The sequence below is a fragment of the Ochotona curzoniae genome, unplaced genomic scaffold (assembly GCF_017591425.1).
Source record: "Ochotona curzoniae isolate NIBS_2020 unplaced genomic scaffold, NIBS_Ocur_1.0 contig_2210, whole genome shotgun sequence".
NCBI classification, from domain to species: Eukaryota; Metazoa; Chordata; class Mammalia; order Lagomorpha; family Ochotonidae; genus Ochotona; species Ochotona curzoniae.
In genome coordinates, this window is record NW_024465369.1 from 28,591,052 (window position 1) to 28,735,230 (window position 144,179).

The 144,179-nt window shown below is 36.5% G+C and overlaps 1 protein-coding gene across 3 annotated transcripts; it reads right to left on the bottom strand.

The window, feature by feature from the left end:
* Positions 1–10,272: 10,272 nt before the first annotated feature.
* Positions 10,273–80,890, bottom strand: SCN9A (sodium voltage-gated channel alpha subunit 9). 3 transcript variants are annotated; one of them, XM_040972077.1, is made up of 26 exons: positions 80,583–80,890; positions 78,364–78,482; positions 77,682–77,771; positions 76,538–76,666; positions 75,029–75,120; positions 73,837–74,043; positions 69,662–69,725; positions 68,379–68,520; positions 66,414–66,620; positions 64,349–64,636; positions 59,895–60,233; positions 57,157–57,286; positions 55,490–55,728; positions 53,269–53,442; positions 51,697–52,053; positions 49,453–49,926; positions 36,306–36,426; positions 30,577–30,731; positions 27,910–28,083; positions 23,391–23,513; positions 21,104–21,385; positions 20,361–20,414; positions 19,432–19,569; positions 13,763–13,867; positions 13,379–13,649; positions 10,273–11,465 (listed from the first exon to the last, which is right to left on the bottom strand). In XM_040972077.1, the coding sequence occupies exons 1-26, from the start codon at positions 80,838–80,840 to the stop codon at positions 10,273–10,275; spliced, it is 5,925 nt and encodes a 1,974-aa protein (XP_040828011.1). In that variant the 5' UTR covers positions 80,841–80,890. The 3 variants fall into 3 exon arrangements, with proteins under 3 accessions (XP_040828011.1, XP_040828010.1, XP_040828012.1); XM_040972076.1 differs by having other exon boundaries at positions 59,862–60,233; XM_040972078.1 differs by lacking the exon at positions 75,029–75,120 and adding an exon at positions 74,821–74,912 and having other exon boundaries at positions 80,583–80,840.
* Between the last annotated feature and the right edge of the window lie 63,289 nt (positions 80,891–144,179).

Here is a 144,179-nt window from a genome sequence, read left to right on the forward strand (position 1 = left end):
TCTGGTGTACATACTCCTTCCTTCTGGAGCCCATTTTCATGGAAAAGAACCTAGGATTTAGTGGGACTTTGGCTCTAGGTGAGTTCAGGTGTGTAGTCTCTGAGTGGTTGCTTTTGTCTTAAGTATCTTTGCCCTTCTATTCTAAATTTCATAGGGATAGAAGTGTTGTTTTGAGATGAACAAAGATCCCTGGGTGGATATCCCTATCTCACAGAGCACTTTTGTCAGTCTCCCTGAAGCTTGTAACGGTCTGGGCCCTGTTCTTGAGCTGAGGCAGACAAAGGTGGCTTCTCCTGTACCACTGTCAAGCCTGAATGATGCCGTGCCCATGCACTGATGCCCATGCACTGACTTGGAATGTAAAATTATCCCTGCATTTCAAGGGTTAATCCTACTCAGTGAATTAGTGATTTTTATTTTTATAAGCTGAATGAATTTCATGTGCTTCACAATATCGATATAGGATATATCTGGTTCTTCTTGGCTCCCTTCTGGAAAGCAAATAAGTTTTTCAGAAAACAAAATATTTAATAATGCCTTTTTCCAGCTTTATTTTTCTCAAATTTTCCTTCATCAGTGTGTGTGTGTATTTACTATATATTACATCTATATACATATATAAACATTTTACTGAAATCATCAACTAGAACATAAGTATGAAGGTATTGCATGACAATTCAATCTCTTAATTTGAGAAAATCAACAAGTTTGGTTGTAATTTTCACAAGACTTCTTTATTGCAAAGTCAGATTCACTCCCGAAGTGACCACAATGGTCAGTGCTGTGCCAGTCCGAAGCCGGGAGTCAGGAGCTTCTTCCAGGTCTCCCATGTGGGCACAGGGTCTTAAGGCTTTGGGCCATCCTTGACTGCTTTTCTAGGCCACAAACAGGCAGCTGGATGGGAAGTGGGGCTGCTGTGATTAGAGCCAGCACCCATATGGGATCCTGGTGCATTCAAGGCAATGACCTTAGCCGCTAGGCCACTGCATTGGGACTAATCTGTAAAATTTTATAGCACATAATTATTTGAAATATGTTTCTAATCAAAATAAAAGGGGCAGGGCCTGGCACAGTAGCGTAATGGCTAAAGTCCTCACTTTGCACAGAATCCCTTATGGGTGCCGCTTTGTATCCTGGCTGCTTCATTTCCCATCCAGCTGCCTGCTTGTGGTCTGGGAAAACAGTAGAGGATGGGCCAAAACCTTGGGATCTTGCACCCACATGTGAGACTTGGAAGAAGCTCCTGGCTCCTGACTTCGGATTGGCTCAGCTCTGGCTGCTCTGGCCACTTCGGGAGTGAATCAGCGGATGGAAGATTTTTCTCTCCGTATTTCCTTCTTATTATAAATCTGATTTTCCAATAAAATAAATATTTTTTTATAAAAGGAAAATCTGTCTTCTTAAAAAATAATAACGGGATAATCAGGACAGTTTTAACAAACTATTTTCAATCAGAAATACAAACCATAAGTTAACTCTAAAATTACATCTTTGTTTCATTCCTTAAGGTTTTGGCTAGAATTGTCAAAGTAAAATATGATATTTTTAAAGATTTAGTTTATTTCTTTAATTTATTTGGAAGGAAGAGCTAGAGACTCTGCACCCACGTGTGAGACTGGGAAGAAACTTCATCTACTGTGGCCATTTGGGAAATAAATCAGTGGAAAGATCACACTCTCTCTCCATAAATTGATCGCCTTTCCAATAAAAATAAAACAAAAATCTTAAAATGAACTACCCAATGAAAACAGGAAGCATGTGGGTATTGCGGTGTGTATTTGTGGTTCAGGTGCTCACATCCGAATCCTGAGTACCTGGGCTCAGTACCTGTCTTTGGCTCTCAGTTGCTGTTTCTTGTCAGTGAAGTTCCTGGGATGGAGTAAGTTATGCCCAAAAGAATTAAATATCTACCATCTGTGTGGGAGACCTAGATGGAGTGTTCTGAATTCTGCTTCCTGCCCTGTGCTTGCCCCAGCTGTGCTCTTGTTCTGGGAAGTGAACCAGTTGAAGGAAATCCTGTCTTCTGTCTCTTAGATAGACGCAGCAATTTTTTTAAAGTGCAAATGTTGGGAAACGATCAACTTAGAAGAAAGTATCTATTTTTTAAAGATTTTTTTTTTTTTAATTAGAAAGGCAGATTTACAGAGGAGACAGGGAAAAGGTCTTCCACCCACTGGTGTACTCCCCAAGTAGCCACACTAGCCAGAGTTGAGCCAGTCTGAAGCCAGGAGCTTCTTCCAGGTCTCTGGTGTGGGTGCAGGGTCCCAAGACTTAGGGCCATTCTTTACTGCTTTCTCAAGCTACAGGCAAGGAGCTGGGTGGGGAAGTGGAGCAGCCAGGACACAACCTGACATCCATATGGAATCCTTTGCAGGCAAGGTGAGGATTTTAGCCACTAAGCTATTGGGCAGGACCCAAAAAGTGTTTTGTTTTAATGTAGAAGATACACTAAACATTGTTTTTAGTTGTTTTCTTTGCTGCTTGATGTTTTCTGAGGTATTTCTAAATTCTGCTAGGGGAATTAAGTAGCAGCTTAACAATCCTTTTCAATACTGCCATTTTTCTCCACTCTATCTGTTGAGCACTAGACAGTCTGACATTTGTTTCTGAAAGACACATGTATAGTCTGTTTTAAGCCTCTCAAAGCCAGAAAGCATTGGCAAATTACATAAAATATTTAAGTGTAAAAGTGGTCAAAATCAAAATGGAATAATGTGTGCCAGCAATTGCACAAGAAATAAATGCAGCCACAACTGTGCGAAGAAAGAATTTTCACTTTCAATTGCTTAGTATGAATATCATAAAGAGATTTAGTCAGAATGCAACTTTTTAATAAAGGCTACTACAATTTTTTAAAGTGTTAATTTTAGCATTGTTATCATTTTCCATGATACAGTTTTGTAGGTATAGGGAATGCTGCAAGGTCATCTGTATTGTCACTAGGCACTTGTTCTCAGACTGGTACTACTCTTTAATTCTTATGGCCAATGATCTCTGCTCAAAATATCTTATACAGTTCTCAGTTCACTTTCAAAAACTTACTTCATCAATCTCAATATGCTCATATTTTACTATGAGATGCAGATTTCCATTCCCATGCCCTATTGTTGCCAAAAATAAATCGTTCTTTGGCGAGTCTCTGTTAATTAGGCTTTAATTAGGTATGTAACATATACCTACTCTGTATTTTCATTGTAATAACTCTTGTCAACAGAAGGAAAACTATTGAGGCTGCAGCAGACAGAGGAAGATAGAAAAGTAATAAAGTGAAAAGGACATCGGTGCAGTCACAATGTATATAGTCTTTAGGCCGTGTATAACTTATAGACAGAATAGGGTAGAGCTTGTGCCATCTTTCCAGACTTTTTGGAAATTATAATGGGAGGAAATGACAAATTCTCAAGCAGGGAGATGATATTCACAATCTAGTTGAGTTGCTGTACTGAGAATGGGTTTGCAAATGAGATAAGAATGGATTTAGGCAGATGTAAGAAAGATCTTACTCTGTTGTAAGGACTAGAGATTATGGTTTGAATAGAGAGTTAGCTGTGGACATTAACAGAAATTAATAGATTTGTATTATAATTAAGAGGTAGAATGAGCAGAACTTTAATGGAAGTGGAAGGGTAAGGAAAGAGTTATTGATATGGGCAACAGGGTAGATTGTGATACCAATCACTGTGAAGGAAAATGTGTGTGTATGTGTTTGTGACGTAGTTCATGAAACCGTGGAATTAAAAGGTTATTTTTGCGTGAAAAGATTTACAAAATACACACATACTTTTTCATAATGCAGCATTTTGGTGAACTTTTTGAAGATCTTATGTGCATATAGTTCCTATGTAAATAATGAAAATTCAGGAAATAAACTTTTCCTGGAATCTAACTGGCAAGAACATTGCTCTCCAACTTCCCAAATTAGGGAACTGTTAGAAGTAAATTTCTGTGTTCAAGTCACACACTGTATCATATTTTAGTGACATACTGACAAAAGACAAAGAACTAAGAGAAAGCTGAAAGTATAATGCTGATTTCTATGGCTGTGATAACCTCTTTAGTCTCTCAGTTCTGAATCTCATGCTTCTTGCCAATCTGTAATATACAAAAGTGAATTAACCTAAGAGTGAAATATAGCATAATCTTCTTTACAATATAATCTTCCTTTAATGTTTGTGACATGGAGACTTTATTATGTTCCACTTAATACCTGTTTAAAATAATACAGCATTTCCTTAGATTGTAAAGGCATGAGTAGTTAGTAACTTCAGATTCTCTTGTCCAAAGAAAATGGCACTGAAAACGACTCATTTTATTTGTTTTTAATTACAAATGTGGTGTCTTGATGCCAACAGTTGGATGCAGTGAATAGTGGCTAAGTGGACATAAATAGTTCAGTAACGGGCTAAGGTTGGTCTTACACATCAGTCAGTGAGGTCAGTGCACCAACCTCTCTCTGGTATCCCTGTCTTCATGCTTCCACAGTCAGATGGTACATTACGATTTGATAAAACAACTTCTAACAGTCAGCTGTTCTGTATCCTCTCCTGAGCATGGCATTACAGTGTGTAGGAGAGAGTATTCATATTCTAATTTCCATAGCAAGTTACCAAAAGCTCAGCAGCTTGAAGCAGTGCAAACATCTGTTTTTCTGAGACAGAAGCCCGGTTACAGGTATTGAGGACACATGATTCACCAACCTTTTCCAGTTCTTTTAGATGGAATTCCTATTAACACTCAGTTTACAGTCTTTCCTTAATGAGCAGGATGTGGTTCTTTCCTGTATAAAGATGCTCGCTTTTCAAGCATATCCTTAGAGCATGAGGAAGCATGAATCATTTTCAGTGAGAATAGTGAGAGAAAAGTGTATAAAAATAAAAACGCGTGAGTCTTGAGATACTTCAACAACTGAAGGCCACCTTCAGATAAACAAAATTTTAAGTCAGCCCAGGGAAATCCATGTGAAGCTCAAAATTATTTGTAAATGTTATAACTGAAAAAAAGCTATAACATATAAAGTTTAACATTATCTATTTCTATATATCCCAAAATTCTAATTTTTTTTGTCATTGAAGGTAGAAATGAATAATGCTAGCATTTAAGGAATGATTGCTTACATAAAAAGATTAATTGAGCAAAATTGATGGGTATGTTGTCTTATGGTAAATAAAACCAAATTGAAGGTGTACCCACAAATATTTAGTTTTGAGTAAGAATCTTTTACCAGGTTTTCAAATTAACAACTTTTAAATATTTTCTATACATTGTGTAAGTTGTTCGTATTAGAAATTCTAACCAAGATGATACAAACATTACAGATGACTCATAAATCTCTAAAAGTTGCCTTTTTCTCAGATCTATTATTAATGTAAATATAGCTCTCACATTCCTTATTGCTGGTTTGCAACATCAATTATTCATCTTTATTTTCCTGTTTGTTTCAAATGCTGTTGCAGCAAAGGTCTCCTCTGCTCTGGCTAGCATGCAGTTTCTCTGTCCCTTGAGACAATACCCTAGGCTGTGTAGCTCATTTTTCCTGGATTATGGTATAATGCCATTTTAGCATTAAATAATTTAACTTTTTCCCTGTAAGAAACTTATGTGTGTGTGAATAAGTCACAATGGGATGGAAAATGATTTCATTTTGCAGACTGGGTATAAGAATTAATTCCAAGGTCTCTGGAAATATATCATACCTTTGTTTATATGCCACTAGAAAAATATACAAAATTGAACTAAGGGCCTGACAGAGCAGCAGTTATTTCAGTGTACTTACTGAAAGACCATCAGCAGAAGTATTTGCTCAGAGCCAAAACAAAAATGAATATATTAACAAGTAAATATTGGAAAGGTTATCTCTTTTTCTTGGAATAAGTTAAGCCATATTGTATGTACACTATTCTGGAGTTTAAAACAGTTTAATTCACAAATGTCAATAAATTTGGAAACATTTTTGTGTAGATTTCACATCACTAAATGACCACTACCCACTAAAAGGATATATGAGATTCTTGAGTGTATTTCTTCTTATGTAATATGAACTTGAATAAATGCTGTCATTATTTAACATTTGTGGAATGCATTATACCAATCACTGCACAATAAAAGTAACCCAAGGTCATTCATATGCTAGCCGCTAATTGGCTATCACACTACTACCATGACTAATGTAAGTTCTTAATTCTGTGTTGTCAGGCATTGTGTAATTGCTTCATATGGCTTATCTAATTCCACACTTACAATCATATTAGGAAGTAGTACTACTTTTCTCATTTTTTGAAGGCAAAAGCTGAGGCCTTTAAAAATCAAATTACGTATCCAGGAAATTTACATGCCCATTGCTTAATTGGGATGCAAATGCACTTCTGGTCTCAGACCTGAGATTTTAGCCATTATGAATGTACCAAAATTTTCAATGCTATTATGAAAGAAAAAGTTTCATCATGTGGCTAAATGTGTGTGTATTTCCACATTCTGTCTCAAATCTTACTCTCCTGTAGCATCTCTGTGCTGGATCTCAGTGAGTTGCTGTAGGGCTCTCTGTTCATTATCCTCCCTCAGGACTTCTTGGAGGGGAAAGCTCTAGTTCTAATGACTGAGTTGCTAAATTTACCCCTGTAAAGGTTATTCTCACTGAAACAGAAAATGCATGCACACATGGTTTGTTAAGAGTTTTATTTTTATATTTTATTACAAGGTGTCAGTCTTGGGTATAATCACAATTATGACAAACTCAAACATTTTGAGCATTCATACAGCTATGAAATTTATAAAGACTTCTGTGTAAACACTATTATACTTATGACTATTTACTTTCATGAGGCAGTTTTTGACTGTCTTCCTCAAGAATATAATTGCAATAATAAGCCAAAGACTTTTTTTTTAATTGGGTGGTATCTATTGTTATGTTCTAAACCCAGGCCAATGACATGGCCATCTTCTTTTGCTTTGCCGTCTCTGAATTGTTTCCATTACATTTCTAAAAAATTGCTATTTGGGCTGCATTGTATGTATTTTGCTTTTCCTCTCTTTCACAAACTATTCAAATTCTATAAGATCAGGTTGGTATTTGCTACTACTACTATTTGGAAGCAGCCCGTAAGACACCTTTTTTCATAATGGTCAAAAATGTTAAAATACATTGATTCAAATGGTATTTGTTTCCATTTTATTCTAAAATTTCCAGTGAATCTGTCATTCTACATTATTAAGTGAAATTAGCCCAGTAACCACGTGATGAACATTGCTATTGAGAGTGTGTTTAGAAGGGTAGTATTTCATAATCAGTCCAAAAAATAACCTGACATAAGTTTTGGTCCAAACTTTTACTGTGATTAATGAGCTGTTTCAAATATTGTTTTTATTTGATAACATGTGATTTCTGGGATCCATATTATATAAACATATAACCCAGCTATTCTATATTTTTAAAAAATACACTTCATGGGTCCAGCGTGTTGGTATAATGTCTAAGTACTCACTAAGATCCCATACAGATGCCAGTTTGTATCCTACCTGCTCCACTTCCTTTCCAGCTCCCTGCTAGTGGTTTGGCACCAACGTAGGAGACCTGGAAGAGACTCCTAGCTCCAGGCTTTGAATCAGCTTAGCCCTGGCCATTGTGGCCACTTAAGAGTGATCCAGCAGACGGAATATGTTTCTCTGTCTTTTCCTCTTTCTGCAAATCTGCCTTTCCAATAACAATATTTTAAAAATATATACTTCATGAAATGGAGAAAATAAAACAAGTTTGTAATCTTTTTTGAAATGGAAAAAAAGAAAAATTGGCAGAAGAATCACTTGCCAATTTTTTTCTACATAAAATAATATAAAAACAGTACTAATATATCTCAAATAAACCCATTAAATATATCACAAATAAATTATCATAAAATATTCATGATGGAGTTATATTAACATGGGTTCAAGATAATGACAATGGATAGAACTGAAATTTCAAATGACAATTTCCTAGTTGAATGTAATTAAAGCTTATAGGCAGTATTTTCCAGGGCATTGTGTATGTATCTTTCACATTAAGTTAAAGTTTGGATCCAGTTGCTTAAGATGAATGATCAACACAGATGTAAAAAAAAAAAATTGCCCTAGATTCAATTTCATATCTAGATTCAATTGTCTAGATTAAATTTCAAAAGTTTAGAAGTGATCATCTCTCATATCAACATTACAAAATAGGAAGTTACCTCAAAAAGTTAATGGAAATTGTGTATTATCAAGTTCCATTTTCTGTGAATTTTTGAAGGTCTCTTGTGCCACAGCTAAAAAGCATTCTAGGTGTAAAGTTCTATGGAAATGTTTATTTGATTTTCATTTTCACAACTAATTCTTAATATCCCTTTCTGTATTACATTCTCTGCACATATCTCTTCAACCAATTGTTTAATCATCCTTTTTAGCATTACAACAAAATATCTTATATTCTGATTATAGAATTTAGTTGAACAGAAAATTAATGAACTTTTTATAATTTTGCTTCAAAAACTCAATTTTCTAAGATTATCTGCTAAACAGGTAAATGATTTGTTGTACATAATTTGATAGAAGGATCTCACATTTTTGTAAGAAATCAAACAATTTATCATGATTAAGTTTATTTTTAAATTACTGCTAATAGGAATTTTTAAAATGTTTTCCAATCATTAGTATACTAACAACTGCTAGATCAAGTGAATGTTTGGTAAATTAAAAACTTGAGTAATTGATGGATGCAAAATATACTTCTGAGTTTAGATTTAAGGAGAAAAAGGACTTCCTCCTTTTTAAAAAATAGATGTAAGAATAGAGGTCCCCCAGGCCCGGCGACGAGGCCTAGTGGCTAAAGTCCTTGCCTTGGACGCCCCGGGATCCCATATGGGTGCCGGTTCTAATCCCGGCAGCTCCACTTCCCATCCAACTCCCTGTTTGTGGCCTGGGAAGGCAGTCGAGGACGACCCAAGGCCTTGGGACTCTGTGTGGGATACCTGGAAGAAGTTCCTGGTTCCTGGCATCGAATCAGCATAGCATCGGCCGTTGTGGTCTCACTTGGGGAATGAATCAGTGGGATGGAAGATCTTCCTCTCTGTCTCTCCTCCTCTCTGTATATCTGACTTTCTAATAAATAAATTAATGAAAAAAAAATAGAGGTCCCCAAGGATAGCCCTACAAATTTTAAAGGCTGTTGCAAATAGGTTAGGAAAAAATCAGTTTGATTGCCCTCATTCATATTAGATATCTAGACACAGGTGTTGAAAAGCTTTTATGTTTGCCAAACCTACTTAATGATGGTATCTGAGTGACAGTGAATACTGTACTGAAGTAATTGTTCATATGTGGTTTATGATCTGAAATAACTAATTGTCAGGAATTTAGTGAAGGACAATACCAATTTTCCTTAGAACTAAAGAGTGGTTTAAAGTTACATGAGAAAGGAGAAAGATGTAATGAGACTGAGTTGGAGCTTCATTAGTGCAGTGCTATGTTTTATAGATAATAGAACTTTTATCCAGTGAGTTTAGCTTCAGTTATTTTCAATTTTTCCTTTGAAGAATGTGGCATTTACTTAGAATGTTTTTCAAATTCTGTAGTATTTTTTCAGTAGAGTGGAAATGTAAAAAGATGTGAAGCATAACACTCAAAAGGTAAGTCAGACTCTGAATCAAAGGGTCAAGCCAAAGGAAAATTTAAGGTAAAGTCAACAGCCAAAGTAGGTTGTTAATCCAAGACATTACATAGGCGCATAAAAATTGATTCTGATGAAATGTAGAAAGAATTTAAAAGCACCTGAAATAGAGAATGACATGGATAAAGCAGTCTAGCTTGCTAATAATCACTCATTACTAATATCTGTTACTTTTAGGCATTTTAGCTGCAAAGCCAAAGCAAATACTTTAATGACTTCCAAATAATTTTCTATTTCTCAGTGTGAGCTGGATCATGTATGTTACTTTTTTGTATTTACAAAAGAAACAAATAATGGTTAATGAAAAGAGGACAAGGCAGATAAAATTTTCTGCAGAGTCTTCTGATTTATTTAAAAAATTGCATCACCTTTGATGCTGTAAGTGGTCACAGCAGAGTTACTCTTGTACTTACAGAATCATTTAGCAGTGCAAAAAATAGCCTAATGCTAACGCTGCCCTTCTGTTTCAGGGAAGCAGTTTGTACTGCCTTTGCAAATATTTTGATAAAACATTTTGGCATACACCTCTTTATAAGTCTTATTAACACAAATACATGACCTCCATAGACTGTAAACAAGGTATCAAAAAACAGGTTCTATTTTTTGCTTTCCTTGTCATCTTTCCCTGTGTCCTCCTTCTCTGCTTTGTCTTTTTCATACTTTTCTTTCTCTGGCTTCGTTACACTATCATATGAAGGTGGAGAGATGGTGGAAGCAGTTGCATCTGTTTTTTCTGGACTTGAATTATTATGAACATTATCAAAAACTATGTCTGCTTTATTGGGTAAATTGTCATCTCTATCTGCATCTTTTACGTATATGCTTGATATATTTTTGACATTTTGCCGTAAGCGATAACGTCTGTAAGCACGTTGAATAATAGTGGCAGACACATCCTCTTGTTTTCGTTTCAGTGTAGTTGTGATTGGCTCATAGGACACTTTCGAAGGATTTGCAGACATGAATCTTTCTTCCATCTGTGAACGAAGAGAATCCATCTCCCCACTCTCACCCAAAACACGCTTTGTGAAAGCAAATAAGATGTCAAGGCAATGGATCCGGTCGCCACTGACCATTGGCAGGTCCATGGCAATGAGCTGTACTTTGTTTGGTTTTGCTATGAGAAGAGGAGGGTCCAGGGCAGCGGCAAAATCAGAGAGTTTGCTATATTCTATAAACTGGGTGGCATCTGGGTCAAACTTCTCCCAAACCTCATAGAACATCTCAAAGTCATCCTCACTCAGGGGCTCAGTACTTTCCTCAGTAGCAACACTGAAGTTCTCCAGGATGACAGCAATGTACATGTTCACCACCACCAGGAAGGATATGATGATGTAACTGACAAAATAGAAGATTCCAACAGATGGGTTCCCACAGTCTCCTTCAGTGTAGCTTCCAGGATGAACTTTCTTTGGGTCACAGTCGGGTGGGCCACTATTAAGGATAGGTGCTAGCAGTCCATCCCAGCCAGCAGAGGTGGTTATCTGGAACAGGCAGATCATGCTGTTTCCAAAAGTCTCAAAGTTGAACATGTCATTAATTCCAGCTTCCTTTTTAACATAGGCAAAGTTGGACATCCCAAAGATGGCATAGATGAACATGACCAGGAAGAGCAGGAGGCCAATGTTAAACAATGCAGGAAGGGACATCATCAAAGCAAAGAGCAGGGTACGGATCCCCTTTGCTCCTTTGATCAGACGTAGGATTCGGCCAATCCTGGCCAGTCGGATCACTCGGAACAGGGTAGGTGACACAAAATATTTCTCTATCAGATCAGCCAGGAACATACCTATTTATGGTGGGAAGGAACAGGAAAGAAATATTTAAATATTCATGTCACAGAAGATCATGACTATATTTTTGTTTGCCATATCAGCCATAACTAGCCTCAATACTTTGTTGCCTATCACTGTAGATCTTTTTCTGCAAGGACATACTCATATGAATATACATACATACATATGCACTCATGTTAACAGGCTTTTCTTTGTCATGTTTTATGCCACATGACATGAAAATATTTCCATGCAAATGGAGCAAAATCATTTCTTAAAACTGTAAAGGTATACTTAAGAATGGGAATATACTGAACCAGTTTATTTTGGCTGAAAAAATAGTATAAGTTTTGATAATACATTAATAGACATTTAGTCAAATAATATATCTAGATTTCACTATATTAATCAAGTCATCTCCAGAAACCTACTAATGGTACATGAAAGTGCTTATATTCCATATGCCCACTTGGTCATCAATATTAGAATTACCCTTCTCCCTTATAACCTCCCCTAGAAAATGTTTGACATTTAAACACATGTATTATGGTTTTAATTTTTGTAGGAAGAATGATCCATCACATTTCTTACTGCAAATTTGTATAGTGTATGTTAAATTTATAACTAGACATTTTCCTTTATTGAAATTTTGGATGAAGTTTTTGAACAATATTTCCTAAATTTTTGTCTACATTGGCTATTGATACTTGTAATTTGAATCTAATTTTAGCTGATTCTTTCACTTTGAAAGAATGTCATAACATGATTCAGATTAAAATCATGTGTTCCATTGTTTCAATACCTGCTTTCCAATAAAATATTAAAGAGGAATAGATCAGATTTACAGAGACAAAAAAATCCTACATCTTCTGGTTTATTCCATAAATGGCCACAATGGCTGCAGTTGAGCTGACCAGGAGCTTCTTCCCAGTCTCCCATGTGGGCTCAGGGCCCCAAAGTCTTGGGCCATTCTGGGCTGCTTTCCCAGGCCACAAACAGGGAGCTGGATGGAAAGTGGAGCATTTGGGGCATGAATTGCTACTCATAAGGAATGCCAGCAGTTTGAGGTAGAGGATCAGCCAGTTGAGACATCACACTGGCCAAATTTTTGTTTTCTTTTTCAATTGTGTTTAGCCAACAGAAGTGTTAGAACAGCATTTTTCTTGACTTAATCACAATACTTCTGGAATTACTGCTCTTAATTTATACCTAAATTTTAAAATTAATTAGTTACAAAAATAAGTTTCATTTCTGGGAAGAAATATTAAAGTTTTAAAATGCCAATTCTGTTATGTGACACTCAATGTTGTGATTCCTTATGGAACTTTGAACCCTCCTGGGACTTTTTCGTCACCTGCAACATGATAATCTCTCTGCTAATATTTTAAATATAAAAAACAAAAATGTAGTCCTAAGAAATTAGGACTGTTAGGATAATGAAAAGTGACATAAGAAAACAGTTTCAATAATGAAAGGAGATGAAATATAAATTCACATGATGATCATAGGAATCACTGATAACTGACAAGTTACTCCATTTTTATAGACTTGCACTGAGTTAAGAAAGGGAGCAAGCACTTTGTGAAAATTCTCTAGAAATGTGACAATTCTAAAAGGATCACACATTTCTAGCTAATGATGTCATTAATTTCACATGCTGAAATTGTAAGTAATTAGCTCCTATAGCTGTTTTCAAGATTACCTAGATTTTTAAAATGGTAATAGACTAAATATCAGTGGTTATGATGTCCCTCCCATAGTCAGAAGCATTCAGTTTTCAGATCTGTAGTGAATTCTGACAAGGGGTTCCATTTTGCTCTGTTTTTAAGGTTCCTTCATTCTTTCAAAAAATGACTTGATTCTAAAGTAGACTTACAAACTGTCAGAAAATATGTAAATTTTTTATATTAAAAATTTATGCTCTTACCTACAATAGAAAGAATCACTACCACAAAATCAAAAATGTTCCATCCTATTGTGAAGTAGTAATGCCGGAGGGAGATCAGTTTCAGCACACATTCTCCAGTGAAAAGGATAATAAAAACCACATTGATCCAATATAAAACCTGTGTCATATAGGCACTTTGGTCGTCTTTTTCTACCATCATGGTTACCATGTTGAGGCAGATAAGAACCATAATGCTGATATCAAAAGCCTGGTTTGTTACTAGATCAAAAATACATCCTTGGAATTTATTCTGCAAAGGTAAAAGAATGACAGGAGTATTAAGTTTCTAGCAATATTAAGATATTTGTTAAAGATGAATTTTAAACAATTTGAAAATGGCATGCTAAAGATATATGTACTTACCCCTGGCCGAGGGATTGGCTTTTGTGGTTTCTTGGAGCCCAGCTTTTTCATTGCATTATAGTATTTCTTCTGTTCTTCTGTCATAAAAATGTCTTGACCTCCAAGGTAAATAAATGAAAAATAAATCTAGTTAAAACCAGAATTACTTCCTATTTTTCTTCATTGAGATAGATTAACATAGTAGCTAAAAAACAAACACTTTAAAAAGTTACACATATTTTGGAACATGAATCTTTTTTTTTTTTATTATGTTGCATTATGTGACAGTTTCATAGGCTCTGGGATTCTCCCAACCCCATGAATCTGTTTTAAGGCACTGGAACTATAATGTGTGCATTGTATGATAACAATTAGATGGGTTATCTTTTCAGGTCCCAACCTGTTTTACATTAAATCTATATGTGTGGTAAAGGTGGTCAAACACTGACAAATTTCACTAACTTCAGCTACAGAAAGATATAAGCAATATAAGACAAGGACCCCATTCCCAGAGAAGCAATTGTGATTTCAGCAAAGAACTAATAGAATAGAGACTTCCTGGGACACTCAGGAGAGAGGACCAGATACATCACTGTGCTGTGAGCCAGCCCTACATCAATATGATCTGGGTAATGCCATCTTGACAAGATAAGGTAAGAAGCTGCTGTGACCCCCAGCACTGGCTGTTTTAACAGATAGGTCCTGGGACTGGGTCCTTTAACTGACTTCAGGCCCTGCTTGGGGAACTTACAAGGGTCTGAATGGTGACTTTGTACAAGTAGAGGGCAGATTGCCTCCCTTCCACACCAAAGTTGCACACAGCATTTTCCATGATCAAGTCACTGATGAACTCTGTTCTAACTACTGCTACCAGAAGGCACCATGCCAGATGCAGTGCTTTGTGGCTGTGGAAATTTTTAGCATGAATCACCAAGCTAAGGAATTAGTAAGTTAAAATTGGGTTCCTGTGCATCTTTTCAATTTGACTTTGGAGAATCAAGAGCTCTCTTGTGGGATGGATCTCAGAATGAGTCATGTGATACACTACATGGAAGTTTTATATGAACTGAGAATTAGCTAGTTGACCTTGGCAAGAAAACTCATGACCCCAAACAACCCAGTCATTTCTAGCATTCTTAGTCCCACTGGCTGAAGCCAGAGGTATTCCATCATACTCATCCTGAGCATTTTTCCACACTCTTGAATCTCCTTCCTAGCCTTAACCTGCATACAAATGAGAAGCGCAGGTGAAAAGCTTAGGCACTATACCAAGCCCCAGCATCAAATCTTTTGTAATAAAGTCTTCGCAAAAACAAGAGATTTCCCCAAATGTGCAAAACATTAGTATATCTCATGATGAGAAACTCTGCAGAGATATAAAAACAAATATTAGAAATCAAGTATTTAAGAAGGCAAATAAAAATACAGTAGTAATCTTTAATAACAGTCTTGGTGAGGCAAAGAAATGAGGTAAAGTATTACAAAGAGGTGTGACTGGTTTGTAGAGTGATAAACTAAGATCAAAGCACTAAAGAAAACAGTCACATCGTATTGAGGAAAAAAACATGGGCTTTCATATGACCATGTCACTAATCTATTTCTTGCTCTGCAAACTATTTATCCTTTCTAGACTTAAATTATGTGCTTCTATTAGTATGCTACTTTCAAGAAAGGGAAAAAGCACATCTATACTGCCTTTTATGGCGTGATGGTAGTAATGATAGGATTTTGACAGCTAGGGCAACTAAGAACAAAGAGGAAGGAGAAGCTAGGTACTTGAGAGACTCCTGGAATTTGTAAAAACAGTGAAATGGTCTCAACCAACCTTTATGATCTGGCTTTTTTCGTCAAATATTTAGGCACCAACAAACCACAAACATATGGAGAATCAAGGAAATGTGACACACATTCAGGCACAAAATCCAATAACTGAATTTACAAATAGATCAATCAAGTGCCTGATTCCCTCCTCAAAACTCCAATAGATTCTCCTAAACTGATGAATAATTCAATCACAAAATTTCCTGGAGATCAGCAGATGACTTGATCATGTGTAACACTTATGGCATCAACACATGCCATTTGTAACTATGCTGCCCAACATAATGGTACACAAGACTAGCAGATTTCTCACCAAAAACCTTGCAGCCCAGAGTCAGGACGATAATATATTTTAATGTATTAGTTTTTGGGTACATTGTTCTTTCTATCTTAAGAAATGAAAAAGAATCTTCCGGAAAAAAAAACCTTCAGGAAGTTTGTCACCAGCAGACCTGCCTTCCAAGATAAGCAAAAGTTAATCTAAAAGAAAATCATTCAAAAGTCTAAAAAATTCATACAAGTGTAGTATACAAATGCAAAATATTGTAATACTGTACTGGATGTATCTAAATCACTTTAAATTATGGCAGAAGATATAAAAGCAAACATATCCACAAATACCTTAAAAATACACAGTATAAAAAATGTAAATTTGTGATGATAGAAAATATCGAAGAATTAAAGATTTTTGTTATGTGATTGAATAATTTTATTGCCTTAAAATATACTGTTATTTATGTAAAATTCATGATAGTCATGAAGAAAATGTGTAGAAATCACACAAAAGAAATTAATGATAGCATAATAATGGGAAAACAAAAAAGAGAAATTATAAGGACAAAGAGAACAAAATTGTAATGATTTTTTTCAGTGATAATTTTAAATGTGAATCAGTTAAATGTTTCAAATCAGAGAGGGTACTAAAATGGCTTACAAACTCTACACATATAGTACTTACAAGAGATTCAATTTGGATTTAAGAAACTCTTCTTTTGAAAGTTCATGGATGAGGCCCAGGGTTGTGGTATAACAGATTAAGCCACTGCCTGCAATACTGGCATCCCATATGGACACCAGTTCAAGTCCTAGCAAGATCTAGCTCCCTGCTAACTGCTTGGGCCTTACATTCATAGGGAAGACCTGGATGAGACTTCTGGCTTTGGGCAGTGAACCAGCAGATAACAATTTTTCTCATTATCACCCTCTATAATTCTGCCTTTCATATAAAAATAAGTCTTTTTCTAAAAGATGTATTTTATTTTTATTGGAAAGGCGGATATACAGAGAGGAGAGACAGAGAGGAAGATCTTCCGTCCGATGATTCACTCCCCAAGTGAGTACAACGGCTGATACTATGCTGATCGGAAGCCAGGAGCCTCTTCCAGGTCTCCCACGCGGGTGCAGGGTCCCAAAGCTTTGGGCTGTCCTCAACTGCTTTCCCGGGCCACAAGCAGGGAGCTGGAAGGGAAGTGGGGCTGCCGGGATTAGAACCAGCATCCATATGGGATCCCGGAGGTGCAAGGTGAGGACTCAATCACTGCGTCATCACGCCAGGCCGTAAAAATAAATGTTGTACAAAGGAGTGCATGGGAAAAAATTGCATTCCATGCACATAGTAACCAAAAAAGGAGCAAGGGTGGCTATGCTTATATCAAAAAAGACCTTACATAAAATAGATATGATAAATAAGGTCATTGTGTAATGATAAAGGGTTAATTCATCACAGTACCTAAATATGTAAAACTTTGGCAAACTTGAAGGGAGAAATAGACAAATACAGTGAGTAGGGAATTTCATTATTTTCAATAGTGGATAAATTATCCATACAGGAAGCCAATAAGGAAATGCTATAAACTAAATCATACTAATGAGTTCATGCAGAACATTTCACCCAACAGCAATAGAATGCAATTCTTTAAGCACACATGAGCATTTTCTAGGATAATAACATGTTAAACCATGTTAGTCAAAATTAGTCCTATTAACATTTAAAAGACCAACTTCATGTCAAAGAATATTGCTAACCACAATGGAATAAAGTTGGGAGTCAGTAATGGAGGGAAAAATAAATTTCACAAATGTATAGAAAAACATTTTTGAACAAGCAATAGGTCAAAAGAAACTAAAAGTAAGATTTTTAAAAATCTAGAGAAAACCAAAAATGAATATGCAATATGATAGTTTGCTGATTACAGAAACAGCAGATATAAGTGAAAAGCTTACAGTTTATAAAAAGGGGGAATATTTGCAAGGGAAATAAAAGTTTCAAATGAACAATGTAATGATACATACCAAAAATACTAGCAAAAGAATAATTCCAAATTATAAGAATGAATAAGCAAAACTTAGAGCAGAAATAAATGAAAACATAAATCTCAGTGAACAAAGTAATTTTTAAAAGAAAACAGTCTGGTTAATGATTTGTCAATATTAAGAAAAATGGAGGGCTCAAATGGTGAAGTTGGAAATGAAAGAGGGAAAACTAGAACTATTGCCACTGAAACAAAAATAATGGTTACATAACTGTTACAAGCCACCAAATTGTGGTTGCTTATTTTTCTAATAGCATCTACCACTATCTCATATTAAGTATTTAGGGATACAGCATTATAAAGGATCCAAAAGAATTATCTAAAAGGTCATAGTGCATATCTACTAGTACTACCTAAATTGTACCTCTTACTAGAAGTATTTCCTTTTTTAAATAATTTGATGGTCTCATCTGCCAAGCAGCACCTACAGTATAATACCTCTGTGGTTAGTAATATGGCTAGAATAGTACCTCCCAAAATAATATGCTGAAATCCTATCCCTTAGTATTTCAGGATGGGATCTTAATTGTATCTTCCATGGTACTGTATTCAAATAAATGAAGGTCACATTAAGCTGGACGAGGGTGGATCCATTATTCCGTACCATTAGAATCTGTATTGGATGGATTATAGAGACCCAGAGCCAGTAGTATAGTATAGCTGGTAAAAGCTCTCACCTACAATGCTGGCATTTCATATGAATACCATTATTTGTCCCAGCTGCTCCACTTCTGATCCAGCTTTATTCTAACGACTAGGAAAAGCAATGGAAGATGGCCAAATGTTCGGTTCCCTGCACTGCCTTTGGAGACTCAGCTTAAGCTCCCCACGCCTGTTTTGAGCCTGGCTCTGATTGCTGTGGCCATCTGGGGAGTGAACCAGAAAATGGAAGATATTTGTGTGTAAATCCTCCCACTAACTCAAATAAATAAATCTATCCTTATAAAAGGATAAAAAGAGGAGAAGGAGAACAGCATGTGACCAGGAGAGAGAGACCGGAGTTCCATTACCACAAGTCCAAAAATGCCTGGACCATCAGAGGACAGAAGATGTATAGGATCCTCCCTGACAGGCTTTGAGGAGAGAGCATAGCCTGACAATACTTTGAACTTCTTGTCCGCAAATATCTGAGGGAATGCATTTCTGTTTATTCAAGCTATCCAGTTTTTGGCATTTCATTATTGCAGTCCTAAGGAACTAATGCAGTTGGCTGATGTACATCATAGAATTTAATATAATTCTGCTTTAAAATAAATGGTTGAGAAATCAGAACTTCTTCTATCCAAGTTCTAGGCTAATACACAATCAACTCAACAGGAAACTAAACTACCTTAACTATTCAGTCCTCTTTAGGATATGTCAGAAGTATGAAATAGTTGATACACTGATTAAGAATTATGACTTAAGAAATTTTCTGTGCAAAAAATCAAGTATTATCTGTGATAGTATGCGGCCCAATCATTTGAAAAATAAATTCTGTGGAAGATAACATTTGTTAAGCTTTTAGGGAAAATGTTGATTTCTTTTCAAGAAAATAAAGTTTTTTGAAATACTTATCTTCTTTTTCTGTTGGTTGAAATTATCTATGATGACACCAATGAACAAATTCAAGGTGAAGAATGATCCAAAGATGATAAAGATGACAAAATAAATATACATGTAGAGGTTGTGTTCATAACTGGGCTGTTGATCCACCTATAATATTAACAAAAATAGTACTATAAGAATGATTTTTTCCCCACATAGTTTGGTATTCAAAACCGTTCTCGGTAGGCTTGACATTTTAGTAGCCATAACATTGTGGAGGCTTAACATTATCACTTTCACAAAGTTTAATTAACAGTGGAAACATATTTAACAAATTCTACTATGTAAATATAAACTTCAAATGAGTACAAAGGGCCTATTTATATGTAGTCATTGTTTTCAAAATATCCAGAAACTTCAGCAACAAAATGACTTAGAAAATGTTTTTTTCTTTACAGAAAAAGACAGTATAAAAAGAGATAAAAATCATAGCTTTGTATATTTGACTATATTTTTGTCCATTTGTTTACAGAAATGTCCTTACTGAATTTTGTGGTAAGGCAAAGTAGCAAGTAGTTTTCAAATTTATTAATATGGAATTCATTTGACATACTTTTTTTTTGTAAAAAAATACTAATAAAACTTCATGAGATAAACTAATATTGGGCTTTTTTTTTTCAAATTATGCTTGCATTTTCTTGTTGGATCCTCACAAGGACACTATTAAGTGAGAACAGGATTATTTCTTTTCTATAGAAATAAATTTAGGTGTAGAGAACTTAAATCGTTTGCTTATAGTTTTGAGGATTTGCTGCACTTAGAACAACTAGACTATCTGTTGAAAGTTCTTCACTGTGTACATACCAAGCATTCCATGGAGCTATACTTTCAAAAACACTGAGCTGAGCCAAGGAATTTGCACATTTGTAAGATTTAGTGTTATGTTGACCAACACTTACATCAACAGAATCCACTGCTGCATACATGATGTCCATCCATCCTTTAAATGTTGCCTGCAAACACATTAATAAAATTTGAATTTGAAACACATTCACTGTATTTCAAAATGTCAGTTTAATATAAAAATGCTATGGTTAAAAGAAAAAAATTCTGAAGTCATAACAAATCTCTCAGTTGACAACTTCTAAATTGTTCAACTGCATGTGGATTTTGGACATGAACTTTTATTTTCCAAAAGATGGAGAAAAATTATTATATACATTTGGCAGGAAACAAGTTTTCTCTACTTCTTAAAAATTCTGTTGTTGGGAAGCCCCCTTTCATTGCCCTGTAATAAAAAACTGGAAGACCCAAACTGGTAATTCACTAGTGAGGCCATATTCAGATGTAGTAATAACACTAGCAATGACACCCAAGAGTAAAATACAAACTAAAGCTCTCAAATACAACAGACCCATGCTTAATAATTCGCTTTACATGCACATTTTCCAAAACCAACTTAGTTTAAAAATATGTAGGGAGGTACAAATATTAATTACTCAGATTTGGTCATCACACATTGTAGATTTGTATTGAATCAGTAATCATACATAACTCCATAAACATGTGTAATTACTATGACCTAATTAAAGAAAATTTTAAAAAGTCAAGTCACAATATAAGGCTAGATCATTTAAAGAATGACTATATCATTCATTAGATTTCCAGTAAAATACCAAGTTTTATGAAAGGGACCACTTACAACTTGAAGTAGAGACAGGTAGCCAAGTCCGACATTATCAAAGTTCACTTTTAAGTTTTTCCACCGCACACTTTGACTACCATTCATAAGGGCAAAACACTGATTACGATTGGAAACTTGACTTAGGGGAAACCGTGAATCATCTGTGGTGTTAATACACTGATAAAACTTGCCAGCAAACAAATTTACTCCCATGATGCTAAATATTAGCCAGAATATAAGACACACAAGCAGCACATTCATGATGGAAGGAATTGCTCCTATGAGTGCATTCACCACCACCTAATATTCAAAAGAAAAAAAAATTGTGATCAGTTTAAAATACTAAACAAGCAACATTAATGAAAATTAATGTAGGATTAAAGAATTAGAAGTGCTGCCTTAATTTAAAAAACAAATCAACCAGCCAACACGTACAGCTATTTTAGTATATGTGCTGCCGAAGCGAGCCTATGTGCAGCTAATTATTAATGCCTACTGTAAACTCAGCAATGTGCCGAGCAAGACAGACCTAAACCCTGTGATCAACAGGTCTGAAAGTTCCAACATTCACTCCATAAATCAGTAAAAATGAGTCAATAGTGGCTAAGATAAAATGGAAGCTTAAAGAAACGATAAATGTGAAAATAAACTCATAACTCAATTTTGATAAGTAGAGTCTAAAATCTGTAATATTCTGGGAAGATAACGGAAATACATACATACAAATGGTAAAATAAAATATGGACTAAGGATTTATGATTCTGGAAATGAAAATTTATGCTTCTGGTCCCTTTCATAAAGATTTTCCCATGCAGAGAAATTTCTGGTTAGGATTAGGAATCTTTTAATGATTTAAATTCCTTAAATTTAGGCACATCTACAAAATAGCAATATTTTGCTTCATTTTTCTAATGATAAAAATATTTTTCATGTTGAGAGTACATGACCTATCAGATAATATCAATACAGGATTACTGGAGTGCTTATGTGCCAGGCTTGGCTCACTGCTCTCGGAATCATGAACTCTTGATGATAGTGTTCTATTAATTCACAAAAATTATTTTAATGTCAATCCCAATAATATCTTTTTGTGTAAAATGAGTTTTACATTTCTTGAATGATAAAAGTATTTTAATTTTACTTATGAAAAACAGTGTAATAATGAATCTTCTTATATATTTAGGAGCCATGTATACTAGACAGATTATGTAGCAGTGGATATAGTTATATTTAAATAGTGAAGGCTATAGTCATAATTTTTAGTAGGGATAACCCTGCAGATCTGCTAAACTAAAAGATCTCCAATCAGTAAGGTCTGAAAGACCAAGAATTTGCATTTCTGATCCGTTTTCTGATCTGATTTGTTGTCTCTGACCACACGAAGAAACAGCTGGACATCCTCATGTTAAAGGCTCAAAGTATAGATAGGGAACCAGTCATGTAAAAATGTAAGTCAAGCACAATATCTGAACATAGAGGAATATGCTCCATTGTATGTTTGGCATTGGCAACCTTAAATGAGACTGAAGCTTAGATATTTGCTACAGTGATGGTGGTGAGATTGGATCCAGCAAGGGTAGGGAGAAGAATTCCAAGCCAAGGGAATAATAGAGGCATGTGAGAACAGGATGAATATGAAGAAGAAATATGAGTTGCAATAAACAAGGATATGAAGTATATACAGAAAATTTGGTCATTTTCCTGTGCATACGTTATGAAGTAGCAGCTAATTTGATATAGCCTTTAAAGCTAGGATGCTGATAGTGATTTAGTGACTATTTGCTTCCTTTTATTTGCTAAATAAATCTCTTCAGACATTATGCACCCTAGTGAACTCGAAGAGATTTAGTTTTCTTAACTATAATTCACCTACAATTTCACTTGCTTTGAAACCATGAGGCTGAAACTAAATGTGATATTTGGTACCCCTTCACTGCTTGTCCCTTCTTATGCTCACTTTATGGGGAAGTTCCTTAAAATGTATCATTCAGGGAAGTCCTTTATGATTTCGATGAGAGAGAGTGTTAGTAACAATAGGGATCCCCTCTGTTCCAATTTCTAAGGAATAATTCGCTGTCAAAAGAAAATATTTTGAATTATTCTGTTGCCTAACATAAAATGAGGCAGATTCTATTGGACTTATTCCTTTGTTGAAAAAGAGGCCAGTCTTGTGGCATATCCGATAGAGCTCCTGCCTGCTATGCCAAGCATTTCATAAATCTTCGTAACTTGTATAAATCATTGTCCACATTTTTAGTATGCTCAAAACTAAAATAGCATGTTCTGAAGTTCAGTATTTTCTTACCCGCATTCCTTCAAATCTGGATAATGCTCTCAGAGGTCTCAAAGCTCTGAGTGTCCGAAGGGATTTAATAGGGCCCAGGTCTGAGTAGCCAAGAGTGCTTGCCACTAAAGTAACCAAAGAAACCTGTAAAAGCAAAATGACCTTTAATTAAATGATAAAATGTCAAGTCTGTTGTAATGCTCAGAGAAGCTCAACCAGACCAATGTAATTTTACAAATAAAGTTATCTAGTCACTGCCTAAAAAATGTGTGAGATGGAGACTTTTGAAAGGAAATAGATTTCAAGGGAAGTCAACCAAAATAAAAATAATAGAAGGAAGGCAGATTGCTGACTATTGCCAAATAGAAAACACTGGCTTTTCACACTTTTTTAAAAAAAATGTTTATATACAAGTGACCTTCAAGAACCTTACGTAAACAGAATGGTTTTATTTTGGCATAAAAAACTGTAGACTTATGCCATTTTTGAGAAAATTTTTTTGATGCTCCCTCATACTTGCTTATTAAATGTAAAAATGTAATTAGTACAACTAGTACATTTTAACTTGAAATAGAGTTCTGGCTATAATAAGATGTCAGCTTCTAAAGCTAAGTCATGGTAGTGTGTGCCCAGCACAATGGCTCAATTATTCACTGGGATCCCATAGGGGTGCCGGATTGTGTTCTGGCTGTGCCACCTCCCATTCTCCTCCCTGTTGTGGCCTGGGAATGCAGTAGAGGATGGCCCAAAGCTGTGGGACTCTGCACCAAGATGCGAGTCCTGGAGGAAGCTTCTGGCCCCTGGCTTCAGTTCAGCCCAGCTCTGGCAACTGTAGCACATGGGGAATCAACCAATGGATGGAAGAGATTTCTGTCTCTCTGTCAATCTGCTTTTCCAATAAAAATAAATCTTAAAAACAAAATAAAACTTGGCCCTAGTGCAAGTATTATTCAAAATTATTCTGAAGACTCATGATTTTGAAATGGGGGTAAATTTTCAGTCAATATTGCTTCTACCTTTGATTTCTCAATACTGATATCAAGGAGCTACTATGTAATGACTGGCAGAAGAAACTCTCAATTACATTGATCAGTGGTTTTACAATCAACAAAGGCTATCATAAGAATCTCACCATGTTTGATCATTCACAGTGAGTGTAGCCAGTAGGAATTTGTAACCTTATTATAAATTATTTCAAAAGAATACAAACACAAAAAAATTAAGACACATTCTAGTAAAAGATCAATAATCTTTTCAATTTTAATGACGCAAGTGCAAATGCACTCATTTTCTAAGTTCAATTTATTTATTTAAAAAATTTATTTTCACTGGAAAGGCAGATCCACAAAGAGGACAGAAAGATCTGTTTGCTGTTTCACTCCCCAAATGGCCACAATGGCTGGCGCTAAGCCAATTGGAACCCAGGAGCCAGGGGCTTCCCATGAGCCACCTCCATGGGTGCAGGGTCCTAAGGCTTTGTGCCATCCTGAGTTGCCTTCTCAGGACATAAGCAATGAGCTGGATGGGAGGTGGAGTAGCCAGGACAAGAACTGGTACCCAAAACAGGCTGAAATAGTGTTCATCACCTTAATGCAGTTATTTTTCGCTAACTTTTAATTCATTAACCTGTATGTTTAGTAACATTAATTAATTTTTTGCATCACCTTTAAAGTCATCCATTTATGGTAGTTTTTTTTTCATATAAATAGAAGTGTGTTCTTGTTTTAATCAGAAAAAAGTGTTAAACTTATAATTTAAATAACCTTGAAGGTAGTAGAGACTTGTTCTCCAAATCACTGCTAAATTTTATGAGAAACTACACAAAAATCTGTACTGGAGAACATGCATTGTATCTATATCCATCTGTATATTTCATCCTAGTCATGTATAAAAACATATGAACTTCATGCATATGTGTATTGTGTATACACAGATACAAGTCTGTCTTTACTTATGAACAATGCTCAATCAAGTCAGTTTCAAATAATCAATACATCTGATGAAACTGTAAGAGTCCACCTCTGCAAGGCAAATCAGACCAGTGGCTCTGAAACTTGACTACACTCGAGTCACCAGTAGTGCTTGTTTGAGGGCATGTTTGAAGTGATTTTCTGAGTGCCCACCAGAGATTCTGATTCAGCGAGTGTTGAGGAGTTCCTGAAAATCTGATCTCTAGTAAGTTCTTACTAGATGTGTAAATATTTTTGGCTTATGGTTCACATTCTGGAAATAATTGCTCCCAATGAGTTTCCAAATATCTTATCCCCACAAATCTGTATGCATACATTTGCATCTGCTTCAGGCAGAATAATGTATAGAGTTTTACTCTCCATATTTTGTATTAGCTGATAACTAGCTAGTTAGCTTTCAAAGTAATACATATTTAAACTGAAAACTGTGCACTTCTCCAAGTCCTGTGTATCAAGTGCCCCAAACAAGTTGTCATACACAATCATTTCAGATTTTCAAATATAAAACAAAAAACTTGTTATTAAACGCCTATGTCTCTTAAGAGGAATTCAACTCTACTTTTTATTTTCTTAGTACCTAAATGAGAAAACCAGGTATTTTATTGTAATATTTTCACCATTATTGGAAATGTTAAATATTTTATAATTTTTAAAGGATCCAATAATACTTAAAAACTTAGAAAAATCTATAGCTTCCTTTTGTTTCTTCCTTTTTTGGTCAGTGCTCTTTAAAACAATGCAATCATTTAACCTTTTTATTTCAAGGAAGCAATCAGATAACTGGATATACAAACTTGAATCAAAAACAATCAAACAATATGAATCATTAATGTAAGGTATCAAAATTACAATTCTCATAAAGGATTCCAAAGAGAATAAATGTTTTAATAATGTAGAGCTGTACTTTTTGGGAAATTTTTATATATAACTTATAGAATATTATTGCTTTTAATATTCAATATACTATGCTGTTAATGAATTCTTAAGTTTAAGATTATAGTTAAGAGGACCAGGCTTGGTAGCATAGCGACTAAAATCCTTGCCTTGCATGTGCTGGAATCCCATATGGATGCCAGTTCTAATCCTACCAGCCCCACTTGCCATCCAGCTCCCTGCTTGTGATCTGGGAAAGCAGTCAAGGACGGCCCAAAGCCTTGGGACCCTGCACCCATGTGGGATACCCGGAAGAAGCTCCTGGCTCATGGCTCGAGATTGGCTCAGCTCTAGCCATCACAGCTGCTTGAGGAGTGAATCAATTGAGGGAAGCTCTTCCTCTCTGTCTCCCCTCCTCTCTGTATCTGACTTCCCAAGAAAAATAAAATAAAGCTAAAAAAAAGATTACAATTAAGAATGTGAATCTTTGAATAAATATTAATTTTAGTTTACTCTTCAGCCATATTTTGCTATTTATCATCATTCTTATAATACTTTTATTTATGAGTGATGCTGGATTATTGTTTTTCCTGAAAATATTGATGATATAAACCATTAAATATTTGTTGATACTAAGATAATATGTTGTGTTGTCCTCTCCAAACTCCAGGTGAAAAAAATTCTCAAATTTATGGCTGAAAACAGGATATTTCTTTCATTACCAAAATCTGAATTTCTAAACACCTACAATTGGTAAAATACTGAAGAGTATATCTTAAGAAAAATTATAGATAATTCAGATTAATTTAAGAAAGCTCTTAAGATGGTATAAATATATCTAGTAATACAGTAATGAAATATATCATTAGAATATAATGTAGAACATACTAAATAAGGGTAATTGCCAATCACGAGTGTTGTAATTTTAATTATTAAAGTTCCCTGATCTCACACTGTTTTAAGATCTCGCTCTTTCCTGATATTCTCAATGTAAATCTTATAAAAACACATTTTTCTTTGTCAAAATAGTGTAGAAATATGTTTTAATGCATTTTCCATCAGCTCTTTAAATGTGTAACTTATAATGCCTACCTCTCTGCTCTGCTCCCATTCTAAGGTAAGGATTACATTTTTTTTGTTGTTGTTGTTGCATAGAGCCAGAATTGTGATCAGTTTTTCTTTTCACTGTCAACATGATGAAGATAAACATTCTGAAACCCTGTACTTGCCCTTCCTCTTAATATAATGTAGTGTTAGGGCAGCAATTTTTATCTAAATTTCAACTCAATATATCATATGATATACTCTTTATCCTCTTATATTTTCTAATTTATCATAAAAGTAAAAATTAGTATTTACTCCTTTTAAAATTTGTGCTCTTGACCTTTCCTATTATTATCCATCATGTACTAGGTCTTTATTTTCTTCCAATAACTAACAGGAACAGTATTCAAATCACAGATTTTTGTAAAACCTCATATGCCTTTTCCAGAAAAGTTTGCAAAATCAAGTTTCAATGTTAGAAACATACAAAAGAGAACTTACATTTCTTGAATAATTTCTATTACTTATCACAGATTTCACTGTGCATTAATATTTCTGAAGCCAATTGATAGCCTGAAAGTATTGAAAGCTAACCCAAATAAAACATGGTAAAAAAGAACAGTGATAAAGGCTTTCTACTGAGGAGTACCTACATCAACAATTAGGAAGTCCAGCCAACACCAGGCATTTGTGAAGTATGTTTTATAGCCATATGCTACCCATTTTAGAAGCATTTCCAGAATGAAGATATAAGTGAATATCTTGTCAGCATATTCCAGGATAATCTTAATGGTCTTTTTCTTTTCAATATATATATCTTCAAAAGCCTGTGGAAATAACATTCAATCTTCAGTCATATACAACTTAAAACTTATGAGTCACAGTAAAAATAAGATGTAATTGTGTTGGCAAGACTACCAAGACATACAAGCATATAGCAGCGGATTTTCATCTGATTCTCAATGGCTGTGTAGCCTGGAGTTCTGGTAATCTCATCAGTAGTGACAGAATGAAAAGAGAAAGAATACAGAAGAATGAAATGATCTAACATCATGGGGATTTCATCTGAATTCAATTTCCTCCTCTGGCCAGTTTAATTTAAGACATGACTCAAGGGTCCGCAGCCCCCCTTAGCTTTCTTGACCCAGAATTTCCTTTGCATTTGCCTGTATGTTTTGGAACTTCTCCTTCAATTCTTAATTGCTTGTATACACACTACTATCTACTATATGCCAAGAACATATCAGGAGACGAGGAAAGAGTTGCTAAGTGAAGAAGTAGAATACTTCATAGGATATAGAACACAGAAGTTGGTTTATTCCTCTGAACTCTGTTTACCTATTTTATTCACCAATAGCCTCACCTCTGCTAACCAGTATTATATTTACTCCATAAATGACACTTTTATAGTCTCTATGAATTTTTATTAAGTGATCAGCATTGGTGCTGTGATAATACAAGTTCCTTGAGAAATAAGTCGGAGAGACCTAAAGAGCAGGCACACTAAAATCCTAGAAATGATTGTTGATCTGCAAACGTCTAAATTATAAGAATATTTTTCCTTCAGGTGGGAACAGTATGGCTTGCTGGAAAAAATGAAAACTAAAACTATGGACATTTAGTAAACATTGTATTACCTGTCCACTGTCAAGAACTTCTGCTATTCTCTTTATTCCAAGTTTGACTATTACGGCTTTATAAACTATCCTTCAAGGCAGGTGTTGTGGGATAGCAAATTATGCCACCTCTTGGAATGGCCACACCTCATATCACAGTGCCTGCTTTGAGTCTCCGGCTCTTCCACTTTTAGTTCAATTTCCTGCTCTGTGTACCCTGAAGGCAGCAAATGCTGACTTAAGTGTTTGGGAGATCTGATTGGAGTCTTTGGCACCTGGCTTCAGCCTGGACCAACCCCACCTGTTAGAGCAAAGCAAAGGATGGAAGATCTCAGACTCTCCCTCTCTGCCTTGCAAGTAAGCCAATAAAACTTTAAAAAGTATCTGTAATTTTTTTTTTGTAAATTGCTAGTTGAATATTGATGTATATGGGGAGTCTTTAGCATAGAGAATGGACAAGCCTACTAAGATGCAAAAGGATGGTCCCAGAGGATTCCTGAGTTTCTGGAATTCAGGAGGTTGGAAAGGCAGGGACAGTTTCTTAGCCCTCAGAATTTTCCTCTCTTGCTTTACCTAGTTCTGCAGAAATAGATAATCTAAACTAGGCAATATCTCAGTCCTTGGAATAAAAATAAGGAAGAAGCCTTCTATTCTATGGAGCTGTTGTAATGAGCCTGTTCCTCTGACTAGAGTCACAGCAGGAACTACATCCCATCTTCACAATGAAGACCCAATACCTTGCCTGAGTTTGACATACTCTGGTCCCAGAGGCTGAAGCAGCAAATGTTCTGCGGAACTCATGTTGTGGATGTGGGGGTAAGAAGACACGCATACAGTTTGTGAGCTCTGTCTGATTTGTAGCTTAGACTTTACTGCCATTCATTTCTGTTACCCCTTGTTTATTTCTCTTTGGTCTAACCTCTTTATAAGGAACTACAACAGAGTGAAAGATAATAGCTTTATTAAAGGTTGATTTCTGTTAGTATCAGTAGAAAAGAAAAGGAAAGAAAGCTAAGAAAAGATTCAAGAGGCTTATAACTTTTCTAGATCCCTCCAACCCTCCAGACAATGCTTGTATATACAAGCACAAGTAACTCATTTCAGTCTCACTATAAAAGGTCAGTGTTTGCCTTATAATAGCCTTCAAGCCAGTTATCAGCTGACAAAGCCTATTCTTCTCACAGTATCTCTGGCTGCCTACACTTGCTCTTCTTCCCAAAGAATTCTCTGCAGTTTGGCAGTTTTTAACTTCCTGATTATCTGTTGCTGTTTTAAATTTCCTTCCCATCCATTACACATTTCATTGCCTTAGCTTAACTAGCCTGGTGGACAAATTCCTATTTGTCTTTCTAGATACTGCAAACAATCACGTCCTTTCTGAACTCAGACAATTATTCTGGCTACAGAGCTTTATCATGTACACACTTCACTTATAAATGCATCCCTGTCTGTAATCACCAGCTCTTTTCTTCATCATTGCTCTCTCAGATCCTTGAGAATAATACGCTGATCTTTTCCATTTGGCATTCAAAGAAGCAGGAATATTAATGGATATTTAGGCATGCTCAGTAAACATTTAAGATTCTGTCCTTGGTCCTAATCATAAGGATTAAATCTTAGAACAGATTGCTACAACATTTTTATCTGCTAGTTCATCTATTAAAAACACAACCATATGACTGATATACATGTCAGATCAATTACCAGAGCCCCACTGCTGAGCAGGATCATGAGAACGATGAAGCTTTCAAACCAGCTGTGTTCAACAATCCTGTAGCATGTTTTCCTGATGTTCCACCAGATCTTTCCCTTTCCTGATTCCACATCAACTTGGCAGCATGGGAACCTCCGTATACAGCCTGTCGAGCAAGAAATGCATGTAAGATTTTGACATTTAGGGCACATAAAATACTTAAAATACCTTACCTAATGCAAAGCTTTGGCCACAGTGCTCATGCAATCAACACCTTTTAACATCTCATGCAGTTTCACACATTTCGATTTTTCTGTTTTTGTTTTGTCCAATATGTTGTTTAATTTTTAACTTTCATTTTTTACTTAATATTTTTTATTAAATTTTAATTTTTATGATATCATTCCATAGGCTCAGGGATTTCCTTGACATTTCAATTTGTATATAGTCTTTTCTCATCTTCCTACTCTACCTGATATTAATACATTTGTTGCTTAGTTAAGTTGGAATGCATTCCTGCTCTAATGCCCTGGTTGTTTTTTATATCAACTCCGCCATTGTGCTCAAACTTCTTTCATTTGCTCTATGAAGGAATAAATGAGTGATCTAAAATCTGAGGATAAAATGTGTGTTAGGCCTTCTTTTCTGCCAGAAATTTTCCTAAGTGTGGATCTAGCTTACAATTGAACATGTTTCATCCTCCCTGTAAAAACCTGTTGGGAAATCTCATTCCAAAGATTGAGAAGGTAGAAGTTCATAAAGTTAAGTTCAGAAAAGTAATTCTTCCTTAGTAGATGAACAGGTAAGGTGTTATGGTGCAGCAGGTTGAGCTACTCCTTGGGATGCCTGCTCAGCCCAGGGTCCTTGCAGCTATCCGTGGTGTGAATCAGTGAATTTCTCCCTGCCTCTCCCCATCTCTCTGTAATTCTAAGATAGACTTTAAAATAAATAGAAATATTATATTTTTAAAAGTAAACCAGTTCATAAAGAATCTCAGAGACATAAAGATTAAAATTTTTCAAAATAAGTGTAAACATTTATAGTTGATTAAAACTAAAAATTGGAATTACTTTAAAGAAAGAATCTGAAAAGATAACTGATTAATTCTTCTTATAATATTAGATAAACTCTTTTTTCATAAAAGTGAGGCATGGAAAGAGTAAGAATGGGTGGTAGTTTTGTGCCACCTGTTTCAGAAGTCTGTGTGTTAGATACTTTTGAAAAATTTTCTTTTCTACATATCAATATATCTCACTGAAAAATTTTCAATTAAAAAAGGCTGAGCCTGTGAAATAAAAGCTTCAGATATTCATAAGCTGAATGTTCTGAGGTAAGACCATAATGCTTTAAATGAGTTACATTCACTAGATAATGTCTTATTATGGCTTCTTTTAAGTTTCTTAAGTGCAATGAGTGCATTGATCCACTTGTTGAGGTATTACTTAGGAATTTAACTTTCAGTACTACAGATATATAGCAAGCTGAGGCCATTGCTTGGCATGCAGGGGAGAGCCACAACCCATGATACCACTATCTCATGTGGTCACTGGTTCCTGTCCTGCAGCTCCAATCCTGACCCAGCTCCCTGCTAATGATTGGAACATTCATATTTTCTCTCACTTTTAGATTAGTAAATAAACTTTTTCATCATAAATCTTGGTTTAAGAAAAATTTGATCAGTCTTAAGCTTGAAGAGAATATCATTCTTATAATTGAGAAATAAGAAAACCACTATTCATGCTAATTAGCAAGGTATAAACGTTGAGATGAAATCTGTAAGTGCTGCTCTCAGGATCTGTTACCTTTCGCAGAGTTTCTCTTACTATGAGGAAGGATTGCCGTCTACCTTTCAGGCAAAAGCAACCCCCCAAGAGATTTCCCACCTAGCTAGTTAGCAACCTTATCACACTTTCTCCTCACAAAGACTTTTAATTAAATGCAAACCTAGCCCAGAACCTTTCCAACACTTAATGGATCCCAATGGGTAAGTGCTTTTTCTTTTGTGTAGTATCATTAATTTGCTCTCATGGTATATTGCATAAAGTGTGCATGGGGTTTCATCATGTTAAACAATATTTTAAAGTAAAAAAGCAAACCTTTGACCTCATCAATGGCATATTAATAACAACATGATTATTGTAATGTATTAACAATTGCTTTAGAAAAACAAGCATTTATTCATGTCTTCTTCAAATGTGTAAAACTCTTGAAAACATTTAACTCATATTGTCTTCCTGCAAAAAGAAAAAAGAAGTTGCCTACCGTGCTATTAACGTGAAGATTGGTGTTTAGTTATTTTACAAGATGTTGAAAAACTCAAATCTTTGATATACAATTGGGCCTCCACTCAGCTGATCCAAATGATATTTCCCCCCATAATATTACCTGCAGCTACCCTAGTCCATTAAGCACACTCCCTTTTTTTTTTGCTAGATGTTTGAAGACAGCGTATGATTTGGATCACTCTTTCACCAAGACTGTTAGTTTCTACACATATACCATTTCCTTTTACATAAACAAAAAAATGAAAATGAAAAGTTATATCAACATGCCTTTATATGTCATTGTTTTTCACATAAAATAATGTTTGCTGATTTTAAAAAAATACAGGCATTGAGGTTTGTTGGTATCTTTCATTTTGCTCAATGCACAAATGTTTTATAAGAAAACACTTTGATAATTAAATCTTGGAAAATAAAAGCAAAAATTCTAATGCTGGAGGGTAAATTTATGAGTAGAGTAAGTCATTAGCATTTTTCTTCTACATAGATTTGTTAAAAAAGTCATTGGGAAACCACAAAGAAAATAGAGGGAAGAGGGTAGGCACTGTGTTACTGATAAGAATGATATGATTTAATCGTCTAAACATCTTCATGAAATACATTTTATTTTTTCCATTTTACAAAGGAGAATCTGACTCACAAGATTTAAAATGGGCTCAAAGTCACACAGTTATTGGTGGACTAATTATAATTTATGCTAATCAGGTTCAAAGCTTGTGCTTTATAGTATTGTACACACAAGAGCAAAAGTATTTCTTTGAATAAAATCCCTGTAATAGCAAGAGAAAAGGAAGAGAAGGAATTACTACTAAAACAGACTGGTGTGGTCATCTTTCCTCTTAAGTATTTATATCTCACACCACAATCTATGGTTTTGACAGCAGGCTTGAGCTCCTGACTCTAGCTTTCTGCAAATGGGAACACTGGATCACAGCAATGAAGGTTCAAGTGATTCAGTTTCTGTCATTCCCATGGGAAACCTGGATTTAGTTTGTGACTCCTGGCTTCAGTTGGGTACAACCCTGGCTATTCTGGGCATTTGGGGAATGAACCAACAGATAGGCTTGTACTCTATCACAATCTCATTCTCTCTCCTATCCAAATACATAATAACCAACTAACTAACTAGATAACTTAAAAGAGCAAACTGAGGACAACTGTACTTGGCTTGATATGCTGATAAATGGAACTGGAGTGTGTTAGGCTAAGTGAAACAAACACAACAAATTCCACATATTTTTAACCAAAAAGTTAAATGTAAAATTCATTGCAGAGGGGATGCTAAAATGTATAGGTGCCATATTACTTGGTATACAGAAAGTTATAAATATTGCCTTCACTGAATTGTACCCTCTAATATATCCTTCATTCCTCAAAAAAGAAATGCTTGCATTTGAACCTTTAAAAACTTCCCTGTTCCTCATTCTCTCTGAAAATGTTCATGATCTAGTTTATTATGCATTCATTCTGCAAGGCTCTGATAATCCCAAACAAGTATTTGGGGTGAAAAGTAAAGCCTAATGCTTGGATACTTGCTTAATATTTTTACAAAATTTCAATCTCAGAGTAATAATATGTATTTGAGGTGATGGATATATCATTGCTACATGGCACATCATATGCCATAAATCTGGACATTATGTGCTGATTTTTCAAATCTAAAAAAAGCACTCTCACATTTTACCTAATAGAAAGTTTCTGAAATTTTAGCACATACTGGAGAGCTTGGACCTACCCTTTAAGTATCTGTTGAACTTTTGATTTGTAAGAAACATGTTTGGTCCATCTCAGCATTTCTTTTTTTAATTTTTTTAAAAGATTTATTTTTATTATTTTATTGGAAAGGCGGATATACAGAGAGGAGAGACAGAGAGGAAGATCTTCCATCCGATGATTCACTCCCCAAGTGAGCACAACGGCCAATGCTATGCCAATCCGAAGCCAGGAGCCTCTTCCAGGTCTCCCACGTGGGTGCAGAGTCCCAAAGCTTTGGGCCGTCCTCTGCTGCTTTCCCGGGAAGCAGGGCTGCCAGGATAGAACCGGCGCCCATATGGGATCCCGGGCGTACAAGGCAAGGACCTTAACCACTATGCCATCGCACCGGGCCCCATCTCAGCATTTCTAAAGACTAATGCACTTATGAAAAAATCTTCAGGCTCCCTAGCTATCAGGAAGTAAAATCTGCATATGAGAAAGTGACCTGCAGCAAAAGAGAAGATAGGGAAACAACCCAGATCCCATCAAAAGAGGAATAAAGAAACTAACATACATCTCCATGGAATACTATTCATCTGTTAAAAAGAGTATACTTCTATTGTTTCTAAGCTGGGGAAGCAAGATATAGCTTGCTGTTAGTAAATTACATAAGGAGCGAAAGAAGCTGCAGATGCAGATGATGAAAGGGAGACTCCAAGAAGGTTTCTTTTAATCTTATTTAACTTGATATATCAGAACAATAGAATTGACAAATGGTGAGTTGGTGGCAGATCCAGAAATGCAGAGTGAGGTCAAGCACAAAGACGTTGAACTTAATCAGTAATAGTGTAGAAGTTATTGTTCTTGCCACAGATGGAGGAAAAAATTCCTCAGAGCTTCGAATTAAGAAAGGGATAAAAATGTGAGCTTAGGTCTCTGTTTAAGGGGTTTACAGAAAAATAGCCACAAGAAACAGGATCAGGAACTTAGAACTCTCAGATATATAAAAAGAACAAATAAACAAAAACAGGTATGCCTCCTGAAACAAATAGAATAAGGAATGTTGATAACCTATACTAAACAGTAGCAAAGGAAATCCTGAGATTAGCAAATATCTTCAATCTGTCCTATCAACTTGTATTCTCAGGGTTCTGTGGTCATGAGAGTTCAAAACAGGAAAAGTGAGAACTATAAAGACTGCTAAGTACCATAGTGGGATTTAGGTGCTACCTGCTGACAGCATCCCATATGGGCAACAGTTCACATCTGGGGTGTCCCACTTCAGATCCAACTCCCTGCTACTGCATCTGGGACGCCAGTGGAGGGAGTGGTACAAGTGCTTCAATCCCTGTTGCCCACTTAGTGGACTTAGAAAAAAACAACTGACTCCTGGCTTCAGCCTGGCACAGCCTTGGATGTTGCAGTCATTTTGTGAGTAGCTCAGTAGATGGAAAATCTGTCTTTTATTCTCCCTCCCACTATCTCTACTCTCTGCACAATATTGACCTTCAAATAAATAACATCTCTTAAAACAGGTAAAACTATAAACATCCTTCAACAGTACAGTGTTCTCAGTATGCATACTGTGGTAGAAATTATTACTAGAATGTCATAAACATGGAAAATGAAGCCTCGAGGGCTGAGACTTGCCTTTAGTCAGACACAATAAAATTGACATGGAATAGGGTCTTCTGACTTTTTAATAAACAGTATTAGATATTAAGACAAAAATACCAACAAATGGTTTTCTATTTTTCTCTTACCGTCTGTGAAACACGCCTCTGGCTCATCTGAATTCACAGGTTCAGCCTCTGCTTCCTCTCCTTCTCCTGGCAGGGCATTATCAACTGTACTGCATTCTGACGAACTCGATCGGTTCAGTCTCTAAAAAGGAATTCACCCACACCAGAAACTTCAATCAGGATTCACTGTAGTCCTGTATTTAATTATTATCTAATAATCAGAGTCATGCAAAGTGATATGAAAAATTATTAATATGATGACCGTAAGACATACATAAACACACACTGAAGACAAGTTACCCTCCAATGCATACATATTTAATGTTTCTATCTATACATCCTGTGAAAGATAATTATTTTTTACAAAGCTAATAAGTAATAAAACATTAGCAGAATGAAGTTTTTGATGTTCAGTACTACTTGTGGAATGTATTGGCTATACTGTTCATATTTAATACATATTTATAGATAATATTTTATGACAAGTACCCAAGGTACATGGACCAAATTGTCAATATCTGATAACTGAAAGTTCAAATTTCACAACAAATAAAGCCTGTTGGCAGTCAATTTTTAGAAAAAAATAAAAATATATTGTTGGATGATATAGATAGAAGGTCTTTGAGCAAGACTTTATAAAATTAAATATTGTATTGGAATTAAAATGCCAAAGACCATACCAACACCACCCAATTTAGTCATATAACTTTAGCATATAGTAGAAAAGATCAAAGCATTTATAACATCAATAGGTTGACGACTAAAGTGGGTACCACATGCAAACTCTGAAACAAAGGTTCAATGAAATTATGGCAAACTTACACATGGGAGCAATGAATCATTGTTATTATGATCCTATGATCATAACACAAACAAGTTTGTTCCACCCAGAACTTCGTGATTAAACATGTTTATAAACATACATACAGAGAAGATTTTAGAAAAAATATATACTGCAATTGTAGCCAAATCTATCAAAATTTCCTAATACTGTTTTATAAAAGGGTAGAGCAACATGTCCATGAAAATTTTCATTGTTCATTCTCATTTGCTAAGTAGCATGTGAATGCTGACAACCACTCTCTTTCACAACATACGTACCCTTCTTAAGTTTAGAGCTTTTCCGTTGCAGAATAGTTCAAGAAATGCCAGTACTAACAATGAGGAAACATCCATTTCAGTTAAATTGATTCCTAAATTTCTGAATTTGCAATCATATCACAAATTCAACAATAAAGTACTATTTCAGACATTAAGAGTTATGTATTTTTGAATTAAAAATTAGAAATAGCCTCACTAGTAAATTCTTTGTTTTTTTATTATCATACAGAATGCAACACTGTTCAAAATGACATGAATAAAATTAACTATAGTACTGTGAACACCCTACTAGGTGGCTATTTTTAGCTCAAATTAGATAAGAGGTATTTATGTAAGGTTAGCTGATTTGTTAATAGTATGAATGATATCAAAATACAATTTTACTTAAAATAGATTATTTAGCTAACTGAATTCATCTTTTTTTAAGTAAGAGCGGAACAGAAATCAACTATATCTGATCAGTAAAATTTAAGGTTTTAAACTATCAATTACTTCACGGTGAAATTCTGGAGAAGTAGTTACTAACATGTCAGATTGTACCAGTTGCCACCCAAAGCAGCTGTCTGTCCAGCTGGTTTCTAAAAGACTACATTTACATGAAGAAATAAGTTTTTGGCCTCTCAGCTGCAAGTGAACTGTTACTAAGGAACTGAGAGAGAAACCTTGTGATTCTCCGGATACAAGACAGAGCCTTTCTGCTCTGAAAAGACTTATTGGTTAGGATTTTGAAGCAAAGCAGTTGGCAGCATTGTGGTACAGATAATACAGAGCACCTCCTTGCTATTAGCCAAAATACTAACAATAGGCAGTGGTTTCCTTTCAGCTGGTAACCATTTTTAAATAAAATCATTCTTTACAAAATTCTGACTCGGGTTAAATTCATAAAAACATCTGTGACATAAATATTTAGTCTTCCCCTGTTTTAAAGAACATTAGCAAGAAAGACTTTTGCCAGGTTGTAAGAAAATAAAAGTCGAGGTGATTATGGTGGATAGTGTATCTTTTCACTGAAACGTGCTTTTTTTCATACAGCTTTTATGGCAAAATATGTCAAATTTATAGTTTGGCTCATTTATCAACATACTTTATCAGGAACTATAATTAGCTGTCTTACAGGCCAAATTATTGTTAGTAACACATTTATAGAAACTGTTTTCTTGGGAGTGCTTTTAGTATCCATTCAGTAATTATTTCGATATTAAATATCAAATTATATAGGGTCATGTGTCATTTAACAATAGGGCTATATCCTGAGGATCAGAGTTAGTGATGTCATCATGGTACAAACATCATAAACTGTACTTACACAACTTAGTACTTAGAACATCTAAGCCATTGGTGTATATTATTGTCACTGTGGACCACATAACTTTTCTGTGTGTATCCTCCAGCAATACAGTTTAATTCTAATTTACTTACCCCTTGAAATTCATATTTGCTAAAGAATAAACTTATTAAATAAGGCCTTAAGACCTTTCCTTTCTTTGTATGAAAGTAATATACTTAACATAGAAAATTTAAAATAATGCATACTAAAACTGTTATTCTTCTCCTTTGAGGTAACCCAATATACAGAGACAGTGTGCGTGTTCTGTATGTGTGTCATTAAAACACAGTTCTGAAATACTCTTTCCTAATTGTAAAGAATCCCCTTCAAGTACTGAAACAATCAAATCATAAAATTCATCATTTCCATGGTTATCCTTTTGATTGCCTTGAAGGTGTGTTTTCCTACAATACTGCATAGAAATACAATTTTAACTATCTATAAAAGTTAAAGACAGGTGTTATATAAAAAGTCATTAATTAGCCACTTGAAATTGCATTGTTGACAGAGAGGCAGTAAACTTGCAAGGCCAATCCATGGTTGTATGGATGGTAGTTAATGTTATTGGTCATTCTTGCTCCTACTAGTATGAAAAAGTATATAATGATTTTATGATCTGTCACTCGAAAGCAGAAAACCATCAAACCTAAAGCAACACTGTATGGAACACAGAACATAATCTTAAAGTAGGTGGTTGAATATGAAAACACTCCAAAGTACTACATTTAAATGTTGGCTGGAACCCTCCATTAAAAAAATACATTAAAAAGTCATGTTTGGGCTTGTCTGAGCCCCTGAGTGTGGATCACAAGAAGATCATCAATTGTGGGATTGTATAATGTATTGGGAAACAGCTCTTTTTAAGATAATATCACTGAAGGTTTCGTGGCAATGTGATGTGCTTCAGATTGATTTGGGAATCTGAAAATTCAATTGCACACCCATTTTTATCACTAATAAAGATTAAAAAATTAAATATGTCCTATAAGGCTGGTGATTTGACACACTGATAAAAAATGAAATTCTTTAAGGAAAATGTCCCCAATAATTATTTCTCTTTATATAAATAAAGGCATATGAAAAACAGTAAGCAGGCTGAAAGTTATAAATGAAAAGGGATCGGTAAAAAGAGAGGTAGTTATGGGAGATACTACTGATAAACTGGGAGCCATAATATCAAGAAGCAAAGAAAATAAGTTTTAAACTGTATTTAAGTCAGTATTATCTTTTAATTTAATATACTTATTTTATAATCAGAATCTCAGATGATGTTATTAAGTAATTAGGGGGTCAAAAAGTTCAGCATAATGAATTCAAGAACCATTAGAACAAAGTCTACAGTTACCATGCTTGGGTGTGTAAGAGTCCAATTTTTTCAAGTTTGCCACATTCTATTAGACACCAAATTAAATTTTAAAATACTCTCTTCTGGTATAGAACCAAAATAAACTTTTCTTTCTTCTCTTTTGCAATTTTAAGAACATTTGTTTCTGCCTTCTGAAGAAATCAATTTTTTATAACCTTTTAAAGATTTTTAAAGATTAGAGATCACCCATGACATCATCACGTATGCTTGAATGTAATTTGTAAAGATATTTTTTTGCATGATGGAGCTGCCTGGACCTCTCAAGATCCCTCCAACTTTCTTTTGGTCTCTTTGAATTTTCTGAAAATTCTTGTAAAAGGTGATACCCCAAGTTGAAATATTCTCTAGCCATTCTTGATCAATGGAAAAGTCAGTAGCATTTTCCACTGTGTTATCTGGATCTCCATATTATTATCCCTAACCTGCACTAAAATCAGGGCTCATGTTACAAAAATCCATCTTTTTTTTTTTTTTCAAAATTGGGGAAAATCAGTACTTTCCTTTGCTACAGTTGTTTATGGTTGTTAGGCTCTAGGGGAATGACTACATACTCAGGCCCACTACAGTGTCAACGAGGCAAGTAATATTTAGCATTGGAGAAACAGGAAGGTCAAATTTCTGTCACCACCATAAAAATCCAAAATAACGCCAGTGATTTTACTGATTGTTTCACAGAATCTTCTACTTAGGAGTCTTTCTATCTGAAAATATGACAACTTATGTGCTTCAGTGATATAAACACAAATATTTAAAATGAACTAAATCTGATAATTAAGGACACTGTACTGGATTTAGATTTCTTGTAATATCTTGGAGCTTCCTGCTATAAAGAAAATGATGTCTTTAAATGTAAAGTGATCAATTTTCAAGGACTCAGTGCACTAGGATGGCAATCCACAGATCAGGTATTTCCATAATGACAGTGCTGTGTGCCAAATCAGTAGGGCCTTACACGTTTTGGAACATTTTAGCACTCTGCACTGTTATAACAAGAGGGTCAACAAAGGCTGGAACCTAAGCAAACATGGAGGTAAAATGTGCTAAAAGTGTATATTCTGACTCAAACTTGCTAAACGCCGCATATAATTTTTTAACACCAGAAGTATAAACAAAACCCAAACTACATATCTGAAGCATTTCTGTTATTTTTGGAAATTACTCCTGGCTGAAAAAACAAATTCCTTGAGTGGAATAGTTTCTAGTTTTCTCGACATTCATTCCCAAATTTGTAAATACAATGTAAAATAATAATTTTTCATTAATAAAATGTCTCTCCTAACTTAGATGTAAGCAACTTCTGCTGAGGTGGCACATTTTTTACTTATTCTTCAAAATTGAAATAATCAGTTTACTACTTCATCAAAGAATGCCTATTAAGTATCATTCTCTTTTTATAATGTATTTTGGTAAAAAATAATTTTAGAAATTATGTTAATTTAGATCTATAAGATTACTTGAAAAAGTTAATTAAATGGAATTAAATGTTTATGAATTAAAAATCATATATAGACACAAGTACATGTTTACACAAATATCTATTTTCTATATATTCATATTTGTCCATATATATCTAAGTGTATGCATGCATATATATATTTGGAACTGGTTTTCCTGAAAATTGTATGATTTTTCTACACCTATGCATATAGAATTATAAAATGTGCATCAGTTTTATACTTAAATTCAAGGAGAATTTACCACATGCTCTAATGCAATACCTTTCTATGAAAACATTGCCTTTATATCACCACCAATTTTAAATAGAAAAGTATGTGTCTTTCTTAAGAAGACAGTTAATATCAACTCTAATGAACACTAATACCATTTTCACATTTTACTTGAAACTGTTGGCAGTATCATCCCAAGAGTGTACCAATTTCAGGATAATATTTTGCTCTCATCATTGCACAATGGATAAGAAATAATTCCACAATGACTGTGAAATAGAAAAAAAGTACTAGATTATAAATTGCTAAGATTCCTATTAGCATAGATTTTACCGATGAAAATTTAAAGAATTCTGTCATTCAGCAAGATATACTACAATTTGAAACAAAATATTATATCTACATAGTATACTCTTTATTGTAAAATAAACAGTTTGGGTTATTGTGTCTTATTTTGTAAAAGTATTTTATATCTTACATTTAGTGTTAATTTCATAATATGCTCTAGTTAAAATAACTTACGTAGGTTACCCTAATTATGTATATAATCAGAACCTTAATGTCAATATATAATATTGGTCTTAGAATGAAATTAAACATTTCACTCATTCGTAAGTAGAACCAATTAAGTTTATTTTTTAGATACACTAATATTAACAAAAGCTAACTGCCAAACTGATTTTTTAATTGCAAATTTTTAGTAACTAATTTTTAAAAATTAGTCATTATTATGCAGAAAATAATAATTAAATACACTCAAATTTTAGACCAAACATATTTTGGCTATGTTCCCTAGCTTCTTAAATATGTGTTCAAACAGTGGCTTCAGATTTCAGTTCATGTGTCTATAAATACAAATTTAAAGCTATTCTGCATTCCCTGAGATCTTATGTTTATGTCTGAAATAACTCTCCTATAAAAATTCTTTTCAAATACAGTTTTCATTTATTTAATGTAAATAAGACAATGTGATGTAATAGACATCTTTATACAGATTAAAAGGGAAATTGATAAATGTTTTTAAGTTAAATTTTACTTCAGTGGCTTCTGTAATGTCATTCACTTTTATAATCCATCCAATAAAAAAAATCTACAGCTCATGCACTTAAAATCACCTAAGGACACAGAGCTATATCAAGAAGTTCATTAAGAGAGTCACAAAAATAATGGATCTGTCCCAGTAACATGCTATGACATAAATTTATCTATGGAACAATTGTTTATGTTTGTACTTTCTTGCAATGAGTCAGGCAGAAAGATTTTGTAGCTAAACAGCATGCAAGACACTGAAAAAAAAATCATATGTATGTTCTTTTGAAGGTAACCTGTGTAAAAGTGGTCACACATGTTTCTGCCTGGTTAAAAGCACTGAGGTGTGTTCTTGATTGTTCCAGTTTGATTGTATCCCTGTGAGAAGGAAAAAGGTTAGGTACTGAATTTTAAAAATGAAGCATGATGAAATAATTCACTGTATCTTAAAATGGTTTTAGTCAGAGACCTGTAAGGAACAACTGGTTATATTTTGAAAATACACATTATATACTTGAAAATAAACAATATACTTTAAACTGTAATAAGATTAAATATCATTCCACAGAGAAATTAATATTTAACAGACTAAGATTCTGTAATGTGCTAACACAATTATTCTCATTCTGTTTGTTTACAATCAAAGCAACAATATCTCTGTAGATATAGGACAAGAATATGTTTTTATTTCTTGGTTTACTTTTAATAACCATATTTAACTCATTCTAGCATTTTAAAACAGCTGTGGAACAAAGTTATGCTTGTAAATATACCAGAATGCAAAGAATAAGAAACATTGCTCTAAATATGTCAAATTATATACAATTACTTTTTTTGCACACACATAAAATAAATATAACAAATAGTTGGAGAAAAATCTGCAAAAGGAAAGAGCCAAAGATCTATAGAGGAAAACTCATATTTCTAAAGAATCTATGCATGCAAGAGAGTATCAGGATAGACATTTGGCCTAGTGTTTAACATAACAGGATTGCATATTGGAGTTCCTGGATTTGATTCCCACCTCTGGTTCCTAACTTCTGCTGCAGAAAAGATGGCTCAAGTAATTGGACTTCTGCTATCTACATGGGAGACTTGACTGAGTTCCTGACTCTCAGCCTAGACAACGGTGGCCTCAGCTTTTGCTAGCATTTGGAGAGCAAACCAGCAAATGAGACCATGTGCTTTTTTCCTGTCTTAAACTCTGGAAATAAGACTGAACCAAAAGAAAATTTCCCATGAAGGTATAAATGTAATAATTAATTCCTTAGACTCAAATGTAGTATCAGGAAAATATCTCTATGTTTTGTAGAGTATAGTAAGTAGGAAATTCTAAACCATACTTTTGATGAAGGCAGTCCCTGCTTTTTCAAGAAAAGTTTTGATAAACATTCTAAATAGAAATAGTTCTGATAACAATATAATTAAAACCACCACCACCACACACAACTAAAATATTTAACCTTGATATTTTAAATTCTTTCAGTGGAGAAGAACGAGAAAGAGACCAGGACACACAGAGACAGAATGTGAGGGGGCAAGGGTACTCCCGAAATGCCTGCAGTGGCCAAGTCTGCACTGGGAGCAAGAATGCAAACCAGGTTGTCTGTGGATGGCATAAACCCAAATATTTAAACCATCACCACTGTTCTGTACTCAAGAGCACGTGATGGTAGGACAGTGGACTCAGGATCCAGGAATCTAACACTAATATTCTAATAGGAGTTGTGAATGGATTAAAGATTTTAATTAATTTATTTTGCATGTCAGAGTTACAAAGAGAAACTCAAAGACAGAAATCTTCCATCCACTGGCTCATTTCTCACACAGTTGCAATGGCCAGCACTGAGCCAGACCAATGTCAGGCGCTAGGAGCTTCATCTGAGATTCCCATTTGAGGAGCAAGGGACCAACACTCAGGCTGCCTTCCACTGCTTTTCCAAGGTTATCAACAGGGTGTTGGATTGAAGTAGAGTAACCACAAAATGAACCAGCACTCAAATGGGACAAAGGAATTGCAAGCAAATGCCAAAATGCTGACTTAGCCCCTACTACTGGATGAATGTGTATGTTTTAACCCCTTTGATCTTGTAATGAAATCAGTTAAATAAACAAGCAAGCATATTTAATAAAATAAGTAATTATCTCTGTAGATACAGGACAAAAATATGTTTTTATTTCTTGGTTTACTTTTAATAACGATATTTAATTCATTCTAACATTTTAAAACAGCTGTGGAACAAAGTTATGCTTGCAAATATACCAGAATGCAAAGAATAAGAAACATTGCTGTAAAGATGATGACTTTCAGAATTGAAAAATGAATAGACTAGCAGGGGAGATGAATACATGAATGGAACAGGCGAACAACATGAATACTGTTCCTTTGCATGTGATTTCCATCTGTGCCATAACTACCCTGAGAAACTGTCTCACAGAATCCATTTAAGTGATGCTACTTTTCATGTGCCTTTATCATGATACAGTCTCTTGCTTCATTTTTTTATTGCCTCTGATGATTTCTTACTATTTAACTTTGAAGCTAAATAATGGCAGAAGGCATAACATTTTTACATGGCATTTTAGAAACTCGATATTTGGGCATGTCAAATATATTCGATGATGAACAAGTGGGAGAAAACCCCTGTGCTTATCATAAGGCTGGGGACATAGTTCTAGATTTTTTTTTATGTATTCTCTAGCATACACAAACAAATACATGAGCCTAAAAGGGTAGGCTGTAATAGGTATTTACTGGATAAATGAGCATGCCTGATGCTTTGAGGCCCATAGTTGAGGAGTCACTTTGTTGTCAATGGTAAAAATCAGTGTAGCATCTTCTCAGGCTTGCAAGGTGCTTAAAAGACTGCATTGTGCCTCGGGAGCTGGCTGATTTTAAGAGGAAACATTAGGGCCTGGTGCAGTAGCCTCGCAGCTAAAGTCCTCACCTTGCACACCCAGGATCCCATTTGGGTGTCAGTTCATGTCCCAGAGGAAACCTGGAGAAGTTGGGATGCTTCCTAATTGTGAGACTGAAGTGTTGATGTTCTCTGCCAACTTCTTCCTCAGAACACTTTAAGTTCCTCCACAGAACCCTTCATTTGATTTATCTGACCATTTTCTGATAAGATGTTCTTTCCAATATGTTGGGCTCACTTCTGGAGTCTGCATTTAACTGTGTGGAAGAAACACTGTTTACCTAAGAACTGACACGAGAAGACTGGAAATTCTCCATATAGTGTACTGTGAAATCAGGACACTTATCCTCCAAAGAGGTTGTCTTTTGTTTTTGTCTTTTTGGGTTTATTTTCCAGGTGTGGGTGTGGAAGTTGTGAAAAGGAAAGCTGGACGGATGTTCTTTCCCTTCATTCAAAACGCATGTTTAAATAGGAAAGGTGGGAAATTTATTGCCAGTCCCTGTATAAAGAAAATGGAAGTTTACAAATAGGATTCTAAGTCTAGCACGATAGGTTAATTTCGCATCACAGCAATCACTGTGAACACAATCAGGATTTTGAGATCACCTCCAGATGCAGGCAGAGTTCAGAGCACAGAGGCCTGAACAGGCTTTTCCAAGAAGCTCCCTGAATGTGTCTTTAACATGGTCACACACTAAAATACTGAACTACTGAGTGCTGTCACCACATGTCTGAAATTTGAACTGTACCAAATACTTATTGACAAGCACACAATTCTGTAGCTATAATAATTACTCAGGGAGCACGCTCAATGGGCATTTGTCTAGTTACTTGAGTCCTGTAATTTTTATTATAATTCTGCTTACGTATAACTAAATTTTTCTGCAGAGGGGTTTCTGAACATTGCTCCAGTTCAGAGTTAATAATATCAAAGCTGGGTATGAGGCCCTTTCTCTACTCCAGAATCTTCTTAACCAGATTCTAAGGTAGATGAGTCAGCAGGATGTGCCTTGCTGGTTCATCAAAGTTCATCAGAAATGTAATAACCACAATATCAAAGGGTTCTCAAGCATGTAAAAAAAAAATAGAATAAGTAACCTAAGACTCGGGAAGTTCAGACGAAAGCTGAAAAATTATGGGAGTTAGAGCAGGGAAAGTTATCATGATAGGGTTAGAAACACTTTGGGCAAGTACAGAACATTTGTGGGCAGGCATTTGGTTTAGTGGGTAAAATCTCACACTGGAGTGGCTGGGTTTGAGTCCCACTTCTAGCTGCTTATCTCAGTGAATAAGTGGCTCAAGTGAATAAACCCAGTCACCACACAGGAGACCTGGATTAAGTTCTTGAATTTGGCCCTTGGCTTGGTCCTCCTCATCTCTGTTGCGGGTATTTGGCAATGAATTAATAGACTGGAACACTCTTTATGTCTCTGTTTTCATTTGATTCTCAAAGAAATAAAAATTGAACAAGATTTTTTTTAAAAAAAAAAAAAGGAAAAAAAGCAGTGTTATGAGCCTTTTAACCTAAGGCAGCTGGAGAGAAAGATCCTGCATAGGTATTTCATTCTTGGCCATAGTTTAACTGTGCAATCTGTATCATCTGGGTTTGAAAGAGTACCTAAGACAGTGCACACGGATATGTTAGGGAACTGTCTATACAGAAGGGTAAATTTTCAGCCAGTGGCATCCAGAACCTGGACTAGACTCATTTGTTTGCTTTGAAATCCGGAGTTATAGAGAACCTTCCATCTGTTGGCTCACCCCATAAATGGCCACAGCTACCAGCCCTGGGCCAGATGGAAGCTAGAAACTCCATTCCAGGTTTACCACATGGGTAACAATAGCTCAAATACTTGAGCAATATTTCTATTGAATTTCCCATTTCATTAGCAGGAAAAGTTGGATGAGAATAGAACAGCTGGGACACAAATCAGACCATTTTGGATGCTGGTGTCAAATGCACAGAGTGGCTTTGGGACTATGCCACAATGCCAACCCCATAACTTTAACTTTTAGATCATGATAACAATGTTGATGAACTGAATGATTATAATAAAAACTAATGTTAAGGGCTTCCTAACTAAAATAGTGTGCAAAGTGTTTTAAAAGGCCAGCCCAAGGTGGGCATTTGGCACAATGGTTAAGGTCCCTATTTGAGATGCTCACATCCTGTGTTCAACTCCTAGCTGTCTCCCAATTTCAGGTTCTTGTGGTAAGCACAGCAGGAAGCAACAGGTGATGTGCCTGCCAACCACCTGGAATATTCTGGAATACTGTGTTTGGCTTCATTAAGCCTCAGCTGGTAGAGGCATTTGGTGAAAGAATCAGGAAATGGGAGAGATTGTCTCTCTCACACCTGCTTTCTGCCCCATTTGCTGCACCCCTCCCCTCCAGAGAGAATTTGCCTCTCATAGAAATACAATTTAAAAACTTAAAAGAGTTATCTATTTTACTACACAATCTGAGGTAGTTCTAACCTCCTGTATTTCTAGTGTTTGAACCATGGAAATACAATAGATAAGAATATATTGGTCGTGATTATTCAACATATTTCTGCAAATATATTATAAATTATTGAAATCCATCTTTTAATAAGATTAAGCAGACAGAAGCTATTGGTAAATATATTGAGCAATTTTTAACATGACTTAAATATATAAAAATTAACATATTTTAAATGTTATATTGAAACTTCAAAAGATATCATAAAATACTTTGTGATATTTATAACTATTTAATTTCACTTTTATAATAAAAGCTGCATGTATACCTTGATCCACTTAGAAGTTTGTAGATTATAACTGATCTGAAGGATTTAAACCTTTAAAATTCCTTTTCAAAGAATGTATAATAGAATTTGATGAAAATCATAATCTTCTCCAAAAATTACAATAACTAATAAACAAAATGATAAGCTCAGAAGACTCAGGGTATTATGTGGTATTCAAAATCACAAAAACTTTACATCTATTTGGGGAAACGTTAAGACAGTGAGATGCCTAACATTTTTCAACACTTTTGGATATTGCTCAAAATATCTTATGCAAATGTATTAATGCATTTAGTGCTTATCCAACTAAGACTTAAACAGTAGTAGTAGTTTCACAGATGAAGCTCATGAAAGCTATGCCTTGAGGAATGCACACAGGATTTTTTTTTTTAACTTCAGAAGGAAATTACCAGCAACATCACACAGAAAAACAGTATGTAGTTAAAAGGAAATGCGTTTGGTAGGGGTAGTGATTTCATGGATGAGCATTAGCAGTCTGATTAAAGAAGTTGGGGACATAGTGTGAAGGCTTTATGTGCAGTAAATAAGTCAGCAGACTTACAGGAATATAACAAAAGTGACATAATTAAGACTGAATGTACAAAAAATTAGTAGCATCCGGGTACAAGGCAGATGAAAAATGGAGACCAAAGGACCAAGTGGGACTCCACCTGTAATGAACAGGCAAAAGAATAGGTGGATACAAAGATTAAGGTAACAGAGATTCAACTGATACCACAGAAAGCTGCGATGCATGACTTCAACTGGTACCAAATATGGAATGAATGATGGGTGGAGTCAGCTTCCAAAGACAGCCTAGGTTAAGTCAGTTTTTAAGAATAAAATATTATGAGGTTAAACCTGCAGGAAGCTAAACTGCACATGGGAACTATTCACAAATGTGATATTAGAAATAACTTTGCCAACAGATACCTAAATTTTTATGTGTTTAAGCTTATATTAAATACAATTTGCATAAAAAAATCTTACCTCTTTGCTGTATTCACTCTCTGAATCACTGCTAAGTTCTTCAGTGTTCATATTTTCCAAATCAGATTCTCCAGGTGCAATCGGTACTGTCACTGTGAGGCTGGGATTATGGATAAATGACTGATAATCGCTTTCTTCCATTAAATATTTTTCTGTACTACTTCCAAAACCACTGACTTTATCTTTTGACTTGTAGAAATTATGATCTTTGCTCATTTCAGCAATTGTACGGTTAGAAGTATTTTCCTTCTTGCCATTTTGCTCTTCTGCTTGTCTTATCTCTTTGGAAATCTCAGGCTTTTTGGAAAATGCTTTTAGAATAAGTTCACAAAGGGTTTGTTTCACGTAATTTATCCCCTTCTTAATTCTGGTCACTGCAATCTGGAGGTTGTTAGCATCAGGGTCTTCTTCAATTGCTGTCAGATTGTCTGAACTAAATGAGCTCAATAATAAAGCCAGAAATAGATTCAGTAGCTATATTGGAGTGGGGATGGGATATATAAAAATAAAAAGACAGAAAGTGAAAAAAATTAGCACACTTCTGAAATACAGGTCACAACACAATTCTACATGGTATTCCCTACAGCTTTTCATACACAGGTAAAGACATATGAGAGAAGCAGCAGAGGGTTGACCCACTACCACTCTATTCATGTTGAGCTCCTATGAACGCTGGAAGCAGACATTCAGCCACACTGGCAAGGAATCACCATGGGTGAAGAAATAAGTCCCTCTCCAACACTACTATGTCATTAGTAAATTCATTTCTATAGTAGGAATCCTTTAGTCAAATTTTCTTTTATGGCCTATACTTACTATCCTTTACCTGCTAATTAAACAACACAATTATGATATTATTTATTTTGCTAAAGTTATTCAGGCAAATACTTGAAAAAGAAATACTCACTTTATCAGAAATAAATGCCACACAAGAAATGAATGATACTCAGAAACAAACTTAGAAGGTCCAAAAGAAAAAATATGAAACTGTTAGAAGAGATATGTAAGCCTACATAAAGTTAAACTTTGCTTACTTATTTCCATATAAAACTTTAGGATTACCAATAGTTACAAAATGATAATCCAATTTGTGTATGTTTATATAGTCTAGAACTTCAGGGGTCTAGAATTTGCATTGTAAATTGTATTCTGTAGATATCTGGCACTGCGCCTGTAGATAAAATTTGATAATGTGAATCTTTGTTTTGACCTATGAATCTCTTTTAATATGAGAGATGCAAGGAAAAAAATTAGAAATATTTTTCCAGACATAAAGCTGTCACCATATCCCATAATTTTGATGACAAAATTACCAAATGAGGCAAGTCAATGTGAAATATGAGGTTGAGTGGTTCACAGAAGGAACACTTTGTCTTAATTTTTTTTTCCTTCTTGTAATCTTGATAGTTTTCACCAACCAATATAGGGAAGAAAGAAACAGAAAAAGGCCAAGAAACCCTCATTAGAACAACAGGAAAGTGAATATGTCAAAGAGAAGGTATTACCCAGTGGTTGGAAAACTCATTATTATGAAACAGAAATAAAAATTTGTAACTTTATAGAATTCTATCTTTATGGTAGCTACTCATCTCTGCCAGCATAGTGCAAAGGCAGTTGTGAATAAAATGTAAATGAATTAACATGTCCACATTCTAAGAAAATGTTACATGGATGATGAAATTTGAATTTCATTTAATGTGCAGTCTTTTATCAGCTATTCAAAAATGGCCAAAAAAAAAAATCATTGTTACTTTGCAGGGTCATTTGAAAACTAGCATTGTACTGTCATTGGCCCATGGGTGGCAATTTAATGAACTTTCCTATAGATGCTGCTCTTATATGTGACTGTAAGGTTGTTGGATTAGTCCTTTCACTAACCATGGTCCGAAACAACTTTGTTTTTGTTTCTGTTAAGTGAATCATTATACTGTATTCTAGGATATCATCTGAATGTCATTATTAAGAGACATAAAAACCATAGGTTTAAACCATATAACAAGAATATCAAATGATGGAATCATAGCAGTTATCAAAATGAGAGAATATACTCAAAAGTTTTACAAAGCCTTTCTAACAGAAAGGTTATAACTGATGTAAATACAGGTTATCTGGGCAGGGAAATCAAGACAATATTTTGTTTTCTAATCCCTTTAACACTTAATAATGATAGAACTAATTAACACTTAGATTCTAATGGTCCATATCACATAATAATTTCAAGTAAACGGACAGCTGATTACATACCACTAAGTTTCCAATCACCATGACCATCATGTACACAATAAGACACATAGGTTGGCCAGCGACCTCCATACAGTCCCACATGGTCTCTATCCACTCTCCGCATAACACACGGAAAACAATCAGGAAGGAATGAAAGAAATCATTCATGTGCCAGCGTGGGAGGGAACAGTCCTTATTGATCTTACAGACGCATTCCTTGTAACTTTTACCAAACAGCTGCATGCCGACCACAGCAAAAATGAAGACGATGATGGCCAACACTAATGTGAGGTTACCCAGAGCCCCAACTGAGTTACCAATAATCTTTATCAGCATGTTCAGCGTTGGCCATGATTTTGCCAACTTGAAGACTCGGAGCTAAAAGAAAATATAAAGCTTAATGTTAGTCATTATAATAACTTCTTCAATGTCTGCTCTCTTGACATTTGTTCTAAATATAAAGCAGACTGTATGTTTTATAACACTGTCATTATTATTCGGCTAGAATGAATTATTTCTATATTTCACCTGTTTACATTTGCATCTGTTTCTTAATACTCCCAGGTTTATTTGCATACCTTCCGCAATATAATTGCAATATATATTCTGAAAGAAGTATGTAATCTTAGGTCAGGACTTCCATAGAGAATTTTAGAACTTTTTAAAATTTTTTCCCTAGGATTGATAATTTGTCATTGATGTTATTTCCTAATACTTTTATAATTTTTTTCATTCAGACATTTGGATGCAACCCAGTGTGTTGGGGATAAAATGCTTTCAAAAGTCTATTCACTTCTATGTGTTTTTGTAAGAGACAAAAGTTGTCAAGATAACAATGATTTAATCTCTATCAAATCCATAAACTTATGAACCTATAATTTAAATCTATAACAGGTAAATTCCAGCTAGCCAGTAAATGCATAAAAAATGGAAGGAAGAATGTGCCTCTAACTGGCAGAAATCCATATAGATTTTATAGTATAATTAATAGCTTTAAAATGTAATACAAGCTATCCAGAGCAACATAGTTTTAATCTACTACCTAAAAAAATGAGGTTAATTGAAGATTATATTAGAAAATAAATAACTTGAAAGTTTCATTTATTAACAAACTGTAGTTTAATTGATAACTCAAATTTATGTCATAATTCTTAATAATAAAGAATGTAAATGAAACTCAATCTTCAAATAATTCCCCACTATTTTTCCTACTTTGTTTAAAAGTTATATCGCTAAATGCATATCTGTAGGCATATTTAAAAAAAATAAAGTAATGTAAAACACACACACACACACACACAAATAAAGTCTGTAAAGTGAAAGTTTCTAATGTAAAACAAATTACCACCTTAATAAGTAGAGAAAGTATTTGTTATTCTTCAAATGAAAATTGAACTTGTCTTTAAGACCTTAAAATTAAACTATATATTCAGTTTTGACTGTTTAATGCATCTATTAGTGAAATTAATATTACTAGATAGGATTAACACTCTTCCATTTGTTTAAAAACTCTCCAAATTTTCAATAATAATTCAAAATCAAATAAACATCATTTATTAGCAAATAATAATGGTAAGAGCAGTTTATATTTACCAATCTGAATGATCGCAGAACTGATAGTCCTTCCACGTTTGCTAGAAAAAGTTCTACTAAACTTAAAGTTACAATAAGACTGTCAAAAATATTCCAGCCTACTTGGAAATACTCATAGGGGTCCATGGCAATTAGTTTTAAAACCATTTCAGCTGCAAATATTCCAGTGAAGACCTAAATGAGAAATATAAAATCTTTCAAATTATTGCTTGAAGATACAGAGTAAACATAAGAATATCAGTGACTATTTAACATTCACTAATTGATTCACAAATATTGTTATCTTATTTAATACTTCATTAAATAAGTACTTTTTAATAGTTATTTAAATAAATAAAAAAATCGTATTTAATACTATATGGTAGGATTTCACTATTCCCTTTAAAACTATTATATTGGCTTTCGTTATCTTCAGATAAGATTTTATAAAAGCATATTAAGATCTTTGAAAAGCAAAACCTTTGACAACACACTTTGCAAAAACATCACATTAGTCAACAGATTTTGATGATAAAAGGGGAGCAGATTGATACTGAAATTTTGAGCCAGTCTTTTTTCCTGACCTAAGTACTTAGAGCAATAAAGTCCATGTTGACTCACTCTTTAAAGATTTATGGTAAGAAGAAAACACATTTAATTGGCATAGTGGAAACTAAAGTTATACTTTCAAAGTTTTGACACAATAGTGCACTGTAAACCATCATTAATTCATGACACTGGTATCAAAGGACTCAAAAATGCAATCGTTAAAGATTTGTTTATGACTCATTCAGGCATGTTTCGACTCAAAGAATCTAATCAGAGAAGATTCAAAGATGTTTGGTCTGTGATTGTCTAACAGCCTTATAAAATAATGCAGCTTTAAGAAGATTCAAATGGAGAAACTGAATTTGGGGCTGTGGTAATATATAAGAAACGTCAAATTATCTTGAATTTCATAATGATGCAGTCAACTCAGTGAAAATAAACTGTTTTCGGGCCCGGCGCAGTGGCGCAAGTGGTTAAAGGTCCTCGCCTTGCACGCCCGGGATCCCATATGGGCGCCGGTTCTAATCCCGGCAGCCCTGCTTCCCTTCCAGCTCCCTGCCTGTGGCCCGGGAAGGCAGTCGAGGACAGCCCAAAGCCTTGGGACCCTGCACCCGCGTGGGAGACCCGGAAGAGGCTCCTGGCTTCGGATCGGCATAGTATCGGCCTGTTGCGCTCACTTGGGGAGTGAATCATCGGACGGAAGATCTTCCTCTCTGTCTCTCCTCTCTGTATATCCGCCTTTCCAATGAAAAAATAATAAAAATAAATCTTTAAAAAAAAAAAAAGAAAATAAACTGTTTTCAATGAACCAAATTTCCACTAACAAGTAGAAACTAGCTGGTTCTGTCTCCCCAAAGATATACAGAAAGAACGAAATGCTAATGCAGAGAATAAAAATATTTAACTTCTGGGCAGATACATAACTAGTAAAAACACATGATTGGCATTCAAATCCAGATCTTTTGGAACTCAAAGGCATAGGCATTCAAACACTGTTACGCCAAAATTACATACCCATAGTGTGTGGGATAATAAAAGGAAGCTATAGAGGCTAGCCCCATGTGGAGCAGCAGGCTGATCCTCAGCCTGCAGCGCCTCAGCCTGCAGTATCAGCATCCTGTGAGCACCAGTTCAAGTCCAGGATGATCCACTTGGAATCCAGGTCCCTGCTAATTCCCTGGGAAATCAACAGAGGATAGCCCAATTCCTGCCCTGGCACCCACATGAGAGTTTCAGACCAGCTTCAGTTCAGCCCAGCTCTGCCCCTTGCATCCTTCTGGTGAGTGAACCAGTGGATGGAAGATGTTTCTGTCTGTGTACTTCATTTCTATAATTCTGCCTTTCAAAAAAACACTCTTTAAAATTTAAAATTTCTGCCTTGAAAAAAAGGGACTCTATAATGTAATTATATTATGTGCAAAAAAGTGTGAAATTTTCAAAATGTTGCTCCCAAGGGATAGGTTGGTAGGAAGAAACCAACAGACACACAATAACTCCCAAGATGGTGACATAGTACAGAAATATTATGGAAAGCACTAGTGTTATTTATAGACTTCATCATGATCACAAAGTTATTTTGAAATACTATAGGTGAAAAGAAACTTGACTCTGCTAATTCCTAGATATACATAATTACCAAGCTGCAGATCCATCTGACTTGAAAAGTGGAATGACAGTGACTATAGAATCTTACCAAATTCCCCACGACGAGCACATTTTTAAATTCTTCAGTCATTGGATGATGCTCCATGGCCATAAATAATGTGTTCAAAACAATGCAAATAGTAATTGCAAGATCTACAAAAGGATCCATTACAATAATATAAATGAGCTTTTTGAATTTTATCCAAAATGGAGAGCAATTCCAGATCAAGAATTTATGTGCAAATCTGTACCACCACGGTGGACATTTTTGTCTAGACTCTTCAAGTTCTGGCAAGAAAAAAGCAAAAGAAATATTTTTTAAAATGAGAGAGAGAATGCAGTTCATTGTATATTTCATTCCTAAACACAAGTAACTTCTAATATTCAAACTAAAGCTTGGGGATTTTCTAAGATTTACTTACTTATATGAAAGGCCAAGACAGACTCCAAGAGAGATTTTACATCTGCTGATTCATTCCCCTCAAAACCTTCAATGGCTGGGAATGAGTCAGGCCAAAAGCAGGAGCTGGGATTTCGATTCAGATCTCTCCTATAGGCAGTAGGGTTTGAAGCACTTGACAGTCATGACTCTCTGACCTCCCATGGCAAATATTAGCAGGAAGCTGAGGTAAGGAGCAGAACCAGGACTCATACCTGGGCACTCTAGCATGAGACATGGCACTCATTACAAGCAGAGCCTACACTGTCTATACTAAATACCTACAGCAATACTGGTGGTTTGGATTTTACAAATTTAACAAGATTATCTCTGTGAAAGGCATAGTGTGTGTGTGTATATATATATAAATATATAGCAAATATTAGACATCATGTAACTGGACTAAGTGAGGAGAAGGCAGTGAAATGAATGAAAGCAAGTATGTGAGAGTGATTCAAGAGAAAAAAATGCACCCAATGTAATGGTAAACAGAACTGCTCTTTCCTTAATGGAGAAATATATTTTTTCTTTGGCATTTAATGCCTCGATAGACAATTTGTTCATCTTGAAAAAACCTTATTCTCTATCACAAGTGACAAAAAAAGCAGGAGCTGGGATTTGTGGAAGCATTGTGGAAGTACTCATGTAGTAGATATTTCACACCATTTGTCCATTTGTTTCTCAATACAAACTTACGGTAGGATAAAAAGTTTATCCCACAGTGGCTAGTTTATAGATAAGGTAAGACATAGTATAGGTTTGCAATAAGATGGGAGCCAGCACATTTTAAGAAATCAGCACCCTGACTTATTAAAAAGCTCGACTTATTAAAAGAAACTACTACTTAACTATTATTAAAATATTACATAGTTAGAGAATTGTATGTTTCTGGATTAACCTATTTTTCTGTGTCAATGACCATCATTTATCTTTCAAAATTCATGTTACCCATTTTCAAGAATATATAAAGCATTCCATTAGTATATATATGTTATCATTATTGCTTAATGTAGTTTTATATTCTTTGTATAATTCCTAAGAACTTCATCTACATATTCTTGGTTGGCCAGGATAAAAGTCAACTTTAAGTATATGTATGATGGGGCCAGCATTGCAGTGTATCGGATAAAAACTGTGAAGCTGACACACCTGGGCACCAGTTCTTTCTCTCTCTCTGTCTTGCTCTTCATCTTTTTCTCTTTCTCTCTCTGGCTTTCAAAGAAATACAATACAATCTTTTAAAAAAAGAAATACAACAAAAAGAATACCAAACATACCTTCTACAGTATTTGTCAGTATGCTTGCTCTACTCATAGCTCTTTGTCTAAGATGAGGATCATTCAGCATATCTTCTGAAAGGAAATAAGAACTGGAACGTCTTTTTTTATATATTTGATTTGTTGTACCCTAAGGAAAAAATGACAATTATCTAGAGCCTTAAGGACAAAATCTAATAAATTACAGGACAAGATAAATTCTTACTTCATTAGCGTTAATCAGTAATCGAAAATAGGGACCAGATTACTCAAATTATGGCTTTGCTACTTAGCAATTTTCTATCATCTCATTTTTCAACATTAGTTAAAAAGGGGGTAAAGATACTCCCTCAAATCTTGTGTGGTTTATGAAAATATGAAATAAAAATCTATTTACCTTTATTATTATTTCTATCACAATCTATCTTTCTTTTTTTTTTTTTTTTTTTTTAATCTATCTTTCTGAGTGGCCAATTTATCCAGTTACCTTTTCCTACCTGAGAACAGCTGAACAAGTGTTGTAGTGCTTTGAACAAAAGGGTAGATACTCAACATTTCTGGATAACTTTCTGTAATTATTTTTGTTAAAATAACAATATTAATGAAGTCTACTGTAATCACTTTTTTTACTGCCAGGGAAGACATAATGAGCTAAGCTGGGTATTTTTACTACAAATGACTGAGTTTGAAAAGGAACAATGGAAACTAATGGGAAGTGCAGCAATATGAAGAGTGCAAGCTCAGTATAAAGAGGTGACCAGTGTTCTGCTCTACAGATTGCTGCCATGCAGAAATATACACTCAGGCACAATGACTGTGTCCAGCTTTCCATGAAAGTGCCTAGAGAGTAATTTCAGTTTGAAACATTATGCTGGTTCAATGCAAGCAAATAATACACACCACACAACTTTTCAAATATACACATAAACAACTCTAGAATGCTATTTCTATTGCATATTTGTCCTCATATGTGTAATATACATATATGCACATATATATACATATATAGACACATATATATGCCTTAGAAGCAAATATATACATTTATATAGTTCTAGGGTTGTATAGTTGTGTATATACATATATGATGTTTATAAAAACAAATATGCACAAATGTGTATGCAGGAAGTATGTGTATATGCAGACACATACATAGAATTGCAAGTGACATTTTATTGAAGACTGTAAAACCATGTTCTGTCTGGCTTGGTCTCCAATTTACTGACTTTGAAGAAGCAGAGTTTTTTTTTTCTTCAAATCAGAGTTTGTTAAAAATTCTCTTGAGCACATAATATTATACTATCATATAACACTTTATATAATATTGTAGCTTTTAGGTTAGAGCAAATTGCCACACAATGCTTCCATCTTTTGTTTCTTGAATTCTATTGTATCTTAAAAGCATGCACTAATTTATCCACTTTGATATTTAGGATTTATTGTGACATTGATTTCTCTGTGATGAAAATATATTCTTAAATACCCACTTCATTTAAAAGTTAGAAATAATCTCAAAATGTTAGCTAATATTTTGCCAATTATATAAAAACTAGAAAAACACACACAATAAAAATCCAAATCCACAAGGGCAGCATGCTCATGTCATGAGGAATACTGGACAGACAGGCTCAGGCTGTGTCATGCAAGCATAGCGGTCACACAGGAAAGCTAAAAGCACATGCATTCATTCATGCTGAAATAGCTGCATGGCTCAGGCTTTGAGTAAAGTGCAATCTTATTGAGATACTGTATTTTCTTCAAGTATAATATATGAACATTTAGTATATGTTCAAAGTTTATTGGGTTAGTCAAAACTCTTGCTGACATGTATTATAATAACATAACAGAATATCCTGGAAACCCTGGAATCGGATTGCACTTTTAAGCCTCCTCGGGTATTTTGTTCTAACTACTCAGTGACCCCTACACTCTCGGAGTTATTCTGAAAATATTTTTTGGTTTGTTTTTGTTTTTATGTCTGCTTATTGGTGTAAATGAAGATGTTTCTGTGATTTTCTTCATAGAGCCTAAAGATACATTGTGGCAGTGAAAACATTTTGTCTCATTTCTGAAGGGGAGCTAAATCATAGTCAGTCTGAGCCATTTCCAAGACCGAAAGACTATTGTGCACTGAAAACACAGCAGGACGTGTAGTGAAGGAGGGCCTCTACTTAAACCTTATACTTATCATTTGTTACTGAGTGGACTTGGGCAAATTGCTTTCCCCATGTCTCAAATTCCACATTTGTAAAATACAGGAATAATATATCATCTAAAAGTTTGTTAACATAGATTTGGTGTTGTTATTTTTATGACTACTAACAGCTCCAAATAAGATCTTTGGCAATAAGGTATATAAAACATAGTGACCTGAAAATGATACCAGTACATGGCAAGGAATCCAATTGTTTTTACAGAAATGGAATCCAGTATCAGCTAATAAGGTCAGCATCATCAATGCATTTAAAAGTTGTCTAAAGGAGGGATTTGCAATCAGCTAAAAATATCAATATATAAGTGGTTTTAAAAAATGATATTGTTGAATCACATGCCTACAATGTATAGTATTAAGACTAAATTAGTGAGTGGAAGATGTGTTTTTACAGGAAAAGTATTGCAGAATGCAGTGCCATTCACAGAACTAGAGAGAAGGTCTCTCCAACAGAGGGAGTAACTGACATAGATTTAGGGTCCAGCCATGCCTGAGCTATATAAAACGTCCTTACGCTGTCATCAGAAGTTGCCTTATCTATTATCACCTCTGGCAGAAGCTGTCCATTGGGGAGCATGAGGGCTGAGGGTCCATCAATCAAGGAGACCACACCATTGCAGTCCACGGCACTGTGCATCTTCCCATTCACCGGCAGCACTGGGGGAGACCTACTGGCTTGGCTGTGATTACTGCTGCGACGTTCCTGGGGTCTGTGGGGCACGAAGAGTGAGTCCCTTCTGCTCTCATTGTCTCCAAAAATGCTGTGCTCATCATCTGCGAATTCAGTCTCAGATCCTATATCTTTTCCTCGAATCTTGAAACTGAAAAGACTTGTTCTGCTGCTCCTCCTTGCAGAAAACAAGGAACCAGGGATGCTGAGAGGTGACTGAAAAACAAAGGGATGAGATATGTGCTATAGCACCTATATATACAAAGAAGTGCATTCCATATAACTTCCACTGAATCCATTGGCCTTGGAATAGGTGGCTCGGTTCTTGTAATAAAAGAGACATAGTTGAAAGCAAAGCAATTCAACCAAAAGATAACTTTTTTTCAAATCAAGAAATGAATCAATTAGAAGAAATCATATTTTTAGGATCCAGTGGGGGGTGTGTGTTTGTGTGTAGTATCATATACTGCTATTCTTGTCAGAGTCACGTCTCCATCCTTTTTAGATACTTTACTTTTCTGTACAGGGCATGCTACTTTAAAAAAATTGCGAGAGCTTGTGTTGTGACATAGCAGATAAAGCTGCCATCTGTGACCATTGTATCCCATATATGAGTCATGATGCTTCATGTTCCAGCTGATTCACTTGGATAAAACATCCTGTTGGGAAAAGCAGTGAAACTGGTTCAAGTGTTTGGGAAATGGTCGTCCATGGGGGAAACTGAGAAAAAGGCTTTGTCTCCTAGAATTGGCCCAGCTTATCAATGCCTTTGCAGCTATCTTGGGAGTAAACCAGCAGATAAGAAATCTATCTTTTCTTCTCTCTTTGCAATTCTTATTTGAAAAATGAGTACATCTTTGAAAAAAGAATTTGGCATTTGAACCTATTTAGTGTTCATCATACAGATTGTTAAATGCCACAATAAATTTAAGGTAAAAGACCATGCTACATGCTTTCCAATATACAGCTTGCAGCTCCAACGTACAAACGACTTTTAAATATGCCTGTGTATCATGAAATGTTACAAGATGTAAAAATAATAATAATAAAGAGGACAAAAAGTTACACTTACGTGACCCATGTTCAGGATAAATTGTTTCCATAAACCAAATTAAGTGTAGTTATTTGGAAGTACTAAGTTCCACACATAGTTTAAATTCACATGTAAAAGATGTGAGAGGCATTATAAACAATGACAAATGAGTATTACAAGGTCTTTTCCTTTAAACCACCTATGACTGCTCTTGTCTTACATGTTAATAGTACTAAATATGTTCAAGTTCTTTCTCACCATATACATTAGGGAAATTTTTGAATAATGAGGATCTACCTTTTATTTCAATGTTCAGAAAGAGAGGAATTCTAAACAGGCACTAAAGAGAAGATTCAAATGGAGAGAATAGAGTAAATTGTGTGAAGGGGGTGCCTGCCTCAGCGTGAGACATCTAGTGACACCATTATAGGAAAATAAGATTATTTCAGTGGGAGAGATGTGTGTACAAAGTCATGAAGGTATGAAAGTCACAGGCTGTTTTCAGTGGAGAGAGACTACTCTGGCTGGGTGAACTGAGGACACCCGAAGGTAGAGAAAGCTGCAGAGTCGAAGGAATTTGTTCCAGGGTTAAGTTGTGGGTCTGGTTCTGGAGCTTATGGAGCAATTTTTTTTAAAGGTAAGCAGAGACATGAGTAGGTTTTTGTTTGTTTAATCAAAATGCTTTGGAGGTGTACGACAGAGGGAAGTGCTTAGGAGAATACAAGCATTGAGAATTTGCCAAGAAATACAGATAGCAAAACCTGAGGTTTAGAGATTTCAATGAAAAAAGGAGAAAAATTCTACACAGTCAGAATTAATAGGCTAAAGGACAATATCAGCTAATGAGTTTGGAGATGAAGGATGTCAAAGACACCAGTGAAGTTCAAACTGGGGACAGATACTGTGGTGAATAAATACTCAGAGCAGCAAAGAAAGGGAAATGAATCTAAGATTACTTTTTATCCATTGCACATTAATGAATCTAGAATAAATAGAACAATTAGATAATGTAGAAGACATGGGCAGAAGTCTGGAATAATCTACCAAAATTAAGTCATGAAGAATAATAGAAATTTAAATAGAGAAGCAAGATAGAAATTGATAGTAGTTAGGATCCTCCCAATAAATAAAAGCTCAGTTTCACTGCTGAACTCTACCAAATTTTTAAAGAATTAATTCCAGGTCCCAAATGTCCCAAAACAGTTGAGAGGGAATCCTCCTAAACTCCTTTCATTAGAGTAGCATTACCTTAATTCCACAACCAGAAAAAGATAAAACAAAAACTAAGTCAGATATCACTGATTAAAAAAATCCTCAACAAAGTAATAACTAATCAAATTCAACAGCACGTAAGAAAGATCATCCACCGAGGCCAAGTGGAAGTACCTCTGATATTTAGGGATGGATCAACATATGCAAATCAACAAATACGAAACACATTAATAAGCTGAAGAGTAAGAACTATATGATTATCTAAACAGATGCAGAAAAAACATCATGAAATACAACAGCCTTTCTAAACCTTTAAGCAAATCCAGTATAGAAAATACACACCTCAACACAATCAAGGCAATAGATGACAACACAACCAGCATCATATTTGAATGGCAAAATGCTGCAAGCATTTCCATTAAAATTTCAAACCAGACAGGGATGCCTGCTCTTACAATTAATATTTATTATAATTACAAAGTTTTAGACAGGGAAATTAGGCCAGAAAAAGAAATCAAACTGTCATAAATGGGAAAGGATGAAATCAAATGACCCTATTTGTAGAGGACATGAGCCTACAATTATGGGAACCAACAGACTCCACTAAGAGGTTAGTGGAACTCATAAGAGAGTTTGAAAGAGTGGTAAGATATATACAAAACCAAAACTCAAAACACCATTGTATACACATATACAGTCCTATGGCTGAGAAAGAAATTTACAATAGTATAAAAATTATAAATATGTTTGGATAAATTGAACCAAGGATATGAAAGATCTCTACTCTACAATGAAATTTATAAAATATTAGGGAAATATGAGCCCAGTGCTGTAGCCTAGTGGCTAAAGTCCTTGCCTTGCATGTGCTCAGATCCCATTTGGGCACCAATTTATGTCCTGATGGCCCCACTTCCCATCCAGCTCCCTACTTGTGACTTGGGAAAGCAACTGAAGACAGCCCAAAGCCTTGCGACACTGCATCTGAGTGGCAGACCTGGAAGAAGCTCCTGGCTCCCGGCTCTGGATTGGCTCAGCTCTGGCCATTGCCACCACTTGGGGAGTGAATCAGCAGACAGAAGATCTTCCTCTCTCTCTCTCCTCCTCTATTTCTGACTTTCCAATAAAAATAAATAAATAAATCTTAAAAATATATATTAGTGAAATAAATAGAAGATGACACTAAATGATGGAAAAATGGATTGGAAGAATTAATAACATCAAAATATACATACTTTCCAAAGTAATTTATAGATTTAATGTGAGCCCAATTAAAATATCAAAGGAAATGAAATCTGTATATGAGTTATCTACATCTCATGCTTACAGGTGTTCAACTTATAATAACTAAGATTTAGACACAATTTCAAGCTAAGAGTTGGATACAACCCAGACTGATAGAGATTGTAGTACGTAAACACAATGGAATCACCTCACCTGTACAAATAAATGAAAACCTGCATTTTGCAACAAATTGGATGCAACTGCAAAACAATCAGTTAGTCCCCCGCCCCGCCTCCCAAATACTGTGTGTTTTACATGGTTTGTAGTAACATACACAGAACATTAAAAAATGTAATATATGTGAGTGAAATTGTCATTTTGAGATTGGATTATTTTATAGCCCTTATCTATACTCTTGAGGAACAATGGTTTTTCTACTTTTATTGAATTTCTTCCTTACTGAAGGGGCAAGCTTGTGATTATAATGTAAGCTGAAAGTATAACATTGAAAAAAGCAAAACTAAGAATTGTAAGAGACTGGCGGTGGGAAGTATCATTCTCTTAAAACATGACATACATGAAATTATTCCCATTAGTTGTATAAGAAAAGAAAATATATTCTTGTGTTAATAGTCACTTAATTTCTATAATGGTGCTTAACAATACTTTCATTTTGACCAATTACCTATTAGAGAAGATATAACAATTCTGAAACTAAAAGTTCCTTCAAAATAAAAAGTGAAACAATAATTATATCTCTATTGTTTTGATAAAGAAATGGACAGGTTTTTTACAGTTAAACCACTGCTCTCTCAAATCAAAATACACTTGTCTGTCTCTGGCCTGTGGCAGGCACCTGGTATACCTGGTTAGGTGTCGACAGTTTTTTCTCACGTGCTCGCCTATGCCCTTCAACACCAAGGTGAAAGTGCTTCCTCCTGATGCTCTCCTCCGACCCGGACCTGGACAGCTTCTCCTCATCCCCCTTTTCCTCCCCACTGCAGAGTTGCTTTTGATTCTTTTTCTTTCTTCTGTTTCTCCTTTCTTTAGCACTTTTAGAACTCAGTTTGGAAGTTTCAGAAGAACTCTCCGAGAGGCCCACAATTCTGCTTCTCCCAATGCTTGTATATTCAGCTGCTGCGGCTGCAATAGCCTGTTGAACAAAGACGTTGTACACTGTGAGTCATTTTAAACAAATTCCAAGAAGCCCTGTTACAGATCACTTCCTTTTCATCAATTTAATTAGTCTGGGCATGTAACTGTGTCCCTTGGAAATGAATTTAAAACAGTTTGCTTTCCATTATAATGAGCAAGGTTACGAAGAATATGTTTACTTCTTCTACTCTGAAATAAAGTTCTATTTTGCTTTGAAATTGAACTATTGTATGTTTTTTATTTGCATATGATAATACAAACTCCATATTCTATGTTCAAATTTTACTAGGTAATTTTGGAACATATAGTTCACATAAAGAATGTAATAAGATACTCTGAGTATATCACATACGTAACAGAATCATGTAATTCTACAGTTCAATAAAGATGGAATTACCTGAAAACTAAAACAAATTATTAAATATCTCAAGGAAATGATTAAACTGTTATTATAATGAAATGGATTGATAAAAATTCCCTAGGCAGTTCCTAAGATTATCTAAACACTGTATAGCTTCTCTATAGAAATTATTACAAAATTAAACAATCATTACCAAAAAAAAAAAAAAAAAAGAGATCTTTGTTTTGGATAAAAAGATGTTAATGGAAAAGAAAGCAACTCACAATGTTACATCTCATAAATAACCAATAGTTACAACATTTTCTCAAACTTTATATACATGTGTATAGTTATTATTTAGTATACATTCTATTTAGTCCATCATTATTTTAACTGCTTTTCCTATAACATAATAATTTCCTTAAAACATACAATTTCATGACTAATATAATAAGATGTAAAAATAGCAAAATTCTCTTAGCCATTTCCTAATTTTTCAAAATCTAAAATGTACCGTGAACCGTTTTTCAACTTTTACTTAAATGTTTCTGAATATATTTGTGTATAGTTTCTCTGCATTACAAATTATCCTCCATTAAATGTCAGATTCTATGAAGAGACTTGGAGACGTTCAGTCATCCTTGTTTGATGATCGTATTTTAGAGGTAGTGAGAGGAAGAACTAAAAGCAGTTCCATGTCCTGGTGGTACTGGGCTGGTATAAACTCACCAGATGGGAAGTCAGTTCAGGTTTCCTACTTGGGTAGTAAGGAACTCAACTACTTCATCATCTATACTGCCTGCAGGGTCCACATGAGGGGGAAGCTGGAGTAAGGAACTGAGCTAGGAATTAAGCCAGGTACTCCAATGTGGAATGCAGCTATTATAAACTGCAATTTTATTCCTAGCTAAACACTTGTTCCCAAATAAGCCTTAAGAATCTTGCAGCATAAGTTACATTTGTTTTAGCACAAGTCTTCTCAAGTTACAGCATACCTTAAGAGAGTAGACTAAACAGAAATCCTCAGACATCTGTGATATAGCCAAAAGTGGATAAAATTTTTATCACTTCCTTAGATCTCCTGTCTTATATTAAAATTAACAAATATGATGCACATTTTAATTTCTACCCCCATTACAATGTTCACTGACTTTAATATAAAGCCTTTAAGTAATATTGTAATACTCATGCCAGGTATTATTTATATTTTCGTACTATGCGTTATCCAATGCCACTGAAGCATTGTGCATAAGAGGAATAGAAGGAAGGCTATAGAACATCTTAGTGCAAAGCTGTCCTGGCGTAGTTCAGAATCGCTTCCTTTATGTACACTAGAAACTGCAGTAGACCTTGGGAAGACTGACAGAACTCAGAACTATTGTTCTTATCCTTTGAACTTCTAATCTAGGAGGAACTTTAAGCCACATCACAATACCTCAGCTTCTTCTTGTTCTTTTTTAAGTCGGTCTAACATTTGTTGAAATTCTAACTCTTTCTGCTTAGCTTCTTCGATGTTAGCCTGGTTTTGTTCTTCATAGGCCATGGCAACAACAGCCAGGATCAAGTTTATTAGATAAAAGGAGCCCAGGAAAATCACCACAACAAAGAAGATCATGTAGGTTTTACCAGCAGCACGCAGTGTCTAGAGGCAAACACAAACAGAAATTGGCATTTCAAAAATAGTTTTTTTTTTTAAGTGAATTACTTCAACTTGAATGTCCTATTAGGCATGATTAGACTAGGAATTTTGTGCAGTACCGCGTTATGAAAAATACAAAAGTGGGGGGAGGGGTATGGGAGGGGTGGGGGGAATCCCCAGTACCTATAAAATTGTATCACATAATACAATGTTAACAACAATAAAAAAATAAATAAAAAAAATAAAAATATAAAAGTATAACATTAGATCTGCATGGAACACAATCAATATCAAATGCATTTTTACCACAAATGATGCCTAATAAACTGATACTGAGGTTACATACTATGTTTTATTATCACTAAATAAAGTAAAATAAACCCTGCTTTTTTCTCATACTACAAGTTACTTATAAAATCAATGCATTTTCTTTCAAATTTTAGAAACAGAATAGTTTTTTATATTACAGTAGTATTTAAAATTTAAATAAATCTCGTATTTTAAAAATCTATTTTAATGATTTTAAAAGCAATATACATTTAATTATATACTTTAAAAATAATTCAGAACATCACAAATGTTAAATAAGTCATTGTCTTCTACTTCTGATGCCTATCAACTTAATTCCCTTCACATTGATTATTGTTGCATGTTTCTTTTATTACATAAGTTCCTAATAGTGGGACAGCTGGATCAACTCTTACAAGCACAGCAAAGATTTGGTCATAGAAATTAACTTACTAAATTTCTAAAACTCCTATGCAATTTCTCAAGTAGTTCCTGGCAATAATGTGACAAATCTGGCCTCTGGGTATCAGTTAGGTAACACCTTATGTGATATCCCTTTAAAGTATTTTAAATATTTTCATGCTGAAAACTGAAAGACCACATGCCACTTATTAATGTGCATTTTTAAATCCTGATTAATGATGACCTTTCTTGGCATGTTTGAAAAATCACTCATATTCCTTTTTTCTCTGTATAATACACTAAATCTATGCTTAATCTCTTTTGGCCAAGAGGTTATATGAAAAATGAATTTTATCTGATATCCACTTTTACTCATAATATTCTCAGAGACTGAGTATAAGACATTCCAAAAAACGATCCAGGAGAATTCTGAGAAAATTAATCCAGTTATCTGTAACACGGAGTAATAATTTTGATCTTGTTGAGACTAGATGCCAAGATAAGCAAATTAACACAGTTCACCAATACATTTATATCAAAATTATATGGAGGAGAGATCCATGTGTTTTAACTATTACTGGACAAAGGAGAGCAGGGTGTGTGCTGGAGAATCTCAAGAGAACATTATATTATGTTATCTGCTATTTGTCTAGGACTTGGTGGAATGACATACTAAGAAAGGAGAAAGTTTCAGAAATCAAATAAATATCTCAGATTAAGAAATGTACCTATGATTTAAGACTTTCCCATTCTAATATTTTGTGTATAAAAATACTGTTAAAGAGAAGGAAGTATGGTTACTGGCAGGGGAGTAGGGCAGTGAGGGAAGCATTTGTCTTCTTGGAAATGTACCTATGGAATGCATAAAACTTGTTCTGTTTGTATTAAGAAAAATGCAAAAAAGAGAATTTCCACTCTGAAAGTGCTGGGTGTAAAACATTGCTACTTCTGTTGGTAAGGCAATAGAGTTCCTTCTGTGCTCCACTGAATTAAAAATACATCTATCCTAAAGTTGGTAAACAGGTCTTCATGTCATGCAAAGATGCAGTGCATGTTTTTCTTGGCACTCACCTGTTGGTAAAGGTTTTCCCAGTAATCCTGCGTCATTAGCCGGAACAAGGCTAAGAAAGCCCAGCTGAAAGTATCAAAGCTCGTGTAGCCGTAATCAGGATTTCTACCAATTTTCATACAGGTGTAACCTTCTGGACACTGGCTGTATATGAAAAAGAACATCACAGCTTAGTCTCTAAGGAGCACTATATGAAAGTTGCAAACTCAAGTTTGGCTCACAAGAGGAAAATATTTGAGATTAGCATTACATGATTTAGAGCAAGGGAGAATTGGGTTTGAATTTTGTTCTATTATTTGTGGGCTGATGACATTTTCAAATTACTTAAAATTTTCAAAGCAGTTTCCTTTTTCTGTGAAAACAGGATAATAGCATGGGTCTCATATTACATTTAAATAAGAAAATGTGTGCAGATTAAGTTGCTTCCTAAATATGGACAGTTTTTAATAAACGGTAGCTGCCATTAGCATCATCACTGTCATCATCATAATGATCATTACCAAGTTTGGAAACTTTCATCAACTACTGAAGAGCAAATGCTTTGATTAATATGGATTATTAGGAAGGCCTCTACCAACACTATTTCTCTTCAAATTATTCTTGAAGTTAATTAGCATCAGAAGATTTTTATCTTTAAAAATTTTTTTTTTTTTGCAAAATTTGTAGGTTATATAAATATAGCACTGCAGGGTTTTCTTGGGAGCAGCAGCATAACACTGCTTGCTTTATGTTCCAGATATATGCAGGATCTGAAGAAGAACTACTGGGACAGGGAGGAGAACTCGAGCAAATGTATTGCTTCAAAATTATGTAAAATTATTGGAGAAACAGTAAGGAGTGCATTTGCACAAATATATCCACCCAATCCCATCACTGGCACGACCCAAACATTACACTCGATTGCCTTTGAGTTATGTTTAATCGAAGAATGGAAAGAACTTGGGGATGGAAAGAAAAATTGATTTTATTACTCTACATTCTTGAAAGAAGGCCAAAAATTATCCAACCAAGATTTGACAAAGTCTTCTCAAAGTCATTTTATATTATATTAAGATTGATCTGATTTGTATTTGTTTTAAATTCCAGTACTACCTCTTAATTATTACTCTCAAGAGTGTGCATCAACAAAGAACCTTCCAGAACTTGGGGTCACTGGAAACAGAATGAGTCAAATTACGCATTCAATACATGAAAACACCAAGAATCAAAGGCTGTGCTTAACAAAATACTTTAGAATGTTTTTCTTCTGCAATCTTTAGATGAAAAGGAAATGAGTATTACATACCCAGAATCTGTACTGAAGCCACAGAGTAGAGCATCCTTGGATCCTTCCAAGTAATAAAAATATTCTGCTCAGGAAGAATTGGAACAATAGACTATTACAGTATGCAGGCTTTAAGATTGACATAGCAGATAAATTAATTATGAATTTAATGAATACACTGGCATATATTCAGACTGATCCCAGGTAACATATAAGCATTTTCACTATAGTCACCCTCAAACACCTAATGGTAACCTGTTATGAGACAGGCAGTAAATATGATGCTAAACATGACAAACATATCTCAACACTGTAGATTTCCTTTAGATCAAGGGAAGGTGGAGACTGGGGTGAGGAACAGAGAAAGAAATAATAAATGCACAGGAAAATAAACCAAGGGAATATGTTAAGCTGTCGTCAGTCAAAGCCAAAATAGATAGTATTTTAAACAGAATACAAAGGTGACATGGACAAAGCCATACAAAGACCCTGGTGAAGAGACATTTGAGCAGGAAAAGGAACAAGAACAATGGCCATGAAAAGGAGATGAAGCTGCTAAATGGAAGATGACAAGAATTTTTTTTCCCTGTAATTGAGAGGATTATGGTGGCAGAGGAAAGCAGAGCCAGATCATGCACGGTTCTGTATACCATTGAGAAGGCATTTGGATTCTATGAATGATTACAGGCAACAGAAAATATAAAAAAAATGTAAAAGAAAAATCGAAAGAAAGGAATAGGCTTGATGGGTAACAGGAAGGGTGGAAAATGTTGTGCTCTTCAAACTATGTGTATAATGCATGACATCTATTTGCTTCACAGGCATAATTAAATAAAGAGAAAATGTCACGGCGGTTGCTTTCTGGGCAAAGCATTTTATAGAGAACCGATTGCACAGACACAGAGATCATTAGGCAATCACAGTAAGATAAGAAATGCTACAACTCAGAGAAAAAGAGTGGTTATGGAGAGAAGGCACAGAAATAAAGTGTAGGGCAGGTGGAAGCATGTGCAAGAATGAGCACAAAGCAGATCTGGAGTGGGGAAGTACTGATGCCAGTTCCTGAGATGAGGTAGACTGGGGCAAATAGGGCTCGGTAGAAAAATCCAGAGATTTGCTTGAGGTGCATACATGGGCAGGAGATGATTATCAATATTAAATTATATTTTCCAAGTAGACAATTGTATTGATTTGAGAGTCTGGAGGTCACTAGACTATTACGATAAGAGTCATAAAATAGAATCTTCTCAGAGCACAGGATTTACAAAGACAAAGGAGGAGACAGGGAAACAAGGGAGGGAAGATAGGGAGTCCCTGAGTTCCACACGCTTTCAAAATGGGAAAAGAATCATCAAAGCAAAATTACAGCCAAGCAGGATCTGTTTCCTGAAATACTCTTAATTATTTGCTAATTAATATTTATTTTCGATTTACAAAGCTTCGTGTTTTGGAAATGTAACAATGAAATGAATGCATTCTTCTCACTTTTAACATTTTGTGGTAACTTTTGTATCCATTTTCAATAGCAAAGTGCCTCATAAATTGTTCTTGATTTGTGACTAAGACTTATTCGTCAGTAAATATGATTGGGAGACATATAGAGTAATACTGGAAGACTTTAAAGTCACATATTTTTGTATGTGAATGTTGCCTCTGTTCTCTCCCATGTAAGTTCATTATCTTTAAGCTTTACTCCTTACTTGATTTATCTGTAGCTAGCCCAGTAGGTGAGCTGTAGGGGACTCTCTTGTTGGGCCACTGCTCCCACTGGTGAGCATGAGTACTGAACTGGGGGGAAACCAGGCCAGGCAGTGCTACAATACCTGTTGACCTGCATGTGAACAGGGTTAGGGCGAGAGTCAAGCTGGGCTAACTGACTGTATCTACTGGTAAAAGCATGAGACAGAGTAGGTACAGGCTGGTTGGGCTTTGCTTTGGTATCAGCTGGCAAATTCTGGGATGGGGGTTGGGAGGGAAGTGGGGGCAAGTCCTGTCAGGCATGATTGCAGAACCATGATGAGTGTAAGATCCACAGCTTGGAGTGGGCCTGTTATGGAAAATGTGGGCACCTCTCTGATGGGCTGCAACTGTCACTGGTGAGCATGAGATCAGGCCTGGGGACAGTTCTGCCTAGAGAGGTGGTAGAACCTGCCAGCATGAGTATAAGCTAGATAGTGGGGTTGGTTGGGTTCAGGTAAGTTTCAGTGCTCACTGATATATACGAAAACTAAAAGGGATATGGGACAGACCAGGTTTGTCTGCTGCATATACTGGCAAGCCTAGAAACTAGGTCTTGGACCAAGCCCAGTGGGGTTATTTGGGGGCACCCTAAGCTGCTAGTCCCACTGGTAAATGTGAGGGCTGAGTGTGTAGTGGGCAGGGTTAGGCTGGGATGTAGCATACATCGGTTTTTGTAGGAGACAGGGTTGGCTATAGAACTGACCCAGCAATTACAACTACCAGTGTGTGTAGGGTGACATGGGTTACAGACTGAACAAGACTGCATACTGGCAAGCATACACAAGAGTCAGGTCTGGAATTTTCTCAGATGAACTACTGTACTCAGAACTCCAACCATGGGAAGAATCATATGACCTGTGGTCCGACTTTGGAGTGCACGTGTCAGAACTACACCTCCTAAGTGGCTAAGACGGAGCAGTGGACATCATGCTGAGATGCACATGCAAGATATGGTAGTCGAATGGGGCCTTCAGAGACCATCTGGTACCACAGCAGAGGAAAGCAAGCAGAACAAATTATTCAATTACCTTGGCCTACCATTGAGACCAAACATCTGGGTGAATGGAGACTCTGGGGTGGACTGTGTCAGTACAAGGATTTCCTATCCTTGGATAGGTGGGATTGATAGCATTTCAGAACTACCATGACAATTCAAGAGAAACCGGAGGAGCAGGCCCTACAATGGAGACCCTGGGATGGCATCTGGTGGCCATTCTCCATCCCCAGTACTAGGGTGGCAGGGAGGCTGGATGTGGCTTCTCCCCTAATTTCCCCTGACCCCAGATACCATAGGAAGAGGGAGGAAGATTTGGAAACAATGTCTCATCCTGGTCAACTATGTAAACATCATCAATAAAAAAAACCTAAACTAAAAACCATAAATCATGTGATCCAGTATTCACAATTGTCAGAATTTAAGTTAGGAAAATGCTATCCATCAAGGAGCTGTCTTCACTCCCACATTTATTGTAGCATGATTCACAACAACCAAAGAGGCCATTTAATTTGTGCACCCACCAATGAATGGATAAAGAAAATGTGCATATACACATTGGAATATTACTCAACCACTAGAGACACAATCCTGTTATTTCCAGCAGCATGGATGGCTCTATAGTTCATTATACTAAGTCAAGAATGGAAAGACAAATATCACATCATTTCACTTATATTTGGAGTCTAAAATACAGGGACTCTCACAAAAGTTATAAGTAAGATGAAGGTAGCCAGAGACAGGGGAGGGAAATAAAAAGGAAGGCATGAGGAAATGTTAATTAACAGCCAGTAAGTTATAGCAAGGTAAGAGAAAGAAGCTCTGAGGTTCTTCCACATAATAGTGTGATTACAGATAATATTAATGTATCATATTTTTCTATGTTCTAAATATATTTCTATGGTGGGGGTGTGTGTGTGTGTGTGTAGAGAAACAGAGACAAAGTGGAGCCACTGTTGAAGTGCAGGTGCTAAACCCTGCCACCTGAAAATTTGACCATCCTGTATAGATGCTAGCTGCCCTCCCAACTACTCCACTTCCAATCCAGCTCACTGCTGATGGGCTGAAGAGTATAGAAAATCAACCTTAATGTTTGGATCCCTGCCAAACATGTGGGTGACCTGAACAAAACAAGTGACTCCAGACTGTGGCATATTCACACTGTGGTCTTTGTGTTTCTGGGGAATAAATGACGTGATAGAAGATTTATCTGTGTCTTTTCCTCGCTCTAACTCTGACTTTTAAATAAATCATTTTTAAACACATAGAAGATAGGATTTGGGATGCTTTCACTAAAAACAAAATCATATGTAACATAAACCAAATTCATTCTATAGCAGCTTTCTATGCTCTTGATGAACTTTAACATAAATAAAATGAAAGCAACATTTCACTATTTATGGAGAGAAATGCGCTTAGATTATTTCACCTAAAAATGAACTGTAGTTAGTAACATTCTTACTTTTCATATCATCTTCACTCTCAATTTTGGCCATTACATCCCGTATTGTTTCATTGTCAAGTTTCCACACACATTTATGCTTCAGGTTGCCCATGAACAGCTGCAGCCCTATTAGAGCAAACACGCTCAGACAGAACACGGTCAGGATCATGACGTCAGAGAGCTTCTTCACCGACTGGATCAGGGCCCCCACTATGGTCTTCAGGCCTGAAAGCAAAAAGAAAAAGGACCTTCAGGGAACAACAGGAAGGTAAATACGACGCATAAACAAAACACAAACTTTCCTAGAAATGCATGCATTAAATTATCTGATGATCTCAAGTAACAGAAAAGAAGCCTATTAGCTCAGAAGAGCAGTTTGCAATTTAATACACATTTTATTTTCCTATATTATAGCGAATGATAAAAAATAGCAGCAGGTTTTCAATAATACTTAGATTGTCAAATGAATGATTTGGTTGCTCAAACTACAGCTATGCACACTTGTAAAAAGTGATGTTTTCTAAATTCTCATTCAGTAAACCCATGTCAAACAAACCATCTCTCCACAATGGTGCAGCACAAATCGCTGGTCAAATTGTAGCACATAATGACAACTTACAATGAGTGGTTTTATTATTATTAATAAGACATGGTTTGTTGAGGAAAAATAGAAAACAATGTATCATGCAGTGCCCTCATGCCGGTACTTACTATTTCTTAATTATATGAAAAACAATTAGAACTAATTGAAATTTTCCTTCACGGATAAGCAAATGTTAAATAATTTCTTTGACAGGAGGGAAAATTTCAAGCTAAGATGCGAGCCAAGTGGTCACCTTCATCCTTCAAGATTCATGCAATAGATTAAACTCAAAGGCTGACTTTTAATAATGATTTTCTTAAAACATAGAATATGTTTAATTAAAATTGCATAAGAAAAACCGTTTCTTTTTGTTTCTTCAAAAGATCAAAGTCAACCTCAGCGTTTAACCCCACTCTCACCTGGAATGACTGAAATTGTTTTCAGTGCTCGGAGAACTCTGAATGTTCTCAACGCTGAGACATTGCCCAGGTCCACAAACTCTGTCACATATCTGTAATAGGGAGTTTATACACAAACGGTGACAACACACACACAAACAGACAAAGAGCAACTCCCAAACAGCTGGAGTTATGAGTAGCCTAATGTTTCACATCAATCACTTCTTACCTGGGATTACAGAAATAGTTTTCAAAGCTCTCAAGACTCTGAAAGTTCGAAGAGCTGAAACATTGCCTAGGTTTACAAATTCTGTTAAATACCTGTAGAATTAAATCAGAGTTATTCAGAATTTAGATAAAGTCTATGGTACTTACCTGTGCCTTTAACCACAAATGTATTTGCTACAAGTGGAAAACTTATTTTTTCTGTCATTTTTAATTTGCTTTGACTCATTTGAAGCAAACAAATCACACGTATTATTCATATCATTTTATAAATTTAATTGCTTAAATAATAAGTAAATGTTTCAATTATTAGATCCCTAACATTAAGGTAAGTTAGATTTAAATTTTCTACTAAATTGTATAAACAATATGCTAAATAAAAAAATAGAGACACAAATGGCTGCATATTCTATAAGTCCATTCATTTGAAAAATACAGACTAGGCAAATGCATGGAGATAGAATATGATGAGTGGAAGCAGAGGGACTTAAAGAGATTCCTAATGAGTACAGGGTTTTCTTTTCTGATAAAATTGTGCTCAAAGTAAAATAAAAAAGAAATTACAAGTCATAATGCTTGCACAGCTTTATGACTACACCAAGTACATTGAATAGTATTGATTTCAAAGTGTGAACTACAGAGCATATGAGCTGCTTAGGAAACAAACAGGAGACGACCCATGAGAAGGGACAGTCCTCTTGGAAGCACTGTTCACCCAGCAGCAGTTCCCAGGTAGAACTGAAGAATCATAGTTTACCTCGAAAGGATGAAGCCTGGTGGATAAGGTGGTGGGGCAGAGGTCAAGCATGGATGAGAAAAACACAGACTAGAAATCTGAAGACCTTTTCAGTTGTGTAAATGGCTCCAATGAACACAGATTTAATATTTCAAAAGGATAAAGGGAAATATAGTATCTAGATTTTGGATTTAGAAAGTGAACGCTTCTGACAAACACGTTGGGATAAGAATAATAACATCAGTGACTTAAGAGTACAACTTAGAGCAATATTCCTCTTCAAAAATAAACTGTGGATGCATATATAGTGCACATATGATATATGAAAACTATGTGTACTAAGCAGTGACAATTTTTAAAAAATTTTGTTTTATATTTTGCTATGCTCATTAGCCATTTAATAATGCAGATTAATAAAGCGCATTATAACTAAGGGCAGGGGAGTCTTTTTCTGTGTGCTTTAAAAATTGTAAATAGTTTTTAAATAAGAATATGTTTTCCACATAAACCTAACTGGCACTGAATACACTGTCTCTTCAAGTGCTAAATGTGATGGAACAGTCAATAAAAATGATGTCATGCTTTCTGTGCAAAATCGCTCTTTCTTTAAAAGTGCATTTTAAATCACCGATTAGCTTTCGGAGAACTCTGATTTTCTTTTCATGCAATCATTACATACAGTAACAATTAGTTACCAAAACTTGTTTTTATGAGAATATTGTGACTTCTGATTTTCCTAAGTTTTCTATTTAAAACAAAAAAACTGAAAGAACTTACGCAAAGACAATGACGACAAAATCCAGCCAGTTCCATGGATCACGAAGGAAAGTAAACTCTCCTACGCAAAAACCTCTTGCAAGGATTTTTACAAGTGATTCAAAAGTATATATTCCAGTAAAAGTGTACCTAAATTCAAAAATTCAGTCAGATATTGTGTGTGAAAGAGATGTTGCACCATGCCAATACGTATCATTTATTTCTTATGGTTAAACAAAGTTATGGACTGGAAATCCCCTACGGGTTTATGGACCCATTCTATTATAACAAACTACATTAAATGTCTGCTGAAAAATCTTAAGATGTTGATATCAGAAACACTTCTAAAAGATAAGGTGCTTGAAATAATTAAGGACATATTTCAGCTCTCCCTAGAAAATGATTACATTGCTACTATTAAAAACTCATTTAAGAACAGAACAGGATATTTGACGAGTTCATTTTTCTACTGTAACATCAAATTATTTACTTCTGATTAACTAATAACATGGGAGAGGGAAAATAACTGAAAGAACTACACAAAGAGACTAAACATTTCACAGAGAAGTGGAGTTAAAAGGCAATTTTATGGAGTGAATGTTGGTTCTAGTGGTTGGGATGCCGCTTGGGAGGCCCACATTCCACAGTCTCTTCCTGTGTTTGCCCTGTATGCTTCCAGTTTTTTCACATTTCCTGCTGGCTGCACCACAAGAGGCAGAATGTGTTGGCTCCAGTGGGAGACCCTTGACTGAGTTTCTAGCTCACAGCTTTGAACTGACTCAACCACAAAGTTTGTCACAATTGAAAGCAAATTAGTGCAAGGGAGAGATCTCAATCCCGAATCATCAATCTCTCTCCTCCAAAGAAATTATTGAGCAGTTTAAAAACTGATGTTTCTTTTACTGCAAACTCTTTAAATCCTTCAACAGTTTTTGCACAATATGTATTTTCTATTGAATATGCCCTGTTTGCATGGATTTCAATTTTTTTGTCCCCCTCCAATAAACTATCTTTGAATTCCTCTTTTCCATGCACTTTCTGGAATATTCTCCAATAACACGAGACAGTAAATCCCACAAAAAAATGTAAAAACTCATGAAAACACAAAGAAAAAGTAAATAGAATAATATCAAAGATATATTAAAATGAGCTCCAATCTACTTACTCTACATTTTTAGTCCAGTCTGGAGGGTTATTCATCGTCATAAATATGCAGTTGGTCAGGATAGTGCACATAATAAGCATGCTGAACAAGGTAGTTTAGAATCAAGGAATATGACAAAAGACTGAAATAAAATCTTCAAATATTTGATGATGACATTTGTTGAAGGTTAACTACTTCTCCTTAGGAAATAATTCCATTTTTTTGTGTGTCTGAAGGAGAGAGTTATACTAGTATATTCTAAAGTTCTAATACTGCTACTTCACCAATCTTGAGATGCATGTGAAATTATATTGAGACTGACATACTAAAATAAGAATCTTCAAAAGTCCCCCCCCCCAATCTCAATAGCTTAGTGACTAAAGTCCTCATCTTTCTCAGGTCAGGATCCCATGCAAGTGCCCAATTGTGTCCCAACTGCTCTACCTCCCATCCAGCTTCCTGCTTGTGGCCTGGGAAATCAGTAGAGGATGGCTCAAAGCCTTGGGACCATGCACCTCATGGGAGACCCAGAGGCAGTTCCTAGTTCCTGGCTTCAGATTGGTTTAGCTCCAGCCATTGTGGCCACTTCTCTCTGTATATCTGATTCACCAATGAAATAATAAAACAAGTCTTTAAAAAATTAAATAGAAAAAAACCCTACAGCTTAAATTATCCTTCCAAGTAAGCATTTCAAAAAGGATATGAGTGTACTAAAATCTTAATAGATAGTCTTCTCAGTGGACTGAAAGGTGATAGTATGTACAAAGCAGGTGCAGCATTGAAACGGAAGACTGTTTTCCCTTTGTTCAATACTATGAAAGTCTGCAGGACAGAAAAGAAAAGGTATGACATTCAAATGCATAATTTCAAGCTAATGTAATGATACTAAAGGTTTAGTTCCATGTGGCAGTGATGTGTCAAAGACAGTTATTAGGCTGGGTGCAGCGCTATCCACACAGTGATAAACATTAGCAAATTCACTCCAAGAACTTTTCTTTTCAAAACTGAAGAATCGAGGGGTTTATTTATAGGCATGCTTCCAGCTTTCAGCTTTCAAGATACTCTCCTGCTTTGTATTTCCTTAACAGTACCAGTAATATGACTACCAAAATTAGATTAAAATGTAATTTCTTCCATTACACTGCATTTTAAAGAAAATCAGATAGAAACTAGATATCCTTGATTTTTACTACCACATTTGAGACTTTTAATAATTGTTGGCATTATCATGGTCAATAGCAAATGTTCTGAAATACATATTTTTTGAAGAAAGCTTTCACAAAGTTAAAGATCATCAGCTTTTGAATAATAATTCCAATTAGACAACTCAGTTTCTTCATTTTGATTCTAATACTACCCATAGCAAAAATACAGAAACATAACTTCAAGAAATTGCTTGCTACTACTCACGGTAACTGTAAAAATATGAATAAAAGAATGTTAAACCACTTCCTTTTTGACATTGCACTTAGGAGCTTTCTCCATAGTTTTGATATTTAGTTAAGAAAGTAAAAATACGTAATAATAGAAAAATATTAAAACAACCAAAGTCATTGCCTAGGAAATAGGAAAAACTAAGTGTAAATCCATCTTCGGTTTTCTGCAGGTGACAGACATATTACTTGTGTAATCTTGAAGATACTTAGTCTTTTTATTGTTTTACTTCATTCGAGGCTTATATGAGTTTATGAGTCAGCTTTAAAAAAAAACCATTTTCTGAATTGGGGAAATAAGTACATGAATCTGACTTTATTCTTGCAGGTGGCAGGGTTCCTTCAGGAAGTTCAACCAGAATCAATTATTTTCACATGCTGTTCATTTCCCTGTACCCTTCTCTCTTTGACAAGCTATGTCTCAACAACACGATTTCATTTAAAAAATCATGTTTGCTCTGAAAATTCCTTTTATAATTCATGCATAGTCCTTGAGCTCAACTAACTATTTTTAAAATCTTAGTATAGTGTGCTTTCTGAATCCCACTTATCCAATTTTTTTATCATGGTATAGTGAGCAACTTTGCAATAACAGGTAGAAAAATGAGTTTGAATTTGAAGGAGGCATGGATTTTTAGTTCAAGGAACTACCTAGAAAATAGTAATCTACCATAGAAATAGTAATCTAAGGAAAAATAAAGTATCATTCAGGGAAATAAAAATGGAAATGGGAAACTGAATACAGGACAGTCTATGAGAATCACTGCATGGGCCAGTGCTGTGGCATGGTGAATTAAGTTATTGATCGAAATGCCAGCAACCTATGTATCTTCAGCATCACACACAAGAGCACTAGATCTAGTTCCAGATGCACCTCTTCAATCAAACTTAACATGACTTAGAAGGCAGCATAAGATGCACCAAGTACCTGAGCCCCTTCACCTATGTGGGAGACTCAGAAACAGCTCTATGCTCCTGGCTTTGAACTCATTCTGCCATGGTCACTGTGCCCATTTGGTCAGTAATCCAGCAGAGGGAAGAACTCTGTCTCCCCTCTATATATAATTCTATCAAACAAATATTTTTATAAAATAATATCTTATTGTGGTATCTTAAAATTTAAATTATCAATTTTCATTTGAACTAAAATCTTCTAATACAGTTTGGGGATTTACATACACATAGGATTTAATTATAAATGCAGGAATAATAGACATAAATTTCTGGAGAGCATTGTGATGTGTACAAAACAAAGCAAACAATTTACTGAACACTTAAAAAAACTAAATGAAAAGTAGCATACAAACATCTGAATTATTCTTAATGAAAAAACAGAATCAATATATATTTTGAGTAAACTACTTCTGGCATTAATTTGAACATTATACTTGCGATGTACTTACTGAACTTCATTGCATCTCACTTTAAAGCATCATTTGAATAGAAGGAAGCTAACAGAAACCCACCAGTGAAGTCACTATAAGCTCACTTTTTTGTCTGCATAATAGGGGTCCAGATCCTCTAAGGGCTCTGACACCATGCCTGCAGGAATGTCGCCATAGATGAAGGGCAGCTGCTTGCCAGCTTCCAAGTCGCTGCTTGGCTTTGGCCCTTCTTCGTCATCATCTTTCTTTTCTTCTTTGGGTTCCTTTGTTTTGCCTTCAGCAATCCGTTGTTCAATGAGGGCAAGAGACTGTTTTGTGAAGTGGACAAAGCTTTGAGGTCCTGGGGGAGGCAACATTGCCATTTTTTCATCCTGTAGAGTTTATATCTCCTTCAGCTCATAATACAAGAGGCCTGAGTTGAAACAAAGAAATAAAGGTGAAAATGTCCGGCTGCCAAGACGACGATTTACAACAGCAACAAGGAAAGCAACATAGATATTCAGTTTAAACTGCAAGTGGTAATAGGTTCATAAAATTATTAGCTTGTCCAGTGTCAACCATGTGCAGGCCAGTATAAGACTTATTTTCTATACTTTGCACCCATATTTATTTGGAAATCTGGATTACTTCAAAGCATTAAAGAAAATCTATTCTTACTATTCTCTGTTTTGTATCCTTCATGTCATCTATCCTTCGGTGCAATGAAACTCAATTTCCTCTTATAAAAGTCCTTAGGATATTGCTACCAGGACAATAACTACCCTAGTTTTCCTTTGCCTCTTTAATCACCTGATCATCTTCCTGTCGTACAGCTCATAACTTTATCCACAGATGCTGCTTTTCAATCATTAGGGAGGCTTATTTCTGTGAAATGGAGCAATTTCTGGTTTATATTTTTGTGCAACATATGGGCATCCTTTTTAAATTAGAAAGCTACAATTCTAATCTGAATTAAAAACAACCTGTGAAAAGTATTTTGGGATAGAACAAAAGAAAATAGCTCCTGGCACTGTAGCAGCATAGGCAGAACTGCCAACTGCGATGCTAGCATCCCATGTGTGTATTGGTTTATGTTCTAGCTGCTCCCCTTCTGATCCAGCTCCCTGTAAACAGCCTTGGAAAAGTAGCAGAAGATGGCCAGAATACTTGGGCCCCGGTTACCCATGTGGGAGACCGGGAAGCAGCTCCTAGCTCCTGGCTTTGGTCTGGGCCATTCTTAGTTATAGCCAGCTGGGAATTGCATCAGTAAGATGGAAAATCTCTCTATCTCTGTCTACCTATGCTGGATTTCTCTCTTTTTAAAAGATTTTATTTTCACTGAAAAGGCAGATCAGATTTATGCAGAGAGGGTGAGAGAAAGATCTTGCATCTACCATTTCACTCACCAAATGGCCGCAATGACCAGAGCAGACTTGATCTGAAGCCACGAGTTCTTCCCTGGTCTCCAACACAGGTTCAGAGTCCCAAGGCTTTGGGCTATCCTCTAGTGCTTTCCCAGGACACAAGCAGGGAGCTGGATGGCATGTGGAGCAGCTAGGACCTGAACTGGTGCCTATATGGCATCCTGGTGCTTACAAGGTGAAGATCTGGCACATTGAGGCCCATTGTGCTAGGCCCTATTTCTGTCTTTTAACACTGACTTTAAAATAAATAAATAAAAGAAAAAATCCAGGAAAATTTCCTAAATGATTTAATACAAAAAAGTAAAACCACTTTGATTATGACTAACATGATTATGTTACCTGCATATGCATGACATCACAAAAGCTAAAGAATTCAAAAGTATAATGTAGACAAATTAGTTTGTGAATATTATCTTGAAACATTTTAAGAAAAAATGATGAGAAATTGTCATTCTATTTTTAAAAATAAGACTATTTCAGTAAGTTAATTCAGAATCCCTTCTTTAGAAAACTTTTAAAATTCCTTTTACAGTGTGTTTTCCTGGGAGATGTGATGCAACAGCATCCACTTTAAACAGCTTGCAAAGTGTATATTAAATGTTACCATCATGAACAGAGAGATGGTGTTTTATGAGCCATGATCTGCTCTTTTAGTTTCCAATGTTAAATATGATCTTGCATAAATCATAAGTTGTGGAAATGAGATTGTGTAGGCAAAATAATGAACCTGGTGATATTAATTACTCTTTTCTATTTTTTCCAATTTCATATCAAATGAAATAATCTCAATTATGATAAGATAGATTTGTTTTCTCTTAAATTTCTTGGCTACAACATAAGTACAGCTCATTTATGAGAAAGAAAAATTTTAAACTAGTGTAGACAACTAAAAATCATTTTGAAATGGAATGGGGCCATTGCAGGCATTAGGCAACGAACCAAAAGACCAGCACATTCCCTCTCTTCCATTTTCCTTCTTAGATAAACTAAATTTAAAGGATATAAAAGAAAACAAATAAAATTAGGTAATCTTGAATTTGGTAAAACAAAAAAACAAAAAAATCACTAAATGGCATACTCTAAAATAGTGATTATGTTATGTGAGGCTGATCTCAGCAACTGAAAATTAAATCATGAAATATTTAAAAATCGCCCTGACAAAAGAAGTTTAATTCAATGCTGGGAATGGGGGATGGTCATGATGGAATAGCTTTTCAGTGTAGATGCTGTGGGCTCTCATAGAAAAGTTAGCTAAACAACTTGTGTCTTTGTACAGTATACTTCAACTAAAGAGTGTTACCCTCTTTGAGAATAATTTGCCAGAAATATAGGTTAAATGATATCAACTAAAAAACCAGCTACTGAATTTACTCATGCAGTTTTCCTGCTTTCTGCTTCCACTCCTTTTCTTCCTATTATCTTTCTCTATTCATGTCTAAACATTCAGCTCCTGAATGACTAAAACAAATACAAAGAGGAGGGACAGGGCTGATGATTGTCAATGGTACCATTCAATAACAGAATTCTCTTGAAGGTAAACCAAAAGATCACACTAAACACCTATTTAACATCACAGCATTGGAAACTGAGTTGAAGAGATTCAGACTGCATTCATCATTATACTCCAGCTGAACAGGTGACATCTTTCATTTTACTAGTTAAATGGCCTTAGTAGAGAGTAGCAGTTGGCATTTGAGTTTACCCAGAAAATACAGTGAGGCAATCCAAGATCAGAGGGTTTCAGATTTTATATTTTGGGAGAATAATTATTTAAATAGAGCTTAAAATTCAGCTTAAAATGAAAATAAAATGTTCATCTGAAGTTGAAGGTTTTTTAATTTTTAAAGTTTTATACAAATTATAATCTCATAACAATGAGTTTTAAAGCACTGGGGCAAACGTTTGGCTCTGGTGATATAAATCATTTGTACATCACTTGGTACATCCAAATTCTGGATCAGAGTGCTTGAGTATGAGTCCTAGCTCTGCTTATGACTGCCGCTCCCTATAATGCAGGTCCTGGGGAGCAGTAAGTCATGACTTAAGTACTTGAGTCCCGGCAAGACTTTTATTGAACCTGTCTCCTGGTGTTGGCCTGGTCCAGCCCCAGCAGCTGCAATCTGGGGCCTGAATCAATGGATGGGATCAATCTCTCTGTGTCTTTACCTTTCCAATAAATAACAATTAAAAACAAAAGTAGGAGGCATCCACATCAATGGCAGACAAATGACAGATAATCATCTTTTGTCTTTAATGAATAAGAGATCTGATTGCAACACTATACAAAGAAATAATTATATTAGTGTCTATTAAACACTGAACTCTGTCAAACCTCAACAGTATTAATTCTATAAAAACACTGGAAACCAAACGTATGCTATTAAACTAGCCAAGATTCTAACCAAAGTATAACGATAGTAGAGAAGATACAGAGAATATCAGATAATACAAATAATCTGTATATAAGAAATGCTGCTTGCTAACGCATAGGGAGGCAAAGGTGAGCCAAATGCTTTAGGCCCTTGTCTCACATGTGGGTGACCAAGAATGATTTCCAGGACTGTGGCTTTGGCTTGGCCCAGCTTTGGCTGTTGTGGGCATTTATGGAGTGAACAGGTAGCTGGAAGATTTCCCTGTCTCTCCCTACTTCTCTAACTTTTCCTTAAGATAAATGAACAAATAAATGTTTTTTAAAAGCCATACCTGTGCTGATTCATTTTTCCCAAATAATTTCTTCTAGAAATTTATTCAAATGCAATATTCTTATCTATAAAAATGCTTGTTGTAAAATTTTCCTAGTATTTGAAAGAAATTATGAAATCCAAAATCTAATAAACAGTGTTTAACCAAGTGAAAAATGAACACAGCATGAATTACTGAGCTCCAGATTGATAGATGACTTGATCAATTTTTAAATTATAATAATAATCAATGTAATACAGATTATATAACATGCATACTTATCTCAATTTTTAGATGCACAGAAATTTTGAAATCAACCACACATTTACCTAATAAAGAGTATTTCTAGCTGAAGGCTGGACCAACCATGGTAATCCAGAACTGCTGAGTATAAATTAACGTGGTAGAGCAGAAGCAAGAGTAGAGGCAGGTACTGGACAAACATAACCAGAATTTTAAGTAACATCTTAACTACTAGAGCCAACATCTGCTCCAATAAATCCTATTTTACATATTTTAGATGGAAAGATATCTTCACAGTAAAAAATTATCACAGTAAAGCAGCATATTCACCAATGCACATTTCGTGTTTGTGGCAACAGAAATAAATATCTTTACAGTAACTGTAAAGTGGCAAGATAACTTACACAAATGCAAAGCAGGCAGTGCTAGTCCTTGTCCTCTGGGGCTTCCAGTCTACCGGGGCTTAGAGATAGGTAAACAATTGCAATATACCGCCCTTAAGGGAGCAAAGGCACCTGACCTGGGCTTAGGAGCAAAGCTTTTGATCAGGGAAAAATTTGAGACACGGGAAGCTGTTTTGTATCAAAATGTGGGTCTGCTACAGACTTTCATTCTCATGATTCTTCATTCCTATTAGATTTTTGACATAAATGAATTGTAATTTGGGGCTATTTTCAAGAGTAAGAATAGACAGAAAAAAATTTTCTTTCAACAGGGAGTTAGTTCAGTCTTCCTGACAAATCAAAATTCAAAAATGCTGTAAATATTTTCCCTTCATATTTTCTTTAGTTATTTTATATGAAAATCAAAAGTTACATTGTGCGAGAAAGAGATGATGAAAAAGAAACACAAAGAGAAATTTTCCATTGATTAAGAGTTTGCTAGGTCAGGGACTGTTTTTACAACATTGATATTTATACACAGTCTGGCTGCGTCCCTGCTCTCAACTTTTCTGAAAAAGGCTTCAGAAAACTGATTTCTCCTTGTAAAAATTAGATCATATTTTAGCTCCATTGTGAATGCTATCAAAGTACCTGGATTCAGTACATTCTTTAACCCCAATTTTCAAGAGTTAAATTCCCAATTTGTGGCTCGTTGTCATTATCCAGCCTCTCTTTATAATGTCCTGTGTCATCTCCATATCCCATTTTCTGACACTTAGCATCTCCATTCTTCAACAGTCAATATTTTCTGTGCATCTTTTTCATTCATTGAATGTTGAATATTACCTTGGATGTATGTATTTTTAACTCAAATATGGTTTGTATTATATACCTAATTCTCTTATTTTCCCTTCTCAATCTGTCTACAGTTTTAGCAGCATGTAACATCCATGTTACATTTAATCTGTACTTCTAACTACTGTATAACATTCATATTAGCAGGCATTTAACTTCTTTGTTCTAAAAACAATGTTTGACTACCACCTAACTCTTTAAATTAGATAAATCCAGATTTTATGAGCTTATAGTTTATAAAACTGGAGCAGTGATTTGAGAAAACATTAAAGTGTAAATACAAATTGTGTGCAAAAGTATTTAAAATTAGAACATAAATTATGTGATTTTTTCATTGTTTAGAAGACTAATACTATAAATAACAAATTACAATATTTTTATTGATATTTTCTTTGACATACTTGAATATAAACCATTTCCTTTGACATCATTGATTGGAATATATGTGTGGGTTGTGTGTGTTTTGTGTGGTTATTACTGGCAGTGACCAAATTTCTAGGAACTTATTATTTGTAATGAGATATGCTAAATTATTGTCAAATTTGAGGAAAAGCTTCCATTAAGTTTCCTTCATATATAAGTTGTGAGATATTAGAGTATTTACACTGTTCATGGCCAGAGGTTAAACTCAAATACTGTAAGTTGACAACACTCAGTAACCACTTTGTCATTAATATCCTCAATGTAGCCATGAGAACTCATATGTTCCATAAATATGTAATATATAATCAATTAAATATTCTATATATTATCTCAAACTGGTATCAATAATATAAATCTTTTCTAAAACACTCATATAATCCACTGTTCTTTATTAACTGGATGGTCAAGTTTTCACATTTATATAAGAAATGCATTTCTTAACATAAGCATCGATTGAAATGAACTTTCCTCTTAACACTGCCTTGGTTGTGTCCCACAAGTTTTGAACATGTTGTGTTGATGCCTTCATTTCTTTGAAGCAATTTTTTATTTCCCCTTTGATTTCTTCTATAATCCATTTTTTTCACAGGTAACTTTAGAAAAACATCACATAATCACAATTTCAGGAATTGTTTTGACAAAATTATAGGAAGTAATTGAGCACAGCACTTGTTCTATTTAACTGTGAATGATTTTACAACTATATCCAGGATAAATGTGCAGAGAAGTGACGACAAACCATATAGACACTCCACTGAACTCACACTGTAAGTACAGCCAGCCCTCCCACATTGGAGATACATATCCACCTATCTTAAACAAGCAAGCACAGAAAATACTTGTACAAAGATGCATCTGTATTGAACACCTACAGACTGCTTTCTTGTATGTATTTTCTGAATAATATGGCTTAATTATTTATATAATCCTTATACAGTATAATGTAGAACTTGCTGTTTATCTAAAGTACAATGAGGAATGTACATAGGTTATTTGCAATCCATGTACATATATATATGTAACTATGAGGGTCCTGGAACCAAACCCACCTCTGCCCTGCAGGAAACTGAGGGATAACTGATTTTCAACCCCATTTTTCCTTGATACAAATAAAATATTCCTGGTTAATTTCAGTATTACTTAACATGTGGGGGACTAGAGTAATAAAAAAAAAAAACCTTACAAATGTTTACAAATGTTACCAAAATAAAGTCATGTGAATGTATTGCTAAGACTTCTCTTAGCTTAAATGACATTACTTCCTCAGTAAATTTACCTATGTCACCACCACAAATAAATTACATAAGAGCATATTCAAATAAAAAAAGATAATGAAGAGCTTTTTTGGAGCCAAAAATGCCTTAAAATGCATGCATTGGAGGAGGTCTCACAACATTCATGATAATGTATATTATGACAATTGCTATTTATAGATACTAAGATGCTTTCCACCAAAAGAAACTTAATTTTATTTCCATTTTCCACAAACTTCTTGAAGTACCCCTTTTAACAGAGCTGTGTAAACATTTTTTTGGTAACCGTGCCTGATAGCACCAACTGTCGATTCCTGGGAAACATGCACGCCCAACTGACTCACTGTTTCATCCCTTTCTGTCCATCCACCTGGAGTGCATGACAGTGGTGGGTTTTGTTTTCATCTCCCATCAACATTTAGTACTATTGAATTTTACAACTTTCATCAGACTAAACAGCGAGGATGAGAAATAAGCTACTTTAGTTGGCGAATTAGCACTTTCCAGTCAATAATAATCTTTTGACCATTTCCTTGCTTTTATTGATCAAGCAGCAACTTTTTGTACATAATAGGTTTCAATAATTCATCAATTCAGAATTGAAATATTTGTCATCTCACCATTAGCAGTGTTGATTCTAGCTTATCTTCAGTACGTATAAATCTTAAGTTACCTTTGTAATGTTACAGTATGTCTTAGCGCATAAATGAGGCGTCTTCTCAAAGTTGACTTACAGGCAATTACTTATTTTTCTGCTTACCAATTCTCTCAAGTACCTATCTGAAATTTATACACTAGTTTATAAAGAACTCATGCTTTTATAAATCTTTTCACCTAAAAACACAGAATGTTCTCTATGATTTGGATAATCTGCTGTTCTAGGTGTCTAAAATTTTCTACATAAGGCTTTGTGTATTCTAGATTAAAGTATTTCTAAATATTGTATAATTCATGTTTCTATTTGGATAAAGGTCCTTTTTCTCAAGATTGTTTACATTCTTGTCAGTAACTGCTATTCTATTTATCAATTTTCTTCTACACAGGTAATAATATCTTCCAAATCTAATGACAATTTGATTTTTCTTCTTCTTCTTTGTATTCCAGAAAAAGAAATAAAAGAATATGAGGAACCCCACATATGTCAGATCTCATGTGGGAATTTAATGACAAATACCACAAAATGCCAAGTGCTTTTAATAAACACTTCATGTGTAGTGTGTTACCTTTGCACTATAGGTTTATAAGATACAAATTTGTAGTTCACTCATCAAATTAGAGAACAGGCAAAATTGGTCTACATTACTTTGGAATTCTCTAGAGAATTACAACTTCACAGGTTAGAAAAACTTCACAAATTATTTAGTATCTTAGTGGGGTGGAGGATACTATCCATTGCCACTAGATGGCACTTAAATGTAATATAACACTAAATGAAAGGTATACTCCCTGGCAAAATGACTTTTTCTCCTTTAAGTGTGTAGGTAAGTTTATTTTAACCATTTGTCCTGATTGCAGTCATCTGACAATTATTAGACAATAAAATATCAATCTCCTTCATTTTGTTATGCCAAAAGCAAACTGCATATGTAAACATATTTTTCTCTTTCTCTCCCATCCTAATACCAGAAACACTTCAATATTCATGAAAAATATAATCACCATGTTACTTTGTTACAAGAATTTTTATGCATGTTTTTCTCATAATGCAAAACTTTATGAACATTTTGAAAGCACTCTTATGCATAGATTTCACATTTTGTACAAAAAATATATTTACAATTTCACTTTATTTTTCACGAACATTTTGAAATTTGTGCATATGTGTGAGTAGGTAATATTTCTTCCCAATATCCCATCTTATTTTTAAAATTTACTTATTCCTTTGAAAGGATAACATAAAGAGAGGGAACTAAATACAGAGCTGGTTCACTCTCCAATGGACAGAGCAGTCAGGATTGGATAGGACAAAGCCAGTATCTGAGAGTTCCATTTCATCTCCCACATGGGTGGCAAGGGACTAGAGCACCTTAGCCATCTTCCACTCCATCTCTAGAGATACTGGCCAAGCAGCTTGACGAGAAGCAGGGCAACTTCAACTCAAGCTGACATTTTGACCAGAGGATGCTGGCAGCACATGGTGGTTTAACTACTGGCACCACAATACTGCCTCCTCCAAATTTCTTACCTGGGATTTACAGGGATTCCCATTGTGTTTCCCAAAAGCCTAACTCTTACACTGGAAATCTAAGGTAATCTTTCTTTTTAATTCTCATTGCTGTGGTGGAGCTGTAGCTCCTCATCTTTTCCAGATGAATTCTATTTACTCTGAACCTGGATAAGTCAAGGTGAAGGAAGATCAGGTTGAATTTCTTTGCATGTTGGTAGAGTTCTATTGTGGCAGCATGTCTCTCAGTTCTGGCCAGATGGACCTGTAGCCTTTGGTTTCTTGTAGCCTCATTTTTCCTTCCAGTTCATTGAGCTTCCAAAGTTTTTCCAGAGTAACTTCCAATAAAACTCCTATTGGCTAGAGACAGTGTTTATTTCCCTTGTTTTAGCCAATATCCTTACTTAATATGAGAAATTGGCTCTGACTTGCTATGTAGGCTATGAACAAAACAACCTAATTTTGGACCTGATAGTTTTTCTAATTGATTTAAACATTTCTTCTGAATTACTTGAAAATTAATTCTTTTACTTCAGAAAGCATGTTTTCAAGACAACATAGGCGATGGTGCAACTGCTCAATGGCTGAATCTTCACGTTACAAGTGCAAGTATCCCATATGGGCATTCATGTCCCCTCTGCTAAGTTCCCTATCCAGTTCTATGCTTATGGCCTGGGAAAGCAGTAGAGGATGGCCCAAGACCTTGGGATATTGCACCCACATGGTAAACCCAGAAGCTCCTGGCTCCTGGCTCCTGGCTTTGGATGAGTTCAGCTCTGGCTGTTGTGACCATCTGGGGAGTGAACCAGTGGGTGGAAGATCTTTCTTTCCTCCTCCCCATAAATTTGATCTGCCTTTCCAATAAAAATAAGTAAATCTTTTTTTAAAAAAAAATCAGACAATGTATTTTAAATATAGATTCCATTTCAACATTGTTTCTATCTTGTTACTTCTTAGTTTATGAAGTGTACAGTGATTCTGTGCAGAATTTCTTAAGATATTTTGGGAAACTTCTACCTCAAATCTCCTATGTGGACTAAATCCAATCCTTAGAATTGACTTTTTTGGTGGTCATGAAATGTAACAATTAAGATGCTGATTAAGATGCCTGCAGCTCACATTAGAGTAGTTACATTCAGTCCCTGGCTCTAGTTCCTGATTCTAGCATCCTGTTAACAGTCACTCAGAGACACAAGTGATAGCTAAAGCAGTTGGATCCCTGTTTATTTGGAACACTTGGGTTGAATTCCTGTTTCCTGGTTTCAGCCCAGCCCCATCCTGGCTGTTGCACCCATTTGGGCAGTGAACCAGCAAAAGGAAGTACTCTTATTTTCTCCCCTTTCTCTCTTATCTCTGTTTCTCCTACAACTAACATTTAAAAAATAAACACAGTGCTCTCATATCACGCCCATGAAATTGTAGGCCAACACATGAAATAAATTCCAACTCATTCTTTAATCTAGCAGGATTATACTTCAACTATGACAAAACAAATTTCTGTACTCTAAATGACTTTCAAAATAGATCATCTTAAAATTATACTTCCATTACATTTTAAAATTACATTATATATATAATAACTACAAAAAATCTAAGATCTAATTTTTATTTAAAATCATAGTTGAGAGAGACAGACAAAGACCTAATTACTGTGTCATTCCTCAGATGACCAAAACAGCCAAAGCTAGGCCAAGCCAGAGCCAGGTTTGTCCAGCCTGATACAGGCCTCCCACACAGGTGGCAAGGGCCAAACTTGGAGGCCATATTCTGCTGCTTTTCCCAAGCTACCCCCCGGAGCTAAACAGAGCAACAAAGACTCAAACCAATGCTAGCACTACAGGTAGTAACTTTGCCTAGAATACCACAAACCAGACCCAAGAAACACATCTATTATTATAAAGGGATTAAATAATAAAAGAGAAACGTTGAACTATTTGGTCAAAGTCAAGATCAGTAATTCTCAGAGATATTTCCCCTACCCCAGGTAAGGTTGCAAAAAAAATTATTAAATTCAATTTCAATTAATTCTATTGCATGTGCATAGTTGGAGATAAATAGGAAAATATGCATAGGTCATACTGTTAAAATTTACTCATCATTTATGTGAAATAAATCAATATTTAAACTATATCTTTACTGACTATATCCTTAATTACCTTGGCTAGAATTTGTTCGTTAAATTTCTTACAGTTAGAAGTCATTTACATTGACATGTACCTCTCCTACTGATCACATACAAATTAGTTTTTTTGCCCATTGCATATTCATTAATAAGGAAACCTTTTCCTGTAACACCCTTATAAATCGGAGATCTAAAAATGTATTGAGAAAGTTAACAAGCCTATGGCTTGTTTCTATGCCATAATACTATCTTTCATTACAAAACCTGGTTTATCATTTTCAGGATAAAGCTGTATAATTTTATCTTCCAATTAAGCTTCAACCTCTTGGGCTCCTGCACCCACAATGGAGACCTGGAAGAAGTTCTTTGCTTCAATCAAGCCTAATCCTGGACCTTGAAGCTCTTGGCGGGGTCAACCAGTGGACAGAGATGTTTCTTGCTCACTCTCTCATGCTCACTCTCACTCCCATTCTCATCTCCTTACTCTTTAACTCTGACATTCAATCAAAAAAAATGTACACTTGAAACAAGATGCTAAAATATTTCCCACTGCCAAAAAACATTATTATGCATTTTATTCCCTACCTCCTCTTTTTTTTTTTTACTTCATTTTATGATCACATCTGTTCCAGATTTACTATAACTTAGCTTTGTTACTGATTCATAGGTCTAAACTCATATCTAAATGCAAATGAAGCTTTAACTGTTGGAATAATGGCTATCCGGTGAACTAACAATAAATTGAACTCAAGTTAATGCAAAAAAGAAGAAAAGAATCTAAACATTTGCATGCCAGTGAGGGAGTATTGGACTTGTGAGATACACAATCTTCCTGGAATAAAGTTTAGGCAAATGCATAGTTCAGTGATTGGTGGAATTTCAGAGGTGAGAATATTTAGGGATTAATGTACTACCAGTTATGCTCAGTGGACAGTGGACTGAGAGGTGCTGACCCAAAGAATTTTGGAATCATTGTCACTAACTTAAGCCAGTTATTAATGGGCTATTTTGCAGAGTCATTAGAGCTTTCAGTGACTGGCTGATATTTAGCACTGGAGTTTAATTAGCATACTTTGAGAAGCTTGGGGATGTCACTGCCTTGGTAACTTTTAGAAGCACAGCCACTAGAATACAGACATCACACACAGGCTGATTTTCACATGAAAAGTAAGTACTTTACTTCTTAGTTTTTTCCTCTGGTATTCCCTGAGCCAAATTTTTAAGAGATAATAGGACCACAGGACTGTACGGATCTTCTGTGAAGGTGCACCCTCCAGCTTCTCTTGCCTATAAACAACTACTGAAATGGCAGAAAAATAGTTCTGTACTGATAAGTAATTATTAACATGGCAGAAAAATAACTAAAAAGTACCATTTTTAAGTAATTTACTTAAAAATAAACTGACCATGGGAAATTTAGGACTGCTCAGGACCTTGCACATGTTCCCATTACTCTATTTAAGGCAACTGAACAAAAACTCTTACATCTAATCCAGGCAGGAATGATTCTGGCTTATGCTGGCTTTATTTGGGGGTGTTTCATCTGGGGGCATGGCAGTTTTTAATATTATGACAGTTTAAATTTGTAATGTGATCAGGTGTGATTTGTTGGTTTTCATTTGAAAAACAACATTTGTTTTGGTTGCAAGTGCTGCTTAAGAATCTAGACAACAGTTTTCAGTCTACAATCCAGAATAAAAATGGTATTTTACTCTTTGGGTATATATATTTATACATACTTAAAATAAGTATCACAAACAACACTTATTTTTAATAGTAAGAAAGCTTGGTAACTTACTAGACTTCCAACAGAGTCTATTACTTTTGTTTTAGCATATGATTAAGTCTACTTTACAGCACACTAGTCCTGTTTAAAATCATGGCTGTAGGATTGACAGCACTTAAGAAGAAATCTAAATCAAAACTTGCAACTTATAAATATGGAAACTGAAGTGTAATCTAGAGTTGGGTCGTTTGCCCAAGATCACAGAGCTGTGTATAGTAGAGACAGAATTAGAAATAAGCCCATTTTATTCATCTTACAGTATAGGAAAAAAAATACATATATATAACATTAGGACAGGGATACATGTGTTCTTAAAAGTTCAAAATGGAGCAGTATTTGGCTTAGAGTATATACCTGTGACAATGTTCTTGGCACTTGAATAATTGATTTTTTCTAATAGATGACTCATTTGACTTTGGTTAGCAGAAATGAGCTTAGAAATCCAATCAGAGAGTAGTTTTTTTCTGCTAAACTGCTCTTGTAATTGAATAAAACAATCCCCAGAAGGTTAATTGAAGAACCACTGCCCATCAGGAACACCTACAAGCTATATTTTGTTAGTCTGGTTAAGGCACATTTCAGACACACTGCTATTTGAAAATCAAATTTAAAATGACAGAAGCACTGCTCTTCCTTAAATGCATGAACAAGTAACAAACCCTCTTACAGCTAATGTGTCATCAAAAAAGAGGTTTCTGTGGTAATCTTCTATTGACAGGAATAGTTTGGTCACATTAAACTTGATTTTAATCTTCCTCTGTTTAAATATATGCCAAAAACAAATGAGAAGATGTGAAGATTAAGCAGAGAATTAGGATGAAAATGCATTTTCTTAGTATTTTTTTTAAAAGTGTGATGAATCCATATGTCTTTGTAATTTTAACACTCCACACCCTTACATGCAATGAATCTATGAAGGCATATAGAATATTCTTAAATCTAGTATCTTCCAGTACAAAATGCCATACCAAGCCTCTATTTTAAATAATCAAACTAACAACAAATAAAATGGAGTCCCTTACAGATAAAGAAGTGCATGCCCAGTACGTACTAGTCACTTAAAAATGTGCTTTTGGGAAAGAGTTAATATTAGTGCTACATCTCACATTAATAAGACAAATCATGCTTTTGAGCTAAATAACTTCTAGGTAACAAAGGGGATACAAAATAAAACACATAGGATCCTCCATGCAAAATAACAACTCACATAGTGTTTTCCCTGACACTTCTTTGTTTTTCTGACATTTCTTTTTGAAATTCAAGTCTGCTGTGCAAAGGCAGAAAGCCTTTATGCAGAGTTGGAAGCTCACAGGTTCAAACATTGGCTTTGCCACTCTTGTGTAAACTTGAGCCAGTGATTTAACTTCTGAGATTCTCCGTAATAATATATCCAGTCTCCTGGGGGAGAAAAGTACCTGGCTAGTCTCTTGGAAAGAGAGCTGGAGGCAAGGCACAAAACACTGGATACAGCACTACATTTTCTGTTAAAGGAAACAAATAGGAATCCAATCTCAGTAAGAAAAATGAGTGATACAATCCTCAAATAACATCTAACCAGGAAGAACATCCTTTATAATTTATACTGACCATATTTGCCATGAATTGTCCCTTAAAACATAATTTTAACATTAACATAAGTTACGCTGTATCAAGTACAATTTCCACATCGATATCAACAGTGTTTTTCATGGTGCTTTAGTTTCCTTCATTCATTAACTACTACAGATACTTTGTTTTCCAATTTTTAAATTAGGCTTCTAGTTTTTACAGTTCGGTTCCCTAGTAACAGTGAAAAATCTTACCCTTATTATTATTATTACTGAAAAGGCAGACACAAAGATAGAAGCAAAGATAGACAGAGACCTTCCATAACTAGTTCATGCCCTCAATGCCTGACAGTAGGGGCTGCAATAGGATATAGCCAGGAGCTAGGACTCATACTGGGTCACCCATGTGGGCAGAAAACACTCAAGATGCTGTACCACCACCTGCTGCCTCCCAGGATGTACCTAAGCAGGACTCCAACACAGGTGCTTTAGGACAGAAAGTGACCATCCCAAGCAGCTTGTCAATCATGCTGGCAAATGCCTCAACCTGGCTAGCTTCTCCCTTGATGTAAAGATGTATACCAACAAAAAGGTATCTATGTATTTATTCTTTATAACTGTATCACTTTGTATTATTTCATACACTTGACTATGCCAACATTCTTTCTAAAGAATCATTTCTTTTGGAAACCTCTGAACTGACAGTACCTCTTTGAGTAAAATTCAAAACTGAGATGAGGAACAAGGAAAAAGGGACACGTTTTATCATTCATGTAAGTAATAGAATGACATTTGTCAAGAAAATATATTTAACACATTTAAGAATAACACAGTAATCTATATATAACATGGTGGGACCACATGTGATAGCTCAACTGCTTAATCCTTCACTTTCAAGTGCCAGGATCTCATATGGGCATTTCATGTCCCAGCTATTCCACTTCCCATCCAGGTTCCTGCTTATGACCTTGAAAAGCAACAGAGGATGGTCCAAAGCCTTGGGACCCCGCACCCAAGTGGGAGACCGGAAGAAGTCCCTGGCTTTGGATGAGCTCAGTTCTGGCTATTTTGGCCAACTGGGGACTGAACCAGCAGATGAAAGATCTTTCTCTCTGTTCCTCCTTCGCTTTGTAAATCCACCCGTCCAATAAAAATAAATAAATCTTTTAAAACATAGGGTGCTATTCTGTTTTATAAAGTTTACAGTTCTTACAACCAATATTGTGAAATATAAAATATCTGAAATACAAAATGTGAGATTTAATTATTTAAGGTGAGTCTACCACTTCATAAAGCCTATAATCGTTATTTTCATTCAGATGTTGAAATGATCAATGAAAGTAGTCCTATAGATTTTTTAAGGCACTGGTTTGTTTAATATGCCTAAATATATATACATGTGACTCCTCATTTTAAAAGACATAATAGAGATCCTGGAAGTGAAATGAACTTGGCCTGTCCCATATAAGTTCTCAGTTTACACTAATTGTGGAATAAATGAAAGATCCAATTTCAAAGTCTGAAAGGTTTTCTATAATTATTAGTTATTATATTACTTTTGATTATGATGCAATGCCTAAGGGGGAAAAAAGGTGGAGAGAAATTGCCATTTATTTCTTTCATTCTAAGTTGCTTTTTACTGATGGCATATGTCTCAAGGTAGTCAACTTAAAATTAGATCCTCAATAACATAAACCTAATATTTAATTCAGCAAATACAAGGAAGAGTTTTGTCTTAACTCTACAAAAACTAGAGACTTCTTTTCTGCTTACATTGTCTTGTCTTGTAGAATTTACAAGAACATGGCTAATGCATAGAAAATATTGTAGAGTTGAGTAGCAAAAATCCATTAAAAATAACTGAGTAACAACTATGTAGCTCTAAAGTCATGCCATTATCACACTATATCTGACAATGATTGGTATAAACATAGAAGAAAGCATAGAAACACACAGGCATGCATATACCTGCATCATATAACACTAACACATCACATTTACTTAACAATACTGCAGAATTAATGCATCATTGCAAGTCTGTGAGAGAAACATAACTTTTAAATTAGTTTCAGAAGCAATCTATTCAACAAATTCCCAATAGAGATGTTCCTGGTTGGTTACCAGTCATAAGCCCTATTTCATTTCAAGAGTAAATTAATACATTTAATTTGCCTGCCCTTTCTTAAGATGATGTTGTGGCTTTTGTTGCAGCGAGTATAGCATATATACTTCTGGTATTGTTTTAAGATTAGTACATTAAAGGCAGAGAAGATTTTCTGTTTAAGGCTTTAGATCTTCTATTATTTTTGATCATTCATCTTTACCAGAAAAAAAGTGTTAGCATGATTCTACAACAATATTATGTCCTAATACATACTGAAGTATAAATGTACATACAATTATAGAACACTACATGCTTTAAAATAAACAGAAAATGGAAACTTTCAAGAATTATTTTTTCAATAAACTTCTTCCAGTGTTCTTCCTAGGTGTGCATATTCAACATTGGATATGACAGTCACAGTGCAGATTTTTACTCCTCACTTATCTACCACCAAATTCTCCCTTGGGAACTCTAGCAAATGTGTCCCTATTTATTTCTACCTTACAACTGCAAACAAAGGTTCTTGTGCATGCAGCACAATAGGTTTCATTAAAAAAAAAGTGTAAGATCTATTTTTTTTTTTTTGAAAAGTAGATTTACAGACAGAAGGAGAGACAGAAAGATCCTCCGTCTTTCCCTAGGTGACCAAAATGGCCAGAGCTGAACCGATCTGAAGCCAGGGACCAGGAGCTTCCTCCAGGTCTCCCATGTTGGTACAGGGTCCCAAGGACTTGGGCCATCCTCTACTGCTTTCCCAGGCCACAAGCAGGGAACCAGTTGGGAAATGGAGCAGGCAGGATACAAACCAGTGCTCATAAGGGATCCTGGTGCCTGCAAGGCAAGGATTTAGCCACTTAGCCATCGTACCACACTTACACATTACATTTTTTAAAATGCAATCTTAGAGATGGTATCATAGCTCAACAAACACCACTTTGAGAGTGAAAGTTCAAGTCCCGACTGCTTCAGTTACAGTCCACCTCCCTGTTCATGCTCCTGGAAAAGCAGCAAAATATAGCCCAAACAGCTGGGACAATATTGTTTATGTGGGAGACCATGATGGCATTCCAAGTTCCTGGCTCTAGACGGGATCAGTAGCAGTCATTGCAACCATTACAGCCATTTCAGGAGGGAATCAGCAGATGGATTGATCAACCAATTGCTTGTTCTCCCTGTCTTCCTCTCCTCCTTTCTTTCACTTTGCTTTTCAGATGAATGAATAAGACATTTATAAATTAGCATTCTTGCAACATCAGATATTTTGTTTATAATGTCTTCCTATAACTTTTCTTTGTACAATTAACTAAACTGAGCAGTGCAGGTGAAAAGTCCTATTCACATGAAATAATTAAGTGTCATTTTTATGGGTGAGGAGAAAAAGAACAGTTTTTAACATTTATTCTGAAAGATTTTCAGGAAAAATAAATTTGATACTTGATTTCAAATTCTGTCTGATTTTTAATGTTGAAAAGAAAAAAATGTAAAGCATTTCACACTTGGAAATCCCACTGTTTCACATGTTATATGCATGCCAATATTTTGCAAAACTGGCAACATCTATAGCTTGAAAACAAGTTTTGACTGATGTCAAAAACTTGCCAGTTATTTTCTTAGAAATGGGAAAAGCTTTGTTTTACAGAAATTATCCTTTAGATTTTAAAGTCAGGCAAGAGGGACTCTTGTTTCAGGTTTCTTGGATCTAAGGGAAATTCAAATAAAATCCACAGAGGTTCCATATGATTCCAGTGAAATTGGCCTACATTCAGAAAGCAACTACCACCACCTGCTGGTGTGGATGTGGGGAAAAAGGTAGCCTACTCCACTACTGGTGGGAGTGTAAAGTAGTGCAGGCACTATGGAAGTCATTAAGGAGAGTGCTCAGACTTCTGAGAATTAATCTACCATATGACCCAGAAATCCCATTCCTGGGAATACATCCAAAGGGAATGAAATCTGCATGTGAGAGAGCAGTCTGCAGCATAGTTCACAACAGCAAAGACATGTAAACAGCCTAGATGCCTATCAACTGATGAGCGGATAAATAAACTGTGGTACATCAGCTCCATAGAATACTAAGCCAGAAAAGGGTTGAAATCCTACTGTTTGGAGCAAAATGGCCACATCTAGGGACCATCACACTAATGAAACAAGCCAGTTCAAAAAGCACAAATATCGTAAGTTCTCTTTGATACAAGACAGCCTTTACAATCATAGGCAAATTATAGATATAGGTAATTCTCACAGATGAATAGTGTATCAGAGACCAGGAAGTAAAGTTATATTGTAGTACACATCTCTGCTCACAAATGAAAGTAGGACTGCCATTTTTTAAACATACAAATATGCCTGAACAGCATACTAGCTTTTCTACCTTTACATATAGCTACCACATTATGATGCCTTTAAATAGCAGGAAGTTAAACTTGTAACTGTTACTATACTACTGTAATAATAGAGGAAATGTTAGCAGGAGGGGATAATGGAGGGGGTCAGGGTAAAGGCAGGCAGGGAAAGAATCCCTATACCTACAAAGTTATATCATGGTAAATGCAACATGCATTTAAGTAAATGATGAAAACAGTATTTGGAGTTCTGAGGAGTCAGACCTTGGTTTGAATTCTAGTCCTGCCATTTTTTTGACTGTGATGATGGGTCTCTCAGCCCAGTTTCCTCATCTGAAAAGTGGCCATTACTGTTCATCACTATGATCCACGTGCTCATTAAAACAGATAATGTGTGTAATATAAACATGCCCAGTAAATATTAAATCTTAAAATCCTATCTTATCTGTTTGAGATGACAGGCTAGAGTCAAGGACAACTGTTTGAAAGGATAATGTGTTTCTAGGGACAAACACTAATTGTTCCTATGGGAATGCAATTCAGACCATTGGCTTCAGTAACATCCTTCTCTAATCAATGAAACCAAATTGGCAAAAGCAAATAAGTGAAAAATTGCTAGGCACATCACATTAGTTAAAAATAAAGGAAGTATCACTAATGAGATAGCTTGAAATATATTAATTTACTAAGCTTTTGGTATCTATTATTTCTTTCAAAAGAAACAAAACTTGTTGCTAAAAAATGGTATTATTAACCACCCAGGAGTTAAGATAAGTGTCAAACATGAAAACCCGCAGCGTAAAGCTTTTGAATGAGATGACATGAATCTAAACATTTTGGATTTTTTTTTCCAGATTTATTTTACTTTGAAAGAGTTACAGAGAAAGAGGGAGAGAAAACAATCTCCCATCTGCTGGTTCACTCTAAATGGTCACAGTGATTAAAGCTGCACTTGTCCAAAGCTGGAAGTCAGGAGCTTCCTCCAAGTCTCCCACTTGGGTGCAAGGGTCATAGGACTTTGGCCACCATCTGTTTTTCAGGTCATGGACAGTGAGCTGCATTGGGAAGTGGAGCAGCTGAGACACATATCAGCTCTCAAATGGGATACTCTGGAGGGCAGGCAGAGTTAGATTAGCCTGTTTTGCCACTGTGCTGGCCCCAAGATTGGTAAATTTTATATTGGCTTAGAAAGGGTACTCCTACTCATCTGTCATCAGAATCATTCAACCTTATAAAAGCACTGGTATTGATCAGAAATAACTTGAGAATAGATTTTAAACATCTATCTCAGCTGTATACATAATCATACCAGCAATTAATCATGATGTGGGAGATCTTGGGTAAAATGCAAAATAAACATTTTTATTGGTATGGTTATTCTCTCCACTACAGATTTTGATTTATTTTGAAATCCCTCCAGTGACCCTTGTCATAAATGTTTTATGGAATGCCACCTAATGTATCAGTAAAGTCAGAAAAAAATCAAGATAGCAAGCTGAAAGATGAAAACCTTTTCACTGATATCACAGCATGCTCTTATGAGATATCGGATGAGAAAGTCTTAGATACATCGGAGGTGATCACTAAACACAGATTCTCCCCCATAGAGGAAGCAGAGCATTTAGGTCATATGCTTGTTATCTTACAAATAGACTTTTATTATGGCAACAAAAAGGAGCCCCAACTACATTTTAGGCCTCATAAATTAGATTTGAGTGAATTTTACTGTGAATAGGCTTGAATTAGTCCAGCAGTCAAAATGTCACAGTATCCATGTGGAAGCGGTATCCAGTGTGCTAAGCAGCAGTTTTAGCTCATCATCTAAGTAAGAGGAAACAACAAATTCCTGCTATGCAAAATGCACTTTAATATGGAGAGTACCAAGGGAACTGAAAATTTACCTGCAGACAACAGAGATGGGCCACTAGGACGTGCCTCCTAATGATGTGAGATGCTGTGCTCAAACTGGGGAAAAAATGATCACTTGTGTGTGAGATACATGGTTCACCTGCTACCACGACAACAAAACCAAGCACATCAATGACTTCAGGGACCACAAAGAGACCCGCTGTTGCTGAGACACTTAAAGTAACTGCAAATTTATTAAACATTCAGTAGGTTCAAAGAAAATTATCTCAATTCTCCAAAATTTGATGAACATTTTGGAATGCAGCTCACTGAAGGCACATATAACACATACACGTAACAAGGCATATACTCTCTGAGAAAAAGTTAAAATGCCAGGAGAGCAAAAACTTCAGAAAGACAAAAAAAAAAAATCACAGAAAAACATCTGAGCAACAACTTTGAGACATTTAGATCATTTGAACCTCAAAGTAAAAACAGTTATTTATTGAAAAGCTGGGTAATTCTAACAGAGATCAGACTTGAACTTGTCATTTATGTGACTGCCATAATCTTCATGTGATTTACTAACACCTACCTGATTCATTTTAATGTATTATCTACACTGAATTAATTAAAATGGTATTTAGGGATAACTCTTGAGTTGCTAGTGTTGAACATTTAAGATTTTTCAAGCACTGTTTCTTCATTCTCGTTCTTCCCAGATTACTCCCTTCTGCCCTTATTAATCTCCTCTAGATCTTTAATTTGTGGAGCATTCTGATGTTTGCCCCTAACAACTCTAGGCTTAAAATATGAAAATACTTTAAACATGCCAAGTAATCCAGAGTACAAATAAAAGTTATTTTACCACATTACTCCACGACTAGGTGGTCTACGACTCATTGCTCATAGAAAGTCTTTGACACTCTGGGGAGAATTTTACTAGCATTCCATCATCATTCTGGGAGACCAGTATTCCTACAGAGATATATCTTACACACAAGCTGCATTTATTACTTTAGGGGAAGCACTACTTAAAATGCCTTGACTGAAGCAAAAAGCCCCAACTTCTGTGCCACATAGAAGGCCTCTTCACTAAATGTTACATAATTAACAATTAATGTTCAAAACATGCCTTGGCACTGCTAGCATTATTCCATCATTATTTCTGAGTTATAAACACATCAATAATTTTTCTGAAGCAATCAATAAATGACAGCACTGAAAATAGATCCATGAACACTTGTCTTAAGGACTAGGAACTGACTGGTAGACCATCTTCTGTGTGAATTTAAACTCATGTGCCAGAACCTAAGAGCTTTGGTATGTTATGATCTAGGGCTTGTAAAATGGTATCAGAGGAAAGAAAAAAGAATATTAATTCAAGAAAAAGTAGGACAAACTTGAAAGATAGAGCACACATTGTAAAGTGAATTTTGAAATGCAGAAAAACACAGGTCCTGTATTAAAATTTAGCAAATTTCTTAAGCATATTCCAGAAAGATTAAGCCTTTTGTCAATACAGCAGGATCTTGGGTACCCAGTTCAGATGCACATTTGTGGTGGAGATGCTTCACATGTTAGCTGAAAAGTGAGCCCTCAGAGAGGAGGAGGAAACAAAATGCCAGGAAGCAATTGCTTTACAAAGCAAGGAAAACTAGGTCATTTATCACTTAGGCACATGTGTGGTTGTTGGTTCATTATCATACTTGTAGCTAAATGGAAAGGACTTCAACAGCAAAATTTTGAGTAACAGCTACTTTTGATACTCAATATATCCTTCAAGTTAAAAAATCATTTTTTTCATCAAAGACCATACAACCCTACACAGTGCTGGAAATGATATTCCTTCTGGGGAACTCATAATAGACTCTTAATATTGAAACCACAGTCCTTTGATTATGCTGTCTACATCATCCCTAAAACCATTCCATCTCCTGTCATCTATACTATCAAAATTAACCTCCAGGCTTCCATTTTGTTTTTCTTTAATCCATAGGATATACGTTACTGTTGAGAGATTATTATACTTGAAGATGTCATTCCTCGGTTAAGAACCGTCAGTGACTCCCTTCACAGCTCATGAGATCAACCCAAGGGTCTTTTCTAATTACTATTGGCCTTCTTCCTAGCTATCTACCCAAAATCCTAAATTTTGGATTGCTGACTGTGCTCCAATGAACATTCATATCCATCCTTCAAGATCCATTTATACAGTTATTTTACATGTGATATATCAAATCCCCAATGTAGTCACTTTCATGGAGATTTGATGAAAGGATCTTTCTCTAGTCTATTACCATCTTATTCATTCATCACTCTACTCCCAATATTTAACTAACATGATACACAATAATATTCATTGTTTGGTATTCCAAAAGCAAGGAAAGGAAAAAGTGTGTGTATGTGTTGTGAGTCAGTGTGTGTGTGTAAATGTATGTGAGTGTATGTGTGTGTGTTAGAGAAAGAGCTCAAAATGTCAGGCCTTAATGAAAGGAGAGAAAAGGAACCATGATGTTATAAGATCTTTTGTATCTTTCCTTATTTTCTATATAATCTAATTTTATTTCAATTTATGAGCTGAGCTGAATCAGATATTTAATTATTAGCATATTGAATCTTGTCTCCTCATCCTGAAAGTTAAGAATATTAAAACTATGTAATGTGGCCAGAGAAAACAGAGAAGGTGCAGTGTCTACTCTGCAAATTAGAAGACCACTTTGTGTTTTAAATTAGAATATGCTTTTTATCAAAAAAATCTGGAGTTGTCCAGGCATTTCAAATAAATAAATTTGGTCTCTTTCTCATACACACACAATCTATATATGTATCAGACCGATGTCTTTTTTACTCATTTCATGGACTTGTGTATAACTTGCTTTGTTGTTACAAGTATCTTTGCTTACAGATAAACAATAAACAAAAAAGAATATCTTTGATAAGAATATCTGGAAAGTTTGAAAATTCTATGATTCTGTTTTGCCTCAGACATAATTTACAGTTGATGTGAATTTCCTACACAACTGGAGAGACGGTCAGATACATTAGGGAAAGTGCTCCTTCAGGCATTTCTTTCATTTCTTTTGGTTCCTAACATATTTTTATGCAGTATCTCCAACCTTTTTGTCTCATCAATATTGGCATCTCTCCATATCTCTCAACTACACAAAATGATATCATCAGTTATCAGTGATACACCCCTCTTTTTTTGCTCTTTAAAGATTCACAGAAACAAGAATACAGGGAGAAGGTCTGAGTTAGTGAAGATTCAGTATGCATATGTGCCTTATGAATGCATTACTGAAATTCTTTAAGCGTAAATTCTGTCATTTAACTTTATTTCTACTACCCCAGAAACATTCAAATGCACTCCCAGGAACTTCTCTGTAAGAGAAGATGTTTGACAAAATTTTACTATGGTATTTTTAATTTAATTAGCGATGATTTCATGATGATAGACATTTTCATTCAGTCATCTTGCAGAGCCTGCTAATAGTCTCTAGGGGAAAGACAAGATTGTTCATAACTCAGAAGGAACATTCTAAGTGCATGCATTACCTCAACTGTGCTAGTAGTCAGTGTATTGATACAGGAAGGACAGCTTATTATTAATTGAAAGGTGGTTATAACTGAAAATAAGAAACAACTATCAATACATACCTAGATTTAAACTTTAATTGTTGGACACAAAGACTTCTGGGGGAAAGAATTAAGCAAAACAATTTGAAGTATAAAATACCTAAAACAAACAAACAAAAGAGTAAGATGAAACAAAACTCTCACACTGTAGGAGGGCTAGTAATTCAGCAGTATCTTTTGTAAGGCTTATCAGCAACAAAATTAATAGGTCACAGGAAATCATGAATGGCATAGAACCTTTCACAGGAACATGACTTTCTGCAACTAAGTTGAAGAACTTAGGAATGACAAATGGTGGAGTCTAAAGCATGTTTCTTTTTCAAGCAGGAGAGGCAGGTCATGTGCTCATGTTTTGCAGTATCTGCATGGCATTGCTGCCAAAGGACTGATGCATATTTAATCACTTTATCTAATGGATGTGATTTCTCAAGTCACAGTTACCCATTAGGAAAGCTCTTGTTCTGGCTCAGCTGAGCACTCTGATTACATTTCCTGACTTTGTGGTTTCAGAGAAGCAGAGCTGGTAGAGAATTCCCCGACTGATCCATCCATCTTTGCTGTGTATGAGAGATTACAGCAAGAAGATCATCCAAATCAGGTGGGGGTTGGGTAGAAAGAAGTAGGCATATTAGAGATAGGTAGCTATACAATTAGTGTTAATTATCAGGCAGCAGATTTTCCACACCAAAAAAAAAAAAATTATCTTATCCTCCTTGAATAGAGTGAGATAAATTTCATCTGAGCACTTTAATTACATGAAGATCATCATCAACATCTTTGATGCCACCGAGAAATATTTTATAATGAAAATAATACAATGATACTTGAAAACTTATTCTAACATTTTGTGATATACTTCACCTTATAACAGTAATCATTATAAGTTACCATTTAAAATGTAAGAGAGTCAGCCTACATTGCAAATATACTTCCAATTCTCCTTTTATACCATATTTCTTAAGGGACATGCATAACATTGAAACTATACTGCTCACCTCAAAGAAATAAACCCTTTAAACTACAAAATATGAGACTACTACTAATCTGAAAGATTAATAAGTTCTTCTATTCTAAATTGAATAAAGTCCAAGATTTATAGTCACAGTTTTAATTAACAGATTCCTATAAAGTACAAGTAGGTGCTTTGTACAAGCAATGTGGAGTCAATAAATCTAGCTAGTTACGAAGTGCATTACCTCACAATTACTGACCATTTTTTGTGGTAAGAGTACATCACATCCACTCATCCCATATTTTTTAATTCTATTTATTTACATTTTCAAAAGTCACCCTGCTTACAATATGAGATCTCTTGAATTCCTTCCTCTTATTTCATTATATATATTTGGCCTTTATTTTCCTATATTTCCCTCCATAGTACCACACCCTCTGATATAACCATCATTCTACTCTAAGTTTCTATCAGACCTATGATGTTATTTTTTACACACAACACACACACAAAATCTTGCAATATTTGTCATTCTGTGTCTAGCTTGTTTCAGCAACCACTTCATCCAGATTCACCCATGTTGTCACAAATGACAGCATTTCTTTTGTTATTTAATAGCACCCAATTGTGTTTATACCACAAATTTTCTTTATCCATTTATATTTCAGTGTCACTTAGTTTGAACCTATGTGTAAACTATTACAAACAGTGCTGCAATAAATAGAGAAGCATAGAAGTCTCATCAACATACTGATTTATTTTCTTTGAATGTGTACATAGAAAATGGTTGGACCATGTGTGACTTTTCTGAAGCAACTCCATGCTGTTTTCATAGAACTCTACTAATTCACATTCTCATAATGTGTCAGGGTTCCCCTTTCATCACATTCTAAGGCTTGCTATCTTTCACGTTTTTAAACAGTAAACATTCCAATTCGAGTGAGCTGGTATCTCATAGAGGTTTTGATGATTACCAATGTTGAGCATATTGTACACAGCTCTATAATCAAAAGATTAAAAATAGTTATATCCATAATGGCTTAATGGTAATGTTTTAAAGATGGTTCTATTCAAATATTGACAGAGTTTATACATGCCTCCTCCTCTAAGGGACATGAAAAAAATCATACAAAATGCAGTGCAAACAACAACTAGGGTCAAAATGAAACACCACAGCAAATGAACTATGAATGATAGATTTTTTAAATGGGGCCAGATTTATGGCACAGCGGATTGAGCCACTTTTTATGACACCAGCACCCTGTATCTGAGTTCCAATTCAAGTCCTGGCTATTTCTTTTCCATTCTAACTTTCTGTTAATGCACCTGGAAGGCAGCAGAAATTGATCCAACTATTTGGTCACCTGTACTCATGTGGGAAATCAGGATTGAGTACATGGATCCTGGCTTTGGAATTGCTCAGACCTTGCTGGTGTGGCCATTTGGGAAGTGGATCAGCAGTTGGAAAAAATCTCAGTGTCTCTTTCACTCTATCTCTGATGCCCTGACTTTCAAATAAATTTTAAAACTAAAGCTTAATATCATCAGAGTATAAAGCAGCAACACTGAAACTAATACATCAAATAATGCCTTAGCATAAACTGTAATCTTGCAAGGGGAGGTGAAGGGCAGGAGTATTACACAGAGGCCCACAATGCCTCCACCTGCAGTGCCCGGGTTCTAATCCCTTCTGTTCTACTTCTGACCCAGTTCTCTGCTTGTAGCCTGGAGAAACAGCAGAGGATGGGCCAAAGCCTTAGTACCCTGTACCTGTGTAAGAGATCTTCACAGAGCTTATGGTAAGCTCAGCTCTGGCCATTGTGACCATATTGGGAGTGAACCAGCAAATGGAAGAACTCGGTCTCTCCCTCTCTTCTGTAACTGCTTTTCAAATAAAAATAAATATTTTTAAAAGGTGTAAGAATATTGAAGCATTTTAGGAAAGTTGTCCTACACGTGTTAATTGTTGATTTAAATACAGAATGCTTTCATTAAATGCATCCTAATTAGAATTTTATTAACTTAATTTTCTGCTTCAAACTTGTCCTTAGTTAAAATATTATAAGATATTTGCTTCTGTACACCATTCAAGATACTCTTCCTCTGCCCAGTTAGTAGGGAATTATGAACATATAACATAAATACAAAATTTTTAAGAAAGGGAAAGAGTTACAAATCGGAGCCATCTTAAAAACAGGCTCCAGCCAGCACTCCAGCCCTCAGGGACTGGCAGACTTCTGTGCTGTTCTGTTCGGTCACTGCCAAGGATGGATAACAGGGTATTATTTCTGTGTGAGACAGGCCACATTGGCATTTTCAATTTAAAATTGTTCATACAATGAACAAATGTCTCAAAACCAGTGTTTCAAATTTCCAAGAACTTGATCTTGCTAAAATGTTTCTCTGATTGAAGTACAAGAAATTAAAAAAAAAAAAAACAGTGGTGTCATAAAAATGCTTTAAAACATTTCTTGGGAAATATCAATGAAGTCTGGATCAATTATATGAAATTAATTTGATCAACAAGATATCCAGCCCCTACAAAAGAAAATGTAACCATCTTTTCCTATTTTCTTTTCTTTTTTGAATACTCCACAGTGGATGACTAGGTGTAAGATAACCTGCTGCTTCTGTGGTCTGAAGGAAGACTTTCTAAACTGGTGTTGACAGCCTCTTCTGGTCCCCTATTTGCCACTTACAGTCTAGCCACATCACTCGACATTGTATTTCTCCAGGGTAACCAGATGATTCAACTGTTCTTATGACTCCTCTAAAACTGTTCAACTATCCTGAACAGCTGATTATCTGTCTTTTACTAATCAGCTCTGGAATAAAGAGGTCTGCTCTTTGAGCTCAATACTTGTCCAATACAGATTTTTATCCCCTCTCTCACAATGTTTCATTCCTCCCATCAGTTTACTTCAAGTAGATTCTAAAGCTCCTTACAAAAAGTTTGACTTAGGCATCTTTCATGACTAAAATATACCACAATATCTGGCACGGCATATGGGATTGTCACACATACTGTATGAGAGACAATGAAGTACTTACACAAATTGTCTGATTATCTCCCCTTTAAGAAAATACATCTATACATACATACCACTGATTCCTAAGTACATTTTAGTATTCGATGAAATTATTTAAGATTTTTCAACATCATGAAAGCATCTTAAAATACTCAACAATGATCAATAACTCTCAGATTTTATTAGAAGCATTTATCTCTGCAGAAACAAAGCCATTTCTGTGTATTTGAACTGATGCATATAAGAAATACAAAGGTTCTATGATAAAACCAAAATAAAAATCACTGTTTTTAATTAATGAAAGAAGCATTCTTCCAATCATGATCAGTAAAGTAACTTGGTCAGAGGATGACATGGTAGACAAATAGGAGTGAAGACTAAATTATTTCAATATTCTTTGAATTACTGGAGACAAGCAGAAGCAGAAAATGTTTTAGGTGTATTTTTCCAGTCTGACAAGTCCTTTACCAAATCAAAGTTAATAATGTTATCAACTTCATTGCAGTTCAGACAATTTCTTCCTTTTGCTCACTCATATGAAAACTAGTGTAGCTATGATAGTACATGATACTAGGTTCAAAATTATTTTATTATTTATATAAAGTGAACAAATTCCACATATTTCACAAAACTACTTTAGGAGCATAGTGACACCTCCTATGCTACTCTCCTTCCCTGTTCCCCCCCCCCTTTTTTTTTCTTAATTTTCACAATGACATTTTTGTTTCACTTTAGTCACAGGCTCAACATTCTAGCAGGTAAGGGTATCAACACAGCAAGTCAAAAAAAAACTTATTCCTCAGGAATATAGATAAATATGGTAAATAATAATTAAATTCTAGAGTGTCAGTTGCACTCATAAGATACACATTTTGTCTGGGTATTAGCAGTAAGAGATCAGGGAAAAGATATGATATTGTTTCATAGAGACTGGCTTATTTCATTAACCATAATTGCTTCCAGCTGCATCCGCTCAGCTGCAAGATTCTACCACTAAGAGACTATTGGAACTTGTAAGAGTTTGCTAAGATTGTAGAATCAACACACAAAAATCAATAGTCTTTTTATACACAGTTTTACGGCTGAGAAAGAACAAGTTTAGTTCCATTCAGAATAGCCACAACAACAAAAAATAATTTGAAATAGATTTATCCAAGGTTGTGAAGGATCTCTAAGATGAAAATTACAAAAAAAAAAAAAAATTAAAGGAGGAAATAGGAAAAGATAAACACGGAAAAACCTTCCATGTTATGGATTGGTAGAATACTCAATATGTCTGTACTACCAAAAGGAAATACAAGAGATTCAGAATAGATAAAACAGTCTTTAAACAACAAAAACATCTGGAGGTATCACAATACCACACTTCAAGCATATTACAGGGTTGTTTTCAAAACAGTCTGGTACCGGTCATCTGAACACCAACAGAGCAGATTATAAACCCGAGAAATGGACCCATGCATCCACAGCCGATTACTTTTGAAGTGAGCCAAAAATCAAAAAAAAAATCAAAAATCCAGGGGGAATGAACAGCCTCTTCAACAATTGTGCCGGGATAATCAAATCTGTACATGCAAAAATATGAAGCCAGACCCCCACCTTAAACCTAGCACAAAATTTAACTCTTAATGGATCAAGGATTTAAATCTACAACCAGACACCATAAAAGTAGCAGAAGAAAATTTCAGTGAAACATTGCAAGACATAGGCATAGGCAAAGACTTCTTGGGAGAGAACCTAGAAATACAACAATCATAAGAAAAAGAAACAAATGAAATTACATCCAGATTAGAAGCTTCTGCACTGCAAAGGAAATCATCAACAAAGTGAAGAGACAGCCAATATTATGTGAGAAAATATTTGCAAACTATGCAACTGATAAAGCATCATCATCCAGGATCTACAAAGAGCTCAAGAGACTCCATAAACAATGAAACAAACCATCTAGTTAAAAATGTGCAAAGGACATGAATGCCATTTCTCGATCATGATATTGAAATGAACAACAGAAACATGAAAAAATGCTTAGGGTCATGAGCCAACAAGGAAATGCAAACAAAATCCACAACGATGTTTCAACTCATTCCAGTTAGAATGGTTACCATCAAAAAACAAAACAAGACAAAACAAATAAAAATATTAAATTCTGGTGAGGATGTGATGGAAAAGGTACTCTATTCCAGTGTTGGTGAGAATACACAACCATTATGGAAGACAGCATAAATATTGCCGAGATGTCTGAGAATAAATCTGCCATATGACTCAGCCATTCTGAGAATTTATCCAAATGGAATAAAGTTAGTACATGAGACAGCTACCTGTAACTCCAATTTTATAACAGCTCAATTCACAATAAGTAAAATGTGAAAATAATTCAGATGTCCATCAAAAAAGAGTAAAGAAAATGTTATATATACAATATGGAATATGTCCCAGTCATAAAAGAGTAAAATCTTGCATTTTGCAACTAAATGGAAACCATTATGCTTAGAGAAACAAGCCAAGAAAGACAAGCATCTTATGTTTCTCTTAATCTGTGTTAATACACGTTGTAATCTATAGGTGCAAGAGTGACAGTCTGGGATTTGGTTATTATATACAACCTTTTATACACCTGAGTAATAGCAGGGTTTTTTGGACTGGTTTGGCTTTGTTTCAATTTTTTTTTGTTATTCTTTGTTATTTTGTAGGATTTTTAAACTTGTGATAAATAAAAGTATGATAATATAAAAACTAGAAAAGAATGGAAGCAAGCGGGTAGATTGGGGGTGTGGATGGGAGTGAGGGGTATCAGTAAACTGATAAATCTGTACTGTGAGATATGTGAGAAATTTTCCACTTTATATATTCTTTAAAAATACAGTATATATGATAATAGTCTACTCCAACCAATATGAAACACAGTATGTACACATCCAGATATCTGAAAATGGACTGACTATATGACCTAGTCATCCCACTGCCAGAAACGTATCCAAATGAAATGCATACAAAAGTTATCTATATCCCATGTTTATAACAGCCTGGAAGCCATACTGACAAATAGAATCAACAGATGACTGGATAAAGAAAATGTGACATAAATTCACTATGGAAAAATATTGTTTTTAAAATGTATATTTGACGAGGGACAAATTACCAAAGATTAGCACCTTTAACGAACTGATATTTGTTTAAGAAACCTGGGTACAGATATAATGCCAGATTGTTGTTACTATATGTTTTGATATGAAATAATTCAATTTACCTATTGAGTACATGCAAAGAAAATACCAAGTTATAAAGTATTACACTACCATTATATCTAAAATGCAATCCTGTGTAAAAACTTGTACACTTAATCTAACGTAGTTATCAATGTGCCTGAATTTATATTCATATATATTCACAACATACTTTGATGGTAAACAAAAACTGGAAATATCAGTAAGCAAGGAAATTAGTAATTGAAGTATTTACTTTGCTTCCATATGTATATTCATACTGACAAAATCGTTTTCCAAAAAGTGCCATGAGAATTTGTAATCCCTCTAGCAACATGTAGCCATATATCTATTCTTAACCAAACATTGTTAAGTATGGCCATTTAAAAAACACTCCTGAAATTACTGGAAAATTCATTCCATGGAATATTTCTAGATCTTCTCTGGCAGGTAAGTCTACCTATTCTCCTGGCTCTTTTCCTATTGGGATAATGATTTTTCCTTTTCTTGGCAAGTGTTATTTTTATGCTAAAAAATATTCACAAAACCTTTTTCTTTTGATAATCTGTTTAACACTCTTTACTGAGCATAGTTTTCAAAGAAATCATGCCTTTTAATTATTTTTACTTAAATTAAAAAAATTACTAAATTTTTAAAATTAAAAAAAATTCAAAAGAAACCATGCCATTAATTTCAGCTAAGATTCATTTTGGGGTATATATATTTTTTAAGTTGTGGTGGGGAGGGCAGAATTTTATTTTCACACTGTATTTCTGGGATAGGTCATGCAAATGCAAGATTAATAGCCCTTTCAGTACTGTTTTTGCTGCAACTCATGAGTTCTGATACCTTTGTTTTTGATTTTTATTTCTTCATAAAAGTATGTTTTCTCTTATTAAATTCTTCATTGACTCATAGACCATATAGTAGCATTATTCACTCCAAAAAGGTTTTTTTTTGTTTTGTTTTCTTGATCAACACATTGGTCATTCAGTAGCATGGTATTTAACTCCATGATGTAAAAATTTTTAAACATTATTGTTGTTGATTTTGTTTTATGGCTTTTCATTTAAAGGAATGTATAGTTACTGTGTAATAGAGATGATCATATCCAGAAGTGAAGATACAATGCAGTATGTCTCTCTACTTATAAATCAAAGATGATTTATAAAACTGAAATATACCTTGACAATAGGATGCTGGACTCTGGCTATTGCTTGTACCTGCAATGTCATGATACACTTAAAATAGCAGAATGATAAATTTATGACTGTTTACAGAAGACTATACTATTGTAGTAATATAGGGGAAATCAGTGGGCAGAGGAAATTTGGATAGGGTAAGGGAAATCCCAAAGCCTATGTAATTATATGATTAAAAAATGCAATTAAAAGATAATATAAAAACCAAAAAAATTTTTTTAAAGGAATAGGTCTAACAGGATATATTCACATTGTTTTTGAGGTCTAAACTGGGAACAGTTGACTACTTTCATATCAAATTGGACTATCAAGCTCAACATTTACATCTCTCACTATGTGGTATGCCTATCATCTGTACAATCTTTACTGAAGTTAGAATTTTGTATCATAAAACTTTTTAAATTCAGGTGATTTGTCATTAAGTAATGCTAATAAAATATTACATGTTCCAATTAATAGGCATATGCCCATCTTTCCCAGAGTATCAACACAACTAAAGAAGACCACAGCATCCTCCCTGCCAAGGAGATATCAGTTTAAGTTTCATAATTATTGCTCATGAATCACATGGAAAATGAATCTTATAAAGTTGTCATGAGAATAAAACCAGTGTCTTTAGCATGCCTATCACAGTAACTAGACCAAAAACAACCTCTATAAGGTTATCCCTGTTCCTACATATCCTGTGCTTTTAAAGCAAATAAGTCATGGACTTATCAATAAAGTAAAACTTTATTGACATCTTAAGTGAAAAATTTTTTGTATTTTGTTTTCTTAACATATTGTTGGCTCTAATTTAAAATCTAAGTATGCAGTTAAAGAACGGTAAAACGCATGTTCAGCTTTTACTTCTGGAGCAAGGGTGTCATCTCCAATGTTGAGTAGTTTATGATTTGGGGAAGAATCAACTGACTTCCTTGAAGTTCACTTTTTTCATCATAAACAAGGCTGTAAGTAAGTACTCCATAAAGCATGCTAAAGGAAGAGTTTGCTTTTAATCATTTGGCATATTTCATTGTATACTTTTAAGTACCCAACATTAGCATATGGACATCTCTAGTAGTAATTTATCATTTTTCCTATACATTGACTTTGCATAGCTAATGTTTTCAAAAGAATACATGCAGTTAATTTATATTGGATTAAGTTTTCTATTGCATACCCAGATCTTTCTTCTTGTAAAGTTTTCAAAGCAAGATAATTTTAAAGACTAAAACAAACTATGTTCATTGAACACCTCTGACTACATTGCTTTCTAACCATTGACAGTGATATATAACGCACCCAGTCTTTTAGTGCAGAGGATCATAAGGTTAATCAGTCCAGGCAGAGTACATAAATTAGTTTTCTTTTTCTTTCTTTTTTTTTTTTTTTAGTATTTATTTATTTGAAAGTTGGAGTTGCAAAAAGAGAAAGAGACAGAGAAAGGCCTTCCATTTGATGGTCCATTCCCCAAATGACTACAACAGTTAGGGTTGGGCCAAACAGAAACTAAAAGCCTCTTCTGAGTCTTCCACTTGGGTGACAGGAGCCCAAAGTATTGGTCCATTTTTCTGCTTTTTTTTCCCTCAGGCCATTAGCAGGGAGTTGACTCAGATAGGAAGAAACTGAAACACAAATTGGTACAAGACGGGACGCCAGCATTGCAGACAGTCGCAAAGCCAGACCCCACATGCATTATTTTTCAGGTAGTAAAAAGTATTTCCATCCTCAGTTGTAAATGCAAACACACTGACAGTCTTGAGAAATTTGATAGGCAGAGGAATTAGAATATTATGGGGACCAAAGCAGAATCAAATAATTAGGGATGGGCAAATGGTACAATGCTAACACACTGGGGACACCCGTACACCTAACCTGAGTCAAAATTCAAACTCCAGGACAGTTTCCTGCTAATGTTTAAATATATGTACTCCTGCTATCTACATAGAATTCCAGGTTCCTGGTATAGCATAACTCTGGTTGTTGCAAAAATTTGGAGAGCTATTAACCAAACAGTAGCTCTCTGATTGCCAAATATATAAAGAATTTTTATAAAATAAATTGGAGCAGACATTGTGGTACAGCACGCTAAAATGCTGCTTGAGACTGATCCATTCCATACTGAGCACAGATTTAACTCTCAGCTCCTCTGTCTCCAATTCAATGTTTTGTTAATGAAGGTGGGAGGGAGCAGATGACAGTCTAAGTACTTGGGTTCTTGCCACTCACATGAAGTCCTACATGGAGTCCTGCCTCATAGAATTACTCTATCCCAACCTTGGCTATTGTGGGAATTCTTGAAGTGAATCAGCAGATATAAGACCCTTTTCTGTCCGTCTTCCGCATCTGTCACTATGTATTTTAAGGCTTAAAGAAATAATTGAGGGGCTAATGTGCTGGCATAACACACTAATCCTCTGCCCATGCCAGTTCATGTCCTGGTTGCTTTACTTTCTATTCAGCTCCCTGTTTATGGCCTTGGAAAGCAGCAGAGGATGGATCAAGTCTTTAGGGACCTGAACCTGTGTGGGAGACTTGGAAAAGGAGCCTGGTTTTGTATCAGCTCAGCTCAGCTCTGGCCATTGTGGCTTTTAGAGTGTAAACATGGGAATGGAAAATCTTTGTCTCTCCTTATCTTTGTAAAACTGTCTTTCAACTAAAAAAAAGAAATAAATTAAATAAATGAATAAGGTTGTCTAGCAACCAGGGAAATGCAAATGAAAACCATAATGCTATTTTTCATACCTCAGTGATAATGGCCTACATACAGAAATTAGCAATAATTGCTGGTGAGGTTGAAAGGGAAAAGCTACTCTAACCCTTCGCAGGTTGGAATGCAAAACAGTGAAGCAACTATGGAATTCAGCATGGAGATCCCACAGAGAACTGAAAATAGGTCTACCAGATGACCCAGCCATGCCAGTAGCAGGAATATATTCAAATGAAATGAAATCTGCATAGAGGAGCAGTACCTACAACCTCATGTTTATTCCAGCACAATTCATAGCCAAATCATCAAAGCAACCCAGATGGCCATCAACAATTGAATGGATAAAGAAAATGTGGCACATTTACTCCATGGAATACTACTTAGTCATAAAAATAATGAAATGTTATTGTTTGCCACAAAATGGGCCCAGGTGAAATTGTTATGGCAGTGAAATAAGTTAGTACCAAAAAGAAATATATTCTGATATGACAATACACAGCACATACACGCAAACCCTATAAACTCAGAGATTAGCATAATGGGAAACAATGGATGTATGCAATATACATCTTAGATTATATTCTTACAATATTTTCTTCTATTTCCTATATTTACCATGTCACGGTACATTTTATTATCAGAAAAATAAGCCTGTAACAATAAAATGAATGACCACGGCATTGTAATAACTTGGGCATAAATACAGGAAGAGAGAAGTGGAAGAGGGACAATTCTATATGCATGTAAATCTGCATCATGGGAAAAATATAAATCTTTACCGTAAAAAATTTGTAAGAAGGAAACAATGAATAAAATATTAATCACTGGGTAGTGGAAATGATTTCTTGGGACTGAGTAGGACTATAAAATGGAGTAAAATGTTGGGCTTAGAAAATAGCTGAAAATATACAAAGAAACACTGTTTTACAAGTACATAAAAAAAATAGGGGCTGGAGTTGTAATGCTGTAGGTGAAGTTGCTGTTTGCAATGTCTACATACCAAATAAGATTGCCAGTTCAAGTCCCAGCTACTCCACTTCCAATCCAGCTCTCTGCTGATATATCTGGGAAGGCAGCTGATGATAGCTAACTGCCTGGTTATTTGCAACCCATTTATCTCTTTCCTCCTCTCTCCCTGTCACTCTACTTTAAAATAAACAGGTCTTTATAAAGAAAGAAATATCAACACACTTGGTGAGATATTGTTCCTCTACTGGCAGTGGATGTCCCATAACTCAAAGCCAAAAGAGAAGACCAGATAGTCATTTAATAAGGTAAAATCCAGGTGACTAGGAAATGATTAAAGACTCAAACCCTTAGTTCAACATCAAAGCAAGTAAATTAACATGCATGCCAGGGGATTACTTTGAACATTTATGGATATTTTCAAAAAATGACAGTTACTCATGGTATATTGGTAACTTTCATGATCTGTACCAGTCAGGAAGAGGTTTCCAGCTTATAAGTCTAAAGGATCAGCCTGTCTAAAGGAAATCCATCCACAGGTGGCAAAATGCCGTGGACTAAATAATGTGAATCATAAAAAATTTCTAACCTAATATGTTATAGATACTGGTATTTCTCTGTTCTTAGAATCACACTATAATTATAGCAAGGAATCTAGTAACCCTGACTTTCATAAAATGATAAAAAAAAATATCATATGTTTAAAATGTTTAAAATATACCTTCTATTTTTGTTGTACAAAAGTATTCAGATGAAGATGCTGGCTAATACCAAAAATTCAGATGAATTTAATATGTGATAATGTTTCTCGCTTTCTGCCATTTTGAAGTAAAATATTCAGAACCACAAGGTGCTGACAGACCCAAAGACAAAGAAAATGCCACATTAGAGGGTGGCAATATAGTGGCAACTGAGGAAAAAAAAGTGATTTTTTTTTCAAATGTATATTGCAGGAAATATCTTATTAGGAAAAGAGTACACAACAATTCAAGGACAATGCTGTTCATTTATAATATTGACCTCTTTAAATACTGCTCTATTATTGTATTGAAGTGCTCATGAAAAACAGAGATGTTTATTTGTTATTTTCTAGACAAGGTGAAATTTATTCAAAGACTTGGGGTTTCCATAGTCATTTTTTTCATTTGTTTGTAGATACCTAATGGGAAAAGACATTACCTGGGGACTTTATCTAATGAGACGGGAAACACCTGTGATATAACTGCTACCCTTCAAATTTCAGTTCTAAAACACTTCTAGCAAAATTGAGTGAAAAATTACTATCTTCATTAAGAATTAAGGGAAAAAACAGAAGCAGTTTTTGATGTTACTCTAATAAGATGACTGTAACATTCTCATTAGTAGAAACAGTTGGTTTAGTTGACACTTAAGGAAATAATACTGGCATGTTGTTGTTAATTTACTCATTTATTTGCCCAAATATTCCTGAATACCCACTCTATACAAAGTGGTGACAGGGTCTGTTGGGGATTACAATAGTAATAAAGTACAATCCTTGTGTGATTTAGTAGAATCACTTAGTTCCAAGGATACATGAGATTCTATAAGAAAAAAACTATTTTTTTACATATGAAAAGTAAAATTTGTCCCATAGTGATAATTATAACATTGATTTGACTTTGTGGAAGGCTTAATAATGTTTGTAAAACTGAGAAAAATGGGGCCAGAGCTGCTGCCTAGTGCAACAAGCTGCTGTTTGCAATATCAGCCTTATACGTCACAAGTGGTGGTTGCTCCTTTCTATCCAGCTTCCTGCTGTTGTACCTGGGAAGGGAGTAGATGATGGCCCAAGTATTTGAGTCCCTGCCACCTGTGTAGGAGAGCTGGATGAAATTCCTGGATCCTTAAAGAGACTTTGAGGTATTCCCAGACCAGATTCTTGTATGTATTAGCAAGCATAGGGCCTGGCACAGTTCATCACCCCAATCAGCTGGTGGTTGTAATTGCTGGGTTGGTTCTGTTTCTAGCCCTGTCTTCCACTGGAACATCTATCACAGAGGACAGAAGTAGTCAATCAACCACCTCAGCTATATGTTGGCAGTGAAAATACTGGGCAAATGGAGGCTCTAAGAAGGACTATGTCAATCAGTGGAATCTTCAACGACCACATCATGCTTGGAGCAGCGAGAGTGGCAGCAATTCATAACTGTTGGACTATCAAGATCACTTGAGCAAGACCCTTGGAGCAAGCCCCACATCTGGGACCTGCAGTGGGTAGGAGACTGGGTGGGGCTTCTCCCTTAAAATCTGCTTTTACATCAGATATATGAAGGAAACAATAAATACGTAAATAAATAAACAAACATTAAAAAAAATATTCTCAACCACACTAAAAAAAAAAAAAAAAAAAAAATCCTGGCTCCTGGCTTTGGCCTGGTACAGCCCTAGCTGCTGCAGCCATGTGTAAAGAAGAATTGGGTGGAAAATCTCTGTGCCTTTCTCTCTTGCTCTGCCTCTCAATAAGTAAATATCTTTTTGTAAGACTTGAGAGGAAGTGTGCAGTTTCTGCTGCTTTCCACCTCGCTCTGCATTTCCACCACACTGATGTTCTGTGAACACCTTAGACTTGGGCTTTTGCTGTTGCTGTTTTGTGTCACTAGGACTCTTCAGCTGCTTACTGAGCTCCTTTATTTCTGCTCTGATGCCGCCTATTAAAGACACTTCTGACCACCTTATAGAGTATCTCCTTGTTAAGCTTGTGACTGCAAAGTGAAATGAAACTATGTTAATATAAAAATTAGGGGAAAGGGATATAAGGAAGCAAAAGGGAAGATGGGAAGCATCACCCTTTCTTAAATTTGCATTGTAAATTATGTGAAATTTGCTCGTGCTATATAAACAAAATTTGGAAAGAATATCCTTCCTTTGACTTTTTTTCTGTCCTTCTTGATTTCCTTTCACAGCAAATCTTATAACACAATAATAGGCAGTGGTGAAAGGTACTGCCTCATTATCTTTTAGTCAAAGTTTTATCAAGGCCTTACAGTTCAACAACAGTTCCGATGCCTGATCCAAGTTCCTAGGCTCAATCACAGCTCAACTCCCAGTTCCTGCCTCCTATGTTAGAGCCCTAGAAAACAGAAAACAATGGCTCAATTAGTTGGGCTTCTACTATCAAAATCAGACACACAGAGGGAGTGTCCTTATTTCAATGTCCACCATTCAGGCCTTTGAAGAATGAACCAGCTCTTCACTGTCTTAGCTGTAGTTTATAAAGTGCTCCAAAGAGTCTGGAAAATGGAATTTAAACATAAACTCATTTTGGTATAATTTTTTTCATATCTATGTATAATTTCTAAAAATATATATATTCCACAAACTTTTTGAGTACTTCTCAATACTTTCTAAATGAAGAGGGGGAATAAATAAAGAGGCAAAGGGAAAAGGAAGTCTACTAAATTCTAGAAAAAGTAAGAATGCTGAAAATAGCAATGCTCAGAGTTCTGGGAGCTGTCTGGCAGGACTCAGCCTGCCTGCACCCAGCCCTTGGAAAATAAGCCAGGATCTGGTCCCCACAAACCACAACGGCATTTTCCAATGTGGATGCCAATTCCTGACCCACACATTGGAGGCCAAACAGACAGGGCTTAACAACAGCTCTTTACAGATAGATCAGTGGGAAACCGAAATTGTGGGTTGAAATTGTGGGTTGATTGGTTTTCTTATCTGCTATGCCACAGAATGTCCTCCAATACATACCCTCATCAGGGCAGGTTTGGGTTCCAGCTTCTTAATACACCAGCTGAATACATGCTAAAATATTCTAGCTGTTTTGTGCAATAAAGGTGAAATATTGTTATCTAGAGTTAGTGAACCCCAATTGTTCATAAGCAAAAAATTTAAAAAGTTATTCTGTTTTTCTAGGTCCTAATAATGTGAGAAGCATAAATTACTAAGCTTTCCTAACACAACCCCTCCAAATTCTTAGAAAGTAATTTTCAGAGAAAGTAATTTTTAACAGAAAAAAGGAGTGCATGTTATATAGCACATATTTCTTATTATGTTAATATACAAGTAATGACAGTATCAAAGACATTGTACAGGGATAACAATATGAACAAGTTATGATTTCTAGTCCTTCTTTCATAAGAAGTATTTAGGTATAATTTGAAAAATATGCATTGATATATTTTCATCTACCTGAAAGGCAGAAGAATGAAGAGGGAGATGGGAAGGAAGTATGGAGAGGGATACAAAGGAAAAAAAACAACACTGTCACTGGTTCACTTCCCAAATGATCACAACAGCAAGAACTAGTCCAAGCTGAAGCCAGGAGCTTGGAACTCCACCTAGGTCTCCCACGTGAGTAATAAGAATATAAGTATCTGAGTGGTCATTGTTGCTCCCCAGGATGTTCTAGCACAAACTTGATCAAGAGTGGAAGAGCTAGGCCAAAACCACTGCCGTGAGGCAGTGGCTGAGTCCTCTGCTTCTCCAGGCTCAAGAGCAATCATCCCTCAGGGTGAGTAGCCACTAGGGAAACTTAGGAACTGGATTAATGTCCTAGCTCCACCCTGTCGACTAGTCTGGGAGGATTTTGGACCTTGGGGCTGGGGGCGGCTTGAAACCCACCCCCCAGAGTGGCAGCTGTGGGAGGTGCCCATGTCGGGCCAGATCCAAGACTGGGGACTCAGGCCAAAGCCACTGTAGCAAGGCAGTGGCTAAGTCCTTGGCTTTGGGCGGCCAGTACCCCAAACAGTGCCAGGCTCTGTCTGCTGGCCACCCAGCGGCGAGCTCTGGGGATTTTATGATATGAAATAGCTGCTTAGGGACACCCATGAGTAAGGCCAGCTTTAGTGTAGGTGAGACAGGAATTCCTGGTGATTCCCAGTAACAGGGACATGAAACTTTAGGGTAAGAGTGGGACTGAGACCTGAAGGTTTGAAGGGGAGCGCCCATAAGATCTATTTGAGCCAGATTGAAACACCAGCCAAATTAGGAATCCTGAGAATGGCTATTAGCATAGAGTTCACTGACTGCCACACACCAGTCCACTCCAAAGCTATGGATGGGGGCCTGTCTAGCTGGGCACCATAACTTGACTGGGTGGTGGAACAGCGGACTGGTCACATTTGGCAGGGTCAAGACACTTACCAGCACGAGAGAATTTGGTCGGGGGGTAAACTGTATGGGGGAAGTGTGGGCCTAACCCTGTGGAAATATAAGTCCTGCAGGTTAGCTCGCGGGCTGGGGTGGTGAGGGGCTAAGCTAGGAGTGGCCATGGCACCTGTCATCACTTATGGGTAAAGGAACCAATGGCATTCTGGTCAGGTCAAGACAGCATCACCTGAAGGAGCACCCTAAAACAAGATGTGGAATGGGCCGAACTGCAACTGGAAAGGGGCAGACTGGGCAGGGCCAAACAAATTTTAACTCACAATAAAAAATAGAAATCAGATGGAGCACATGTCATTCCAACCCAGGCTCTTACAACAACTGGTCTATAGGAGGCAGGGATATTATGCCACAGCATTGAAGGCAAAGGCTGAGACAAGTGAGGGGAACACCTGTGGACCTCATGTGAGCTAGATCGGGGAAGGGCCTGATTGCACCATTCTGAACAGTCAGCCCAAACAAAGTTAGAGTGGGCAAGTGTTGGTAGGGCTTTGCCATATCATCAGATGGCAGAGACTGGCACCAGGGGCAAATTCTGTTAAGTTAAATGCCAGAACCACCTGCAGAGTGTGCAATCCAGAAGTTGGAGTGGCCTAGTAGGGAAATAGTGGGCACCTCCCTCATGGGTAACTACTTCCACAAAAGAGCACGAAAATCAGGACAGGGGCAGGGTTGCTAAACAGAAGGGCACCTGCCAGTATGTGTATGGGCTGGATAGTAGGCTGGTTGGGTCGAATAAGGCTTCAATGCCCATTGATAAGTACCAGAGCTTAATGGGGGGTGAAACAGACTGAACAAGCCTGCAGTACAGACTTGCATGCATGGGAACTAGGGAAGGGAGCAGGCCTAGTGGGGGTTATGAGGAGTCGCCCCATTTGGGCTGCAGCTCCACTGGTTTGTATGAGGACCAAGTATGAAGTGGGTAGGATTGAGCTGGACCACAATACCCACTGGTCCAAGTGGATGACAGGGCCGGAAACAGAACAATCCAGCAGAGACCGGTCACATTAAGAAGGAGCATGACCTTAACAAACATGCTAGAGAACCATATCCAGGGGAAGAGTCTGTGGGGAATGTGTGGGCCAAACCCTATGGAAATTCCAGCCCCACAGGTTACTTCAAGAGAAGGAGTGGTGGTGGACTAAGACAGGTGTGACTGGGGAGCCTGCCATTGATCACACATTGGAGAAACGACGGCAGTCTGGCCTAGTCGGGCCAGCAGTGCTTGAGTGTGCATCCTGAGTGGGGTGTGGGGTGGGCTGGACTGCAACCTTCACCAGCTCATACAAGGCCAAGGGGAGGGCCAGACTGAGCTGGGCACTGGCCTAAAGCCCAGTGACATGTATGACAACTGGGTCTGGGAGGGGGTCAGGGGGAGAAACTTGGGAAGCTCCCCTGGTGAGTTATAGCTCCCACTGGTGAACAGGTGGTCCAGACCTAAGGGTTGGAAAGGCTGGGCAAAGTAGCATCAACAGCTCGTCAGTGTATGAAAAGGCGATGGAATGGGCGCACCGGGCAGTACTGAGCAAACTTTAGCCCACAAGTAAGATTGGAAAACAGGTTGGGGCACAGGTAATGCCCAGCTAGGTTTTTGCACCAACTGGTCTGCGTGAGCCACGGATACTGAGCCACAGTGTCTAAGGAAGGGGTCACAACAGGTGAGGGGCTGTGCCAAGTTGAGTCAGAGCAACCACTGGCATGTGTGTGATCTATGGCTAGGAACAGGCCCGATTACAGGCCCGGTTGGGGAGCTAAGGGGACACCCTAGCTGGGTGGAGGTTCCCACCAACGGGCACACAAGCTCGAATGGGGCTGCATTTTGGTCAGGATACATTTGTAGTCTCCCTTGACACAAGTGTGGACTGGGACAAGACGCATCAAGCCAGGCCAGGCCAGACTCCAACACCTTCTGGTGTTCTGGAGGACCAGGGTAGATGTGGGACAGACCAGGCTAGAACTCAACCCCAACTGAGCCATATATGTGGGTATGGACGAGCTGTGGCTGGGCTGAAACATCCAACAGTAAGAACCAGAATGGGTTAAAGGCAGTCAGGAAAAGCCACTGATCCTGCTAGGACAGGAGGTGAACTGAGTAGGGCTGGCTCATGGTCCCCCTGGCATGCAAGAAATCTGGAACTTGCAGGGGTTCTGATGGAGGAGCCTGGGCAACTCCTCTGGCAGGACACAGACCTGGCAGGTAAGTGCAAGAAGCATGAAAGGAAACAGCCAGAGGTCATGGAAAGTGTCCCACAGGCATACATTTGGCATGGGTCAGGGGCAAACCAGGCCTAATCAGTTCACGTCATCCACTGGCAAATCTGAAGGCCAGAACAGAGTGTGGGTTGAGCCAGGTTCGGTCGCGACAAAAGCAGTACACAACATGGAATGCCAAGGTGAGGCTGCCTGTGCCAGATGTGACTGCAGCACCCAACCAGCACACATGAGAACCAGCAAGGGAAGGGGCAGAACCGGCAGGGGAATAAGGGGTGGTTCTCTTGCTGAACAGCTACTCCCATTGGAGAGCATGAGCTGGGATGGGGACAGACTAGACTAAGCATGGCTACAACACCTGTGCACCTCATGTGGACCAGATTAGGGAAAAACTAGGCTGGGCTGATTATTCCTACAGGTGCAAGCATAAATTAGAGTAGGTAAGGGTTGGTTGAGCTTAGCCGCAGCATCAGCTGGCAGAAGCTAGCACTGGGGGCTAGTTCTGTCAAGCTAAACCACAGAACCACCTGGAGAGTGCATAATCTGGGAGTGGGAGTGGCCTGGGAGGGAAATAGTGGGCTCTTCCCTCTTGGGTTACCACTCCCACGGGAGGGCACGAAAACTTGGACAGGGGCTGGGATGGCTAGATAGACACACCCAACAACATCTGTGAAAGGCTGGATAGTTGAGCTGGTTAGATGGAACAAGGTTTTAATACCCATTGGCATGTATGAGAGCCAAATGGGGTGTGGGACAGACTGGACTAGACTGGACTAGTCTGATACACACACCAGCAAACCAGGGTTGGGGGGGTGGCAGGCCTGGTGTGGGTTATTGTGGGTTGCTCTGGCTGGGCTGCAGCTCCCACTGGTTTATGTGAACGCCATGTAGGTGCTGGGCAGAACCAGGCTGGACTGTAACACCCATTGGTTCCAGTGGAAGACAGGGCTGGCAACAAAAGCAACCCAGCAATGGCAACCAACAGCTGATTGGGGCAATGGACTGTGCCGGGCCCTCTTCTTGCTAGTACATACAAGAATCTGGTCTGGGAACAGCTCAGACAAAGTTTCTTTGGGGATCCCCCTAATCGAGCTTTCAGACTCAGAACACTAACCATCAAACTACAGAGGACAGAACAAGTCAATCAACCACCTCAGCTATATGTTGGCAATGAAAATACTGGGCAAATGGAGATGCTATGATGGACTATGTCAATCAGTGGAATCTTCAACGACCACATCGTGCTTGGAGCAGTGAGAGTGGCAGCAATTCATAACTGTTGAACTATCAAGATCACTTGAGCAAGACCCTCGGAGCAAGCCCCACATCTGGGACCTGCGGTGGGCAGGAGACTGAGTGGGGCTTCTCCCTTAAACTCCTTTTACATCAGATATATTAAGGAAACAATAAAAAAAGAAAAGAGTAGAAGAGCTACAACTTGAACTGTCACTCTGGTATCATTTTTAAACATGCCAAACACTGGCTAAATCCACTGAGTGTCAATGTCCTTTCTCTGAGGTATAAGATATTAAAAAAAATCCACACACATGTAATGTATATAATGCATTAATGAGGTTAAGTCTTGAGATTTGCATATATTGGTAATAACATCATCACAATCATGGTAATAAACAGATCTATCACTTTCAAGATTTTTTTTAATCCACCTGAGAGGGAAACACATACATTTTCCATTGCTTAATTCTGAATGCCACAATATCCAGGGTGGACCAGGCTAAAGCTAGAATCCTGAAACTCCTTCCAGACCTCCAGCTGGATATTAGGGACCCAAGACTTCAGCCATTATCCACTGCCTTCCCAGGCTCATTAGCAAGAAGCTGGAGTAGAAGCAAAGTAAGTGAGACTCCACCCAGCACTCCTATATGGGATGCAGGCATATAAACCTATAGCTAAACACAGTATGCCACGCCTACTACCAAAAGTTTTACTATGTTCCTTTGCTATATTTTGGATGATGGTGAGAAGAATATTACAGATATTTTCAAAAACTGTTTGTGTATGTTAGGGAGAGGGAGCATATAGCAGTTAAGATGCTATTTAAGATGCCTGCATTGCACATTAGAGTTCCTGGATGGAGCTCCTGTGTCTCTGCTTTCCACATAGCTCAAGTTCATGTGCACCGTGGAAGCCAGCAGATGATCAGCACCCACATGGGAGATCCAGACTGAGTTCTAAGCTCCCGGCTTCAGTTCCTTCAGCTCAGGGCAGCCCTGATTGATGCAAGCACTTTGGACGTGAACCAGAGGATGAACGATTTCTCTCTGTCTGCCGGTTTACATTTTAAGTAAAATCAAAACAAATAAATAAGGGTTATTTTTAATGCTTTTGTGAAATGTTTGGTAACACATCCACTAATTATCTGTATGGAATATATCCAAGTATGTCCTTGGAAGATAAATATGTTAAAAAACAGTACGAGGTTACATATAAGATTTATTTTTCAGAAGAAATGTACTTATTACTCAAACTTAGTGAACCTTATAAGATTTTGCAAAGATCTAAAACCTTCTGAATCATACTTAGAAACAAATTTCAACTTATGCTCTTTTACAACTTCTCTCTAAAAGTAGGTGTTGGTTATTATAAGATGTTATAATAGAACCTCAGCAGTTACCTGAACGGCTCTCAGGACAGAATTCTCACATACCAAGCTCAAAACCCCTCAAAACTAGGCTAACAAAATTTTGATTTTAAACATCCATCTGTTTGCGGAATAAAATGTTTTTAGCTTGTTCATAGAAACCATTTGTCAGTGCCTATAATCAAATACTTTACCAACAGAATGTTATCCAGCCCAGCAGCGTGGCCTAGTGGCTAAAGTTCTCGCCTTGAACGCACAGGGATCCCATATGGGCGGCGGTTCTAATCCCGGGAGCTCCGCTTTCCATCAAGCTCCCTGCCTGTGGCCTGGGAAAGCAGTTGAGGACGGCCCAAAGCTTTGGGGCCCTGTACCCACATGGGAGACCTGGAAGAGGTTCCTGGTTCCCGGCTTCGGATCAGCTCAGCACAAGCTGTTGCGCTCACTTGGGGAGTGAATCATCGGATGGAAGATCTTCCTCTCTGTCTCTCTTCCTCTCTGTATATCTGACTTTGTAATAAAAACAAAATAAATCTTAAAAAAAAACAAAAAAACCCCAAAAAAACAGAAAGTTATCAAATGTTTAAAATGAGACAGTCCATAAAAATGATTGTATAATTATAATTTTCTTCAAAAACAAAGTATATTATCAGTTTCTACTGGAGCTTTAGGTGCAGTGTTTATATTTAAGCTATTATCACAATACATGTTGATTATGACATACAGTTACTATGTGTGAACTATATTACTGAGCACCCCCTTATTCATGAGACATGAAAGTGACTCTTTTACAGTCTTCAAAAGCAGGCACCATTATTTTTTTTAACAAAGTCTGCCTTTAAAATATCTGAGACTGCAATTCTGAAAAACATCTAGAAGAAATGCTTTCTGTATACACACTAATTCAGTTGAAATCTATTTTTCTCTTTATTTTTAAATGATTTATTTATTTTTATTGCAAAGTCAGATATACAGATAGGAGGAGAGACAGAGAGGAAGACCTTCCAGTCAATGATTCACTCCCCAAATGACCGCAGTGGATGGAGCTGAGCCAATTCAAAGCCAGTAGTCAGAAGCTGCTTCTGGGTCGCCCACATGGGTGCAGGGTCCCAAAGATTGGCTGTATTCAACTGTTTTCCTAGGCCACAAGCAGGGAGCTGGCTGGGACCGGGGGGGGGGGGGGGGGGGGGGGCAAGGGGTGGCTCTGGGATTAGAATCAGTGCCTATAGAGGATCTAGCCGCTAGGCTACTGCGCCAGGTCCTATTTCTCTGTATTTTTAAACACTGTGTAAAAACATTTCCCTAAAATTTTTGAGCTGGCATGGTGGCACAGCAAGCTAATACTCTGCCTGCAGTGCCAGCATTCCATATGGGTACTACCTTCAGTCCAGGCTTCTCCATTTCCAATCTAGTTTCCTGCTAATGGCTTGGGAAAAAGTAGAGGAAAATGATCCATGTGGGAGACACAGAAGAAGCTCCTGGCTCCTGGCTTCTGATGAACTCAGCTCTAGTTGTTGTGACCATTTTAAGAGTGAATTAGTAGATGAAGATCTTTCTCTGTATCTCCTTCTCTCTCAGCTATAACTGACTTTTAAGCAAAAATAAATAAATATTTAAAAAAATAAATATCTCCCAAAATTTGGGAATATGAGTTGCGAATTTTCAAAGACAGTATTTAGTATAGTTTTCCACAGCATTCATTTATGAAACTTAGATGAACTGTGAGAAGCTATTCCCAGCTGATTCCTGCATCTGTGTGTATGTATGTATGTGCATTTGCGTGGAGAAACAATGTATTACATTAATAAGGAAACGAATTCATCAGATCTACTTTGCAATACTGTATTTCATGAAAAAAAGTATTTATAAAATTTGATCCCATACTACTTATAGGACAAATTTTAGTTCCTCACCATCATCACAAAAAAATAAAGACATGATTTAGCAGTATTTATTCATTCTATTCAAAATGTACTCCTGGCTAATAAATTATCTTTACTCCATGCAATAAAGAAAGTAGTGTAGCAGAAAGTATCATCATTGGGTGGAATCTAAACCAATATATGGAAATAATTATTTTCTTATATAATTTTCTCTTATTTTTATCTCAATTGTGTTTGTGGATTTGTTGTGTATTGATATATATATATATATATATATATACACACACATATATTTTAATTTCTAAGGAATAGATCCTTAAGAAGGTGATATAAAACAATTTCACTAGATTCTAAATGGCTATTTTATGACCAATTCATAAAAGTTGATAGATAATGCATCAAGGAAAATTACCCCAATTTTGAAAAACAGCATGTAACACAGGGAAACCAACTCAGTATATTACACATGGAAAATTTCATTTAAAAAAAATCTGTGGAACTTTGTACTTCTATTTTAATAGATCTGTCTAAACTTACTTTCTTTTTCAATCCCAGTGTCCCATTATTGATACTAAATTTGAGCTGAAAGTGAATTTCCACCACCAGCATATATATCAAATATTTAGAAGATGAGATATAGGAGACAAAGAAGAAAGGCATCCATTGCTGGTAAGTGTGTTAGGTTAGTAAAACTGTAGATGTACTCCATTTAAATTTGCACAGAAACAACTAGGATTATAGTTATAACTATGTATTCTGATAAATGATACAGAAACCTTATTTTTTAAAAAATTCCAAGATTCTCAAATACTTGACGTAACAAACAGAAATCATAAAATCAGTAAGGATAAATTACAATTAAAGCAATGATATATTTTCTTTATGTATTTTTTGTCATTGTTATTTTCTATTATACAACTTATAAAATTCTCCGAATAGTATTTTTTCACAATAACACATGGTATTTTGGGTTCCCTATTATTTTACTTAACTGTTTTTTAAAAAGCAGGAACAGGGGTCAGCATCCTGATAGAGCTGGTAAGCCCTCTGTCTATGATGGCCACCCACATCTCATGTAGGAGTCAGTTCCTGAGTCAGCCAGTCCACTTTAAAGCCAACTCCCTTCAAATGGCCTAGGGAAGAGGGTCCAAGAGTTTGGGCCTCTGCTACTCACATGGGAGACCCAGACTAAGCTCCTGGCTCTGCCCTGGTGCAGCCCCTTCTTACGTGGCAGTCTAGGAAATGAACCAGCAATGAAAGCTATTCGTTGGGTAGTTGCTCATGTGCTGTCTCCCCCAAATCTGCCTTTCAAATAAATAACAAGGCTTAAAAATTAATAAAAACAGCAACATGTTTTCACTTATAGTAAGTGGATAAAGAGTAAAAAAGAACTATTTCTCAGTGAAACTGAAAAAGATATAATCCAATTGTATATATAATGTCAACTTGGAATTTTTCTATGGCAGATTGTGTTGGCTGGCACAGCTTGAGACATTTCCTCTACCGTGGTATCGCATGTTTTATTGCTCTCCAGAAATGCTTCAGTCCTCCAAATTTCATTCCACCTTTAGCTGCCATGAGCTGATGGCTTTCCCTGTTGTCTAATGCCATTTCCTCAACATTGAGTGAAGGAACTCCATTTTGTAGGATGGCAGGACACCAAAACTGCTCTCTCATATTCCACAAAAGTATTCTACCCACATTCTCTATAGGCTCAGCCATAAATCCTCATGTCAGTATGATTTTATGTATTTAATATCCATTTTATTATGACTTTGTCATCTCAAATGGTCATAAATAGTCCTGAAGAAGATACTGCAATATTTCCATGTAAGAATCACTTAGCAAGCATGTGCTATGTAAAATGAAGGACCAACTTCAGTTAGTGCAAAGACATGCCCTGACAGATTACAACAATGTATTATTATTATATATGTATTATTATAGCAGCAAATTTTATAAGTCCTGATTCATGAAATACTTTAGTCCTTCCACATGAAACATGATGGCAAACTTCTTTATCATAAAAATGTTATTAGCCATTTGATAAGAAATACCATTAGTTCAAGCAGATCATTTAATAAGTTAAATTTTCAAACAAAAGTTAACAGCAAAACTACTTGTTTATATCTTTAAATGTAATATAGAAATATAAAGCCAGAAATCTTAGTATCACAGAGTCTATGTGCGGGTATAGCAAAATTTTAGAATAAAATTAATACTATAATTTACCAGTTTCAATTTTGACTCCTTCCAAAAATACCTATGGAACTTCATGCATTAGACCCTGAAATCTCCCTGCATTTCCTTAGTGAGGGCTTTCAATCTGTGAGCCAGTTTACTCACTATGCCTAAAGGAAGCACCAACTTAAATCACGTGGACCAATGATCTACGGCCTTACCCTCAGCTGACTATTATCAACTGAGCTCATTCAAGTGTCCCTATTGGTTAAAAACCAGTATTTTAAATTTGATTAATAACTACTGAGTGACCCTAGCATTCTGGGTTAAAGATACAAGCTTATATCTAATATAATCATCACTGTAAATTAGGAGTCACTCACACTAAAATCATATTAACTTATGTATTCCAAATACATTTTAATCCAGTTGTAGTCACTGTCTTCCTAAGAATACATTGTAATCTATTTACCTTTAAGCAAATTATTGCCCGCATTGCTGAGAGATGGAAAACATCTGAGGCTATTTTAATTTCACCTCTTCAAATTTATACCACAGAGTCATATATATACTGGATGTTCAACAGACGGAAAAAAAAAATGACAAGACAGACATACATTTGCAGGGCTGCGAGCTCTCTGGAGAAATGTCTCACATATTTGTAGTGTACTGTTTTTTACATGAATATACAGGACATCCTCATTTAATACTGGCAGGCACTATTCTGATCAATACTAAAGACATGATCTAGGCTCTTTGGAGCATTCTGTGTGCAAATTCTCAAAATACTCACATTCTGTAAAAAAAGCAGTATGAAAGAAACCAGGTACTAGGATAAATGGGTAAGGGTCAATCCAGTTTCCACCAGACAATCAAGAACGACCTCTCTGCAACAGAGATCTTTGAATTGAGATTTGATGTTTTAGAAGAAAGAAGCCAGCCATGCACAGAGCTGAAAGAGTGCTCTGAGCACAAGGTGAAGCATTTAAGAAACCTTTAGCAGGCCAGTGTTACAGCCTGCTGTCCCAGATGCTCCATTTATCATCCAGCTCCCTGCTATATGCCCCCTTGGGAAGGCAGCAGAAGATGATGGCAAATGCCTGGACCCCTGCCACCCCTGAGGGAGATACAGTTGGTGTCGGCCCAGTCAGTTCTGGTCACTGCTGCCATCTTAGGAGCAAACTGATGAATGGAAACTCTCTCACTCTTTCTCTCTCCCTTGTTTCTCCTTGTCCCCTTCCCTTTCTTTTAGTCTTCCCTTCTCTCTGTAATGCTGCCTTTGAAATATAACTTAGGTTGATATTGCTTCAAAGGTTCCAGGCGTTAACAGATCAGTATGGCAGGAGTCCATGAAAGAGAAAAGATAGCTTCTAAATGAGGATGGAGAGATGGGACAGATCAAGAGAGTGAATTCTATGTCTGAGAAAATAATTACTGCTGTGAATAATCGGTCTCAATGCCTCTATGCTTATTCCTTTTGAGAATGCAGCTGTGAGATTAAAAAAAAAAGATTTACTTATGTATTTGAAAGGCAGATTTACAGAGAGGGGGAAAAAAGAGAAAATTTTCCATCTGTTTATTCCCCAAGGGCCACAACCACCAGGTCTGAGCAAGGCCAAATCCAAGAGTCAGGCGCTTTATCTGGGTCTCCCATGTGGGTAGAAGTGGCCCAAGCAGTTAGGCCATCTTTCACAGCTTGTGGAAGCGCACTAACAGGCACCGGATCAGGAGTAAAGCAGATAGGACCAGACCCAGCATGCATGGAATGCCAGTATTACAGGTGCCTTAACTCCCTGTACCACAATGCCAGCCCTAAATGAATTTCAGGGAACATACAACGATGTCAGTGTGTATGAGAAGTGAATTGTCAGCGAACAAATTATGGAATCAGAGAAACTAATTTGGAGGTTGTATCGGGATTCCAGGTAAAGTGTGATGGTAACTTGAACTAATTTGGTGGTAGTATAGACTCAGAAAGGATGTTGGAAGGGATGTACTTGGGAAATATGATGAAACAGATACCCATGTGGTAGACAAGATTGATACGTTTGTATGTCTATCATATGGATACCTGTGATACAAAGGGATGAAATGGAGTCATAAAAAAGTCATTGAAGGTTACTTCAAAACTTAGGGATTGGTAGAGACAATCATTCAGATAAGGAAGACTGGCAGAAAGCCTCTGAGACAGTTTTAGGCCAAAGGCAAAAGTTATTTCCATTATAACATCTAGAGTGATCCATTTACATTAATAAATTTTAAACTACTTTTGAGGCCATGACTTCAACAATATTGTATGAATTCTTCCATCACTTAATAGTCTTTTGCATATTTAATAGGAACAGAAATCAGATTACTATATATTTTTATGATTCACACGAAATTCTATTTTTCTCTTGTTACAATGTGTTTTGATCATGTTAAATAAGGCGAATACATTCCATTGACTCTGCTTCTGAATTTCTTGTGTTTTCTTTGTTGCCAAAACTTAGTTCAGCAACAGGTAGCAAAACATCAGCATTACCACAGGAGGACTCCCAAAAGTATCTGCAGGCCCTAGAGGATATAAATAAGGAGGCATAGGCTTGCTTTGGGCACAGAGCCAGGCCTAACTCATCTTTATTCTGTAAAAGCATCAGCTAGCCCGTGAGCACAGCCTAACATATAGCAAGCCTCCATAAAGATAGCCTCCTGCATTCCATGATTAGCCAGTAGGTTATTTCTAAGCAGGGAAACCTCCCTTTAAATATGTCAAAAGCAAGCAAACTTAAGCAAAACTACTGCCAGTTGTCCAAATAAGGATCATTGTCCATTAGATCAGATGCTACATTTTGTCTAGTAGTCAGCTGTGAATGAGCTAACCTTACAATCATGTTAACTATACAGGGCCAGATAAAAGTAGCTTTCAAATTATTAGCATTCTTTTAGAAATGTGACTATAAATTATAAGGTGAATTCTATTATAAATATTTAAAACTAATGTGGAAAGAATTTGAAATCTATTGGATTCAACAATTTAATGAGTGGATTTGGTTTGCGAATTATATATGGTGCTAATGATGTTAAAAGAATAATACAAAATATATTTCCATGATTTGAAAAAGAATAACTTTAAGTTCATAGGGAAGAAGAAATAGTTAATAGTATTAATTACATTTTTGCAAAGAACTAAACTTCCCAACAACTGATTCTCCAATCAGTAACCATAATTCAATCTTGACAAAAATAAAATGCTTACTGATTTTATCTGTCTTATCTGAATGAACTGAAGATCTCCCCTAAGCTTCCCTCATGAAAATAACTTCTCTTGAGAAGATACAATTTACTATGAACGTTGCTACTTCAAAAGCATCTCTAAAAATAATGAAAATGTTACTATAATCATAAAAACTGACACAAGTTCCAGGCTTGTAATCTTGCTTTTGTCTTATCAGAAGGAACAAAACATCTGATTATTTTCCAAAAAAGTAAATGCAATTTTTGTTTATGTTGATCACAAGTTAATGTGATTCTGAATCATTTGAATTTCACTACTAGGTGCTTATTCTATTCGCTTAGAGAAAACGTTGGAGAAATCAGGGCTAAGCTGTCTCCTCAATCATTTGCATTTGTGTGCTGTTAACAGGCGCGGTGCTCCCTCCATCTCCCACAGGTAGTATCAGCTGAGCTGGTTCTGAACTCTCAGCTTTGCAGATGGAAAACAAAGCACAAGCATTTTACTGGGAAAGTTAGATTGGTTCTTAAACTATCCAACCACTCTTATCGACGAAGGAGAGATAAAAGACATATAACCTTCAGGTATGGCGGTCTACCTTGTCTTCCTTTCAGAACCTGGCAGCAAACCTACCAGGCGAAATCTTAAAACTGTTGACTTTCCAGCTCCCCTAGCGAGGACCACCCTACCAAGCGTTCTCCCACCCTCCACTTTCCAGGTGGCGTAATACAGGCACCGTAAAAGCAAGAGATGGGAAAATAGACACAGGTGGGTGTGGCGGTTGAGGCGAACCTCCGTCGGAGACTGGAGGCTTCCCTTCCCGCCACACCACTGGAGTAACAGAAGACACTTACTTGTGACCTTGTCCTCGCCAACCGTGCTCACCCAAAGTACCTGGAGACTCTGGCTCCAGCGGAGGGCGCGGGCTTCGGGAACCCCTTCCTTGCTCCGGGTCTCTCTGCTGCTGTTGCTATCTCCTCTTCTCTCTGCTCTGGCTCCTCGCGGGCGCCTGCTGCTACCAGCTGCGGCTCCCCAGGACTGCCCAGCGGAGTGGGAGGAAGTGGGGAGACCCTGCAGGACGCAGAGGAGGCCTGCACTGAGCTTGCGCCCCTCCCGCCAGGGCGCGCCCGGTGAGGCAGCGGCGCCGCTCCTTCTCCTGCACCCCGCCCCTCGCGCATTCGCTCCTCTTCTGCTCCCGGAGGGCCGTCAGGGCGGGGACCAGGCGAGGGGCGTGGTGGAGGTGCTGCGGCAATCTCTCCACACTGCGCTAGAGGGGGCGGAGACAGGGGGTCGCAAGACCTCCCATCCGCGGCCACCTCCCTGGGTGGGGTTGTGTGGCTGCTCGCGCAGCCGTGTGCTCAGCAACCCGAAGAGCTTTGCTTTTACCACTTGCCCCCATCATCCCCTTCCTCTTTTCCTGCTCAGCATATTCTGCTGGGGTTTCCGAGAAGCCACGTAGGGTTAATGTGAGAGTAGGAGAAAAACTCCGAAGGGGAGGAGGTGGGGACCCAAGGCTGAGAGGTTTTGCTGAGGGAATGGAAGGGCTGCCTGACCAGTTGGCCTGGCTTCTGCCGTCCGGTCTCTGGGGAGTCGAGGATAGGAATTGGTGTCTTCCCCGGGGTTTAACCCACCGAGAGGGCGGCGTTGGCGCTCCATTTCTCTTTAATAATCAGTGTGAATGCACCTTCCAGGCCGAGCAAGAATGCACTTTCTTTTGAAGGTTGAGTGAGAAGTCCAGACTTGGGACGGTGTCTGGAGGCACCGTCGATCGTGCGGGTTCTGACTTTCAGAGCTGGAAACAATGAAAAGAAATCTTGACAATTCTGTTTGCGTGAGGGTTTGTTGGGCTCAGAAGGGGCGGGGGTGGGGGAAGATGTGTGCATGTTTTCTACAGCAGCCTGGGAGGAAGAGCAATGAAAACAGGATTGAATTATCTTTCCCAAGGAGAAACAGGAAATTTCCACCCAAGGATGACAGTGCCAGAGTGGACCTCAGGATCCAGGCTTATCGAAAGGGCAGATCGCTTTGCAAAATTAAACACCAGTGATGGTCATTTGCAGCTATATTTGTTTCCACACTTTCTCTGATGGAAACAATGCTTAGTGATAAACAAAGAGTGTAAGCCCTAGGGGTCTACTCTTCCCTGCTGGTTTCTGAGCCTCTGAGGTTTTTCCTTGGGGCTTTGGATGTTTCGTTCTTGCCGTGTGTAAGATGTGCTATTGAAGGACAAAACCCTTCCATTTCTGAAGCTTTCCCTTGGAAGTGAACTGGATCATTTGAGGAATTTTAAATTCGTTTTTTATTTATTTGAAAGGCAGAGCTGTGTTCATCCCCTCCCCCCCAACAATGCGCCGCCCCTTACACACACACACACACACACACACTCTCTCTCTCTCTGTTAGGAGGAGAGCAAAAGAGATTTATCTACTGGTTCACTCCTCCCAAAACCTGTAACAGAGAGGTTTGTGCCAGGCCAAAGTTCAACCAGTACCAGCTGCAAGATGCCTGCCCCTCCTGAGCATAGTTCTTAATGGCATACCCTGGGCAAATCATCCTCTTTTTATTGCAACTATAGGAGCAACAGTGTGATTATATAAAAATGGTAGTCATTGTAATTGCACATCACATTCTTTTTGTTAATGATTATTATTAACAGTAAGTTTACATTTGGAGAAGAAAAATGCCTGCAAGGTATGACTCCTCAGATATTTGTTGATCTTGTATATTGTACTAGGGCTCAGTGGCCTAGTGGCTAAAGTCTTCGCCTTGAACGCGCCAGGATCCCATATGGGCACTGGTTCTAATCCTGGAAGCCCTACTTCCCATCCAGCTCCCTGCCTGTGGCCTGGGAAAGCAGTCCAGGACGGCCCAAAGCTTTGGGACCCTGCACCCACATGGGAGACCTGGAAGAGGTTCCTGGTACCCAGCTTCGGATCGGCACAGCACCAGCCGTTGCACTCACTTGGGGAGTGAATCATCGGATGGAAGATCTTCCTCTCTGTCTCTCCTCCTCTCTGTATATCTGCCTTTCCAATAAAAATAAAATAAATCTTAAAAAAAAACTAGATATGTGTGAACACTCCATGAAACACCAGTTTTCAGAGCTTGAGGAATAGGATATATAAAACTGGGAACACTAGGGTATGAAAATAAGATGAATCCATGGTGATCTCAACTTAGCGCCAAAGTTAAGTCCAGTCTTAATGTCTGGACCAAAACTCAGGGGAAAACTGGAAACACTCTACCAGTTTCTCTGGGATTGAGAGGCTGAGGCAGCTTGTAGCTGGTGAAACAGAATACCTGAGAAAAGGGAATGGGTGGAGACTACAGCAGACCCTGGAGATTCAGTTGACACTCATCTCCAGTTATCTGAAAACGCAAATACCAAAAGCCAGAGAAAGAAGAAATACTAAGAGCCAGATTTTAAAGCTCTGAAGCTTCATGCAGGACTAGAAATCAAGTATGTTCTCTCTAATTAAGAAGAAACACCCTCTGAACTCAGGAGTAGGTCGTCAGTCTTTAGAAAGATGTTCTCTTAACTTGGAGCTAAATGAGCTATAGTCTAAAGCTGATCTAATTTACCCTAATGATACTTACATGCAATCCTTTGAAGCTTCCAGCTGATTCTAATTTACTTAAGTTACGGCTAGATAAAATAAAACACCTTTTATAGGATCTAAGAACTTAACATTACATTGGCCAACATTTAAATTAGAAAAAAATGGGCCTGCAAAGAAGATGAGAAATATGAGTCCATCACTGACATAAAAGCATTCAAGAGGAAAAGACAGAAATGGCCAAGATGATGGAATTAACACATTAGAACACCAGGTTCTATAACATGTGTGCTATATTTACTAAAGACAGTGAAGTCTAAACCTGATGAAGAAAAAAGCCATAAAAACACTAAAATGGGACATCTGGATGTGGGAAACAATATGAGAAAAAAAAATTTTCTTGGAACATCTTGGAACAGTTTGAAAAAGTTCACAGAAAAAAAGCATTAAGTCTTTTGAAGAATTCTCATATTTAGGAAATATATGTGCATATATAGCAAATAAAGTTATGTCTATAATCACAAACTCCACTTATATCCTGTTCTAACAGCTTGGCTGCTATCTTTCTGGCACCTTGACTGCTATACTTCTGGACTTTTTTTTCTTGTGTTAATAGACATCAGTAATGTTTGAAATAAAATATTAATGTAATAATTGCTTATTGGTTGTAACCTGTACAGACTGATTATTTTGTGATTTAAGTGAGTATTTTCATATTCACCTAAAATACTATGTTAAAATTTGTTACACTTAACATTTATTTGAGAAGCAGTTTCAATGCTGATTCACTCTCCAAATACCTGCGTGCATGGTACTGGGCTGGGGTAGCCCAGAACCAGAACCAAACCCAGATATTCCAATTGGGTGACAGGAACCCAATTACTGGAGTCATTGCTGCATCTTCCAGGATCTGCACAGAGAGAAAGTTTGAATCAGGTGCAAAGCCAAGAATTGAACCCTTGCATTATCAAATGGGACCCAGGTGTACTGTCTGACAGCCCCTAACGTTGCTCCCACTTGATTATGCTTTTATAGGAGAGGAAAATATGGAATTCCAGTTAAGAGAAAGTCCTGCAAATGCACTGTTTTCTTGCACTTAACTGTTGAAAAAAGCCAGGGATAACATGTAATACACATTTTTATGAAGACATAGTGCAAGATTTCAGCACATGTACAAGGAACAGACTGAATCAGGCTGTTACCTTTTCTGATTTGTTACTTTCTTTTGTTTGGATCTACCAGCAGCTCTCTTCCAGTTACTTTTACAGTAAATAAATGTAACTGGGGGTCCAGCATTGTGGCATAGAAACTAAAGCTGCTTCCAACATTGCTGCCATCCTAAACGAGTGCTGGCTCAAGTCCTGGCTGCTCTATACCCCATTAATGTACCTGGGAAAGCAGTGGATAACAGCCCAAATGTTCGGGCTCTGTACTCGCATGGGAGACTTGTAAGAAGGACTTGGCTGCTGGCTTCAGTCTGGACCAACACTAGCTGTTGTAATATTTTGGGAGTAAACCAGAGGATGGAAGATTTCTTTCTTCTCTCTCTCTCTCTCTCTCTCTCTCTCTCTCTCTCTCTTTCACACACACACACACACACACACACACACACACACACACTCCATCCTTCTCTGTAGCTCTGCCTTTCAAATAAACAAATATTTTTGTAGAAATGCCATTGGGAACTATGGTCATATCATGGTGCTATAGAAGACAAGAACTTTTTATTTCTATTGTCTGGTTGTCCGTTATACATTTTATTTAAAAGGCAAAGACAAATAGATACTTTTTATTTGTTGCTTCACGACTCAAATGCCTACAATGGTCAGGGCTGGTCCAGGCTAAAGCCAGAAGGAACATGGAATTCAATCCAGGGCTCCCATTGACAGAAACATACATTGTTATTTCCTCTAAGACAATTCTGTCTTGGTGTTGGGAAAAATAATGAAATGAGATTTATATGAATAGAATCCACAGAAGCAAATTTGAAGTTTCTCTACAAGCATTGGAAAATGAGTGCTTCTCTTAGAAAGATCTCCGTACAAGTTGTACAGGGGCTACTTTCTGTATTCCATTTCTTTGCATACCTTAAGTTCAAATTCAGATTTCTCCCACATTCATTTCCTGAAAACACTACACCTACTGCCCTCTGGTGTTCAAAATAGACTGCTTCACAAAGTCCTCTAAACCCCTCTTCCTGATTTCTTTACATTAAGAAGTGAGGGAAATCTTACGTTTCACTGGTATTCATCCTTAATATCAGCTTTTAAGAAAACTATATATAACTTTTATGTTGCATTTATTTTAAAAATTTTCACTGACTTTTTATTTGAAAGATAGGCAGAGAAAGAGCTTTTGTGCACTGATTCATTCATACCTGGGTAAGGCTGTCTGAGAGCTGATAACTCAATTCTAGGTCCCCATGTGTGCAGCAAGGACTCTGTTCCCTGGGCCATCACTGCTGCTTCCTGGAAGAGAATCAGAAGCAGGGCAGAACTCAAAGTCAGGCATTCAAATATAGGATGCTATTGCTCACAGGGTATCACAGTCACTGCCAAACATTCTAAATTCATCTTCAATTGGGCTGAAGGCAATGACTTCTGTTTATGAGAGTAATTTCTAAGGAAGATCATACAACCAATGAATTTTATTGATTCCCTGATTTGAATATTTTTCATTTGTTATTGTTTTTAAGATGTATTTTCAGCTGCTTGCAATTATGTTTTTCAAGTTTTTCTTTGCCAACACAGATTTTGCCTCACAAATGTTAATTTAACTTACTATTTAGGGAGGTATATATAATACAAAAACCCTTCTCTGCATTGTTCAATTTCACATTAATTTTTCCCTGATTTAAAATATGGCAAGTAAGAATACATACATGACAAAATCAAGTACTTAACCCACTGCTTTCCAGAATGTATATCATTAGGCAGCTAGAATTCGAGGTAGGGCCAGAATTTGACTCCAGTACTCTGGAACGGGATGTGCACATCCCAAATAATAGCGTCACCACTACATTAAATGTCCACTCTGTAATTTCTTTTTTTAAATGATGGGTAGGTTTGTTATGAACATAATATCTCAAAAATTTTTCAAATGTCTTAACCGCTTCGATTACAATAAAAATAAACTGGGAAATTCAGGTTGGGTTTGGTTAGAAACACCATGTGGAAATACAGTTTAGACAGGTAACTCAACAGTGCAACAGGGTGAAAGCCTAGAGTGTTCATCTTTTGCTAAGCAGACATCAAAATTGAGGTACCCTTACTTTTCCTATTGTCAATAGTTTCTGCTCCTAAAAGTAAAGAGAAAACACAAAAGTGAAGGCAGAGAGTGGGAGGCATAAGACAATGCTATTTATTCTTTTAAAAATTTTTTTTTATTTTGATAATCTTTACATAGTTCATTAGGACACAAAGGGTCAAGGGCTACAGGAAAGTGGGTAAGACCATTGTTTCCACATTAACATATATATATTTTTCTGTATCTGGAGTAAGAGGTGAGATAAAGGGAGAAGCCCCACCCAGCTTTCCACCCATCCCAGATCCCCAATGTGGGGCATGCTCTGAGGGTCCTGCTCAAGCAGTTTTGATAGTTCAACAGTTCTGAATTGATGCCAATCTCGCCATTCGAAGAATGATGAAATCTCTTCAGAATCCACTGGCCAACATAGTCTCTTCATGATTGGGGTTCTGAGAGAGCAGTTCAGTTGGAGGGATCCCCAAAGAAACTTCATCTGAAGGGATCCCAGACCTGATTCCTATGTGTACTTACCAGTACAGGATCCAGTACAATCCATTGCCCCAATCAGCTGATGCACATGCTGGTAGTTGCAATTGCTGGGTCAGCCCTGTCTTCCACATGAACCAATGGGTGCTGCAGTCAATCGTGATTCTGTCCATTTGCTTGGCCCTCATGCAAACCAGTAAAAGCTACAGCCTAGTCAGGGCAACTCCCAATAACCCCCATCAGGCCTGCCCCCTGCCCTGGTTCCCATGCTTGCCAGTATGTACCGCAGACCTGTTCAGTTTGTTCCACATTCTATTTAGCTCTCATACATGTCAATGGGCATTAAAGCCTAGTTCAACCCAACCAGCCCTACTATCTAGTCCACACTCATGCTGGTGGGTGCCGTTCTGTCTAGCCACTCCTGCCCCAGTCCTGGTTTTCATGCTTTCCAGTGAGACTGGTAACCCAAGAGAGAGGTGCCCACTATTTCCCTACTGAGCCACTCCCACTCAGGGATTATGCACTCTCCAGGTGGTTCTGCAGTTTAACTTGACAGAATTAGCCCCCAGAGTCAGCATCTGCAAGCTGATGCTGCGGCAAAGCCCAACCAACCCTTGTCCATTCTGATTTATGCTTGCACCAGTAGGAATAATCAGCCCAGCCTGGCTTTTCCCTGATCTAGCTCACATGAGGCCTACAGGTCTGCCCTGGTCTGGTCTGCCCCCCCATCTCAACTCATGCTCTCCAGTGGCACTCCCACTGAGTGGCTTTCCAGCAGGGAAACCCTCCACATTTCCCCTACTGGCTTTGCCCCCACCCTCCCTTGTTCTCAAATGTGCTGTTTGGGTGCTGCAGCCCTGTCTGGTATGGCCTTCCTCGCCTCTATTTTCCAGTGCATGCTGTAGCCTGGCCCGGCCCGGCCCGGCCCGGCCCGGCCCACCCCCAATTACAGCTGATGCTGGTGGGAGTTACAACTTAACCCAGCCCAGCCGGAACTCCATCCTAGCTATAATGTGTACTGGTATGTGTTGCAACTGAACCTGGCCTGACCCACACTCTGTTCTGGTGCTCAGATTTGCCAGTGGGTGATGTGAACTGGTTCAGCCTGGTCTACCCCAGCCTATGCCAAATGTATGCTGGTGAATACCTTTCCCTGGTCTTGTCTGGGCTGCTCCCTATCATGGTTCTTGTGCTCACCTGCACAGACTGTGTCCTGCCAGAGGAGTATTCCCAGGCTCCTCCAGTAGAACCTCTCCCATGGCAAGATCGTGCATATAGCAGTGGGTCCAAGAGCCAGCTCTATTTAGTCTACCTCCTGTACTGGCAGGAACAGTGGCCTTTCCTGACTGGCTTTCAACCCATTCTGGTTCTTACTGTTGGATGTTTCAGTCCAGCCAAGGCTCGTCCATACCCAGACACTTCTCACATATGGCTCAGTAAGGTCAGACAGGTAACCTAGTCCATCCTACATCTACCCTGGTCCTCCGGAGCACCAGATGGTGCTAGATTCTAGCCCAGTTTGGTGGCACCCAGTCCCAGTCCACAGTTGTATGAAGGGAAACTGCAGCCATATGCAGACCAGAATGAAGTCCCCACTCTGGCCCCGGCACTCACCAGTGGGAACCCCAAGCCAGCCAGGGTATCCTCTTAGCTCCCCAGCCAGGCCTGTTCCCAGATTGTACTCATGCCAGTGGTTGCTCTGGCCCAGCTTGGCATAGCCCCTCACCTGATTTGGCCTTTGCCTTCAATGCTGTGGCCTAGCATCCCTGGTTCACGCAGACCAGTATGTGTAAGAGCCCAGCTCAGCATGACCTGTGCTCCAGCCTGATTATTGTTCTTCCTTATGACCTAAGGTTTGCTTGGCCTGCCCTGTCCAACCCTTTCCAGATGCAGCCCGATCCTTCCCACACCCTTTTTTAGGATGCACATTTGGGTGTTGCTGCCCAGGCCTGCCCAGATGGTTGTTGGCTCCTTTACCCATGAATGATGGCAGGTTTCATGGTCCCATCTAGCTCAGCCCATTACCACCCCAACTCTTGAGTTAACCAGGGAGACTTGTATTTCCACTGGGATGGGCCCACACATCCCCCACAGAATCTACCCCCAGATCTGGTTCTCTCACGTGCAGGTTAGTGTCTTGACCCTGCCAAATCTGACCTGTCCCCTGTTCTACCACTCAGTCAGGTACTCGTACCTAGTCCTGCCAGACAGGCCCCCATCCATAGCTTTTGTGTGGACTGGTGTGTGGCAGTCAGTGATGCTCTACCCTAATAGCCCATCTCAGGAGTCCCATGTAGGCTGATAAATCAGTCTGGCCCAAATAGATCTTATGGACTCTCCCTTCCAAACC

Excerpts from the sequence above, each read along its gene's own strand:
- SCN9A (XM_040972076.1), bottom strand. The coding sequence starts at position 80,840 with ATGGCAATGTTGCCTCCCCCAGGACCTCAAAGCTTTGTCCACTTCACA. Across the intron at positions 52,054-53,268 it reads TTCTGCGATCATTCAGATTG|CTCCGAGTCTTCAAGTTGGC; the intron begins GTAAATATAAAC and ends ATTTTCTTTTAG. Across the intron at positions 20,415-21,103 it reads ACCTGTCTCTACTTCAAGTT|GCAACATTTAAAGGATGGAT; the intron begins GTAAGTGGTCCC and ends ATGTGTTTGCAG.